This window comes from Carassius carassius, chromosome 10 (assembly GCF_963082965.1).
Source record: "Carassius carassius chromosome 10, fCarCar2.1, whole genome shotgun sequence".
NCBI lineage: Eukaryota > Metazoa > Chordata > Actinopteri > Cypriniformes > Cyprinidae > Carassius > Carassius carassius.
In genome coordinates, this window is record NC_081764.1 from 32,636,447 (window position 1) to 32,766,278 (window position 129,832).

A 129,832-nucleotide genomic window follows, 5' to 3' on the forward strand; every position below is an offset into this window, starting at 1 on the left:
AGAAGATTTACATCTGTCAGACAGGTTGCTGACGTCATCAAGCTTAGTTTGAGTCTGCGCGTCAGAAACGGAAGTGCTAAAAAACGCTAAAAATGGGCTTCACTTGTCTCAATTGAGTACCAATGGGGTCGCTGTGTCCATTTCTTTTACTGTCTATGGTACTTATGCATATAGTGTATGAATATAAGAATATAATGGAGTCTGATAACCCCTCCCTCTTCACTACACAATTAACGCTGCGACACCGACAGTTGAGTTCATTAAGTTTCCAAGATTCCTTTCTTCTAGCGATTTGAGGTCATCATCTGGGTATTTAAAGTGCAGTTTCTTTTAAGAATTTTCGGTATGAACACGCTACTCACACTATTTATACTACAAAGTGTCATAAAATAGTTAATAAGTACACGATTTGGGATGCACCTAAGGTGTTAAAGCATGCTAACAGTGTGCTAAAATATGCGAGAAATAAACGAAATCATGTTAACAAGTTAAAATATACTAGCAATGTGTTAAATCATGCTAACAATATGTTAGCAACATGTCAATCATGTTAGAAACATGCTAGTAACATGCTAATCATGTTGGAAACTTGCTAGCAACATGCTAGCTACATGTAAATCATGTTAACATGTTAATTGTCTTTGAAAAATTCTTTCAACATGTTAACCACATAAGCAACATGCTAACAAAATGGTAATCATGTTAACAACATGCTAGTTATAGACAAATTAAAAACATGCTAGTAACATGTTAATCATAATATAAACATGCTAGCAACATGCTAATCATGTTAAAAACATGCTAGTAACATGTTAATCATGATAGAAACTTGCTAGCAACATGCTAGCTACATGTAAATCGTGTTAACAACATGTGAATCATCTTAGAAAAATCCTTTCAACATGTTACCCACGTTAGAAACATGTTAACAAAATGCTTATCATGTTAACAACATGCAACAGACTAATAATTTAAACATGCTAGAAACATGATTAGCAACATGCTCATCGTGTAAGAAACATGCTATCATCATGCTAATCATGTTAGAAACAAGTTAGCAACATGTTAACAACACTAATCATGCTAGAAACATGTTAATAACATGATAACTACGTGATAATCATGCTAGCAACATGGTATTAATCCTAAAAACTTGTTAGCAACATAATTACGTTAATCATGCTAACATGCTTATCATGTTAACGGCATGTTAGACATGCTAGCAACATACTAACAAAATGCTAATTATTCTAGCAACATGTTAACTATGATATTCATACAAACACGTTAATCATGCTAGAAACATGATAAACAACATTCTAACTACATGCTAATCATGCTAGCAACATGTTAACAACGTAAGAAACATGCTAGCAACATGTGAATAAAATGGTAATCATGCTAGCAACACAAAAGTTGCACGATAAGCATGCTAAAACATGCTGGCAACATGCTAATCATTAACATGCTTTTCAGCATCTAATTTAGCTACATTTTCAAACTTTAAGCTTTTACAACTGCTTTGAACTTCAAGCTAGGCTTTCTTACGCCAACCTAAAGCTTTAATCTAGTTGAATTCTAAAATACAAGACATTCCAGAAGGTTCTCAACATAAACAAGGATACATTAGTAACTACACAAAAATAAATCAGATAAGATTTTATTAATTCATTTATTTATTCAATGAAATTTTATAGAATTAAAATTAATATTTAAATAAGCATTTATTTTCGTATAGTATTTATTTATATATGTCTGTGCTATAATCTTGACTAGACCTTGTGAGGTTTGACATCTCTAGTTCCCGGCCGGTTCTTCTCATCGGCCACGCGCCTGCGCGACCCCGCTACCACACGTGACGTCAGACTGCAGCATGGCGGCCAAGGTGACTCCGGCTACACCGCGTTTGACACAATTTTTTTGTTTTCAATATTTTAGCTGTCGACTTTTAATTACAGTTGCTGATTATTAACGGGAGAATGGCTAATAGATCCGTAAACGGGATGAGTAGAGACCGCGGTGAACGTTTTTAACGGTCCGGCGCGAGCATCACTGGGCTTATCGCCGTGCTCGCGCTGAGACTTTGTCTGAATTTAGTGTCTGTGAGGATCATAAAACCATAAAAAATATCAGAGTTGTTGTGTTAAACCGCATTTATCAGCTCTTTAGCAGCCTTTTGTGTTGTTAGAGATGAAGAATTGTTTGTAAAGTCTATTCAGGCGTGTGAGGATCAAGCTGTGTGGGCGAAACTGGGCTAATTTTATCACTTCATGTGTTTGTGACTGGTTATTTTGTGTACTTTAAAAAATTAAGGTCGTTTAGTTTTGCACACATTCTGTGTCAGACAGTCCCAATAATGCTGAATGTGCTCTCAAATATAATTTGATATATAAATGAGCATTTGGGAATAAATGCAATTTTGAACATTGGAAAAGGTATTTGTTCATTAAAACCTAGTCATTTTGGGATTCACTGAGAAACATTTAATAGATGGAGATGGTTCTGTAAAACATGCAATATATTTCTCTAAATGTGGTGGTGATTTTGTCTACAATTCTAGATCATAGCTCTTTATTTCATCTTTACAGTGTAATTTAACCTTGCTGTTATTCTGCAGGTGCAGTTAACCAAAAGGGCCGACCCTAATGAGCTGAAGGTCATCTTTCAAAAGGTAAGTTAAAGTTTTTATTTGAACGCTGGTGTAATGTCAGGTTAGGATGTTTTTTTTTCGTCCTTTACACTGCAGTCAATTCCTATTAGAAACTGCAACCTTAGAAGCAGCCACCGATTGTCTGTCATTAAATCTTTATTTCCTTAGTGACGCTGCGTTTTTAAATGTCCCTCTGTTGTCTCTTCTTCTCCACAGCGGTTTAAAGAGACTGGCATGCATGTTTGTGGGAAAACAGTTTATTGTGTGTATGCTTCATTTTGTAGCACGAATAGGAAAACACCAATCTGTGTCCCTCATTAACTGTCAGTCAGGGCTTTTTAATTGTTGTGTTGATATGTGATCACTTATACCTTTTGAGATTTGAGAAGTTGTTTCTTGAGCCGCTTTGGTTTCAGGTAACACAGAGATTTGTATGTTATGTGGCTCTAATAATAGGACTCAAGCGTGTGAGATGGATGTTTGGAGGAAGACATGAATGTCAGGGCAATAGATGGATGAGTGAACAATTTCTTGATAAGTTCAGGGGGCGTCTCGCTTTAGTTTAATATTGATTGTCACCTTTGCACATTTGTCCAGCTATGCAGATGTTGGTACTTGTTAAATACAATTTCAGCTAGTATATTGCCAACACAGTTGTTTGGAAGAAGCCAGTGTTATTTTACAAAACTAACTGCAGTTTTGTTTCTCATCTGTTGCCATGCATAACAATATGACATTTATTTTCAGGTTCTTCTCTATTTTTACACAAGTCAGATTACACATTAGAAAAAACACACATGCACGTTTAATCTTGCTTTACATGGTGCTCAGATGCTGTGATTATGTTTGTGTTGTTTCCCCTCAGTATTCCAGTGTGGTGGATAAGGATGGAGAGCGGTACATGACACCCAATGATTTCGTACAGAAGTATTTGGGCCTCCACACGCAACTCCACTACAATCCTAAAACTGTGCAGCTGCTCGCCGGTGTGGCAGATACTACAAAAGATGGGTGAGACGAACATCGGTGTAATCGTTCTGTATTATAATTCTTGATGGTTTGATATGAAGCCTAAACTTCAGCTCAGATCAAGAAATTCTCACACTTGCATTAAATTTTACATCATTTTTTTCAGTAGCAGGAAGATGAATATGGCAAAATGTAGGAAAATTATGTATTGCACATACACTGCTTCTCAAATGTTTGGGATCGGTAAAATTTTTTAAAAGTGTTTTATAGAAGACTGTATTTATTTGATCAGAATAAATGCTAACTAAATGAATAAAAAAAAAAAAATGAAATAGTATTTAAAATATTATAACAATAAAATCTTTCTAGTTGAATATATTTTAAAATGTAATTTATTGTGGCGATGCAAAGCTAGATTTTCAGCATCATTGCTCTTCAGTCTTTAGTGTCACATGATCTTTCAGAAATCATTCTAATATACTGATTTGCTGCTGAAGAGCAATAATAATTAATGTAAAAAAAAAAAAAAAAAAAACTATTTTTGTGGAATGTTTTTTTTTTTTTTTGTCTTGTCTTTACTCTCATTTCTGCCTTGATCTTATGCAACCTTGCTGAATAGAAGTGTTAATTTATTTAAAAAAAATAGTATCTTTCACCATACTTTTAAAAGGTGGTGTATTTAATTGCAAGTGTGTGTGTGTGTGAGAGATCGCAGAATAACCACACGTTGTGTATTTTTAATGTTTCTTCTGTTTTGTTTCTATCCAGGCTGATCTCGTTTCAGGAGTTTCTGGCCTTCGAGTCAGTGCTGTGTGTACCTGATGCCCTCTTCATCGTGGCCTTCCAGCTGTTTGACAAGACAGGCACTGGATCTGTGTCCTTTGGTGAGAACAGTATTGACTGTATAGAAATGTTCAGTCTTACCGGTATTTAAAGTGGACTTCTGTATTGGTACATGCTTACATCAAACTCCATTGAAATCAATTCAGAGTTAAGAATGTGTGTGGAGATTTGTATGTATGCTGTTCCAGTTCCTTCGTCTTTCATTTAATGCTGCCTACAGCTTGCAATGTTTTTGAACTGACCAGTAGCGTTTCATTTCCTTTAACAGTGTCAGCTGATCATAATGTAGTTATGCTAAACAGACAAGCAGCTTAACCTTGAACACACAGACACATTCATTCTCGCACATGGTCACGTGTTCAGAGAACCTTTAAAACACTGTCAGTAATGTTGCAACGCCCGTTATGTTCTTCAGGAGTGTAAATCTGAGCCTATCCGTGTGTTAACAGAGAACGTGCGCGATATCTTCAGCCAGACCACCGTGCACCACCACATCCCCTTCAACTGGGACTGTGAGTTCATCCGCTTGCATTTCGGCAATGACAGGAAAAAAAGTCTCAGCTACCTGGAGTTCACCCAATTCCTGCAGGTACAACACCCAAACAATTATACACACTCATTAATTCACATTCATTCACCTTTATTTATAGATTTTATTTATTTATACACACTCATCATGGAAATATCATATTACGTTTGTTATTATAACATCTTTTATACTTTATATAAGTTTGAAATAATGCTTATCTTACTATTACTAATAATATTATAATTATATTGTGATAAAAATATAATTGTGTAGTATTATTATTATCTTAATAATAATGCATTTAATATAATGAAGTTTTAATATATAATAAACTTAATGAAATGTTAATGTAATTTATTAAATTGTAGAGTTTATATTATTTAATATTACTAAATATTCAGTATTATTATTATTCTTTTTTTTAAATGATAGTTGTATTAAATTATTATTAATTTTAATAATAATAATTTATATTTTTATAATAAAATTAAATGAAACCTCTTAGGCACAAAATTAATAATTTTAATATAAAATGTTAATATAGTATTGATGAAATTTTACTATAATAATGTAATATTAATTTTATAATACAGTAAAATTATATTTTATATTTCAATAACAAAAGTACATTTAATAATGTTTATTTTTAAGATAATAATTTACAATTAGTTGTTAATTTAATGTTTTATTTATATAAAGGCCCCTGGAATGATGAATGATGTTAAATTTTGCACCATCAGGTTTTAACTGGCCCATGCCAACCAGCCAAATCTTGACCTTTTGGTCTTTGGCAAAACTTCTGTATAAGTTCATCCTTTAACAAAATCTAATTCTGTGCTTGTTGTCACAGGAGCTGCAGCTTGAGCATGCGAGACAGGCGTTCGCACAGAAAGACAAGGTCAAGAGCGGTGCTGTTTCTGCCCTGGACTTCAGTGACATCATGTCCACCATCAGACACCACATGCTCACACCTTTTGTTGAGGAAAACCTTGTGTCTGTAAGTGTGTGGCTCTCTTTCCATCTAGTAAGCTGTTTGTTGTGATGATGTTGTAAAAAGTTTAAATGTTTGTGTCTTCTCAGGCAGCAGGCGGTGGCACCTCTCACATGGTGAGCTTCTCCTACTTCAATGCCTTCAACTCTCTCCTGAACAACATGGAACTGATCCGTAAAATCTACAGCACTCTCGCAGGGTCTCGCAAGGATACGCTCGTCACTAAAGGTGCGTGCCCTCTGTCATATCCAGTTCTGTTCATCTGCACATCAGAATAAAGTTTTTAACTATTATCTAACATTTTCTTCATCTGTAGAGGAGTTTGTTCATTCTGCAAATAAATTTGGTCAGATTACTCCTATGGAAATCGACATCCTGTTCCAGCTAGCAGGCCTGCACTCCCAAACAGGGTACTTTCCTTTTAAAAAATCAAGTTCATCCACACATACCATAAGTAGCATTATCAGCTGATCGTGTGTTTGTGTATGTTATGATGTGTAGACGATTAAACCTGGCTGATATCGAGAGGATAGCACCACTGGAGGAAGGAGCCCTGCCATATAATCTAGCAGAGGCGCAGAGACAGGTGAGCTTATCTGTATGAACAGTCAGATAAGAGACTATTAGGAATTGTTTTAATGTGTATATTACTACGAAAATTATGTTATCAGTGAGCTTTCCTTATCTAGCAGAACTCATTATGGCATGAAACACACTTTCACTACTAGGGATTAGATACCACTCTCACTTTCTTCAGAAAGTGTAAAATCAGGTTTTAAATGAATATTCAGGCTTCTGTCATTCATCTCAAATACAGATCGGCCCAAACTATTGAACATGTAGTTTTTGTGCCTCGCATGCTTATTTCTTGCTGTCTTTCTGTCACTGCAGCATTCACAAGCGGATGTTTCTCGGCCTGTGTGGCTGCAGGCAGCAGAGTCGGCGTACAGATTTACTCTGGGCTCCATCGCTGGAGGTTTGAGTTTTCTCATTTTTAAAGACACCACAAAATTAGTACAGTTTTCCATTCTGTGTTATGCATTTCCATATGACAAAGGAAGTTGATAAGTCATAAACTATGATTTGTTCAGGTGGTATTAGGAGGAGGGTCAGTACCTTTCTAAAAAGCCTTTTAGTGGCAAAAATTGGGATATGTCAGTGTACAAGATGAGTTGTTGATCCCTTTTTTTTTTTTTTTTCCATTTTCCAAGAAGTCTTAAACACTAAATTTGAAATTTGCATTACAAGTTGATTATGACTGACTTCAATGCTAATAGAAACTGACTAAAAACCACTGAAATTCAAGGGTCTTTAAATGAGCCACAGTATTTAATAGAATGCTGTCTTTACATATTAAATTGCTCAAGTGACCGTAAAGACGTTTACAAAATTACAACAGATTTCAGTTTCACATAAACAATTTTAAACTTCATAATAAAAAAAGTACAGTTGCACGAAGATATTAAGCAGCAACTGTTTTCTCCGTTGATGTTAAGAAATGTCTCGAGCAGCAAATCAGCATATTAGAATGATTTCTGAAGGACACAGGAAAAATTACGTTTTAAATATATTATTGTTTTTTTAAATTGCAATAATGTTTCACAATAGTGCTTATTTTACTGTATTTTCAAATCAACAAGAATTTAAGAAAAAAAGAAAAGCAAAAGACCAATCTTGTTTTCCATGGCCTCTTTAAATGCACAAGATTTTGTGGTTTACATGGATGAGTATATATATGTTATTACACTTGATTGAAATGTACTTTATTATGTGTGTGTGTGTGTGTCTATAGCCACTGGTGCCACAGCTGTGTACCCCATAGACCTGGTCAAGACCCGTATGCAGAACCAGCGCTCCACCGGCTCCTTCGTAGGAGAGCTCATGTACAAGAACAGCTTTGACTGCGCCAAGAAGGTCCTGCGATACGAGGGCTTCTTCGGCTTTTATAGAGGTTGGATTTGTCTTATGCCATCATCGCTGCTTCAGAAGAACGAAATGAAATAAAGTATGTGTCTTCAGCTTTCTTAACCTTGATCCCACTTTCTTTTTTCCTTCTCTTTCTCTCTCTCTCTCTCTCTCTCTCTCTGTGTGCGTGTGTGTTTTCCCCATCAGGTCTTGTACCCCAGCTCATCGGAGTGGCTCCAGAAAAAGCCATCAAGCTTACTGTGAGTGTCATCAAACATCCTGTAAAAAGCTTTTTCTAATCAGATGACAGTTAAGCCAATTATACAAGTCTCTCTGTATCTGTCTTCCAGGTGAATGACTTTGTGAGGGACAAATTTACCACAAAAGAAGATACAGTACCTCTGGCTGCTGAGATTCTGGCCGGTGGATGTGTGAGTATAATAAACCGCACAGACCTGTTGAACTGGGTTATGTTGTACTTAAATGGCTAAACTTTCTGTGTCTGTCTTTCCAGGCCGGTGGGTCACAGGTTATCTTCACCAATCCTCTGGAGATTGTTAAGATTCGTCTGCAGGTGGCCGGTGAGATCACTACAGGTCCCAGAGTGAGCGCGCTCAATGTGGTTCGAGACCTTGGCTTTTTTGGCCTCTACAAGGTGGGAAATGTTTACAATTAAATTTGACAATTTGACAACAACTTGAATCGATGACTTGGTGTGAACTGTAACACATAAATGTTACTGGTTTTCCTCCTCAGGGTGCGAAGGCTTGTTTCCTGCGTGATATCCCCTTCTCTGCGATCTATTTCCCCGTGTATGCCCATACGAAGGCAAGTATGGCGGATGAGGATGGAAGGGTGGGGCCTCTGCAGCTGCTGACCGCTGGAGCCATCGCAGGTCAGAACATGACTCTCGCTTGAACTTTGTGATGCTGACCCAGTTAAGTTAAAGATTGTACACACACATGTGAGTGAGTGAGTGAGTGATTGTGTGTCTATTTTGCACTTGTGTTAGAGTTTACAAACATGCATGTGACTTAAATCATATTTCTGAACAATTTGATATTCATTGGAAAATAATGTACAACAAGAACGGTTCATGATTTCAGAATTTGAAATAACAAATAAAAAAAATCATATTTTCCCTTAAAATGACAAATAAGAATGTGTCATGCATGATAAGACTAGATTTCCTATTGAAGATCACACATTTTGTTTCATGTATTAATAGGTGTGTGGGTGTTTTTATTTTACAGGTGTCCCGGCTGCTTCGCTTGTCACCCCTGCTGATGTCATCAAAACGCGACTGCAGGTGGCTGCCCGCGCCGGTCAGACGACTTATTCTGGAGTGATCGACTGCTTCAGGAAGATCTTACAGGAGGAAGGCTTCCGAGCTCTGTGGAAGGGAGCTGGAGGTACACACACACACACGCGATGACACTGATGTCATTACACATCCATTACTCACTCACAGTCCTCTCTTTGTGTTCTCCGTAGCTCGTGTGTTTCGTTCCTCCCCTCAGTTCGGTGTGACCCTGGTGACCTACGAGCTCCTGCAGCGATGGTTCTACGTTGACTTCGGAGGACAGTAAGTGCTGATCATGTGAAGCACACCTTTTACTGCATGACAGCAGACCTCTCAGGAGAAGATTCACACATCATGCTTGCAAATCGGAAAGATTAGGTGATATAATATCATGATGGATGAGATTCATTCAAGGTTGCTATAAAATAGCTGATATACACAAGTGTTTTTGCGCATCATTTGAAATTTTAATAATGTACGTATCAACATTGCTGCTACAAATCATTAAAATGTCTAAAAACTCATATTTATTTGAGGTCAGTAAGATTTTTCAATTTGAGAGAAACTAACACTTTTATTATGCAAGGTTTCATTACATTAAATTAATTAAAAATGTCATGCAAATACATTTATGTTGCAAAAAGATTTACGTTTCAAAAAGATGCTGTTCTTTTGGACTTTCCATTCATAAAATAATCCTTAAAAAATGCATCACAGATATATAAACTGTTTTCAACATTGATGATAATCAGAAATGTTTCTCGAGCAATAAATAAATATATCAGAATGATTTCTGAACTCTTCAGTGAATCTGAAAACTAAAGTAATGATGCTGAAAATTCAGCTGCGCATCACAGAAATAAATTACATTTTTCAGTGTATTCAAATATACCAGTTATTTTAAACTAATAATATTTCAGAATATTGTTTTTATTGTATTTTTGAGCAAATAAACACAGCCTTGTCTTATGTTATGTTCAAAATAATCTTGAAAAATTGTATTGATATTTGATAGAATGCATTTGTTGGATGTGGTCAAAAAAAGGTTTCCTGATAATGGTAGTTTTTTTCTTGGAGAAAGGGTGTTGTTGCACTTATCAAACCACTGAGAAATATGGCATGTCGAGTCACTTTGGATAAGCATCTGCTGTAAGAAAAAAAACTCTTTTCCTCTCCTCTTTCCAGCCGCCCTACTGGTTCTGAACCAACGCCCAAATCCCGGATCTCTGAGCTTCCTCCTGTCAGTCCTGAGCACGTCGGTGGATACCGTCTGGCAGCCGCCACATTCGCCGGCGTGGAGAACAAGTTCGGACTTCACCTTCCCAAGTTCAAATCGTCCGGGGTCACAGCAATTCACTCCGAAACCAGGGAACAAGATGGTGCTTCGTAAAGTCATGCCCCGCCCACCACACCCTTGTCCTCCAGTGGCTGCATGCCTCCCTCCTGCAGTACATTTGCCCACATTTTTCACACTTTTTTTCTCCCTCATTTCGTTTGAGTTTTTAGGTGGGGGACATGGGAAATTATTCTCGTTTTCAGAGTCTGGTTGCTTTAACCCATATCAGTGCCTCAGTTTTAATGAAGAACACTGGTTAAAGCTCATAGTTAGTGTGTTTTCTGAAGCACAGTGTAGACATCAGCCACACCAATCGAGACCTAACGTGACACATGCAGTGAAATACCTAACAAGGGCTCTAAAGAAGTTCATCAGCCACTGAAACGAAAGAGCTTTTCATGAAACACTCCTGAAAGGAAAACCATGACATGTACTGTTGGTTTTGTGTTCCTCTGATCCCCAAGACTCACATTCGCTGCTTTTGAGTTTTAATCTCATGATTATGATGTATTGATGTGACCGAAGCATGCTGTAGCGCTCTTCATTTGCTCAATAGGCTTTGCGTAGCTTGCACTTGTACATCTCATGCACAGAGACGTGTGTCTCTCTCTCTGTCTGCATCACACTGAGTGATGTGCAGAGGTCTCCAAACTTGACTGATTGATCGGAGAAATCATTGTTGATTTCAAATGTAGAAAATAATTTAAATGTATTTCATCCTTGTATTTTATGGAAATAAATCAATACAGTTCAATTTTATTTCTAGTTTGTGATGGTTTTATTGAGTTTATTACTGCAAGCTACAAAAAATGTCGGATAAAGTGAGTTAGTGAAGTCGTTGGAGAACCAAACGCACACATGCAAGATCAAACACGCTTGTCCTGGTCATGTAAATCAGGGAACCCACACATTTTGTCCAATGGATTTTTATGATTTAAAAATAATGCATGCCCAAACCACAACTTTTAGCTGAGTAAATATTTTGCATATGGTTAGGCTTGTCAAGAATGTGATGTAATTGATTTTTTTGACTGTGCTCAGTGTGTTTTTGAAAGTCCAATCATATCCAAATAAGGGAATTTTAAGAAAATATTAATAAATATGCATTTGAAATTCCTAAAATATTTTAAAATGCTTTTAATATATTTTTTATATTGTCATTGTCATGTGTAGTTATGAGTGTTTCATATTCATTATGAATAAATTAACTGCATATTATTAACAATTGTTCATAATTATTTAACAATTAATCATTATCTTAGGGTTAGGGTTAGCTCATCACCATTACAGATTTGAGAAATTTTAAAAGGAATAGACTAAGGAATAAGGTAAGGAATAAACTGAAATATTAAAAATGAATGCAAGAGCATTTGCATTATTGGCTGGGAGGTCACTAAATTTAAATTACGAATAAATGTCAAATTACATATTAAAATGGTAAAAATACATAAATATAACAGGATGCAGACATTGTCAAGCTGGCTATTAACTACTTTGTTAACCCTTCAAGGAAAAATGTATTCATAAAATAAATGGAAAAATGTATTCATAAAATAAATGGAAAAATAATAACACTCTGTTAGTTTAAATATGTGCCAAAGGGAAGTTTTAGGTTAATGCTAATCAAAAGACCACACTTTTTCTCCAAGCCCTTTTGAAATGACAAATCATGGGACATTTTTAAAACCATGATCTAGAGATTGCATTTTGCAAAAAAAATATATATATATTTCAATCATAAGCGCTGGAATAAACAAGCACCAAAAGGGCAATGCTGTGTGATGGAAGATCCTGGATACTTGTGTGTGTGTGTGTGTGTGTGTGTGTGTGTGTGTGTGTGTGTGTTATAAAATGAGCTTTAAGGCATTCAGAAGAACTGAGTTACACGTTGAAAGGTTTGCCGATCTGGTTTTTACAAATGTGCATTCAGTCTTTATAAGCTAAAAACAAAATGCATTTCTTAAAAGCTATAAATAATCCAAATGTGAAAGTTTATTCAATAGAAGGAACTGTTTAAAAATATCCCAGCCCTTTAAAAACACATCTCCCCTGTTACTCAGTGTCAAAAGATGCTGGACAATAGTTTGCACATCGGTAGTGTTATTCTCCCTTTCCTCCAAATCAGCCTCTAATCCTAGAAATAGCTTAAAATATTATAAATCTCCGCCTGATATACAATCTACTTTCACATCCCATCCCATTATGATTATTTCTCCTAAATGTTTAGCAACACTAAGTACTTTAGTTGTTAATAGCAAAGTCTTGCTTTCTGAAATAATCCATTTGTCTCTAGAATTAAAAAAGAGCCTGGTCACTAAAATAACTTCAGAAAGGGTGGAGATATGCAAATGCAGGGGGAATGTCATTGGTCAGCGGGGGATACTATGTTGATCATGCAGCCAATCGTTGAGCAGCCAGTTCCTCCACGTCCTCGCGGTTCTCGTTGATCTCGGTGAGCGTGAGCAAAAACCGCGTCCACTCGTCCTGCTGCGCCACTGAGATCTGCTGCAGGAAAAACAAACCAGAAATGTGTTTCAAAACTTCATTTCATTGTATTTTTGATAACTGGAAGCGTCCTCACCTCTCCGACGTCATAAATGTGCACTCGGCCCTCAGAGTCGCCGACAGCCACCTCTCGTCCCGAATGAGTCCAGCGCACACGGTTCAGCGCGGGGCTTCCCTCCACCGTCGCGCTCGCTGTGGGAACCTGACGCAGCAGATTATCATTCATTCAAGAATTGTGGATTTGTTCATAGTATTTCTATGATATTTTTGTACCTCTGTTTCATTGTTGAGGTTCCACAGGTCCAAATGTCCGACCCCGTCCACGCAGGCAAACAGAGCGGGGTGTGTGGGAGACCACATGACGTCATACACGTAGTCTGAATTGTCCTCGAAGGAGTACAGAGGCTTATTGTTCTGTCAGGAGAGACACAGACCAGCGTTAATACTGTTGGCTAAAGCTATTACATATTACTTATGTTCATTGGAATAAAGCTGATATTACACACACACACATACATATATATATATATATAAACCTTTACGTTTAAGTCGAGGTTCTAAATTTAAAGTTTAAGTTTACAAAATTACTCAAACTGAAACAAAATAAATAAATAAAATATAAATATTCAGCAAAAACTTAGAAACTGGAAAAAATCTAGTTAAAGTACTAAAATCAGAAAAAAATACAAATTAAAGCTTATTGATCTGTCAGGAGAAACACGAACAGACCAGTATTATTATTGTTAACTAATACGATTAAAAACGTTTTGCTAAATGAAATAAAGATCAAATTAAGTAAAATATAAATATAAAAAACTGGAAAAAAATAAGTTACTAAAACTATTAAAAAACGTTTTCATTAATTGAAATAAATCTGAAATAAAATATAAATATTCTACAAAAAAAAGTTAAATGGAAAATTGAAAGTGAAATGTTGAAGTGCTAAAATTAAAAAAATTGAAATAAAAATAAATGAAAGCTTATTGTTCTGTCAGGAGAGACACAAACAGAGCAGCGCTCTGAACTGAAACTATTAAAAATGATTTGTGTTCATTAAAATAAAGCAGAAATAACAAAATATAAACATAAGGTGAAAACTGTACTAAGTTTAAGTACTAAAAATACTAAAACTGAAATAGAAAATAAAGTTAAACCAAATAATATAAATGACAAAACATACTTTAAAAAAATAATAAATAAACTGTAATAAATAGTATGATAGCGTATAAACAATGTTTGTAGTGTTTATATCAGTAGTGTGTGTGGCACCTTGGTGCTCCAGAGTTTGACGGTCCAGTCAAAAGAGGAAGTGACAAACAGGTGCGAGAAGTCGACCGGTCCTGCCGCTGTGTGGCAGTCGAGGCCTGTGATTGGTCCATTATGACCCTCAAACATCTCACTGATCCCCGCTTTACTACAACACACACAGAGCACCAATATAACTCAGCAGACACAAACAGCTGGACACTCACACACTCACCTGCCGTGTCTGCAGGCGCTGTAGACCGACCCGTCCTCGCTGCCCACCACAAAGTTATTGATGTCACCCAGAGGAAATGACATGGAGGTGACGGCCACTGACTTGGACTGCTTGAACACCAGCTCCAGACTGTCCTACACACACACACACACACACACACACAAACACACTCACAGAGCCGTTTGAGTTTGACTGCTGTTGTTTGATTGAATCAATGAGAGCCAATGAATGGCTCCATTTCAAACTGTTGACATTTTTAGAAAAAATTTTGACTTGTATTGCATTCAAGGTATATGTTTGATCAGTTGATGCATTGCCTTCGAAAAGTATCGGTAAGATTTGAGAGAAAAAAGCATTTATTTGAATCTTTACTGTCACTTTTGATGCGCCACTGTTAAATAAAAAATAATTTCTTTAAAAAAATAACTTACTGATCCCAAACTTTTGAAAAGTAGTTAATCTAGAGGCCTTGTGTGTGTTACCTAATTAAATTCATTAAAAATAAAGAAGAAGTATCTAACAATCTATAAATGATAAATAAATGAATTTAAAATAAGTAAAATTTATTAAAAATAAATCACTAAATAAATTATTTACTAATAGATAATTTAAATAAATAAATAACTGACACAATAAATAGTTGCATTAAAAAAACACATGAAATTAAAACAACAAATAATTAAATAAATAACACAGGAAACTTAAATGTTCTTAAAAATCCATCTGTTGATGAGTTTCTGAATGCTTTCTGTACAGTGAACTCTCTGATGCAAAAACCTTTTTTTTTTAAATTCTGCAGAAGTTGCCTTTAAAATCATTGGACAGCATTTAGCTAGCTGTGCTAATGGACGTCCCCTTCACATGAGCTGTGTTACCTGCGGCGAGGTCAGCATGTCCAGACTCCAGGAGCACATCTTGCCGTCGGTGGAGATGCTGATGAGATTGTGAGCATTCTGCGTCCCCACCACATTCACACAGTACACCGGGTGCTGCACACACACACACACACACACACACAGATGATGAAGAGGAAGAAATATGATGCAGACGAGGAGGTGTGTGTCTGTGTGTACCGTGTGAGCCGAGGCGGAGAGAGGCGTCCTCTGCACAGGGGTGCCTTTGTTACTGCGGTTGTCCCACAGGACGATCTGCCCCGAGTACGTGCCTCCAACCAGCAGATTGGGATGAAACTGTGCAAACGCTGCTGACATCACTGCAGACTGAACACACAAGTTAATCAATTATTATTATTATTTTTTTTTTTAATTCATTCTTTCATCCATCCCCAAACCACTTGTGCTATTTATTTTATATATATATATTATTATTATTATTCTCTATTTATTTATTTTATTTATTATTGAATTGTTTATTATTTTTAATTTATTTATTTATTTATTTATTTGAATTAATTCATCCATCCATCCAAACCGCTTGTCCTCTTTTTTAACTCATTGATTAATTAAAAAAATATTTATTCTTTTTTATGTACTTATTGAATGAATGAATGAATGAATGAATGAATGATGCATTTATATATGCATTCATGTGTTTTAGTATCATCATAATCATTATTACTTTTCTCAGTGATTCTCAACTTCTCAATTTCATGCGTATGTTTCACACAGAAATGCGTTAAGCTCATCACCTGGCAGTGGAAGACATATTCTGGTGTGGTTTTCTTATATTTCATGTTCCAGACGAGAGCCACACCATCGGGCTCGTGTGGAGCGTCTTCATTACTGCTGTATGATGCTGCCAGCAGCTCCGGGTACTGATGGGAAGGACAGAAAACAGGAACAGAGAGGAAACCTCAGTGAATTAGTCTTAAAAGCAGAGTTAGACACTTCCAGAGTGATCATGTACCTGCGGTGACCAGTCGAGACAGGTGACCACTCTGTGTTTGGACCAGCGCTCGTCCGCAAACTGTCTGTTCAGGGAGAGTGTGGCTCCAGCCTGAGACTCTCTGAAACAAACACAATAAAACAATCACCAACGACACATCACACACCACCACATCTGCTGACAGATAAACACACTCACCCCTCTTTATCCTGAAGAGCCCGTCCGCTGTAGTCGAAAAACACGTCCACCTGCTCGGAGAGAGCGCGCTCCACGATCCGACAGCTGTGGTCAAAGAAAGTCACGAACTCCTCTGAGTGAAGAATCTGCTGTTTCTCTTCCTCCGTCAGATCATGAGGGAGCGCTACACACAGAAACAGCTCCCTTCAGCAGTTGGAAAGCTGCAATATTTCATGTCTAACTATGTCTGAGAGCACTACCTTCCTCTTCCTCTTTCTGAGAGTCTTTCTCCTCTTGATGCTCCAGAACAGGCTGCGTCAAAGCCAAATCATCCTCCTCTTCCTCATCTACACACAGCAATGAAGGAGTTCAGTTTCATTTGCACACTGATGCACTAAAGAAAAGCAGCGTTTGTGTGATTTACCGTCTTTGTGATGAGTCTGTGTGGGCGTCTGGGTCTCTTTTGTGTAAGACACCAGCTCTTTGGGCGGGAAATCCACCTGTGTGACCTTTGACATGCCCAACTTCAGCGGGCCGCGTCTGCAGAAAATACAGATGCATATGTTTAGATCGAAAAAATACTGGGATATTGTGATAATAAATACTTTTTAATTAATTAAAAATATTGAATAACTAAATGAAAAGCAATTAATAATTAAATTAAAATAATGAATAAATAAACAATAATAAAAAAAATAATAAATATCTAAATAAATTAATTTAAATAAATGATAAGAACAGATAAACGAATTACAAAAATGAAACAGTAAAAACAATAACTAAATAAATTACAAAAAATTAATAAAACACTAATTAAAACGAATAAATAAATAGTACATTAATTAATTAAAATTTATTATTTAATTAAAATTGATTTGTTAAAAAATAATTACTAAATAAAAAACATAAATTACATTTAATATAATTAATAGCTAAAAAAATAAATAAATAGCACGCCGAAAACTCAGAAATTAATAAAATTTTATCAGCTGATGCGTGATGACGTTCACAAAGTCACTATGTGACTAACACGTTTATGGGAGGCTTGAATCTATGCAAGACTGTCGAAACAAAAAGGTTGAGGGAGCCTTATGAAGTAAATGTTTAATTCGGTATGCTACAAAAATAACATTTCATGTTGGTCAGAAAAGGTCAATATAGCAACAGTATGATGTCTGAACGCTTTCCAACAGGAAATAAGATTGTACAGTATTTTGACAAATCATGGGTCACTCTTCCTGGACTCTCTGTTTAATGACAAGCAGGAGGAGTCTGATGGAAACAATACAATTCTGAAGAACTAATCTTTAAGATAGTTAGACAGCATTTATGTTGCTATGCTTAGGTTAACAGAAGGAGAGAATGCAGGAGAAGTGCAGTAGGAGTGATGGTTAATAAGAGAGAGAGAAAGAGAGAGAGACAGCAGTACCCGAGCTGAGAGTCTGAATGGAGCAGTAGAGTAGAGGGGTCAGAGTCCCAATGAAGAGTCCTGTTAGACACACACACACACACACACACACACACACAGGCAGACACGCATGCATAAGAGGTGCTGTTATACACAAATATACATGTGCATGCACACACGCTTCACATTCTACACAATACAATATAGAGAAACTCACATTTGTAATATAATAAAGTTTATCTGCATGTCTGTGTTTATAAGGGCTTGGCCTTTTAAACATGATGGTTGAACTGTTTTTGGTGTAACAGGTCCACCGTGGGAGAAAGTATCAAAATCACTTCTATTTCATGTGTTTTAACATTATGATAGGACTTATGCTTAAAAAAAAGCTTTAAAGCTTTTTATTTTCAGTTTTTCAAGATGAGAAAAAACTGTACTGTATGTAATCATTGACATTTTGATACACTAAAAAATTAAAATTAAAATGAAATGTTTTCAAAGAAAACAGTGTCAGCCTGCAGTGACAAGCTTATTGCACTTTTTCCAACACTTTGAAATAAATTACTAAAAATAAAATGATTTTGAGTTTCTGAAAATGCAGACCATTTATTACAATTTGATATAAACATTTTGTGACAGATTATACAAATGGGGGAAAAAAGATGAAAGGAAGTTAATACATAATGATCAAAAACATTTTTAGAGTGAAATATCAAAGGAATGTGAAATACAGAGCGTGAAGCAAAGTTGAGTTGTTTCAGTTTGCCAGGCAACATATTAATTAAAATAATGATCTATATGTTTTACATGGCGAAGCTGTCATGACTAATGAAGAAAAACAGGATGCAGAATCTTTCATTTGTAAATGATTTAATTCACTTAATTGTCCAAAAACAGGCATTATCACGTGGTATTTTAAAGTATAAACTATATTTTAATAGAATTAAAGTAAGCAAAATGAACAAAACCACCGTTCATATGTTTGGGGTCATTAAGATTTTCTAATGTTTTTGAAAGAAGCCTCTTCTTGCTCACCAGATTTAATCAAAAACACAGTAGAAATCACAATATTGTGAAAAATTATTACAATTTGAAAGCCAGCTTTCTCTCTGAATATATAGTAAAATGTAATTTATTCCTGTGTTGCACAGCTGTATTTTCATCATCATTCCTCCAGTCTTCAGTGTCACATGATCTTCAGAAATCATGAAAATATCGTCGTGCTGCTTCATATTTTAGTAGATTTTTTTTTTTAGGATTCTTTAATAAATAGAATGTTTTAAAAAATAGCATTTATTTGAGATAGAAATATAAATGTCTTTGAAGTCTTTTAAGCCCCAAACGTTTCAGTGGTAGTGTATATACAGTTATGTTGATATAAATGTACTCATACGGTGATATGATATTTCTGATGTGAGTGTACACATGTGCAGCTCACCTCGGCCCCGTGCCGCCGTCTCCTGAGTCCTGGCTGCCCGTTTCACTGGGGGTGTCCACTGATTTGGCGGAGGGGGACATGGGAGGGGGGACTAAATAGTGAAACAGACAGGTATCTTCTGTTACCAAATGCAGAGGTTGCACTACATACACACACATCCACACGCACAAGCAAAGCCAAGAGGGGGTTTAAAAACAAAAAAAAGTGCAAGAAAAACAATAAAATAAAAGTAGGTGAGCAACAACAAGCGAGAGCAGGGTGGTGTAATAATCACGATGAAGCAGCAAAACCAAAGATTGAGCAAAAAAAAAAAAAAAGAGAGAAGACAAAAGGACAGTGGTTAATATTCATGCAGGATCCATGTGTGTTAAAAAGAGATCAGTGCTCATTCCAAACCAAACCAAATTAATTCATGAAGAAAGACGAAATAATGAACATTGAAACCAGGGGAAATGGATAACAAATGAGTTTATTTGAAGGTTTTGGGTTTCTGTCAGGTGGTCAGGACAGGTGAGCCGCTAACCAACCAGCCAAACCGGTTTAGGCAAGCTCAAATAGGTCATATCATATAGTTTTGAAGGAATAATAACAGCTATCAAGTTTCCTCCTTATTATCTCACAGCGGCTGAGCAGACCAAGTTTTTTAGCCGTGATTAAATGGATAGTTCTCCCAGTTATGAAAATATGCTCATCATTTGCTCAACCTCATATGTTCCAAACCTGTTTAAAAGATATTTTGAAGAATGTTAGTAACCAAAGAGTTGACGGTAGCCATTGACTTCCATATTATGGAAAAAGATACAAAGGAAGTCAATGGCTACCGTCAACTGTTTATTAACCAATGTTCTTCAAAACATCTTCTTTTGTGTTCAGCTGAAGAAAGAAGCTCATACAGGTATGAAACAAGTGAGTAAATGATGCCAGAATTGTAATTTTTGGATGAAGTATCTCTTTAACATGTAAACGTGTTAAGTGTGTGTTAATATGTAAATCTGTCTGAGGAACAGAAAAATGCTGAAGATAAATAAACAACCCTTTTTCGACCCATTTCCAGTATGCCAATAGCTTTTTTATGATTTTCCAAAAGAGGAAAACATATCAACACTCAACATTCACGCAGCAGCTTTAACTAGTTTCTGTTATGTAATGCCAGTGCAATTTACAGGTGCATCTCAATAAATTAATTCCCGAGTCTTCAAAATGGTCTCTCAGTTTGGTTCACTAGACTACACAATCATGGGGAAGACTTCTGATCTGACAGTTGTCCAGAAGACAATCATTGACACCCTTCACAAGGAGGGTAAGCCACAAACATTCATTCCCAAAGAAGCTGGCTGTTCACAGAGTGCTGTATCCAAGCATGTTAACAGAAAGTTGAGTGGAAAGAAAAAGTGTGGAAGAAAAAGATGCACAACCAACCGAGAGAACAGCAGCCTTATGAGGATTGTCTTTTACTTTCCAAAAATGTAAAAACAAAAATGTTGCTACTAGATTTATGATGTTAATAACAGTCTTTTTTCACTGGAAAGGAGGTTTTGAGTTCTGAAAGTGACAGAATATACATGTGTGTATAAATACTTTATATATATATATATTCTTTCGATATGACCCCTTTTTGTCATTAGGTTGTAGTTGACTAGTAAGAAAAGCATTTCCCATGCCGCTTTGCTGTGTTTCATACCCATGGAGGGGTCCACTATCCCCATGCTCTGCAGCAGAGTCTCTGCCTCCCTCCTCTTCCTCTCCAGATCAGAGTCATCCTGCGGAGGAGACGCTCCCTCCTTCCGTCCATCCAGCTACAGCGAGAGAGAGAGAGAGAGAGATTGTTTCAGTATAACAAAGACAAGGAGATCAAATCACTGCAGTTTCACCACAGCTGACCTCTTTCTTCTTACGTTCTTCTTCTTTCCTCTTCTTCTCCTCTCTGATCTGAGCCAGTCGTTGTTTCTTTCTCTCTAACTCTGCTTTCAGCTCACTTTTGTCAGACATTCTGCAAAAAGATCTGAATCAAATCAAGTCTTCTGGGTGTATTTGCAAGCAGAGCAATTTGTCAGAGTCAACGATATTCACAACACAATTTGCTTTTATGGTTATCAGTTAACTATAATAACCCTGGTTGTAATGCATTATCCTGATGTTTCATATTACATGAGCAGTCTCTGGTGGCCATTCAGAGAATATCACACACACATCTGATGGTGCTGAGGTCATTCTGGTCCACACTAGCCCCATGACTTTAGTATTTCAGAGTCGGACAAAGTTGGGCATAATTTATTTATTTATTTTTTTGTATATAGAAGAGTTTGTTCAATGACACACACGCGCGCGCGCACACACACACACACACACACACACACGCACACACACACACACAGAGGACACTCCTGTAAGAGTCCCGGATGGTCAGTCGATAACGCTAAAACCCGGAGAAAGCTCGCAAGATCATCAGTTTGGAATCATAATTACTCATGAAGTCATCACACATAATTATATATAGCTTTCAGGACATCTACTTATATCATTTGTCTGAAGTGCATTAAATAAATCATCTGTCTGGTTGCATCAGCTGTGAATTTATGTTTCTTTTTCCTCTAAACCGTTTAAATTGATGTTTTAAACATGTGAAGTCATGCTGTGCTTTGTTTTTCAGTAAGAATGTAACGTTATTTGTTATTATAATGTAAATAACACACGTCAGGCAACGAAACATCGTCATTTAAAACACAATAACCAAGTCTAACATCAAGAAACCTGTTTATTAATAAAGAACAAACAGTATCCTTACGTGAAATGAAATGTTATCTGCTCGGAGTCGTTATGGAGAGGATTATTCTTCTGTCAGTTGACTAATAACTTCTTATCCTCTTTCTGCTGTTGTGACAGCAGCGCTGAATGATGCGGCTACGGGGGCCGCGAAGGGCTTGTCTCAAACACAACACAGAGGATGAGGCGTTTCATAAAGTGACCGCTAGAGAGCGCACCTTCACTTGATAGATTAGTGATGAACTTTTCTGCCTTTTGCACCCTTCACTTTTTAACATCATTTACTGACAAAATAATCAAAATAACATTTAGGTACAAAATAAATGGAAACCCTACAAAAATATACAAAATTAATTAAGTTTTGAAGAGGTTTTTGCTTTATCAACACAATCATCAATCACTAAGATTAAAGGCTAGAGATAGTAGTAGGGAAAATTTTTAATTAAAAGTGGAATAAATAAATAACTACTAAAAATCAAGGACAAACATTAAGAAGGTTAAATAAACTAAAATGAAAAAATAATATTCAGAAGAATGAAGTATTTAATAAACTGGATTTATACTGTAATAAAAAATTATACACTAAGCCTATAAAATGTGCATTCTGTTTTCTAACCATTTAAACCCACATTGGAAAAAATATATACACAAAAATTAGCAAAACATATGTTTGTAAATATGTGTTTGTGTGTGTGTGCGCGCGCTGGAGCTTGTGTGTATGATTCAGGGACGTTTCATCGTGAGGTCATCTCTCTCTCTCTCTCTCTCTCTCTCTCTCTCTCTCTCTCTCTCTCATGATTCAGGGACGTTTCATCGTGAGGTCATCTCTCTCTCTCTCTCTCTCTCTCTCTCTCTCTCTCTCTCTCTCTCTCTCTCTGTGTGTGTGTGTGTGTGTGTGTGTGTGCAAGAGATGAGCAAAGCCCTGTAACCTACATCTCCTTTTTCTTTTGCCATATGACAATGGCTGTAAAGGGCAGTTGTAGTTTCCATGGCAATATGTCTGTGACTAAAAGTCAGGTTATGGGTTAGCAGATGTGTGAACATGTATGTTTCTATATATCTGCAGATGTTTCGCCATATTTTATCACCCTACATCAGTCACACTCCCTCAGCATCTGAGGAAATATATCTGCCACAGGCATAAAACTACATCCCCTGTCCTCTCACAACAAAATCCACCCACATATTTTATTTTAGAACTGTTTATATTGTTTTCACTTCAAGATCTGCGCACATTTCTCTTCTAACTCAAATGACCTTTTCACCAGAGAAAACTATATTATTGTATATTAGCCAAAAGCAATGGTAGGAAGTTTAAATATCTTAATTATAAATTTGTTTTTCATAAACATGCATCTTTTCACTTCACAAGAAGTTTTTAATCAGCTGTTTGAACTCACATTCTTATGGCACCCATTCAAGTCAAGACAGGCTTTATTTCTATAAGGCTTTATCCAATACAGGTTATGTCAAAGAAAGTGAAAGTGAATTTGTGCTCTGCGTCTCACCCATCCATGTGCAATAGTTTCATTATGTAACTCAAGTTAGTTCAGATCAATAACAGGTTCATCAATTCTGAAACAAGAAGTTCAGCTAAAATGCATTCACTGCAGAGGATCCATTGGTGAGCAATTTTCCAAATCTACTCTGATGAAGAAACTTGTCTACTAAACCTTGCATGGCCTGAGGGTTAGGAGTGTTGGGAGTAACGCATTACAAGTAAAGCAAGTCAGATTACTTACTTTTTCAAATAAGTAACGCAAGTTACTTTTTTCCAATTTATTGATTGACATCTCTACTGTCCGCATTTTGAGAGAGATCTGTTACTGTAGTTTTATAATAAATATGAATATGCATTAGTTCATCTCACTCACAAAAAAAAAACACAAATATATTTTATGTATTTAATCCCATTATTTAAAGCAATGTCTTTGCTTCTGATCTTGGATGATCCCGTTTAACAATACTAAATAAGCAAAAATGACTAGACAAACATTTGTGTGTGTTTTTTATTGCTGAAGTGTGTTGAAATTTCTTCTTCTGCATTCTGCTGTATGGACGTCAATTTACTTTCCCTTCAGCCTGATGCGTATTCATTTCACTATTGATGTGAAAAGGCTTTTATATTTGCCTAAAAAATATCTTTTTTTGTTTTAAAAACAAACAAGCAAGCCCTGTGCAGATTTAAAAAGTAACGCAAAGGTAACATAGAGCATTACTTTCCATAATACGTAACTATGTAACGTAATTAGTTACTTTTTTATGGAGTAAAGCAATATTGTAATGCATTACTTTTAAAAGTAGACTTCCCCAACACTGCCTGAGGATGAGTACATTTGAGCAACTTTTCATTTTGGGTAAACTGTTCCTTTAAGCCACTTTTTAATGTGTTGTTCCTTCACTTTATAGACAGTCTAGTTCTGACATGTGAACTGAGGCTATAAAAAAATCCTCTAATCCTCTGTTTGCACTGGACTGTAAGATAAGACATGATGCTTCTTCCTTTCCTAGAGAATCATAAACAGGAAAATCTCTTATCTCTTCTGAACTGATGGGAATGTTCATGTTACCTGCACATGATCACGTGACAGTTCTAATCAGAGGACAAACATTTTATTAGGATCTTACAGAATCAGGCCTCAGAAAGTTGAAGTGCTTTAAAAAAGATTTAAAGATGGCACCAAAAAACAAATTTGATAAAGAAACATGTGAGCCCTTATAAAGATTTTACAGAATGTTTTCCATTTTTCTTTGCAATTTATAACAGACTGTGTAGTGGAAGAGGTTTATGGGCATCTGAAGAAGAAACTTTTTGGGTTTGGAGTGTCAAGCTCATAACTCATAAATGTAAAGTTTGTACAAAGAGCAAGTCATGATGACCTATTTACCCTTGAGCAAGACAGTTAATTCAGATTACTGCAGGGAGGATGCAAGTGTCAGTGAGATTCTTTCTACCATTGCAAATATTCCTAGCATATCTCTATATGTGAGTAGTTTATAAAGTATTTTCCTTTTATAACTTTATGACTGTAGAGGTGAAATTATGTCTCTGGAAATTGCAGACTGAGTAGCTGAGAATGTTCCACAAACACCTTCAGATTGTGAAGGAGGAACCTGACACATTTCCGGTCAGGTGGCAAAAAGCAGTTCCTCAGAGGCTGGCGTGATTCAGCGGCACCTATTCATAAACTGATCAACCCTGTGAACCCATACAGCTGTCATCTGTTGGCATGAAAAGGCAGAAGATATATTTGCATTTTAAAACTGTCTTCATTTCAGCAGAATATATAATGAGTGCTCTTTTTCTAGTGAAATCGTGAGTTGAATTCCTCTGTGGTGAGCTCAGAGGAAGATAACTCTAGTGTGACGTTGTGAAATATGTGTCTGGAGCTGTTCAGAGGGTAAAGCTCAGCTCTGGGCAGATCTCTGAGTCAGCAAATCACATATGAAGATGTATGTGCATGGTGCATATAATTCTGCATGTACAACCATTCACACACACACACACACACACACACACACACACAGAGAGAGAGAGAGAGAGAGAGAGAGAGAGAGAGAGAGAGAGAAGGACAAACAAGGAAGTTTCATCCGATAAACCAAAACAAAAAACATCTCACTTCACATTACAGAGCTGTTACTATTTAGTTTAATGTTCTAATGAATATGCATTAACTTAAAATGTTTGTAAATGCACTTTTAATATATTATTGTACACACACTATTATTATAGCCTAATATATTTATTATATTATTTTAATGCCTAGGACATTAATTATTGATATATAAATTATTATTATTTTATTTCTAATGAATATACATGCCCTTATCACTTATTTTATCCAGAAGCTTGTAAATACACTTATTATTATATATTATGATAATTTTTTATTAATGATTATTATATTATATTAAATTACAGTGAGTTGGTTCCCTGTGAAATCAATTATTGTTATATTAATTTATATGTAATATATGTAATTGCTATTTTAACATATTATTTAACTTATAGCCCATATATTACATATAATATTAATATCATACATATTTCTAAATAATGACTGGGCAGTAACTGACTGTCTCTAAATATCTCTCTGAGGTCTCAGAAAAGAATTTAATTCCAACTCAAGTAATTTACATTTTTATGATTATGTACAGCTATTTAATTGTGAGCCATGTAATAGCCCACCAAAGTAATGCAGTCATTTTTACAAAATAAACACTTTTGACTTCTAAATATACTTTTAGGCTATTATGGTCTTATATAAGTTAAAAGCTCCTCATGACCACTTCATGTCAAACCTGTTTATTTTGCAATAATGATCAGCTGATTGATCGTATATATAATACATATTAAGGCAAAGAGTAATTTTATACATAATAGAATTTGCTTGTAGGGTTGAAGCATCAGACATAGTGTGATCTGAAGTTTGCACTGATGTGTGTGAGCGTGTACATGTGTGTAAGCTTTGCAACTTGGCGTCACGCATCGTCCACACACACACACACACACACACACACACACACACACACACACACACACACAGAGAGAGAGAGAGAGTGAGCGAGGATCTCAGTGCGCAGTGCGGAGCTGAAAACATGACTTTGCTAAGCTTTGCATGGGTCATCCGGGTTTGTGCATGATGCATTAGACACTCACACAGGTGTGATTTGACGGAGATCATGCGCTCGTGCGTCCCTTCGCGAGGAAAGTGTCTTCATGAGTGTCCAAAGTAACAGCAACAGCAGTGGAAGTTTGGACGGAGCGCCATCTTGCTCTCAGTTCTCGACTGGATCTCCGACCCCGGGCTCAGTTTCTCCTCTCGATATCTGCGCTCCGCGGAGGCGTAAGGAAGGTAAACCCGGCGTGAATGTCGATTTGAAGCTTGTTCGTGTGAAATCGGTCGGGATTGTGTTAGATTGACGTGTGATTTTGAGTAAATCTGGCCTCGAAGCGAAGCGGTCGTGTCGGAGGCCGCTGATCTCACGTCTACTGTCTGTGTCTCTCCGTGTTTTTTATTACAAGCATCGAGTCCTAGACACGAGCTGCTGTGTTTTACATTGTTTGCGATGGAATCCTATCGCTTTTTGTGTTGATTGCACGTTTAATTTGACGTGAGGATGCCCATGGTCACCTATTAGGGACTTGGTCACTGGCCGCGTCTCAAATCCTAGCTAGATGGTTACTTTTGGGCATCGTAGGTATATCTTTTTCGTGCTTTTTTATGTTGCCCCTAAATGCTCTCTTTGTGCCTAGGTGGGAATCTAGCTAGGCTGTGTTTTGATAGACAGCCAGTCTGATACATAAGAGTTGATGCTTTGAGGTTTAAAGTATGTAACATTAGTTATCACTGTGCAATGCAATGGATCAGAAATGAGACACAGTCTGTACTTGATAAACATGAGTTGCTGTCTGTATGCTTGAGAATGTTTATCACCCATGCATGCAATGCAACAGCCCAAATGCTAGGTTGGTAGAAACAAACTGGGTTTTAGGACATTATTGTTGTTTTTTAAGGTTGACAGTATGCATTTGTCACTTATGCTTGCTTGCATGCAATGCAATGGCTCGTAATGCTGCCTGCTTACTAGCTTTTGAGAAACAGCCAGAGCATGATATATATAAGCTGATGTTTTTATGTTTGCGTGTATTATTTCTAGTACTTATGCATGTCTGATCAATGTATCACATAAGTTTGTTAATTTTTGAGTCAGTAATGCATGTAGGATGTTGTAAATGTAAGCATCTTACTGGATTTAAATAAAATGCCAGTACCTAACAAACATGATTGTATGTTTTTATAGTTGAAAGTATTGAATTATTTATCTAGTATTCAATGCATGTTATGCAATATCTCAAAATGCTGTGTAGGTAGGCAAAAGGTTTGTGAGGCACACAACTAGTTTGGTGTTCTGCATGTGTGAAAAACAGTGTTTATTTGTCTGCATGAAGTGTTTTCTAGGTAGCCATGTTGAATTTGGACACGCCAGTAAACATGAGTTGGTGTTGTTTATTTTTCTTCTGTGCTGGAGAGGTGTTTTATCACGTCCACCAGAGACTCAGGCTGGTCTGTAAACATGCGTACTGTATGTGAACTGATGAGTGTAATATCATATGTGTTAATGCATTACTCAGATTCTCATGTCCAAGAATAAGTTCTCAGCCATGTAATGGCATACCTTGCCTTTCATTTTTTTACCTTCTTGTCCTTTCTTTGCATTTACAAGCATGAATTGCACCTTGTTTACAAGCAGAGGAATGCACATGCATTGTGTTTTCATTTTTGTGTGTAATTCCTTGAAGCAGCACAACTGTTTTCAACATTGTTAATAATAATAATAATAACAATGTTTCTCGAGCAGCAAATAAACATATTGGAATGATTTCTGCAGATCATGGGACACTGAAAACTGGAATAATGACGCTGAAAATACAGCTTTGATCAAAGAAGTAGAACTACATTTAAAATACATTCAAGTTGAAAACATGTATTTTAAGTTGTTGTAATATTTCACAATATTTACCAATTGTTTTTATAATTTTTTTTGCATTAATATTTACCCCAGGAATTGATTTTCATTCATTTTTAGCATGTAAAACACACAGTTAGTGTGTCATCAATTTTAATAATTTTAACATATAAAAGTAACTGTAACACATGCACAAGATCCTACCATGGTACAGCCATGGTACTCAATAAAACATAATAATAAAAAAGTGGATGTATTTGTCATCTACTGTATTATTTAATAATTATTATTATTTACTATTTTGGGATCTCTTGATGGCTCACCTGTGCATCAGTGCACAAACTAGGATGTGGCATGTGTGTTTCCTGGCCATCGGCTTTCACTCATCAGCAAAGTTTGGGAGGTGTCTCATTTAGCCAGGCACTGCTTTCTTTGGTGCTCGGGTTGTTTGCCAAAGCAGACGTGGCCTTAGGTTTGTGTATGCTCATTCCCAGTGGTTTGATTTATCATCTGTGTCCCTTATCTGGGCAGCTGTGCTCTTCCTGCCCCATTGACCTTCATAATTTTCCACCCATCCACCATCTTGGGATCTCTTTGGCTTGGAGCTCTTTCTGGCACGATGGTAGTTGTGTCGGACGCATCCACTGCACCCGTGTTTATGAAGCTGAGCTGTTTTGTCTATTCACTGTAATGGGGTTTGAAGACCAGATGATTCCTTTAGACAGGTTTTATGATGATTCATGCTGTTATTAGCAGGTTGTTCTTATCGGCTGCTGATACTGTATTAGTCTCATGTGCTGAAGAAACGGGGGCCATTTGGCTGCTGCTTCGATGATGATGATGAATTCTGTCTTCAGGCATCTGCTGCCATAACATGTCAAACATGGAAGGAATAGTTCAACCAAAATGTCTTTCTTATATTATTTACTCCGCTTTCTTAGCAGGCTGTTGAACCGTTCTAAAGTTCGGTGTTTGTTCTGCTCAACAAGGCTGCATTTATTGGATAAAAAATACAGTAAAATCAGTAATATCGTGAAATATTATTACAGTTTAGAATAAGTGTTTTCTATTTGAATGTATTTTAAAATGTAATTTATCCCTGTGATGTAAAGCAGAATTTTCAGCATCGTGACTCCAGTCTTCAGTGTCCCATGATTCTTCAGAAATCACTCTAATAATATACTGACTTGCTGCTCGAGAAACATTTCTGATTTTGATCTGTGTTGAAAACAAAGCCTCATACTTTTGTGGAAACCATGAGACATTGGTTTTCATGATTCTTTGATGAATAAAAAGTTCAAAAGAACAGCCTTTATTTGAAGTAGAAATATAGAACCACGCTGACACTGGCATCAGCTGATAATGAGCAGGAAATGTCTCGAAGTACTTCCTGTTTGTAGTCCTGACTCCATCAGCAGGAAACTGTTGAAGTTTGCTGTAAAAAAAATATTAAATGAAAATGGCTAGAAGAGCAGATGAAAAGTATTGTGGATGGTCAGATGTGAAGCATGGTGCACATCTTATTGTAACATATCGTTGTCACAGTCTGGCCATTTCGAAGAAGATGAATATAAATAAACTTTTGAGTCTGATTTGAGTGTAGTTCTGTAGCTGTAAACCTTTTCTAAGTCCTTTGCCTTTAAACCAGTAATATGAGTAGGTGATCTTCTGGCTCTTTTAGGGTGGCATAGGATCGGAAAACAATGACTGGATGGTCTTGTCAGATTCCTGGATGATGCGTCAGTGTGATCACGCCCCTCCCGAACCTCAACCCAGTGTACATGTGTGTGAACGTGTTGGGATTGACGTGTGATCGTGTGTGTGTTTGTAGGTATGGATGAACTGCATTCTCTGGATAGACGGCGGCAGGAGCTTTTGGAGGCACGTTTCATCGGAGCAGTTAGTGGAAATACAGGAGGAAGCACGGGGAGTGCTAGCGGAGGACCTAAAGTAATGCAAACACACATGTGCATCTTCATATGCTCAAGGCGATGCTTTTGAGGATATTTAATTTATATATAGAATTAATATATTGTTAATTATTTCATTTTATTTAAATATGTATTTACTTTGAAATTGCAAAATTAGACTTTTTTCTTAAAACTGAAAGAGCATCTTTTAGGTAATTAAAGATATAAGCAAAATATAGTATTGTATAGAATAATTGTAAATGTCTCCACATTGAATGTTTTTTAAAAAAATTCACAGAAGTCGCTTGTTTTATATGCATCAATTTAACAAAAGATGGTAATAAAAACTGAGATTTACTTACAAAAATATGAACATTTTTTAATAAAAAAATGAACCTTTTTTGCAGTGTAAATAATAATTGAATAAGATTAGAATGAGACAAATAATTGAATGAATTTACTAATGATTCACCGAAATGAATTGAACTTGCCAACTCTAATGCAGTTTTGTTGCTGAAGTTGAAATCGGAGACTATTAAAATCATATTTCCCAACACACTCGTAACAGGAAGAACTCAAGTCGAAAGGACACTAGTGTAATGACACTATCCTCTTAATGTTGCTTAATTTTGTTTTGCCACTTAAATCAGAGTGAATTTGTTAAATATGTAGCTTTAATGCGAACTCTCTTTTACTTCCTGGTATTAAGAAGCGTTTTGGTCGATCCGATAACAAGTAGGCTAGACGAGGGAGACACGTTCCCGTTCACACTTGGTGTTTTAATCTGTCTTTTCCTTCCTGATTTTTTTTCTGATCTTTAGATCAAATATTGTAAAATAAGCTAGTGCAATTTACATATTAGCTGAATGCTGAGAGATATTATCATGATTTTTTTTATTTTCTGCAAAGCAATTTAAAAAATGTTTGCTGCATGGATAAAGAATTATGTTACACATATCAGTCAAAATTGTGCTGAGAAAACAAAACAAAACAAAACAATTACCTACAAGTTGGCTGCAAATCCTTTAAAGTTTGCTGGTATTTAGAACAGAATAAGAGAAAAATCTGAAAATATAAGTAGCTATGAAGTTATAGTACAAATTATATATCGTGCTTTCAGCCATCTCTGTTTCCTTAAACTTGTGGGGCGGCAATAAAAAAAAAAAAAATTTTAATTTTCTTTTGTTAATTATTTAACTGAGACATTTTGTTTAGGACTATTTATTTTATTTCTATCATATGTTATTTTAGGCTACATTTACATGAAACTGAAAAGTTTTCCCCTTGCGTTTTTAAAAAGTTTCACGTATACACGATTTGCACGCACGCACTCACAATGCAAACGTTTTGCATTTAAACATCCACAAAAACGTCCAAAAATGCTGTATTACATATGCCAGGCCAGTAGCTGGCGCTGTCACCTTGTGAGTAAACAGTACCTGTAGGGAAGTGATGATTATATGTTGTATATGATGTGTCTCTGCTGTTGGTTGTAATATCAGTGAAGTAAATCCACTTTTTGCTGAAGAAGCATTAACAAACTCTTGAGCAGCAACAACAACAGTACCATGTACTCCGCCATTGTTGTGTATGTTTGTTTGCACTTGCCTTTAAAATCAACACGTACTGCGCATGTCTATACATACTTAACATGTACTACGTGGCGTTTGCAAAACCTTGCACTTTGAAACCCGTTTTCAAAAATAAGCTTTTTCAGTCCCCAAAACACTGTTATGTAAAGAACAGTCAAAAAGCATTAAAAGTTTACAGTTTTTGGCTGAAAACGTTGTCGTGTAAATGGCCCCTTATTCAGTTTTTCTCAGTTTTTTTTTTGTTGTTTATGCACATACAAAACTACACCACTGAAAAAAAAGACAAAAAAAAAAAAATTTTAATGGGTCAAATAAACTTATAAAATTGAATTGAAAGCTAATGTGACATTGTAATTTTGACGGGTTAACGGATAGGTAATGAACATCGTACTGTTTTCGAATTAGCTCAGTCAGCGGCGAGTATTTGGACTTTCGTGGCTCTTCGAACACTTTCGGCCACATCTGTGAGCGCAATCCGGTCCAATGGGTTTTCAACTACTTCTGGAAGTGTTCAAAAGCAGACGAGCTCAAAATGTTGTATTTAGCGTTGTCCATCTGTGATCTGCTAGACGAAATCGCATCCTAATACCAGGTGTACACAGGCCGTCTGTCATCATCATGACCTGCACCAAACCTGCTGTGGTCTTTCTTTTTTTAGGGGTTGAACAATAACGAATGTTCCAGTCACAGTTTTGGCAGCCTGGGGTCATCTAGTGACAAGGAGTCTGAGGTGAACTTTATACTCATGCATACTCATTTCAGCTTTATTATTTATTGAACAGATCCGTTTCAACAGTTCATCCATATGTACTTTTTTTATTCCCTTAAAGAACTCTGACATAAAGAAAGGAGGATCACCTGCATATTCAGTGAGTTGGACATTTTTATCTCTTTTATTGTCTTATTTGAATAGGAATAACATGATAACGTTCCAAATCCATTTTTTCTTCCATGGGACACAAAAGGTGCATTTTCGAATAATATCTTGCTTTCTGTATGATGAAAGTAGGGATGCACCGATCATGATTTTTCATGGCCGATTCCGATACTGATTTTTTACAAACAAACTGGTCGATAACGATTTTTTTTTTTTTTTAATCTTTAATAAGCAACAAACAAGAAAGAAGGAAAGAGTGCATAAACAAGATGTTTATTTGGTATTTAATAGGCCAAACTGGCTTTTGGCTATTGAAAACAATAACTGCAACCATCTGAAATTAACAGCAGTAACTGCATAGTTCTACAGTCCAAACAACACAATCAACACACATTCAATAAGATGTTTCTTAATCAGCATTCAGTATTTTAGTTTTTAAATTTAGTTTTAAATAAATAAAGGTCTTTACCAGTGTCTTTATTTACAGACTAAATAAAAGTATGCTATATAAATAGATTATTCCAAAATGTTAAAATCAAATATTGTTGGTGCGAATAAAACAAAGATGCAAAGTGTTTTCATTCATCCAATAATAAAAATAAAACAATTGGGGTAATGATTCACATCTACATTTTTTTAACTTGAGCCAATGAAAAATAAATAACTATTGTCTCAAGTTAAAAAATATAGATGTGAATCATTACCCTAAATCTTTTTTTATTGGATGAATGAAACACCTTTTCTCAGTGTGCTACAGCAGGTGATTTTTAAATCAAATGAAGTCGATGTAATTTCAAGGTAAAATAAAAATAATCATCCTATACAGAACTGTCATTTCTGGCTTTTCAAACGTGTATGCAAGTTCTTATTTACAAAAAAATCGCTTCCTGCTCTCTGTGCCTCAGACATGAAGCTCTGCATTTCCAGTGCTGAACTGCTGCCCATGTCCTACGCACAGATTTCGAAATACTTCCACACAAATGACATAGCGAACGATTACAATGAAGTTGCACGCGCATTTTAAGCAAAAACCGTCCGGTTTGGATTTATGGCCGGTCAACCGGTGCATCCCTAGATGAAAGTGAATGGAAATGACAAATAAGAACCATTAAACTGGTCCATAGGAGTTATGTAGGAATACAGTTATGTGATAATGTTGTTGATGTCAAATGTGACATGCCATAATTCTGAAGCTGCAGTAAATAACTTATATTTCAGCCTCTTCCTTCTGCAGCGCTCTATTCCATGTCTTCTAAGGGGAAAACTGCAATCAGTCGCTTTTTTTCATTTTAGAGTTTGACAGCACCTTTCCGTATTCACTTTTATTAAATTTAAAAGAGCACCCAAGATATTAATAAAATGTCAAATGGGTTTGGGAAATGATGTGTGCAGTTTGTACAAATGCAGAAAGGCTGTCTGAAAGCCTTATTGGTGAAGCTCCTAAAGCATTGAAATTGATTGTATTGATTTAGTGAACAGAAGTATTGATTGAACGGAATAGTAACGCCTTTTCCTGTTTTCCCAAGACTCCAGAGAAGAAGCACTCTGAGTCATCCAGAGGAAGAAAGAGGAAGGTTGACAACCAGTCAGAGATCAGCCAAGGTAATGCTAACTTCCTCCGTGTATGAATGAAGTATTTCTTCATATGCATGACTTGTTTGAAGAAATTTGTGAACAAACCTGGCATTATGGAAACTTTCGAGTTGAGAATGTTGTGCTTGATGTTTATTGGGAAATACAGCGCTTAATGTTTAGCATCCTATGTTTTTTATATATTTTTTTTTTTAACCTCTCAGGAAAGTCTTCCGGCAGAGGGCCCAAGATCAGCGATTATTTTGATGTAAGTAAAGCTTTGTTTGGATGACTCTGTGTGTACTCAGCCCTGTATTAAATGTCAGTCAGGTGTCAGAGTAAAACTGCTTTTTCATCTTCTAAAGGCTGCCCGCTCGCTCGCTTTAGTAGAGTTGTGAAATCGCTCGAGCGTTGGTAGTAACATTGAGATGACATCACATCCTGTTAGTATGTAATGTGGTGCTGTTAAAAAAAAAAAAAAACTCTGTATATCTCCTTCCTGAAGTTCCAGGGAGGCAACGGATCCAGTCCAGTCAGGGGGCTTCCTCCGGTCCTGCGCTCGCCACAGAACTCTCACTCTGCACCCGGCTCTATCGTAAGTGCTCATCTTCCAGATTTGACATGTAAGGAGCCAGTGATGTTGACTTTTTTCATTCTTCAGGTCAGACAGAACAGCTCCTCACCCACAAGCTTGTGTTTCATGGATCCCATGATGAACCCGAAACTGCTGAGCAGCAGAAGTGTCCAGGTGAGACTTGCATCAAGTCGCTCTCAAACACATGCACTGCATGCTCTGGAACTATTAGCTGTACAATATTTGCACTGCACACGGACACTGTTTCCTTCTCTGCTTTCAGACGGATTTGACATTGTTGAAACTGGCTGTACTTGAGAGCAATAAGAATCTTGATCTTGAGAAGAAGGAGGGCAGAATAGATGATCTACTCAGGGTGAGTGTCACCTGTCCTTGAGGTTTTTTTTACTTTGTGGCATTTTTCGTTCAGACGTTGAGAGGTTTTAATGTTTTCTCCCCAGGCGAACTGTGACCTCCGCAGACAGATAGATGAGCAGCAGAAGCTGCTGGAACGTTTCAAGGAGCGTCTGAACAAATGCACTACGATGAGTAAAAAACTACTCATTGAGAAGGTGAGCTGTGTTTGATGTGCTGGCAGCTGCTTGTTCCTCATGTGTCAGGGGAGGTCGAGTGACTCTCGAGTGTGTTATCGTCTCACTAGAGCACTCAAGAGAAGCAGTCCTGCCGTGAGAAGAGCATGCAGGACCGGCTGCGTCTGGGGCATTTCACCACGGTCCGGCACGGGGCGTCCTACAGCGAACAGTGGACAGACGGATATGCCTTCCAGAACCTGGTCAAGTAAGAGTCTCACACAGACACACACTAAAGCTGCTCCTGTCCAGTGCTGGAAAAAGTGTGAAGATTAACCGTCGTGCAAGATTCAATACTTGCCCAGGATGCCAGTATTCTGCTCAGGGTCATTTTAGCATCACTGAGATACTCATATATTTTTTTTATTATTTTGCATTAGTTTTTTTGCATTAATGTATGTTTTCCATTTTCATTTGAATAGTTTATATTTTAATAATTAAATATTTATTTCAGTTTTATTTTCGTATATATGTTAAACGACATATTGCCTTGGAAACTAGCTCAAATAAAATAATAATAGGGTTTTTTAGTTTAAAGTATTTTTTATGGTTTTAGTATAGTTAACCCTGGTGCTGCTGATGCAATTTGACATGAAGCATAAAAGCTAATGCGCTGACCTCACCCCTATTCCTAATTTACAGAATTTGACATTACAATTAGTTTATAAATAAATCCATAAATAAAATCCAGATGGGATGCTGGTGGAATCTAATTAATTAAATATATAATTTTTTGTATTAACCTCGTCACGAACACCATCAGATGCAGTGTTATTTTAATATCATTATAATTTTGATTAATATATTTATAATAATATATATATATTTTTTTAAGGTTCCATTTAAATTTTTAGGCACAGGTTTTAATAATTTTGTAATGTTTTTTTGGTTTCTTTAATTTTATTTCAGTTTTAAGATGTTTAAGAAAATGTTTAAATCATTCTGCTAAAATAAAATAAGTTTCTTTTTTTTAAATATAGGCATTGCAGAAAAATCTTTGTAACATATGTAAGAAAAGTGTGGGGAACCTTGAATACAATGTTAATCACTTCCATTGTAAATAATAATAGGGTCCTTTTTATTCTGCATTTGCATGTTTTTTTAGTTAAATTTTTTTAATATTATTTGTATTTTTTTCTGTGCTGATAGGCAGCAGGAGTGGATAAACCAGCAGAGGGAAGAGATCGAAAGGCAGAGGAAACTTCTAGCGAAGCGCAAACCTCCCAGCACACCCTCCTCCCAGAGCCCGACCCCCAATGAGTCCAAACAGAGAAAGACCAAAGTCGTCAATGGAGCCGACAACGACCCCTTCCTCAAACCCAGCCTGCCTACACTGTGAGACATTAACACAGACACACACACCACATGGAGACTTCCCTTTGACTTCTAGTGGTATTAAAATAAGACTGTTAGGATTAATGTAGACCAGGGCTGCACAATTCATCATTTTAACATCATTATATAAGCACTTGTGATCTATAGAACACCAGAAGGCTGTGATTTAAATACGTTTAAAGTGTTTTCTGCAATATTGTCTTCAAAAATGGCCCAGAAATGCTTCTGTGTTGAATCTGCAGGCTGACTGTGGCAGAATATCACGAGCAGGAAGAAATCTTCAAACTGAGACTGGGGCATCTCAAAAAGGTTAGTCTCTTTATAAAAACACACAATGCACACACTCTCATGTGCAACAGGGTTAGATGGGTAAAAGGCATTGAGGTGGAGCATTAGTGCTTCATGCATAAGCAGTCGTGCAGAAATGGTCTTTTTTTGTCCTTCGAGTGAAATCTGCTGTTCATACACGAGTATGTTAGTATGTGCTCACGTGTGTGTGTGTGTGTGTGTTCAGGAGGAGGCAGAGATCCAGGCGGAGCTGGAGCGCTTGGAGCGCGTGAGGAATCTGCACATTCGAGAACTTAAAAGAATCAACAATGAGGACAGCTCTCAGTAAGCCACGCCCACTTCTTGTTTTATTTAAATATTTAAATCTTCAATATGGTTTGTGGAGGTCTTGTGAAATTCTTAAACGGCATTCAGCGATAAACTGTCATTGGAAAATATTTCTTGGTATAGTATATTTTATTGCTATATTCTCACTCTATTTGTAGGTTTAAAGACCATCCAACCCTTAATGAAAGGTATCTTCTCTTACACTTGCTAGGAAGAGGAGGTTTCAGTGAAGTTTTTAAGGTAAATGGGTTTTTTTTTTGTCATTAGATGCACTCACAGACTTGAGGACAGTTCATGTTCTTGCCTGTTCAACGTATTCACTACTGTTCAAAAGTTTGGTGTCTAAAGACTGTTTTATTCAGAAAAAATGCATTAATGAAGACACGTCAGACGCGGCAGTCACGATTATGGTGTGTAAAGACACAGAAAACGCGAAGCAGCCGTCACGCAACTGACACGCAGCAGAAACGCCACGCTCACGCCACGCAGCCAGTGTGTCACCGGCCTTAGAATCAGCTGCAGGGCAGGATTTGCGCTTAACACGGAGACTTCCGCCACTTAATATGTTCGTTTGGAAACACGAAAATGTATATGTTCGGCAAACAAAATATTGCATTCGGTCATTCGGTACACATGTGCAACGCACCGAAAGCCCTGTACCGAAACGGTCCGGTACGAATACACGTACCGTTACACCCCTAATATATATATATTTGATAAATTACTGAAAATAAATAAATTACTTTTTAAATCGTTTAACTGTTTGTATAAATCGGTCAAAATTCTTAATGGTCGGTTAACCGGTTAAAATTAATATCCCTACATAATATGTCACAATAATACACAGTATTTTATATATAAAATACACAATTGCACAATATAATTATATATTATTTACTGTTTTTACAGTCTTGGTGAGTGTAGGAGACTTTTCAAAAACAATAAATATCATTTTGAGAACTGGGAGTCATAGAAAGACCCCACACTTTTGAATGTTAATGTATATTAAAATCAACATGAAACATTTTCAAAACCCCTCTTTACTCTTCTGTAAATATCCAGTGAAAGTGGATTTTAACGCTGTAAAGCTGTATTGTATAAAGCGCCATATAAATAAAGTGACTTGACGTGTAGAACAGAACTTGATTTTATAAAAACTTTATTGCATACAGTTGTTTGAGAGGTGGAGCAAGTTATAATATGTTGGTAAAACTTTTTTTTCTTTATTATAAAATTCATATTGCTTTGAATTATTCCCAGTAAGGCCAAGAATGTGTGTTCAGGGGAAAACAGATTACATCTTTAATCATGGTAAAATAACACTTACATGGCTCAATGCTGCTCTTATCAAACATCGAATGCCATATCATTAAAGACACATTTTTAAAATATAATATAAAATCTGTTTTATATTGATATAAAAATTGACATCTTACAAAATGTTTACAGACAGCCATAGATATAAACTATTAACCTTAGATAATGTTTCAGGGAGCTTATTTAGTGGCTTGTTTAACCTGTTTTATGTTGTCGTGTGAAGGCATTTGACCTGTTTGAGCAGCGATATGCTGCTGTGAAGATCCACCAGCTCAACAAGAACTGGAGAGAGGAGAAGAAGGAGAACTACCACAAGTATGTTGGCCATCTCTTTTGCCCTTTCTCTCTCTCTCTTTCTTTACTCATTTGTTGTTTTGTCTGCTCCAGACATGCCTGTAGAGAATATAGAATCCACAAGCAACTGGACCATCCCAGAATAGTCAAACTCTACGACTACTTTTCCCTGGACACTGACACGTAAGTCTCTGTCACTTGTTCTGCTGAACCAGTTCTAGTTTTTCCAGCTATTCAGATATTGACTTTGTGTGTTTCTGTTCTAGATTCTGCACTGTTCTCGAGTTCTGTGAGGGGAATGATCTCGATTTCTATCTGAAGCAGCACAAGCTGATGTCTGAGAAAGAGGCTCGCTCCATCGTCATGCAGATAGTCAACGCCCTCCGATACCTCAATGAGATCAAACCGCCCATCATCCACTATGACCTGAAACCAGGTGAATGCAACACACACCATAAAGGAATAGGTCCCCCAAAAATAGGTCAGATGTAGACAAGTTTGTTTCGTCACTGGAACAGGTTTGGAGAAATGTAGCATTGCATCACTTGCTCATCAATGGATGTTCTGCAGTGGATGGGTGCTGTCAAAATGAGTCCAAACAGCTGAAAAAAACATCACAATAATCCACACAAAGCTTAATATTTGTAAGAAACAAATCCATTATTGATGTTTTTAACTTCAAATCGTCTATAATAACGCTTCCTCCAGTGAAGAAAAAAAAAAAGGAAAGAAATCTGCACAGATCAACTGCAAACAGCTCTAAACGAAAGTGTGGGTGGAGAGACAAGTTTCTTACAAATACGTAGCTTTTCGCTTCAAAAAACATCAGCTGTTGGGTTGGATTGGCGTGGATTATTGTGGTGTTTTTATCAGATGTGTGGACTTTCATTCTGACGGCACCCATTCACTCCATTGGTGAGTAAGTAATGTAATGCTAAATTTTTCCACATCTGTTCCCATGAACAAACAAACGTGTCTACGTCTTGCATGTCCTGAGGGTGACTACATTTTTAGCACATTCTCATTCTTTATCACAGAATTTTCAATCACGTGAACGCCTCACTGAGATTAATGCAATTCATGTAGCTCGTTGAATTGGTTGCAAAAATTTTTTTTTAATTTTTTTTTTTAAGGATGGTTGGTGGTTATTTGTCATGCAGACTGTATAGGAAGTGTGTTTTTGGTTGCTCAGGAAATATCCTGTTGGTGGATGGAACGGCATGTGGGGAGATAAAGATCACAGACTTTGGCCTGTCTAAGATCATGGATGATGACAGCTACGGAGTGGACGGGATGGACCTGACATCACAGGGAGCAGGAACCTACTGGTCAGTTCAGTGCACTACATTACTTTTACATTTAATCATTTAGCAGAAGCTTTTATCTAAAGCGAATTACAAAAATCTTAAAGGACAAAATAACAGCATAAATGTAGTCCATATGACTATTCAAAAACGTCTATGTTGGGCTTTACAGGGATAAATGTTCTAATGAAGACCAAATGCTCTGACGTTTTAGGTATTTGCCACCAGAGTGTTTTGTCGTTGGTAAAGAACCTCCAAAGATCTCTAATAAAGTAGACGTGTGGTCTGTGGGTGTTATTTTCTTCCAGTGTCTATATGGACGAAAGGTAAGGCGCATCGTTTCGAAACCGTTCTCGGAGTCTCTTAAACCTACTTTTAGGATGACGCTGCATTGCATCTTTTGTTGTTCTGTAGCCATTTGGCCATAATCAATCCCAGCAAGACATCCTTCAGGAGAACACCATCCTGAAAGCCACTGAGGTGCAGTTTCCTGCCAAACCTGTGGCGAGCAATGAGGCCAAGGTCAGTTTGAGGCACGCGAGGTGAGCTTGTATGTGTGGAAACGACAGTCTTGAGTCTCTTTCTTGTCCTCCGCAGGCGTTTATCCGCCGCTGTCTGGCTTACAGGAAGGAGGATCGCTTTGATGTCCACCAGTTAGGCAGCGACTCGTACCTTCTTCCTCACATGAGACGATCCAATTCATCGGGGAACTTGCAGGCCACATTCGCAAGCTCCGCCTCTTCAGGAATCATCTCCTACTGATTGGCTGATCAATCATGATTGATGGTTCTGATGGCGAGTTCCCTCCCTTCGGCACCTCGGGGTGGACCGGAAAGGGGGAGGGGCTATAAATGTCAGCTTACAGGCTGTAGGACACGCCCACATTGGCCATAGTGACTGCCATTGATATTGGGGCAGGAATGGCTGATGTCATCCAGATGTCCATGATCCAGATGTCAGTCAGAGCTAGAACCATTTGAAAATGGATATTTGTTTTTTACCCAAGGCATTTTGTGGAGTAGATTTGGGAGGGTTACGCTAACATTTAGCTTCTTGTTGATATCCTCCCTGAGCTACGCCTCTGTAACGGGGTGTTTTGTTTTGTGTAAGTGTGAAATTTAGAGACAATTAATTGTAGGATGATTGGAAATAGAAGAGCGAGTGTTTTAATGTGACAGCGGTGTCTGTGAGAGAATGTGTGTGTGTGCCTGTGAATGGATGTTTTATGCCACAGCGTTACATGTTGGCTGTTCATAACATACATGTGTTGGGCACAGATTGCAAGATGTGTGTGTTACCAAAATGCTGTCTATTTTACTTCAAAGTAACATTTATGAAAAGTGTCAGTTTGTTTAAATGGGTTTAATATTTGCAAAACATAGATAGGTGAATCTCATCAAAAATGTCCAGGTCACATTTCACCCCCAAACCAAAGGGGAAAAGTTACTTGATAGTTTTTTTTTTTTTTAAGATTTTGTCAGTTTTCATGATAGTTAAAGGCTATCTCTCTTTCTATATATGTATATAGTCTCGGGAGGAGCCAACGACACAGTGGGCGTGGCGTCAGGCCTCGGAGAGAGTTTTATTAACAGAAAATAAAATAAAACTTGGGACAAATGTGGCCAAATGGGGAGAGTGTCCAAAATAAACAGAGGATCTGGTGTCCTCGTTGTGCTGCGGGGTTCGTGGAGGAAGGGTCCAGGTAAGGGGCGGAGTCCGGCGGCCGCACGCGCTCTCCTCTTCGGTCCGGGGCGCGAGGGGTGGAGGCTTCTTCTAGCGGTCGCATCACTCTCGTTGGCCGCGGCGCGTGCAGGGGATTGGACGGCCCGGCATCCTGGCCCGTCGGCCGTGTAAACGGGTATATATTTATACACACACACAGACAGTGATTTATATATTTATAAATATATTTGTATAGAACTTCATTCCTTATAAGAGTGTGTCTGTTTCTATATGTATGTATAGATATACACATACATGCATATATAAGCTCGAGTGAGGGAACTGGAAAGTGTGTAGTTCTTTTTATTTACATCAGCATGAGTTAAAGGCTTTGTAACAAATACTCTGTGTATATACATGTATGTGTATATACAGTGTATTATAGTGAGTTGTCATAAATTTTGTCACACAGATAAATTATGATTTTTTTTCTTTCGATTTTGGAGTGGAAAATGACCTGGACATGTTGTTGACCAGTTTGATGAGATTCACCTGTTTGTCCTGCATGTAGGAGTAGAAACAGTAAAATCATCTCAATAGAATTTTCCTCCTATAGCTCCTCTCAAACACACAGACGAGTGAATGACTGTGTTTTCTCGGTTTGTTGGTAACACTTGTCGTCTGATGCAGCATCATCACCTCGCTGTACCCTGACATTGATTATAGTTTCATGATTTACTCAGATTAAGAATCAGACCAAATATAAATTTGATTTACCAGTAACAAAAAACAAACTGCATGAATAAACCTCCATTGTGGTTGTGAATGAGGTGTGTGTGTGATGGGAGTAATGATTTACAGAATAGGCGGAAGGTGGGCCGGACCCCGCCCTTGATTATTAACCCCTTTATGCCCAGACCCAGTGCTGTCATGTTGCTTAGCAACCCTCTGTGGTCCCGGTCAGCATCTCTGAATGACATGGACCGGATCGGACCGAGATCAAACGCTCAAAGCTTCCAGAGTCTGGGGACGACCTCAGCTTTTGTTGTTTCCTCTCTCTAAATACTCTTTCAACCCCAGAAGCAGTTTTCTGCTCAATATATGGTGATCTGTCTCCAAGTGCTGCTGCGATTGTAGAGAATGTAGCCAAAAGAGAAATAAACATTTTTGAAAATATTTGGCTACATGCTTTCTTCCCCTAATTTTTTTGACCGTTTCTTGTGATATCAGAGCTGTTCTTATTGTCTGCTCTCATGGACAAAACAATTATGTTTAAAGGGTATAGTATGGAGCAAAAAAATAATTAATGAAATATTTTAAAGCTGAGCACAAATAGACAAATGTTCACTATAGAAATGCCCATGGCTTAAATTAATTGTGTATATATCTTTTTAAATGTATGATATAATTCCATATATGTTAAACAGCAATTCCTAACAGCCTTTAAATGCTCGTTTTATTTTTGGGGATTTTAAAAAGTGTGATTTCCAGACCTGAAAAGGTCACGAAAATTTTTATAATGAATATAAAGTTATACCTAATATTCTAGCTTTACATAACGGAAAAACAAATTGCCATTTGTGAATAAAAACCTACGGTATTTTAAAAACCCATAATCCTGAACGACTGGAGATAATGTTCTTCAGAGAATTTACATGTTTTTGAAAGATCCAGAATTATAAAATCTTAATGATTTTATTATTAAATATTAAACCTTCTAGTTTCTGTAAATTAAGTTTTATAAAGGATAACCTTATATAGAAATATCTTAGCCTTTGAGTCTGAGAAACACAGAACTGTGATTCTATTTGCTATTCCATTTTACTTTTCCGTTTTACTACTTTCTAGAACACTTGATTCTGATATGACCTTAAATGTCTGCTTTACATCGGCCTCCTGATCATCCTGATGGGTTTATTGTGTGATAATCTTCTAACTGTAAGCCAACCTGCTGTCTAAATATGAACCATTACTATAGAAAACCCCTTATGACTTGGCATTTAAAAGCAAGGAATTGCAACATGATATATAAAAAATATACTCCTGAATTGCTACATTAGATTAAAAAGACACAGTCCTAGTGTAAAATGGGTAGTTTATTGCTTGTGTATGTTTGAATACGAGATTCCTTGACCATCTTCAAACTGCACAAGCTAACATTCAGCCGTGCAGCACATTTATAACTGTGTTTCCGTTCATCATGACAGCAGAGCCATCATACAGAGAGTGTGTGTGCACACGCGAGAGAGAAACAGAGGCCCAGAGCCCAGTCTGACCATGAGTAGAAGAGTTTGAGGAAATCAAAGCATTTGAAATGGTGCAAAGAATGAGAGGAGGAAAAAAAAAAAAAGTCAGACATTAAATTGTAAAATCACATAGCAATTGGTCATATATGGAATGCTATACTAAGATTTTAAAGTTGATTACAGGATATACAGAAAGAAAAAGCACGAGTCGGAACAGATTCTGAAGAGCACGCAAACAGCACATACAGTCATTCTTTTTTTAAATGTATTTTTTTAATATTAAGACGTCCATCCACACGCTCATTACTCTGATGCTGGCGTCTCTCAGAACCACGTTTATCTTTGTGTGTGTGTGTGTGTTTGCACACTGGAATAAATACAATAGAGACGTACAGAGGGACGCCCTCCGGCCCCGCTCGGACCATTAGGAGGACTCTGGGGCTGTCTGCGCATTCGTCGTCTGCTGTAGGAGGGTCTCGGTGGCAACAGGCATCTCTGAGGTCATGTCTTTGACCGCAGGGTTTGACGTGGCATCCAGTTTGAGCGCTGGAGTATGCACGGATGCTAAGGAGACAGGCAGGATGTGGTCAGACGGTGCCAGGGAAGATGGCAGCGTGACCCCGGGCATGCTGGGAAGTGTGGAAGGGAGAATGGTGTGCATGGGCAGAGGAGAGATGCCAGGCAGGTTCAGAGGAGGAAGAGGAGGCAAACCTGCAGAGACAGACCAAATCAATATTCAGCAGAAATTCAGTCACAGAAACAGGTTGTTCGCTGTGGCTGGTGCCTTTACACAGGGTTTATGTCGGATTTTTAAAACCAAATTTAACACTTAAGGTCTTTTTAGGACTTGCACAAATACAACTGATACAGTAAGTCTATTCAGAACAGATCTCAAAATAATCATGCATCTCCGATTCTTTTACTTGATTAAACAATAAACAAAAGGACTCAATACTGCTTTTTAGCAAAATGGGAACTGCAAGTTTAAAACAATTAAGATATGTTTTATTTAATATGTAATGTCATTGGTTTATTTGCCAACTTAATATTGAATCAATATTATTATAAATTTTATATGTTGTTTTTTTTTGTGTTAATTTTAGTAATTTTTTTTATAGTGTGCTTTGTCATTTCTTACTTTTTTTGTTTTTTTCCTAATTATGTCGGCATAGTTTTTAAATTTTAGTAATTTTTGCACTTCAAATTTAAAATGATGAGAAATGTTGCCTGGGCAACTATCTGAAAAAAAAAGGAAGTTATATTTGTTATATTTCAGTTTATTTTATTTTAAGAAATTTAAATGTTTACAATTTAAGATTTTGTTATTAAGTTTTTGAATTCAATGCCAGATACAGTTTGTGTAACCTAAAAAAAAAAAAAAAAAGCTTACGCAGGACTTTTATATTATAAAGAAAACATACAATTATAAACAAACCCGAAATACAACAGGACTCTTTATTTTTTTAAATGTTTATGCTTTAGTAATTCCAGTTGTTTCAAAAAGATGAGGGAGATAAAGGGCCCTATTTTAACGATCTAAACGCAAAGTGTAAAGCGCACGGCGCAGGTGCACACAGGGCATGTCCAAATCCACGTTTGCTATTTTAATGACGGAAAAACGGTAGGTGCGCCCGGGCGCATGGTCTAAACGGCTTGTCCCCATTCTCTTAATGAGTAATGTGTGTTTTTTTGGGGCGTAACGTGCAATAAACCAATCAGAGTCTCATCTTCCATTCCCTTTAAGAGCCAGTTGTGCTCGTGCCATGACGGATTTGCTATTTACATTTAGAATAAGCTATACTAGTTTCGGTGTGTGTACCTGCTGTTGTGGGAGGCAACCCACTGATTCCAGCTAAAGATACAGCACTCAGGTGTGGTAATGGTAGATTAAGGTTAGGGAGGTTAGGCAGGTTTGGCAGGGGAGGGAGGCCAGACGGTAAGGACATCAAACCTGAAGGCACAAAAATCAAGATCATTTAGCCACATGAAATTGCTGTGGCAAGATACATCTCTTCTAGTTTAACAAAAAACAGAGAAGGGCACATGTTCTTTACCTGGTACGGTGGTGGAGGGGTTGACAATGGGAAGGGTACCCAGCCCCGGGGTCACCTGAGTGGGCAGCAGGGGGACTGTAGGAACACCTGCCAGAAATAACAATTATGAATTTTGCACTAATTATATTACCATTTATTATATCATGAATTATGCACAATGTAGGAAAAATCTGAAGTACTAAATAAAAGCAGAAACAGTTCACCTGTGTGGAGCTCACTGGGTATTGAAGGCGGGGCAGAGCTGAGTGACAGGCCGGACAGACTGTCCTCAAGCCCAGTGGGAAAAGGCTGTGACACAGGGGGCGGAGTTACTGCAGACAGCTGAACCTAGACAAGACAACATGGAAGTCAAACATCTGACCAAATACATCATTATACACCATGTGACATACACACTAACCTCTGTGAAGCCGTCCTTCAGTGGGCTGGCCGGTTCACTGGGGGTGTGTCCAGGGAAGCTGATTCTCTTCCCTTCTTCAAAAGGTCGAGTAGGGATTCTGTGCAGGTAACCGTAGCCGATACCACAGCCAAGACTGAACGAAGAAGAATAATCATGTTGGACATACGTACAGAGACAGGAAGCAGAGAAAGCGAGAGAGTTTCACACACACACACACACACACACGCGCACACACACACGCGCGCACACACACACACACACCTGCCCTCTCCACCCCAGGCACCGTTGGGCGTGATGACCACTTCTCTGCAGTTGTCCGTGTCAGTGTTGTAGACGTAGAGTTTCAGGCCTTTGCCCTCGTGGGTTTCTATCAATGAGAATAAGTCCTCTGACTGGAGAAAGAGCATAATGGAAAATCAGAGAGTTTTGGGCCAGTTGATGAAGCGGTCATTTGCCTTTTCAGGTTAGTGCTGCTGTGCCATTTAAATATTTACATAATGATTTAAACATTCTTTTTTTTTATGCCTTGCAACTTAAAAGGGTCATGAATTTAGAAAAACATTTTTACTTGAGCTTTTGATATTTAAGGTCATCATACTAAAAGAATATCCTGTAAGTTTCAAAACCGAAAACTTCCTTGTTATTGAAATAAAAGCTTTTATAGACACCAGGCCCAGCAAATGGCAGATCCTGGATTGTGTTTATAGATTAAACACAGCCTCCACAGAAGAATATCAATGCCTAATACTGTAGCTCCGCCCACTGATTCGTGCACGACATAGAAGGGAAATAACATGAGTGGCACTAAACCAGATCAAGCAACCAAGCATGCCGTTGAATATTGCAAAATATTGTGCAGTGCCTAGTTGTGTTTGAGTTGATGCATAACCTTCCTTCAGATTAAAATATTAGGAATGTATGGTTGAACTTTATTTTTAATTAAGTTTCAGCTCATGCGAGTAAAACATTAAGCATTTGTTTGCTTCATTTCACCGCAGATTCCTTCGTAAACAAAACACAGGTCGACCCTGGATTTGCAGAGAGACTGAGATTAAAATGCAATGCTGTGCATCTATATTGAATCTGACAGGAATGGCACAGCACACTTATGTTAGTAAAAAATATTTGTTCTGTATCACTATAGCTTTGTTTGAGATAACCAAAGTCACAGAAGGCTCCAACTATGAAGGACGTAGCTCGCCAAACAGAAAGTTTGTTACTATGCAAAACTGTTATCCAATCATAGCAGTGGGAGTTTACTCATTGCAACACACCCGTAAAAAAACCGAGGTGGTCTCAAGCCAGCCTTAAAACCAGGGTTAAAAATAGCCTATTACTTACTGAATTTGATGTTTTTGAATGATAAAACTATGCAAACGTTATAAGTTGACCTCAGACAAGATACAATAATTAAAAAGCCAGTTCATGACCCCTTTAAAGTTTTCTATGATGTTCAAATTCTGCTGATTTGTCATTAAAATAATGTAATCTAGCTCAAGCCCTAGCCCGGCCCGTGTCTGACACTGGCCTGAGCCCGACCCGAGCCAGTCTTTTTTTCCCCTTTTCCCTAAACAGCTTATACTACTGTTTCAGCTATTCAAATAGTTCTGCATGTAATAGCAAAGTGATTATATTTCATTCCAGTCAATCTAATTAAAAAAAAATATTAAGATGGTTTTTCATATATATATATATATATATATTAGGGGTGTAACGGTACGCAAAAATTACGGTTCGGTACGTACCTCGGTTTTAAAGTCATTGTTCGGTTCATTTTCGGTACAGTAAGGGAAAGAAATGCAAACATTAAACTGCAGGTTGTTTATTACTATAAACTTTTTTTTAACAATTTGTTTACACTTATTTTTAAATACTTTTTAATAAAATATATATATAAAAAAGAATAGGAAATAAAATACTGCTGCAAAGTTCTCCACTAAATAAAATATTCTCAGCCTCAAATATCATATAATAAAATATAATGAAAAATATAAATAAATAACTATGATTACAGTGCAGCATTACCAATCCCAGCTTGTAGGCCTGCTCATATTTTAAATATATATATAACTTTTCCAAAGTGTAAATTGCAGCATCAACAGTTTCAGTTTTTAGACCTGCTCAGATTTCGTAATAGTGTTGGACCGATCGCAAATTAAGAGCAAAGGTCTGTTTAAATGCTGAAGGGAGCTGCGTTTGAATTACAATCGTTTTTTTTCCTAGTTGTAGTGATGTTCACACTCTCATGTAGTGTTGTCACGGTACCAAAATTTCAGTATTCGGTACCGATACCAGTGAAAATCCATGGTTCTCAGTACCAATTGCGGTACCAAAGCAAAACACAAAAATATGCTAATTAAAAAAAATAACGTTTTAGCACTAAAAATAAAACCAATGCCATTCTTTATACTTATTTACAATTGTGTTTAAAGTTTTTCTACAAGTTATATAATTATGAAAAACAGTAAACAAGTTTCACCCAAATTTAATTTGTCTTTTAATTTATGAAATTTAAACATTTTATTTTTGGTAAATAAAGGGGATTTGCTATTAAAATTAAAACATGGAAGAAATATTGTTATTTATTTTTTTTAAAAAATTAAAGTTTTATAAATTTGTTCACAGTAGTAGCAGTATCACATACATTTTACTAAATAATAGTAATATTTCTAGCACAATGCCTTTATGTAAAAATTAACTTTTAGGCCTAATGAATGCATATTTGTCATTTTTACTGAACTTAAGACTGGTAGTGATGCTTAAGATATTTTTGGTCATTGAAGGTTTCTGTAAAAAAAAATAGTAATAGATCATATTAATTATTATAAAAAGATAATACTACTACTAATTCTACTATCATACTAATGCAAATACAATGCACTATGAATTGATGAGCTGCTGGGTTAATGAATATTAATCACGTTGTCTGCGTTCGGTCAAACTGATTTGCTGAAATCAAAACAGGGACGGTACTAGATCAGCGCCAGCCAATGAAATTGCCATTTGCGCATTAGCTCCGCCCACTACCGGAGAAACCGGTATGTCTCCTACTTGTTCGAAAATGAATATGAATAATTCTAAATGAACTCCATTATTTTGAAAGGAGAAGACAACAAAGAATAGTTTACATATAGCGTGTCGATTCAGCGTGGTAAGACTCTCGCTCTCTCTCTTTGCATGTGTGAGAAACAGCGCTATCAGTAAAGCGACGGTGAGTCGTGCGCCTTCACCAAAAGTTTACAGAGCATCAAATACAGGTGCGCTGTGCGTCCATTGAGATGAACTGAAAAGTTCAGATCGCTTGATGGAGAGAGAACTCTGAAGCTCAGATGCTGAAATTAATGCAAGCGTCATGCGCTTCAGTCTATGTAGTAAACAAACCCGCACGTCTCTGCCATTCATTAATTCACACAGAGACGCGCAGAACACGGATTCATATTTCAAACAACTTTTGCGGCTTAACATTTACAGATACTGGTCCATATGGAGATTTGATTTGATAAATTTATGCTAACTTTGACAAATTCCATGACTGTCCATATTAAAATATAAGTTTCATTTTCATGACTGGATTTTGAGATTCCGTCCTCGTTTTCTGCGTCGCGGAAATCATAGCGCTGAACCGGGTTTGAACTGTAACCTCGGTACTACCGGTACTTAAAGAAACCTGGTACCGTCACATTTAAATTTTTTTTGTACCGACTTGGTACCGAAGTACCGGGTCTTTTGACAACACTACTCTCGTGATGCCTTTTGAAAACATTAGGCCGGTGACACACTGGCATATTGCACCTGTCAAACATAGTCTATTTTGCCGTCAATACTGTTGACGGTGTCCTTTATCAGTAGGCTTTATATTTATGCTCAACATGAAGTATAGATATTGTTGTCGTGAAGACAAGATCCTGGTCTGTCGGCGGTCTCCCTCTATGTCACCTACAGCAGCAGCAGCGCGCCAGCGCCGCATCAGGCACGGTTCTGGTGTGTAAAGACACAGAAAACGCGAAGCAGCCATCACGCAACTGACACGCAGCAGAAACGCCACGCTCACGCCACGCAGCCAGTGTGTCGCCGGCCTTAGAATCAGCTGCAGGGCAGGATTTGCGCTGAATGTGGAGACTTCCGCCACTTAATATGTTCGTTTGGAAACACGAAAATGTACCTACGTTCCGCATACAAAATATTGCATTGGTCATTTGGTACACACGTGCACCGTACTGAAAGTCCTGTACCGAAACGGTCTGGTACGAATACACGTACCGTTACACCGCTAATATATATATATATATATATATATATATATATATATATATTTTTTTTTTTTTTTTTTTTTAAGTAACGACCAAGCGGCCAGCGACAGTGAGCCTACTGTATGTTTAATTTAACCTTCTCAAATTCTCACGACTTGCCTAAAATAAAATCTATAGATATAAAACAGTTCAAGCATATAACAATGTTTAAACGTTAAACCTAGATAAATGTGTGCTTTTTCCAATAGTTTGTATGGATATGCTTTGCAGGACATGGTTCCAGCACGATCACTTGCATTTTTTTCAGTAGATATGCCGTCATTTTTGCTCATAAAGGTAAGAGTAATCATCTGTAACGGCAAAGGGTCTACTTTTATTTGTGTGCACTCACAATATCAACAAAACATTGTGCTTTTATAAAATAAAGAAAACATTATTTCTGCATTCAAAAATGAACCGAAACTCAGTGAATACGTGCTTCACAAATGATAAATATATCTATAGAAAGCTTTAAATTACTAAATAAAATAAAACAAATCAAAAACAAAAACTCTTTCATTATAATTATAATACATAAAGATGCACTTCTCTCTAAAGGCGTGTCTAATGAGAAGATGACGAGTCAGGATCGGCAACTTCATCCTTGCGACACAGACTCAAAAAACACTAGTTTATTAGTAAATTAGCGTCTGAACTATGACGTGAAAATTGGCCCAAAGCCCGGCCCAAGGGGTGAAATGCAGGGCTCTAGTGCTTTTGTCTTTTATATTAGTTTAATAAATATTTCAATTTTACTTTATTTTTAGTTAAGTTTTAGTAATCTTAGTCTTTTTAAATTAAAACTAAGTTTTATTTAACAATAACAATACTGGTAAAACTACAAAGCAATCAGTTTGCACTGTATGCGGTCATGCTATAGCTGTATAATTCAGAGCTTATTTTTACTTTTGTGTCGTCCCATCAAGCTCTCACTGGATCTGCTCCTCATCGATCAACAAGAGGAACATCTGTACTTCCTCAACAGACCACGAAAAAGCCATTATTTTGTTGTATACAAAAAGGTGCACTCGTTCGAAACTGTCATGTTCATTCAAATAAATTTGCGTTCAATCTTTGCTGGCTTGCTGATCTGAGTCGGGCTGAGTACCAAAACAAACTTGTAGCCAATCAGCAATAAGGGGCGTGTCTACTCATGATGGGGATGAGAGAGCGCTGGTCACATTAGTTTTGCTTTCTTTCACAGAACTAGTATGTGCTGGCTTTTGCTTGAATATGCTCATGTGTCATGATCGCTTGTTTGATCATCTGCAATTGTATTGTCATTCACTTCAGCTATGTATGTATGGGCGAAGCTATCAAATTAGGGGCAAGACCCTTTTGGGATAGGGGCGTGTTTGTTTTGTTGATTTGAAATATCAACATTGGTAAGAACAAATCACTTACCCCACCTTTAATCTAGCGAGTCTAGTGTCTCGTGATGCAAGTTCAATGATGCAGGTAGTGATGATTCTCCCGGCCAACCAGTGATCAGCAGGGTTTACACGTCACATTTTGGTAATAGTACCAGGTACAGTACACAGTAGAAATGCCCCCAAAAGTGAGCCGTACTTTGCCGTTCCATGCAGTGGTAAAGCGCCATTAGTTACTTTCTTTCTTTTCTTATTTTTTTTTTTTTTTATAATTTGTAAGGTATTATAATAATGTAATGCACTGCTAAAATTACAATTAGTCTCCTCATCTTATTAATGGATAAATTTTTGGTAATTTTACCTTTTTTCTAGGTAGTCTGAAGAACTAGCATTTATTTGCAAATCAAATAATTTTAATCTATACTTAAGCTGCATTCTTTCATTTTAATGATTTATTCAAAACCAAAAAAGTGCTAAATGTACTAGAATTCTAGAGTGCAGTTGTTACACTTCCATACATCAGTACACAATGATCTAGAAGTCTGAGAGTAGGAGATGTGTGTGAGAGAAATGTACCTCGTTCATGACTGTGTCTGCTCCGATGATGTAATCCGTGTGTGGTCTTAAACCTGCTAATGCGGCCGGAGAATTTGGCTCCACATCCTACAAAACAGGCAAATTATGCGTGAAAAAAAAGTGAGGCTTGCATTCAATCTTACAGCTCAACCGACCGGTCTGTTTTACAAGAGCACGTTCTTGCTGAACACCTTGCTGAATTATGACTTATTAACCAAAAGTTGTTAATCAAAATGAGGTCAAAGCAAACATGATATTTTTCATAAAATGCCACCCCACCCTTACAAAATATGCAGTGTAAACAACTCATGCCTGCAGCTTTCTCTGACTGCATTCATCACTTTAATTTACTCACCAAAACATGCCAGACGTTTTCATTGGCTCCCTCAAAGCTGCAAAAGCGGATGCTGACCCCCAGAAGACCCTGACCGCCCCACATGTTGCTGGGAGTAACGGTGGCTTCCCGCAGCTCCAGGGTTTTGCTGCTGTACACCAGCATCTTCACCGGTTTTTCAACACTAGCCTTCAGTACGTCTTTCAACGTGTCATTATCCTTATTCTTGGGGGAAAAAGAATTAAAGCAAAAACAACATTTATGGTTGATACATTTCTACTGTCACACATGGTCTACAGCATATATATAGAATTTTTTTTTCAGACTATGTGTGGTCCAGGAGTACATTTATCAGTTTTTACAATTGCTTTAAAAGGGGTTCATCCAATCATATTTTAGACTCAGAACTGTCAGTTTTACTGTTAAGAGGCTCTAAAGCATCCGTGTGCATGTTCACAGTGTGCGTGTGTTCACTGCGGTTTTAAATGCAGAGCACATATTTCAAGTATTTGGCAACAAACCTACCAGTCTACTGTTATTGATGGACACAATGAAGTCAAAGAATGGTTCAAGACCTGCTCTATGACCGGGAGAATTCTCCTGCACCTGGAGAACACAGAAAACACATTTAACATTCAAATAGAATCAACCTTTTAACAAAAAAAGTTTAATAAATGACCTATTAAGAGCAAAAGCAAACAATAAAATTGTCAAGGAAAAAAATTTAACCATGCATAACAAACCTGGCATATAAAAATATAAACTGGGATAGATCATCAAATAGTAAACTTTGTAACAAGTAATTGTCACTTTCTATCAGATACTTGACAGAGTTGCCAACCTTTAAAATAAGCATTCATGCATCTACGTTCCCAGATATTAAAATGACATGCAGTTTATACACATTGTATTTCCTTGTATAAATTGTAAACTGCATTAGTCTGGGTCAATCGGAGTTGTGTGAGATTAAACAATAAACATTTGAATAGTAAAGCGTCTTGACATGTAACGTTACTAAGCTTCTTCAATAACAATTTTAGGGGAAAAAAACAAAACAAAAACCTTGAACAGTAGAATAAATTAAGATGTGTGTTTTAAAATGTATCAGTCTTTGCTTGCCAAATGCTGGAAGACTCCCATACGTGATCTTTACATTTAACAGCAGAGATTTTCATTTAGCCACATTAGCATTAAGGCCGCACTGACATCCTCGGCCTCTATTTGAACTGTGCGCCGCCAGCGACTCGCGATGTACCGCATGAGTGAAAGGGAGAGACCAAGAGAGCGGAAGCATCTCTAAAAACACACTCACTCTGAGAACGTGATAGCCCTCCGAACCACCTCCGGGAATTTCCACGCTCTGTGATCCCCCCATGGTACCCGCTCCGTGTCAGCGGTGAGAATATTATCCGTTTTTTCTCCCACAAACCGGTTTCGTGGACAGAAGCGTCGAGTCTCCCAGGGATGCGCGCGACGGCGGCGAATGACGTGGCAGCGCGAGAAGGAGGGCTCGTGCTTATGTGGCGCACAGGTGAGACTGCAGCGAGGCCCTGGTCATGTTATGAATAAAACAAGCATAGTTTATTTCTAATTCATACGTGTAATCCATGTGAACGATAGGATGCGACACGTTAGAAGACACGGTAGCGAATGTAAATTCGTGAATCATTCATGCGAGTCGGAACTTTTTGATGAGTCGTTTGAACCGTGCACAAACTTATCTGAAGGATTCATTCACGAGCTGAACCTTTTTTTGGGACACCCAATGCCCTTCTCTTTCTGTGTTTGATTGTTTTTATATATACTTTGCCACTAAAAATTATACATACTATATATATATATATATATATATATATATATATATATATATATATTTAAATCTCAAAACATTAGATATAGAGGATAAAGGCTGGGAGTACTTGCTGACTTGATTACGTAGTATTAAAATGGCACAAAATGTCAACTTCTGCATAGATTTAGGATTTCATGTTTTCCACTAGGGGGCGTATATTGCCATGTAATTTAGTTAGGCTTCAACAAACAGCAGCGCGCCTCCTGGAGGAAGTCAAATGTGTGCAACATTATTCTGGTGATGTGCAAGTAAATGATAATACAGAAAGCAAGAAACTATAGACCACTAAATGTTAAATAGATGTTAAATACATGTTAAATAGACTATAATATATATATATATATAAACAACATTTTTAAAAAACATTTTAAAAAAAAATGGCCAAAACTAAATTGGTAGAACATTTATATTTTGAAATATATTTTAGCAAATATACATTTTGGCCTTTTTTTGTATATTATGAAATATATTTGAATAAATGCAGTCTTATGACATACATTCTATAGTGCCAAAGAGCAGCTGGTTAAAAATAAGAACGAAATAAAAGAAAACACAAACAAACTGGGTGTGAAGTGCAAGTTTATTATATGCTTTAAAATAAAGCTGCAAGATTTTACATTTTAAAAAGATGACTAACCGAACATTCTTATACTTTAATAGCTTTAATTGTGCCATGTACACATATTTATAACAGTTTACATATAATGTGATTGCATTTCAAAGTGCCAGCCTTTTCCAGGGAGACCAGATCGCCCTCCTCACATTCAACATATACAGCTAACAATTACAGCAAAAGAGGAAAAAGATAACTGTGCATTTGTCAAAAACACTTCGAACAAATAGAGAACATGAAATAAACATGTTCCAAAGACAAAAGCTGAATCTAAATACAGCATATCAATAAACTTGTAATAAATCTTAATATGAACACAGTCTTCCAACGTCCTGAGGACATTTCCAGCCTTCCAAGTTTGTGCTTGACAACACTAAACTACAGATCAACCACTGGTGTACACACAGACCCCAATACTACACAGAAAGGGGTTTGAGCCTTATTAAAAGGGTGGCACGTCTTTGCTTGTCTTTATATTGTATTTACAAACCCAAGCACCGACTTTTACACATGACCACAATGGATTTAAACTGTTATAAGGTGACTGTGTAGCTATACAGGCTTCATAATCTGTAAGTTAAAGATCTAAAGACATTGAAAAAAGGAGAGAACATATTGGACCACAATACAATGTCGAAACATAGCCATTGAACGTGTAGACCGTACGACTGTCCTGTGGAGATGCCTGAGCCTGGTTAGTGTACAGACACAGAGCTCTTACAGGTCGTGACCCAGCCTCTCGATCTCATCGATGAGGAAATCGATGTCAGACTTGGTGACGGCGTGATTGGAGACGACCATTCGGAAGAAGTTGACCTTGTCTCCTTGTGGCTGGTATCCTACCATGGTTGTACCACACTCCATCATCATTGCTTTGATCTTCGGCGCCACCTGCAGGGGAGACGGTGTAATTTATGACACAGGTTGCAATGATGTGAGAAACGGAGATCAGCTGAACTAATTTCTTCGTAAAATGATTCGTTGTTTCAAAGCGCTGAAACACTGGAAGCACATGCTGACGCAAAACAGTGTAAATGGAATGAAAAGATGTGTATTTTTTTTTACAAACTAATTGCAAATGTTTTCATGAAAGTGTTATCTATTCTATAAATAATTTTAAAAATAAAGGTTTTGGCATCGATGGTTTCATGAAGAACCTTTAACATTCAAAATTGTCTTCACACTAAGAAAAAAAACGAGTTAATTTAAAGTGACAGTTGACCCAAAAATGAAAATTAGCTAAAATGATCTGAATGGTTTCCTTACCCTTCAGGCTATTCAAGATGTGGATGAGTTTGTTTCTTCATCTGCATCCCCTGCAGTGAATGGGTGCCGTCACAATGAGAGTCCAAACAGCTAATAAAACATCCACAAGCAATCCACACAACCCCAGTCCATTAATTAATGTCTTGTTTTAACTTTAAACAGCTACATATTTCTCTCCTGATTCAGAAAATAAAGTACTTTTTCACTGGAGGAAGCGTTATTATGGATTATGGGCTAGTATTTTAGACAGAAGCAATGTCTCAATGCTGGTTCCGTTTCTTTCAAACATGCAGATTTTACCTTCACAAGATGTTAACTGATGGACTGGGATGGTGCGGATTACTTGTGGATTATTGTGATGTTTTTATCAGCTGTTTGGACTCTCATTTTGTCGGCAACCGTTCACTGCAGAGGATCCATTGATGAGCAAGTGATGCAATGATACATTTCTTCAAATCTGTTCCAACGAAGAAACAAATTCTACATCTTGAATATGGCTGAGTAAATTTTAGATTTTTGTTAGAATTATTCCTTTAAGAAATGAATTTGTTTTGAGTTTAAAGATTCTTTGGGGAACCCAAAATGGTTCTTCTATGGAAAACCCTCTTTTGGAAACTTTATCTTTAAGAGTACAGCACCAAATCCTTGGAATTTTCTTTTTTAAAGTATGACGTAATGAAGCCTCATCTGCTGAAATTACATGATTTTTCGATAAAAGAAGAAAACAAAAGATTAGTTTTTTTCACTACTAGTTTGTGTGCTTGTTAGTCTCATATTTTGATAATTGAAATGAGATGAAGCACCCTGTGTAGTTTCTCCCTTCGTTCGTCTCCATCTGGCATGCCACGCAAACTTGGTGGAATATACCAGAAGCAAACATTTGTGTGCTGGGGCTGCAGAGAACAAAAGAAAGTCATTACATTCAGTGTTAGGTAAGCAGTTCTTTCAATCTATATGTAAATATGTGTGTGCCAGATACAAACCTGGCCCTCAAAGACCATTTCATATCCCACACGGTTCTTGATTTTATTGTAGAGATATTCAGAAATCTCTAGACATCTGTCAATGTGCTGCTCAAACCCAATTGTGCCCTGCATAGATAAAATTCCCCAGTCAAAATAAAAATGTGTATTTCTCTGCAAAGTACTCATTGCTATTGCCACATAATCATCTTTATTTTAAAATTGGGATATATATATAGTACATATGTACCACTTTACCTGCATACCTACTGAACAGTATACTCAGGATATATATATATGTAAACCAATACAAATGTAAACCATTTTACAAATATTATATAAAACTTTTTTTGCATATATACAGCACACTCACATAAAGCAACATATAGTATAGAGCAAATCACCAACCTGATTTCTTTTTATTTTGTTGCAAAATGTGATTATATTATCACCCAGATCTTTATATAAAATTTTATTTTATTATCTGCATACATACAGTATACGCATATATATATATATATATACACACAGTACAGACCAAAAGTTTGGACACAGCTTCTCATTCAAAGAGTTTTCTTTATTTTCATGACTATGAAAATTGTAGAGTCACACTGAAGGCATCAAGGGCTATTTGACCAAGAAGGAGAGTGATGGGGTGCTGCGCCAGATGACCTGGCCTCCACAGTCACCGGACCTAAACCCAATCGAGATGGTTTAGGGGTGAGCTGGACCGCAGACTGAAGGCAAAAGGGCCAACAAGTGCTAAGCATCTCTCGGGGAACTCCTTCAAGACTGTTGGAAGACCATTTCAGGTGACTACCTCTTGAAGCTCATCAAGAGAACGCCAAGAGTGTGCAAAGCAGTAATCAAAGCAAAAGGTGGCTACTTTGAAGAACCTAGAATATGACATATTTTCAGTTGTTTCACACTTTCTTGTTATGTATATAATTCCATATATAATTCCACATGTTAATTCATAGTTTTGATGCCTTCAGTGTGAATCTACAATTTTCATAGTCATGAAAATAAAGAAAACTCTAATGAGAAGGTGTGTCCAAACTTTTGGTCTGTACTGTGTATATATATATATATATATATATATGTATATGCAAAATCATGCTTGATTGTTTGTCACAATATATGAATTGTATTATTGCCCAACTCTAATTTGCTAAATGCAACTATAAGGTATGAAGATATTAAGATACATCATTATGATTTTCTGTGCTGCTGCTTTTGAAGCAGTATCTAATATTAAAAGAAAAAACATTTTATAAATTAATTTGACATGACATTACATAACTGCAGCTGTTGTGACCCACCTTGGCCTTCCACATGAGCCAGAATTTGAAGATGTCTACATGTCTGCCACACTGGATGGCCTTGTCGCCGGTGTCGTAGGTCACATCGTACTGTTTGTCTGGTTGGAAGAGGTATCCAGCGCACAAGGAGTTGCAGCCCTGCAGAATGCCCTGCAACAGAGACACATCTCCTGTGATCAGTAGCTATATACCTAAAATCTAATTGTATTTGAATTCCCTTGATCTACATGTATTCATTCAGCAAATTTATCCAAATTAAGTTAGGTGTGTAACTGCATATCCAAGATTTTTGTTTAGGCTTAAACACTGTACACTTGTAGACTTGATCATGTACATTCACGTACACCTTCAACATTTCACACATTATCACAGTTTATTTGCTATAGTTTAGAAAATGGTAATAAAAAGAGTTAAACTGTGCCAGAACAAATTCATCTTGATCATGTTAAAGATAACACTTAAGCAGAACATGGTCATGTCAAAGTTTTTGAATAATTATTGGTCCCAAATTTTTATCAGTTGTAGTCCACTGTATGGAGAATCTTTGGGTATAGTATGTCACCGTTTTCTTTATTTTGCTATCTTCACTTACATAAATGAACTATAGTGTCCTGCACCCACTAAAATATCTAAAATTATATCTGGTGTCTACACTACTGTTCAGAGGTTTTGGGTCTTTTTTTTATGTTTTTGAAAGAAGTCTCTTCTGCTCACCAAGGCTGCATTTTGTCTATACAATAAAAACAGTAATATTGTGAAATATTATTACAATTTGAAAAAATAAAATTGTTTTCTATTTGAATATATTGTAAAATATAATTTATTCCTTTGATGCAATGCTCAATTTTCAGCATCATTACTCCAGTCTGCAGTGTCACGAATTTTCAGAAATCATTCCAATATGATGATTTCCTGCTCAAGAAACATTTCTGATTATTATCGATGTTGAAAACAGTTATCCTACTTAATATTTTATGGAAACTGATTTCCACTTTTCTTTGATGAATAGAAAGTTCAAAAGAACAGCACTGATTTAAAATAGAAATTTTCTGTAAAATTATAAACGTTTATACTGTCACTTTTGATCAATTTAATGTGTCCTTGCTGAATAAAAATATTAATTTCTTAAAAAAAAAAATTTGTGAATGGTTGTGTATATAGATAGGCTTTTCCAAGGCAAATTTTGATACCAGATGTAAATGGGACCCTAGTGTGCGATAAATCCTGACTGTTTCCTGTCTCACCTTCTCTCTGACCAGGATGGCTGAACACTGCAGTGGTACACCCATCATCTTATGAGGGTTCCATGTGACTGAGTTTGCTCTGCAACAAACAGACATGTGAGTTTTCAGGGCACACTGCACAATTACTGTGATATACAGTCATCTTAGTGCCTCATCTGGTGTGATTTTTACATACCTCTCAATGCCGCTTAGCTTGTGTCTGTGTTTCCTGGACATCAGCAGTCCTCCGCCCCATGCACCCTGGAGATATACAAACACCACTGAGCGAATGATTTAAGATTTTAATTTATTTATTCAATGGCCAATTGATTAAATTGATCTAGTTACAATTTCAGCTAATTCTAAAAGCACTCATTGGAAATGCATGTATATGTTTGAGTCAAGCTTACATCCACATGTAACCACAGGTTGTACTTTTCACAGATGTCTGCAATGTCATTGATGGGATCGAATGCTCCATATACTGTGGAACCAGCCGTTGCGTTCACAAACAGTGGCACATAACCCTAAAATAAACATTTAAAATCACATCCACTGTTGATAGTACATGGCCTAAAGATAGTGCCCTAACAGCACAGTGCCACTTAATTAACAGAGAGGCTTAGTACTTAAAGGTCAAATCACCCATCAGCTTGAGAATTCCTGCTCCATATCGATCCACTGAACTCTTCAGGCACTGAGGTTAAATACTCTCACTCGCTTGTCTTAGCAACAGTGAGTCTGAGCATCTGCTTACCTTCTGTTTGACATCAATGATCTTGGCCTCTAAGTCAGCAGGTATGACACGCCCCCTGAAACAAGACAGCCAATGAGGTGCAAGTGGGAGGCACTCTAGCAAATAAAACATGAGCTTTGAAAGAACATAATGGTTAATAGCTCAAAAAAAAGATACCTCTCATCTGTCTTCAGAAGAATTACGTTTTCTTTGCCAAATCCAAGTACTGCTCCTGCCTTTTTGATTGAATAATGACTCTGTAAAAAAAAAAAAACAGAAAACAGAAAAAGAAAATGCAAACATGAGCTAGATGTTTTCTGATAAATCTGTGAGTGTTGTACTACAGTGACAGAAAATGACAGATTTTATGAGAAAAAAAACGTATTTAGCTTATTTTGTAAAGTTATTTGATATTACAGTCCTTTGCAGATTGTAAGTTAAATTATACATTTTAACCATTAAAACCAAAACATTTACTGCTTTTGTTATTTTAATAAGTGCATCAAAGCTGGAAAATACATATCAATTATAATATATAACATCAAATATATTTTTGAGCTCAGTTTCAAATTAGGTAGTATTAGACGGTCTTTGCAAATCAGCAGACATGCAGGGCTGTGTAACATATGACCCCTAGAGAGAGACAAATCCTCTGCTTAACTGCCGTGAAAGTGAGTACTTACATATTCAGAAGTGAAAAGCACGAGTCGAGGTGCTGCAGACATGCCTTTGGTTTTGACTTCAGGGAAATACTTGTACCTCGCAACCATCACACTGTACATGTTTGATATGGCACCACCTGTGAACAGATTCATCACATTACAGCACCAAAATGAAATGTGTTAAAGAAAGGCTTTATGGGCTATAGTTCATTCAACAACATAATATGTAATTTCATAATGCCCTAATTACACTAAAAAAAGGAAGATGAAGAACCATTGAGAACCTTTCCATTGCACAAAAGGTTCTTTGTTGCACAGAAAGTTTCTTTACAGCAAAGAAGGGTTCTTTAGTTTAGTTCTTTGAGTTATTGGATGCATTTGTGGATTGTGGTTTTATGGATCAGTTTACCTGGTGAGAAGAGTCCATCGCCATCACCATTAGGCCAGCCAATGATCTCCCTCATCTTCCTGAGGGTCAGCTGCTCCATCAGAACAAACACAGGAGCGATTTCATATGTGAACCTGAGCAACACACAGGAAAACCATGTTCAGGCACATGCACACTAAAAAAAGGTGAAGAAACAATTTTTCACTTAGAAAATGCTTGTAAATATGTGACCCTGGAGCACAAAACCAGTATTAAGTCACTGGGGTATACTTGTAGCAATAGTCAAAAAACAAAAAACCCTGTATGGGTCAAAATGATTGATTTCTCTTTTATGCCAAATTTCATTAGGATATTAAGTAAAGATCATGTTACATGAAGATATTTCGTAAATTTCCTACCATAAGTCAAAAATATATTTTTGATTAGTAATATGCATTGCTAAGAACTTAATTTGGACAACTTTAAAGGTGATTTTCTCAGTATTTAGATTTTTCTTTTTTTTTTTGCTTCCTCAGATTCCAGATTTTCATCTCGGACAGATATTGTCCTACCTAACTAACCATACATCAATGGAAAGATTATTTATTTGGTTTATGATTGGTTTTGTGGTCCAGAATCACATAGCCTACAATTAATTAAAAGGAATGGCAAGTAACGCGAAATTTTGAAATACAAAGTCTGAAATGACATTTTCGTGTAAAACTTACTTCCAGAAATTTGTTTTATTGACAGCATCGAAAATGTATCTTTTAAGTACAAAGAAAAAAATATGTTGGAAAAAAAAACTAGGATCTAACAATCCAATAATAGTGTTTAACAGAAATTGCACTTTTAGCAAAAATAATGAAGGCTATTTTTTTTTTATGATTATAAATCCTTTTTTTTCAAGTGGTGATTCCTATAAATAGCAGCATTAAAGCAAATCAAGAAATACTACCATATAATAAATATTTTATTTTTTATATTATTTATTTATTTACTTTTTTTGAAAATTGATTTGGCATGGTTATGACGTTCGTAATATTTATGTACAACTTTTGCAAATTGTCAAAATCTGGCAACAGCTGCTTCAGAGAATTCCACTGTTCCATCAGAGATAGCCTATTCTGACCCTCTCGGATAGCGTTAATTAAAAGACGGCTGTGATAGACGAGATAAGGGTTCATTTCAGGCTGTTCTAATGAAAGGAGGCAGTACTCTGATGGCTATCTGTTCGTCTAACTGAGGAGTTCAGCCTGACGGTGGACAGACAGCGCGCAAATGAGGGGACGGCTGCGCGCGCGAGATAAGACCGCGCTTCAGCACAAATCCGTCTCATTCACAGAAAGGACGGACGAAAGAGGATAAGTGTGTGATGGAACACAACTGGGACACGGAACAGCCCCGGGGCAGACTCATTGTTCAGCTCCGTCTCAAAAAGCAACAAAAATTTAAGACAGTAAAATAACGGGGAATCATCAATAACTCGCAGCGAAAACATGATTCCAGCTGTCAGAATGTCGTATAAATATAACAATGTTTCTCGCGCAGGACTAGGCTATAACACGTGTTGGATTTGACAAATTGCATTTTCATGTACAAAGGAGAAGAAACCAACAAGAGATTGAATACTATCTATCCATCTATCCATCTATCCATCTATCTATCTATCTATCTATCTATCTATCTATCTATCTATCTATCTATCTATCTATCTATCTATCTCTTTTTCTTCGGTGTAATACATAATGTATGTGTCAGCTTAAAAGTGTATGAGTAAATATTGTGCAAAGTATTTTTAAATCTAATTTACTATATTATTCATTAATTTTTTCAGCATTATATTGCCATATCAACATCTGCATCAAATATTGAAAATCATTTGTCATTTGGCTCTACTAGCAACCGCCCCAAAATCTTAATAACCACTTATCAACACCTTAAAAACACACTCAACTCTTCTTGCCTTTTATGTGAAGCTATTTTGAGGGTGTAGGGGTTGTTCTGTGTGTGTGTGTGTGTGTGTGTGTGTGTGTCAGTCCATTAGCTGCCGGTCAGTGTGTGTCACTGCTGATGAGAACAATGGGTCTAAATTAGTCGGTGAATAATAACTGAATAATCAGCATTTGCATTCCATGCATTCGCTGAATCACAGACACGAGGACACTCCCCTTTCTCTTCCCACAAAGCCCTTTCTAAAGCATTTCTGTGTGTGTGAAGGTAGCAGCAAAACAGCAGAAGTTACACTCACTATCAGCAGTGAAGAAATGAAATGTTTTCAAACATTGCAGGTGAAATCCTCAAAATGGGGCAGAGAGCAGTGGGAAGCCGACAGAACAGCTTTATCCCTGGAGCAAGGAGAGGGCATAATGTGGGAGCGATGGAGAAACATTTATACTGAGATTCTGAAAATGCTTCAGTGCCAGAGTGAAGCACTAACCAACATCCTCCTCCCAGAGTAACTCCCACACTCTCATCTACTAAACTAACACACCTCTGCCATTAGTACCTTGTGTACAAGAGCCATCCTGGCTCCATCTGCATTCAGATAAAAATATAGTGCTTTTTAACCTCATATTCGTGCTTTACAGGAATGAGATCTAAAGAAAGGACAAAATTTAAGGTTTAATACAGAAAAACCAGCCAACACCATCAATCACCTCTTGACTTCTCAAATGTCAGAAGCACTTGTGGATGTTTTTTATTTCTACTGTTGTAATAAATCATATAAAGCAAATGTCATAAAGTAAAAAAAGTAAATGTTAAAAGCTGTTCCGGAAACCTTGGTGTCTACTGTTTGTGTCACATGAAAAGTGTGAGGACTGTGTGCATCAAACAAATGCAAAAAAAAAAAAATCATGAAACATGGAAGAAGTACTGATCTATAAGATAAATACCATGACTTCAATACCACGACTTAGGTGCCCTTGAGCAAGGCATTGAACCCCACAACTGCTCCCCGGGCGCCGCAGCATAAATGGCTGCCCACTGCTCTGGGTGTGTGCTCACAGTGTGTGTGTGTGTGTGTGTGTGTGTGTGTGTGTGTGTGTGTTCACTGCTCTGTGTGTGTGCATTTCGGATGGGTTAAATGCAGAGCACAAATTCTGAGTATGGGTCACCATACTTGGCTGAATGTCACGTCACTTTCACTTTTCACTAAATACTATAATATTATACATCTATAATCTATATAGAGAGGTCAGTGAGCAGAAAGCATATGGTGTGCAGTTAAAGTGCAATTTATATAAATAGTATTTCTGCTTGACAAGTAACATTTTGTGTCTAAAGAAAATAGAACAACTAAATTTATAATAAAAAATAATTTATTTTGAACAAATTAAATTTTTTAACCAAACCATAAACATAATTTGAGAAAAACTGAGAAATTTGGTTGTAACAACAGAGAAACTGCTTTAGATTTTGTCCAAAACTGGGATATCCTAGACCTAGAGAAACAACTCATCTGTTGGAATAGATTTTATGTCGGGAATGCACACCTTAAAATACTCCATATGTAAACAGTTCACTATGGAACTGACCCTATGAATATTTCGTGTAAAACTCTGATTTTAAGGACTTTAATAAAAAAAGAAACCTTTTCTCTTCATTTGGTGATATGAGTTAGATTAAGAGGATATTTATCAAAGAAATTTCCTATTTTCAAAACCCACTGTTCATAGTTTTGGCTATTTAAGAAGGCTTTCATCCTAACTGACTTCTATTATAGGAAGGTCTCTATTTATATTAAGAAAGACAGCCTCAATGAATTGCTTAGTCCTCTGAAATCAAAATGGCCTGCGGGAGTAAAATGCGATGGCCAGACTGCTCGGCTCGCAGGGACACGCTCCCCGACTGGCTGGTCCCAGCTGGCACACCCACAGTCACATGCAATCAATGGGCTGTTAAATAGATTTGGAACAAGTCCATTCTGTGCTTTAGTGCTGTAATAAAGGGGCCAGTTTTCACCTGGGGAAGAGTTATAACTAGTAAAAAATTTTGAGGCAAACATCCAGTTGCACAAATGCTTGTTCTATCTGGTAATAATTTGGGTGAATTATAAAGGAACACAGTAAAAAAACAACAACAATGTATTGTAAAAAAATGTCACCCTGCAGCCCAAGACTGGTTGCCCACTGAAGCTAAGCAGGGTTGAGCCTGGTCAGTACCTGGATGGGAGACCTTCTGAGAAAACTAGGTTGCTGTTGGAAGAGGTGTTAGTGAGGCCAGGAGGGGGTGCTCACCCTGTTGTCTCTGTGGGTCCTAACACCCCAGTGTAGTGATGGAGACACTATACTGTCAAGAAAGCACCGTCTTCTGGATGAGATGCTAAACCGAGGTCCTGACTCTCTGTGGTCATTAAAAATTCCAGGATGTCCTTTGAAAAGAGTAGGGGTGTAACCCCGGCATCCTGGCCAAATTCACCCATTGGCCTCTGACTATCATGGCCTCTTAAAGCTGCAGTCAGTAACTTTTGACGCTCTAGCGGTTAATAAACAGAACTGCTTGCGTGTTGCGGAAGAACATTGTAGCCGGAGCTACTTCTCTCTGTTTATGTCTATGAAGAATCACAAAGGTACCGGGTTACTCCGCCGCGGTACCCCCGAAGCAATCTAAAATAGTCAGAATATAAACACTTATTATAGATGTACCCTAGTGATTCAGGACAGGCTAAAAACACGGTTTGGAAAATGGATTCAGGGTGTACTCGCTTATTATATACATTTTGTAAATCTTGAACACAAAAAAAGTTACGGACCGCAGCTCTGATTGGTTGTTTCTTACCGGGAGCGGTGAATTTCTGCAAATGGCAATAGGACCACTGGGAGGAGCCAGAGGAGCTTGATTTTTTCACAGATTATCTGTATCATATTCTACTGTCAGGACATAATGACAGGTTTCACAAATACATTTTTACAAAAGTTACCTACTTCAGCTTTAACCATCCCCATACACTGATTGGTTTCATCACTCTGTCTCCTCTCTACCAATAAGCTAGTGTGTGGTGGGTGCTCTGGCGCAATATGGCTGCCATCGCATCATCCATGTGGATGCTGCACACTGGTGGTGGTTGAGGAGACTACCCCCCTTCTATGTAAAGTGCTTTGAGTGCCCAGGAAAGCGCTATATAAAATGTAAGGAAGTATTAAAAAAATGGCCAGAACCATAGCGGCAATTTTGAGTTTTATGGATTTGACTTAAATTTACATTAAAAAAAAAAGGTAAAATACTAATTTTTTACTGTAAATTTAATAAACGTCCTTTTAGATTTATTAAAGTGTTTCCACTGTAAATAGAAACTTAAATAACAGACTTTTACCATAGCTGTTTTACAGTATTTTACCATTAACATTATGAACAGTTTTTAAAGGTAGATTTGAAGGATTGCTACTACACAGAAAATAACGTTCAAAAATATAAATATTCCCTGAATATTCAATTTGTCATTGCAATCTATAGGCCTACTATCGTTTCTTTGCAAATCGCATGAGCAACTAATCAGACAGAAATGTCCAATAGAAAAGCTCTGTTCAATTTACTCTTTATAACAGCAGTGAAATGTGTAACTCTCTGGGCTGATCAATATGCAATCTCACAGGCCTGGAGGGCAGTGGGGTGGTTATAGCATTCAGACACATCACTCGATACAGCCTGCCAAAGACAGCACCTCCAGCCATAGCGTTCAAACACAGCCTTTACATAACCTCAGAGCAATGGAAATACTTATATATGTAACACAGATTGTTATTGCCAAATGACCCCAGTGAGAGGAGAGGAGAGAAAAGGAGAGGAAGAGGAAGAGGAAGAGGGAGAGGGAGAGGGAGAGGAAGAGGGAGAGGGAGAGGGAGAGGGAGAGGGAGAGGGAGAGGAAGAGGAGAGGACAGGACAGGACAGAAGAGGAGAGGAGAGGAAGAGGAAGAGGAAGAGGAAGAGGAAGAGGAAGAGGAGAGGAGAGAGGATAGAGGATAGAGGACAGAGGAGAGTACAAGACAGGACAGGACAGGACAGGACAGGACAGGACAGGACAGGACAGGACAGGACAGGACAGGACAGGACAGGACAGGACAGGACAGGACAGGACAGGACAGGACAGGACAGGACAGGAGAGGAGAGGAGAGGAGAGGAGAGGAGAGGAGAGGAGAGGAAGAGGAAGAGGAAGAGGAAGAGGAAAAGGAAAAGGAAAAGGAAAAGGAAGAGGAGAGGAGAGGAGAGAGGATAGAGGACAGAGGAGAGTACAGGAGAGGAGAGGAGAGGAGAGGAGAGGAGAGGAGAGGAGAGGAAGAGGAAGAGGAAGAGGAAGAGGAAAAGGAAGAGGAGAGGAGAGGAGAGGAGAAAGGATAGAGGACAGAGGAGAGTACAGGACAGGACAGGACAGGAGAGGAGAGGAGAGGAGAGGAGAGGAGAGGAGAGGAGAGGAGAGGAGAGGAAGAGGAAGAGGAAGAGGAGAGGGGAGGGGAGGAGAGGAGAGGAGAAGAGAGGAAGAGGAAGAGGAGAGGAGAGGAGAGGAGAGGAGAGGAGTGGAGTGGAGAGGATAGGGGAGAGGAGAGGAGAGAAGAGAAGAGAAGAGAAGAGAAGAGAAGAGAAGAGAAGAGAAGAGAAGAGGAGAGGAGAGGAGAGGAAGAGGAAGAGGAAGAGGAGAGGAAGAGGGAGAGGAGATGAGAGGACAGGAGAGGAAAGGACAGGAGAAGAGAGGAGAGGAGAGGATATGAGAGGAAGAGGAAGAGGAGAGGGCAGGAGAGGACAGGAGAGGAAGAGGGGAGGAGAGGACAGGACAGGAGAGGAAGAGGAGAGGAAGAGGAGAGGAGAGGAGAGGAGTGGAGAGGACAGGAAAGGAGAGGAGTGGAGAGGAAAGAGGAGAGGAGAGGACAGGAGAGGAAGAGGAAGAGGAAGAGGAGGGGGAGAGGGGAGGAGAGGAGAGGAAGAGAAAGAGGAAGAGGAGGAGGAGAGGAAGAGGGAGAAGAGAGGAGAGAGGAAAAGGAAGAGGAGGGGAAGAGGAAGAGGAAGAGGAGAGGACAGGACAGGAGAGGAGAGGACAGGAGAAGAGAGGAGAGGAGAGGATAAGAGAGGAAGGGGAAGAGGAGAGGGCAGGAGAGGACAGGAGAGGAGAGGACAGGAGAGAAAGAGGAAGAGGACAGGAGGGGAGAGGAGAGGAGAGGAGAGGAGAGGAGAGGAGAGGAGAGGAGAGGAAGAGGGAGAGGAGATGAGAGGACAGGAGAGGAGAGGACAGGAGAAGAGAGGAGAGGAGAGGATATGAGAGGAAGAGGAAGAGGAGAGGGCAGGAGAGGACAGGAGAGAAAGAGGAAGAGGGGAGGAGAGGACAGGACAGGAGAGGAAGAGGAGAGGAGAGGAGAGGAGAGGAGAGGAGAGGAGAGGAGAGGAGAGGAGAGGAGAGGAGTGGAGAGGACAGGAAAGGAGAGGAGAGGAGTGGAGAGGAAAGAGGAGAGGAGAGGACAGGAGAGGAAGAGGAAGAGGAGGGGGAGAGGGGAGGAGAGGAAGAGGAAGAGGAAAAGGAAGAGGAAGAGGAGGAGGAGAGGAAGAGGGAGAGGAGAGGACAGGAGAGGAGAGGAGAGAGGAAAAGGAAGAGGAGGGGAAGAGGAAGAGGAAGAGGAAGAGGAAGAGGAAGAGGAAGAGGAGAGGACAGGACAGGAGAGGACAGGAGAAGAGAGGAGAGGAGAGGAGAGGAGAGGAGAGGAGAGGATAAGAGAGGAAGGGGAAGAGGAGAGGACAGGAGAGGAGAGGACAGGAGAGGAAGAGGACAGGAGAGGAGAGGAGAGGAGAGGAGAGGACAGGACAGGACAGGACAGGACAGGAGAGGAGAGGAAGAGGAAGAGGACAGGAGGGGAGAGTAGAGGAGAGGAGAGGAGAGGAGAGGAGAGGAAGAGGAAGAGGAAGAGGAACAGGAACAGGAGAGGAGAGGAGAGGAGAGGAGAGGAGAGGAGAGGAGAGGAGAGGAGAGGAGAGGAGAGGAGAGGAGAGGAGAGGAAGAGGAAGAGGGGAGGACAGGAGTGGACAGGAGAGGAGATGACAGGAGAGGAGAAGAGAGGAGAAGAGAGGAGAGAGGAAAAGGAAGAGTAGAGGAAAGGAGAAGAAGAGGAAGAGAAAGAGGAAGAGGAGAGAGGAAAAGGAAGAGGAGAGAGGAGAGGAGAGGAGGAGAGAGGACAGGAGATGAGATGAGAGGAGAGGAGAGGAGAGGAGAGGAGAGGAGAGGAGAGGAGAGGAGAGGAGAGGAGGAGATGAGAGAAAAGGAGATGAGAGGTGAGAAGAGGAGGAGAGAGGACAGAAGATGAGATGTGGAGAGGAGATAAAAGGAGATGAGAGGAGAGCAGATCGGTGGGTTTGAGTAACTCACATGTTAGTGTTGGCAGTAGAGGTAAGCCATTCTCCAGCCAGACCAATGATATCCAGACCAGATGAAAGCTGATTGAAGAATCTAGGATGACCTGAGAAAATATTTTACAGGAACTGTAAGTACAAATTGCAAATACATACTCTTCATCATAAAATTAATCAACCAGAACAAAATACTTTTTAACTGTTGTTTATCTGTTTTTTATTTAAATAGATTAAAAATGTAATTTATTCCTGTGACAAAAGCTATATTTTCAGAATCATTACTCCAACCTACAGTTTCACATGATCCTTCAGAAATGATTGTAATATGCTGGTTTGCTGCTAAAGAAATATTTCTGATTATTATCAATGATGTAAACAATTGTGCTGATTAATATTTTGTGGACACCATGAAACCATGAAACATTCCCTCCCAGGATTCTTTCTTGTAGTAAGTTCAAAAGAACAGCAATTTTTTCAAATACAAATATCTTGTAATAAATATCTCTACTGTCTCTTTTGATCAATTTAATGCATCCAGTATTAATTTCTTGAAAACTATTAAAACTCTTAAAACTCATATCAAAATATTTGACATTTCTTTGATTCTTTGGTAATTGCATTATTTATTTTCTTTGTTTGCTTTCTTATATTTCTTATAAATTATAAGTCAAACTCATTTAAAGACACATCCAATTTCAATTGCTCAATGGTCAACATGACAGAACTGCAGAAAAGACAATACCTAAAACTGCTCATTTCAAATGATCAAGACATGTAAATAAATAGGGAGAACCTTTCATAAATTAATCATCATTTAAAATCATCATCAGTTCAACTCTCTGTTGTCAGCTATAAATTATATTAATTAAAGTTTAAGATTGATTTATATTGGTGTAATATTGATTGTGATGATTGGACGGTGTGATAAATTGTTCAACGGGTTGTACCTGTTCTGACTCCATACTTGAGCGTGTCTCTGCAGTCCACCAGGATCTGCTCCAGCGACTCTGGTTGGTCAGACAGCTCCAGGTTGAAGCCCTCCATCCCCTCTAGAAGCTGGTGAGGGTGATGAAAGTCCAACACTTTGGTGGATCTGTCAAAGGTCTTGCGCACATAATTGGTGAGGATCTCCACCACCTCAAGAAGAAACTGAATTGTGGGTTCCTCCCCATTTTTAGCAGGCAGCAGATCTGGAATTTAAGGAGTCATTTTGTCAGCATATGGGGGTCAAAAGTGGGTTAGCGGAGGTGAAAATTCTAAGATCCACACTGAAAATTAGGGATTTGTTTTTATCTAATACTTAAAAATACCTGCTTCTGGTTTCAAAATAATTAAGAAAAAAATATAATTAAAAATAAAGAGATTTTTTAAAGATCATGCCTTATTTATGGGTCAGTAATCAAAATACAAAATACTTTTCATCTAAAATCTTGATTTGATAATAATAATAATTTAAAGGGATAGTTCACCCAAAAAATAATATTTGATGTTCATCTGCTTACCACCAGGGCATCCAAGATGTAGGTGACTTTGTTTCTTCAGTAGAACACAAACTGAGATTTTTTAACACAAACCACTGCAGTCTGTTAGTCTTATAATGGATGTGGATGGGAATCATGGCCAGGGCCGTCGCTAGTGGGGTGAAAGGTGATAACGATTATAGGGTCCCATAATCATAAAAGTTTTTGAACAGTAAGCTTGTTAATATTTTTTAATTCTCTTCTGTTCTCCAAGCCTGCATTTATTTGATCCAAGTACTGCAATCAGTGAAATTTCGAAATATATTTACTAGCCTATTTAAAATAGCTGTTTTCTATTTGAATATATTTCAAAATGTAATTTATTGGGATTTCAAAGCTGAATTTTTTTTTGCATCATTACTCCAGTCACATGATCCTTCAGAAATAAATCTGATATACTGATTTGCTGCTAAAAAAAAGAAAAAAAACTCTTATTATGATAATGTTGAAAACCAGGTTTCTTTGATGAATAGACAGTTCAGAAGAGCAGCATTTATCTGAAATAGAAATCTCTTGTAAAAGGATGTCTTTACCATCAGTTGATGATCAGTTGCTAAATAAAAGTATTAATTTTTATAATTTATTTAAGAAAAATATTATATATATATATATATATATATATATACTGACAAAGCTTTTGAATGATATGGTGTATAATGTTGCAAAAGCTTTTTATTTCACATGAATGCTGATCTGTGGATCCTTCTGTTCATCAAAGAATGCTGAAGAAAGTGTACTCATCTGTTTTAAATATTGATAATCAGCATATTAGAAGGATTTCTGATTAATGTGACACTGAAGACTGGAGGAATGATGCTGAAAATTCACCTTTGATCACAGGAATACATTACTTTAACATTACATTACTTCATTTAAAATATACTAAGATAGAAAACAGTTATTTTAAATAGTATAAATATTTCACAATATTACTGCTTTTGCTGTACTTTGGATCAAATAAAGGCAGACTTGGTGAGCAGAAGAGACTTCTTTCAAAACATTAAAAATCTTACTGTTAAAAACTGTAGACTATTAGGTTATATAGATTATAGAAATGTTATATTGTAATGAAATTACACACACACACACACACATATATATATATATATGTGTGTGTGTGTGTGTGTGTGTGTGTGTGTGTGTGTGTGTGATTTCTGTCCCCCTCACTTCTAAAAGGATGGCTACGCCCATGGCTGTTTCACTTCTATCCAGGCTGTGTGCAGACTGTGTCGAGCTTGCTCAGTACAGTTCTGTAGTCAGTACAGTAGATAACGATAAACAGTTCAGTTTCTTGCACAGATCGATCATTTTGTGCCTTTACACATCAATGTATCGTCACGAACCACAGGGTTTAATTTGGTTTTGTTTGTGTATGTTTTTTATAGTTTTATTGTATGTTTAAGCCATGATTCTCATCCACATCCATTATAAGACTGACAAACAACGGTTTGAGCTGAAAATCTTGGTTTGTGTTTTACTGAAGAAACAAAGTCACCTACACCTTGGATGCCCTGGGGGTAAGCAGATAAACATTAGATTTTCATTTTTGGGTGAACTATCCCTTTAAATAGTTATATTTTAATTCATATATATATATTCCTTATATCTTCACTTGTTCATTGGTCAATCTGCGAAAATATCATCAATCTATTTTCTGTTTGATTTATTTGAAGCACGAAAGCGTTAGATTCAGGAGTTTAACTCTTTCTGGCATAGGTCATTTGCGCATATATACAGCAGCGTATGAAAACAGCATTAAGAATGAAGTTTGTGGTTACCTCGAGCGAACAGGTTGGAGAAGTCTGTCTCTGTGCGCGTGAAGCGCTCGCTGTTGTCATACATCTGGTTCTTCGCGCTCTCCTTGAAGGCGCCCACCATCCGACTCTTCTCATCTAGACTGTTGTTCTTTTGCAGGAATCCTGCATCATTACAACACGGGGAAGACTTGCAAAACATTTTTTCAGGCTTGATTCTGGATGCAAGAGGGAAAAGGGTTTCAACTTGTTTATCTGTAACAAGTTGCTTAACAAAAGCAACTAACAGCAGGCTTGCTCTCTGATATTTATACCTAAGGGTGATTCCAGTTGTTGGAGTTTTAGTAGGACAGCGCTATTTATTGATTAATGGAGGTTCAGAGGTGTTACTGTAGCCATGACATCAGAGGACATGTAGGGTGTGTGTTATTTGGATCACGAAACACTGTTGAAACACGATGAGTTTGGATCTAGTCAGTCAAGATTCCGCTTGACTGACTAGATGATCCATTAAATGCCGACAGGCACATTCAACTGAAGCTCCAATCCATCGAGAATGTTTTATTAGAGCATCTTTCATGATCATTGACAAATAGGACAAGCAGAAAGAACCACTTACATTATTAAATATAACGGTTCTTTTAGGCATCGATGGTTCTGGTTCCTTGTAAACCTTCTAAAAGTCAAGGTTCTAAAGATTTCTAAAATGCATTCAAAAAATGGATCTTTTAAGAACTAATCATTGAAAGGTTCTCTTGGAGAACTCAAAATTGTTAATCAATGGTTCCTTTATTTTTAAGAGTGTAAGATACCATCGGCTGGAGTTTTCATAATTCATACATTTTGTATTGACTGGTTTTATACGGAGAACTGTTTAGAGTTACTAAATACTGTAAAAAATGAGTTACAGATGGTTGGTAAGATTATACAGTATATTTCTCAATATTTAACAGCGTATTTCCTTAGAGCAGCGGTCCCCAACCCCCGGGCCGCGGACCGGTACCGGTCCGTGCGTCATTTGGTACCGGGCCGCACAAGAAAGAATAAATAACTTACATTAAAGCTATTAAATATTGTCTTACATTAAACTGGTCCTTGGTGCTAAAAAGGTTGTGGACCGCTGCCTTAGAGCATCCGTCTTTCAGTCACAGAGGTCCGGTTGTCTTTGCGTGCCGGTTATCTCTCTCATTTTGAGCAGGACTATCACACAATACTATCAGAGAAAACAGATCCCCGTTCATACTCCCCTCTGTCCACCATGCAGCCCATCTCTCTTATTCAGGCTCGGTTCTGATAAGAGCTAATGACTATTCGACGTCGTAAATATTTGGTGATGCATTAACATCAATAGGCTATACACGATTTTATCGCGGCTACCAAAATGGATTTTTCTGTTTTCTCTCACGCTTAAAACCAAAGGCTTTTTGGCCTACTAAATAGCTGTATTATTTAATACATAGGATTTGCTAAATATTATAAAAGATGGTTTACACACTGGATTAGACATTAATTTAGTTCCTTGTCGTTTTTTTTAATCAAACCGAAATCAAATTGTGCATGAGCTCTCTTCAAAGAAATAAACAAAAATAAAGACATAAAGGAATACATAAATGCATAAAGAAAAGACCTATACATTTGCAAGAAACAAATGAATTTATTTTAACATTTAAATAATTATTCAAGTTTCCGTTTTATGTGTTTTTTTTCTTATAGGTTGCAGCATATACATTTGATTTCAACAAGCTTCGTGTTGCTTTTGCAATAACCAGGGTACAATTATCATTACATGTTCATTTTAAAACAATAATAATAATAATTAAACAGGCGAAATTAGAGAATAGATACGAGATACGAGAATGAGACGATTTAAAGTTCACCGGGAGCGATGGCCACATCCCAGACGTCATCATCTTAAAAACACCCAATCCTCTTCACATCTTTTAGCAGTCTATAAAAAGCAGTGTGGCGTAAAAATACAAGTGGAGAGAGAGAGAGAGAGAGAGAGAGAGAGAGAGAGAGAGAGAACCACCCACTAGGACTAATAGAGAGCAACACCGGCAGCCCTTTTTCTCCTGATATATAGAGATTCACTGTAGAACAAATCCAGTTAGGAAAGCCTTGTCTAACTGACCGCGAGAGAATGTTTCCATCCAGTCCCTGACGATTCACTGCACTCCCTACATGCATTTTTTCTTTTCTCTTGCTGGTGTAAGCCTCTCCTTTTGGGCCGATTTCTATTCATTTGTCCAGAAAATAATAATGCGAGTGAACAAGGGGTGATATGGGGGAACAAAAGACTAAGACCCTGTTCGCACATAGCCTTCAGGGTAAATAACAGCTCGCTGACCTTTAGTGTGCTGGCAACACGCAATGACAGTTACTCGCTCCCTAACTAGGGCACAGATGTATTCACACCTAGGTCAGCAAAGCAACAACAGGATGGATAAAGGTGTCCTTGGTTTTGGCACCTTTACAGTGACCCTACTGACTGAAATTATATTGACTGTAACTTACCACAGATCTTCATGCCCAGTTTCCTCGTGCATCCGTGTGCAACCCCGTACCACGCGTCGCCGGCTAAAACGAGACGTTTGGAAAGCTGTTCAACAATCCATATTTTATTTTTTATTTTATGCTGTGGGTGAGGATGTGTGCGTATAATAAAGCAGGGTCAACATGCTTTGACGCAGAAGGCAATGAATGTGCAGATTTGGGTCTTTGCCGGCTGTATTTTTTCTTCTTCTTCTATGAGTCTATTCCAGGTTTTTAAAAGGAATCAGTAGAGGCTTTTAGAGAGGCAGACAGCTAATAGATGGTGGCACACATCCGGCAAAGAGGGGGTTTAAATAAGCGGGCATGAAATGAGGTCTCGGAATTAATTGAGTGTAACGCTTGTGTTTGACTTGCCAGCCTCCATTCAGTGAGACTAGAGAAAATGTAGCATACAAAAATACATGAATGACCTCCAGCATTAGTGACCAGACAGACGCCAATGAAATGAACACACACAACATTAAGCATACTGAAATGCACGAAAAGCAATATTGCATTTTTTTAAATAAATAATATAGTACAAGTATGTGTTTGTAAACGAAGCAGATTTGTTGTTATTATCAATAGTTTGAAATGAATTGATCTCATCCTCCGGGGTGGGTTGTGTCTGGAGGCCGATCTAGCTCTGTCTGCCCCGGGCGCGCGCTGTCATGAGGCAGAGACGGCGCGCGCCCCTCGGGTCAGTGAGCGTGAGATAGAGCTTGGCAGGGAGATAATGGCAAAACACGCAGAACACGCACGCACGCACACACACACACAAACACAATAAAACTACACAACATACAATTCGTTTGACAACATAGATTTTTAACAAAATTGATATAACATGAAATATATATAACATGTATACTAAGTAGTTATTTTATTGCATTGTTTATTTTTGTGCATTACTTTTTTAATTTTAATTAACATTATTATTATTTTTTACATATCTACACAAAGGCTTATCAAATCAGATCAAATCCGTTTCTTTTATGCATTTTTTTTTAAAATCCTGACTCGGGCATTTTAAGTAGATTTATAAAATTCTGTGAATTGGACCGTGATGGCGGGTCATTTTTGTAATTACGCTTTTAAGATGGGACTGTTGAGAGCAGATTATGGCTGATTGCTGCTATTTAAGCTGCCATAAAAACGTGGCAAAATGCAGGACTATTGTTATAAGATCGACTGCAACACGTAATTTAGGCAGAAGTGGGATGCTCTTATTTGAGAGTAAAATGAAGAATGTAATTGTATTTGTAATCTCCAGATATGAATTCAGACTAAAATTACCCAGAAAAAAGAGAAGAGATAAAATAATCGTACATAAGATTATTATTTAGTAGTGTTACATACATCTATCTATCAGATAATTTATAATTTGTCTTTCTAGCTGTCTCTGTCAGCTAATAGACATTTCACACGGTGATGTGTGTTTTTAGGGCAGTGATGAACATCGCCACCCCACGGAGTAAACAAGCCAAGTGAAAAACGCGTTATCCAGAGAGACCTACTTGTGGCAGGTTGTCGTAAATTAGCCGTGTTTGGGTCCATAGGAGCCGAGGAAGAAGGTGCAGAAGACGCCATCAGTCCAGGAGAAACACCTTGCAGCTTCCAGACTGAAAAAAAAGAAGCACTCCACGGGAAAATATGGAGAGTTTAGATAAAATAAAATGATGTCACAAATAATGCTGAATAATATTACCCTATATCTCATATACTGCTTACAAAATTAAAATTAAGCGTTTTTGTTTTCAAGGAATCTCTAGCATAATTTCACGCATCTGTGATATTCCTTCTGAGATGGCAGTAATTCACTCCCTGTCAAAAGGATAATTTGTCTTGCGCCGCGCGCGCTCAGGGTCTGTCACGTTCAGAAATGCACAGCACACAGCACATCAAAGCGCGAGAAATAAGCAACAAACTTAAGAAATAACGAAAAGAATGGTAGGTAAGTTCCGAAAATAACCGGACATATGTAACTTGGTATTTTGGATGGCAATCCGGTTCTTGTTCTCCAGACGCACCTCCAGCTCCAGCGCACGGCAGACCGTGAAGTCTGACTTAATTGGCTTTGTAACGAGGTTTTTAAAACGAATCATTTAAAACGCAGAAACGAGGAATCTGCTCACTTCAACCACAGCATAACTAAGGCAACGAAGTAGGGACAGAAATTATCTTTGTGAAGGCATTATTAGTGTTATGATGATGACGATGATAAATTATGTTTCTTTGTGTTTAACCGATGCGCCCAAAAAAGGAGAGCAAATGAACAGAAAAAGAGTGACTTATTGATTTCTCAATTAAGATCTTCAAATAACGCGCATCAATCACTGTCGGGTTTTGTGAAATATTGGCAAAAAATCATTGCGCTGCTCATGTGTTAAATTACACCATGTTTTTAGATCTGTGCCTGTAAGATCACAATATTGGCATAAATTGCAGGTTTATATCTGCACATGCATTTCTTATCATCGAATATAAAAAGTACAGTTTAGTTTCTGCTCCTCTTTCAAGCATTCTTATCCTCAACACCCGAGAAGAGAAAACATTTGGACCAAAACGCAGAAGGTGAGCGCTTACCTTACGAAGTCACAGGTGTCACAATAAAATCCAGAAGAACGGAGGCACACGGAGGATGTTTCACACCGCGTGACGAGGCACAAGACCACAAGAGTGAAGAAGAAATTAAAAATCCATCCAGCGCCAAATCTTGATTCAGTGTTTATCCTTCAAAAGGCGACAGGAGAATCTCTTTAAATTTCACTGTATTTTTCCACCGAGATATATGAGATTAATATATGGACTCGAGCCATCAGACACATGAAGTTTAATTCTCCGAGTAATATATAGGCTATATATATATAAATATGAACACGTCAAAATACCGTGAGAGTGAGACACCGGTGAGTGAGAGAGAGTGAGAGGGAGGGAGGAGAGAGTCAGAGAGACATCATGAGGACGAGCTCAGGGTTTTCTTGTTGTTGTTTTGAAACAATAAACATTTATAGTCTATTGTAATGTAACAAAATTTTAAGATTAGCTTTTTCATTTATTGCATGACTTGTGGATTAGACCCAGGTAGCCTATAACCTAGATGAGACGTCTGAAACTATGACAACACCGACATCCGCAAGGTGGCAACAGTGAACAACTTGAATTTGAATGAATGATTTTTGGGCAGCGCCGTGGTATATTCTCTGTTTATGCCAACTGAGCAAATAAAAAGTTATTTCTGATTTTTTTTTTCTTATGTGAACGTTAAGGGAACATTCCGTTTTATCATCCTGGAAAAGTTTTGAATGTTCTCTGAAAATTCTAAAACAAGTAGTAACTTTTGATTGACGTGCAACTAAAATGGTTCAGAAATAATAATAATAGGCTAATAATAATAATAAAAATAATAATAAAACCGTTCTATGAAGGTATAAATGTATTCGTGCTAACATTTTGAGAAAAATATTAAAGACCAGATAACTTTGAACGAACATTCTATTCATGTCATTTGGAAGAACGTTTGTTCACAACGTTAAGATAACCTTTTCAGAACGTTAGCCAACAAAGAACGTTTCTTGTTATATGGAGATGTTTTTGACATATTTGAAGTGTGACAACTAACCCAGGTTCAAACTGTGAAACAATATTGTTGTTTTTCCACCGTTAGATGGCACAATAATGTCTTGCACATTTCTGAACAACTAGACCGAAAAAGTGAAGAAATAGCTACTTTATTGTCTTAGGACATACTGTATATAGATTACAATTCATGCAGAATATGATTTAAAGTCCAGTCAGTACTAGACATAATAAATGACACACAATGTTTATGAGCAATAGACATATTAAAACTAAAACAATACTGTATGTCATTAGGACCACTAGATTTAGTAGATTCTTAGTTTTTTTGTTGATTATTTATGACGAAGATGATAATGTATCATCTGTGCTGTCAGTGGACTCTTCATCTGTGTCAGAGGATTCATCATCTGAGGACTCATCGTCATCTTTAACATTATCATCATCAGATGTGTCATATTCATCAGATTCATCATCATCATCCTCATCTGATTCATCATCCGCTTCTAGAATTTATAATCATGTCCAGATAAAGAATGTGAATTCAACACACTTTATTTTCAATTATTTGCTCAAACATAATTAATGTTACCCCTTTTGGAACATTGCTACTGATGAATTAATGGTATTTAATTTTCATTCTATGCAGTGCTTATGGAAACTGTTTTGATTAAAGCAATTTAGAAGTTCATATCACTATGTTAATTTAAATAGGAAATAGGAAAAACAAAGTAAAACTTATGTTTTTGTCATGGGGAAGTTGTGCCCTAATGGTTAGAGAGTCGGACTCGCAATCGAAAGGTTGTGAGTCTGAGTCTTGGGCCGGTAGGAATTGTGGGTGGGGGGAGTGCATGTACAGTGCTCTCTCCACCCTCAATACCACGACTGAGATGCCCTTGAGCAAGGCTCTGAACCCCCAACTGCTCCCCGGGCGCTGCAGCATAAATGGCTGCCCACTGCTCCGGGTGTGTGTGTGTTCACTGCTCTGTGTGTGTGCACTTTTGATGGGTTAAAAGCAGAGCACGAATTCTGAGTATGTCACTTCACTTTAAAAAAGAAGGTTTAAAGCATAGTAGAACTATCATGCTAAAAAAAATGGATGGATGGATGGATAGATAGAAAATTAGATTATAATCTCACCTATCAGTAATTTTTCTTCAATGAGAGGTACGAAGCTCTTGGCCTCTGAGTTCTGTGGCTCATAAATTAAAACTAAATTTAAAGAATGATGAAAACATCAGTATCATGATGTAAGAAATGATAAATGTAAACAACACTAATTCACATGACTACTTACTCATCTGACAAAGTTTTTTGGCAAGTTGGTAATTCTTTGTCATTATGGCTTGCAGAAACTGGATTCACAGAAACAAAAACAGAATGTTTGTTTAGCTTTTTCAAACACATCAGATACATGATTTGCCCTAAATGCCTCACCTCTGCATACAATTCTAGCAGCACGTGTCCTTCAACACTCTCATTTCCATCCTCTGCACCTCATGATGATCCTAGTCATTTGCAGACAGCACTACTTGAGGGGCCTGGACACTTTCTGACTGGACATTACATTCTCCTTGTTTCTGTAATGCTTAAATTAAAAAAGAATTTTGAAACTTGGGTTTCAGAAAAGGTTTCTGGAACTGTGAGACAAATAGATTGAACAATAAATGTGTTGAAATGACTAAAGGAAAAACAGATTCAGCACCTGTCATGACAGGAGGGACCTGTTTAGGTAGTTTATGTCCATGTGTGGTTACATTTCTGAAGGACGGCGCTTTAAAGGCATTATACCCTCTGGTGCTGAAAAACATGGGGGATAAAAGGTAAACTATTAGAGATCACTGGAGCACGTGAATGCCATCAGCTTCCCTGATTTATGCATACACGGCCCATAAACCACATCCCATGCATGACCCAAATACAAAAAGCAACTGATGCACTCAAATTAAAAATTAAGCTTGTTTCTTTATTCTTTCTAGTATTGGTCATCTATCCCCATTCTCTAGTAAAGAAAACTTATTGCTTTTAATTATTATTTTCTGATGCTAAATACTATAAATACTTTTGTTTTTACCTCTTGGAACTATTAACGTCTTTGAGTGTGGATGTTTTATAGTTCAGGGAAGGATTCTCCTCCATCTTTTCACCAGGTTTTGCTTTCTGTTGCCTATACAAAACTAAAGCATCTAGATGGTTGAAGTGGACCAATACAATAAAAATATTATCATACAAAATATTCTTATTTTAAGTTAATAATTGTAAAGGAATAGTTCACCCAAAAAAAAAAAAATGCTGAAAATTTCCTTACACTCAGCCCATCCAGATTTTGAGAAATGAAGCATTCCATCACTTGCTCACCAATGGATTCACAGCAGTGAATGGGTGTCGTCAGAGTCCAAACATGTAAGAAACAAACTAATCATTAAGATGATTTTAAATCATTACTTCTGGCCAAATCATGGTTCCATAATTCATAATAATAATTTCTCTAGTGAAAATGCCCATTGCTGGTTGTCCATCAAAATCCACATATTTGCTTAGAATGGTTTGTTTATAAATGATGCTTGATCTGTGCATATTTCCCTTATTCAGACAAAACTACTTTCACTGGAAAAAGCATTATTATGGATTATGGACATGTATTTTAGCTGGAAGCAACAGTTTGAAGTTAAAAACATCTTAAAGATGGATTTGCTACTTACAAAAATGCAACTTTTAACATCACTAGATTACCTGATTACATGTGGATTATTGTGATGTTTTTATCAGCTGTTTGGACTCTCATTCTGAAGGCACCCATCCACTGCAGAGCATCCACTGTGGTGAGCAAGTGATGCAATGCTACATTTCTACAAATCTGTTCCAATGAAGAATCAAAATCATCTGAATCCTGGATGGGCTGAGCGTGAGTACATTTTCAGCTATTTTAAGTTTTTGAGAACTATTCCTTTAAATTACCCAAATTCTTTCAAATTGACCTGTTGACTGAGAGCTGCATGGGAAATTTATGTTTGTTAATCACTGATATAAAATGTCTCTACTGATTTTACCTCATGAATCTTGCAGTTTTGAGTGTCATATTTGTTGTCTCAGAGTTTATAGATGGTCCCTGTCCTTCTGTCTTTCAAATGGGATTTGGTTTCTGTTGCCTACACAAAATTACACAAAGCACCTAATACACTTGACACTGACATATTGTATATACATACTGTATAAGCATATTGTATCTAAAACACCTCTAATTGATCTGAAAATCCAGTCTTCATTGTTCACTTTAGAGGTCAGGATTTTTTAAAACCTAGTTTGGTTTCCATTCAGCTGATTCTTTTGCCACTGGATCTACAGAACAAAAACAAAGCAGGTAAAGTCATTCACCCTTTCAGAAGAAAAATAAGCCTTAAGCAAACCAAGGCAGACATCGTCATGTGCATGCAACTGCTAAATGTTACAAAACGTTCTGTAGTTAAATGTATGTATATGTTTAGATGGATATTAAATCAGACTAACACCTAGATTGTTTTTCCTGCTGAGCTGCCAATCACTGGTTTTAAGGGTGCAACTTCCTTCAGCAGAAATAGAAAAAAAGACTAAATGTGAACAAGACTTAAGTCAAAACAATGCTTTAAAATTATATAAACAACTAAAATAGCACAATGATCAATTCAGATAGAATTTTGTCTGATGATATGAAAGAAAACACAATATCAATACCTAAATGGACCATAAAAACTAATGTAGATTGTCCTGCCACTGACCTTTTCACTGACTTTGGGTGCAACCTCTGATGGCCTTCCAACACACTGTAAACTTACAATAAATTATATTAAAAAATGTGTATTTATTTATTTATTTTTTATTTTTTATGCAGACATGGTAAAGCCATTATATTAAGTCCAATAAATAGTAGTCTATTCCTACTTATAAAAATGTTTGAAACAGAATTATGTTCATGTTGAGTTAATGTTAAATATATCATGGACCAGCTTTAAACAGGTGATATTATGATGATATTATTTAAACACAGTATAGCTAACAGTACTCTTGAGGAAAGTTAGATCAGTCTTGATGTGCCTGTAATTCAAGAGTCTGATGAATATTTTAAGCCTTGATCACAATCAGAGTCACATTTCATCGCAACAATTACAGTGGACAAAGCGAACCAATTTCTGAGGAAATCAGAAAAAGAGCTGTGAAAAATACATAGACATAGACTTACTGCACCAAACATCCAAATTTTTGATGGATGACTTTGACCTTTTTTACTCCGCCCCTCCGCCACCCCGACCACCCACGTGGCTTTGACCTTTTTACCTTTACCCCTCCCCCACCCACGTGGCTTTGACCTTTTGACCTTTTAACGGATGCAGCTGTTGTTACGAAATGTGATATGACATCTGTTTTGTAATATATCATGTCATTAGGGATAAATCTTATGACAAGTGTTATAACAACTGTTTGTAATATAGACACCAGACCTCCAGTACACGACAGCTTCTTTATAATATATCATGCTTAGCTGTTGTACTGCGGATGTGTTATGACATCCGTTTTCTATATATCATGATATAAGCTAGTGGGTATGTGGTCTGTTTGTTATGGTCACCTGTTTGTAATACAGACCCTGGACCTCCGGAATGTGATCTTTTTCAAAAGCTGTATAATTATTTATTTTTTACTGTACACCTACCACCACACAATTTTTTTTTGCATGTGCTTACATTTTTCATAACATTTTCTGAATTATGACTACTCAAGAATTTTCATCATAAACCGCATTTACCTTGTTATATCAGTGTAATATCCATGCCACTGTACAGATTTGTATTCTGATAAATTATATAAACAGGCACACATATACATAAAAATTTCGGACCCTATTTTGACGATCTAAACGCAAAGTGTAAAGCGCATGGCACAGGTGCACTCAGGGCGTGTCCAAATCCACTTTTGCTATTTTAACTACGGAAAAACGGTCCGTGCAATGGGGCGCATTCTGGAATAGGTTGTCGCTATTCTCTTAATGAGTAATGGGCATAACGTTCAATAAAACCAATCAGAGTGTCATCTCCCATTCCCTTTAAGAGCGAAATGCGCTCGCGCCATGGCGGATCGCTATTTTCATGGTGGAATTTGTTGGCAGAAAAGCTGAACGCTTCTCAAGCGAAGAATCTAATCTGGTCGTGTGCAGTTAAAGCGCGCGAGCAGATCATCTACGAGACTAGCGGGAATCCACCAAAGCTCTGTGCGAGGAGTCAGTTAATATATATGTGTGTGTATTGCCACGATTGTTCAATTAATTCACCAATTTCATTCATCATTATAAGTAGTAATAGGCTGAATTGCAAATATGTTGCCTAATTCTAATACATGCAATGACTATACATCATTACATTTTTATATTTATGTAGCCTACACAATAATATTCTTTTACACTATAATCCTTTTGTTTTTAATATTTGGCATGTTTGTGTGATGCGCATCCCTGTGTGTAATAAGCAAAGTCAGCGCGCACTGTGGACCCGCCCAGAGGCGCATTTTCTACCAACGCACTCTTTAAATAACAAAAAGGGGTAGTCGTGGCCTAATGGTTAGAGAGTCGGACTCAGAATCGAATGGTTGTGAGTTCGAGTCTTGGGCCGGCAGGAATTGTGGGTGGGGGGAGTGCATGTACAGTGCTCTCTCCAACCTCAATACCATGACTTAGGTGCCCTTGAGCAAGGCATTGAACCCCCAACTGCTCCCTGGGCACTGCAGCATAAATGGCTGCCCACTGCTCTGGGTGTGTGTTCACAGTGTGTGTGTGTGTGTGTGTTCACTGCTCTGTGTGTGTGCACTTTGGATGGGTTAAAGCAGAGCATGAATTCTGAGTATGGGTCACCATACTTGGCTGAATGTCATGTCAATTTATTTTATTTTTTTTAATATTGCGCCATTGACTTTTATACTTTAGACCAGGTTTGAGTTGGTCTATGGCGCCGTCTATTTTCAGCTCCTTAAACGTCACGTTTTTATTTCTATTTTAAAGAATATGTAAATAAATAAAATATATAATTATATATGACAGTATGTTACTATCAAGAAAAACATTCATTTCAACCAAAGTATTCATCATTTAAGTTTAATGAACTTATAAAACACATCATAGTAACAAACAAACAAAGTAATTTTTCTTCAAACGGATACAAAGGAGCTTGTTTATTTGTCAGCACAGACACGGCTGTGAATTTTAGATGAAGTTCATGCGTCTTTTAGAAAAATATTTTCAGAGAAAGACCCTTCATTGTATTCAATCATTAAAGATGTTTCCGGCAGATGCCTAAGCGGAGATGTAATTCGAGAACTGGGCCCTTCACTGCCATTAAGCTATGCTATTCATCATTTAAAAGGTGTGTGTAAACACAAATGGTGTTTTCACATATGAAGCAAATTTAGCCATGAAATAGTAATTATTTGACTTTTGCTATGGTCATAAACCTTACACCTATCTATGCTATTTTCAGTCACAGAGCGGAAAAGACATTTTGCAGGGCCTCTGTTTAGCTGTTCCAAAATACCTCTATTAAAAAGCAAAAAAGTTTAAAATGACCACCTATAACAATGGCTGTAATTCTATTTTATATATTTTGTTAAAAGTATCTTTACTATCAATATCATCTATCGTTTAAATATTAAAAAAAACATATTATATTCTTTATTTAAAACAATATATTTAACTGACAGTATATCACAAAATGTGTTTACCGTATATTCAGTTGTTTGGTCTTTGGACTATTCTCTTCTAGTGCTTTTTACATAGTGCTGTTCAATTACTGCAAGATTGCTTTACACTAGTGTAATGAAAGTAAACTTTTCTTAAAGTTTATTGCTGTATTTTACTGTATCTCTATCCTTTTATTTATGTTGTATACTGTAAGTGTCATTGACTAGCAAAAGTTTCCCTTTTCCCAAAAGGAGGTTTTAGTAACAGTGTTTTGAATTGATTGCACTAGTGTTCTCTAGACAGTGAATTAGTTTGTGTATTTGACAGGTTTGTGTGTCTGACAAAAGAGAACATGTTTTTGACTAAACTGTTTGATTTTGACCTGGAAGTTTGAAGTTTGCACAAGCTGGTGTAGGTTTGATATTGTGTTTATAGTTGTGAGAAAATGGTGAATTGCTTCATGCATTGGGGAAGTTGTGGCCTAGTGGTTAGATAGTTTGACTCCTAACACTAAGGTTGTGGGTTTGAGTCTCAGGCTTAGGTGCCCTTGAGCAAGGCACCAAACCCCCAACTTCTCCCTGGGTGCTGTGGCATAAATGATGCCCACTGGTCTGTGTGTGCACTTTGGACTGGTTAAATGCAGAGAATGAGTTCTGAGAATGGGTCACCATACTTGGCTGTATGTCGCTTCACTTTACTTAGAATTGTTTGTTAGCAATCGATACAAACTGTAATGCATTTTTAATTCCACAGAGCACTGTAAAACTCACACATGCAATGAGTAAGCGTAAGCGGTGAAAACTCGAAAGTAAAAGTGTCAGAGATGGGATAGTGTTACCTTTTCTTATCACAACTGTGGTAAGAATATTTCATCAAGCACGGTGAGTAATTGCTTCTCCTTCTATTGTTATTTGCACCTCTTGCCACATGTACAGTTTATCTATCTCTGTCGCTGATGAGGGATTCACATGTTATAATTGCAGGGAAATAGTTAGGCTGACAGAGAAGATTTCAGAATTAGAGACATGCATCCAAGACAGTAAGAATTTTAGGCCTCTAGATATGGCTTTGGATGCGTCGAGCTACGGGATTCCCATACAATGTTCTGTTCCGGCAACAGAGCCCCTGCCACAGGGCAACTGGATGACAGTGAGGCAGCATAGTCGTGGGTCAAAACACCGCTCTTCTCTTACGATCGAAACATTAAACAGGTTCTCTCCACTCAGTGATGCACCCACTGAGAAACCTGATGAAAGTGCTCTAGTTATTGGCGATTCTATTTTACGGAAAGTGAATATAGAGACATCTGCCACCATAGTCAAATGTTTACCGGAAGCCAGAGCACCTGACATCTTGGCAAATTTAGACAACACGTTTCAGGACCTACTCATTACTGTGTATAGACCACCAGGGCCGTATACAGAATTCCTAAAAGAATTTGCAGATTTCCTCTCAGACCTTCTAGTTACAGTTGATAAGGCGCTAATCATGGGAGATTTTAATATTCACGTTGATAATGCAAATGATACATTAGGACTTGCGTTTACTGACCTAATAAACTCCTTTGGAGTCAAGCAAAATGTCACCAGGCCCACTCATCGTTTTAATCATACACTAGATCTAATTATATCGCATGGAATCGATCTTACTGCTATAGATATTGTACCCCAAAGTGATGATATTACAGACCATTTCCTTGTGTCGTGCATGCTGCGTATAACTGATATTAACTTTATGTCTCAGCGTTACCGTCTGGGCAGAACTATTGTTCCAGCCACCAAAGACAGATTCGCAAATAACCTGCCTGATCTATTTCAACTGCTATTTGTACCCAAAAATACACATGAATTAGACGAAATTACTGACAACATGGGCACTATTTTCTCTAATACATTAGAAGCTGTTGCCCCCATCAAATTGAAAAAGGTTAGAGAAAAACGTACTGTGCCATGGTATAACAGTAATACTCACTCTCTCAAGAAAGTAACTCGTAGTCTTGAACGCAAATGGAGAAAAACTAACTTGGAAGTTTTTAAAATTGCATGGAAAAACAGTATGTCCAGCTATAGACAGGCTCTAAAAACTGCTAGGGCAGAGCATATCCACAAACTCATTGAAAATAACCAAAACAATCCAAGGTTTTTATTTAGCACAGTGGCTAAATTAACAAATTACCATACGCCACCTGATTCAAATATTCCACCAACATTAAATAGTAATGACTTTATGAATTTCTTCACTGATAAAATAGATAACATTAGAAATACAATAGCGAATGTAGATTCTACAGCGTCTAACACTTCAGTTTCATCCATCGCACCCAAAGATAAACTGCAGTGCTTTACAAATATAGGACAGGAAGAGCTAAATAAACTTATCACTGTATCTAAACCAACAACATGTTTATTAGATCCTGTACCCACTAAATTACTAAAAGAGCTGTTACCTGTAGCCGAAGAACCGCTTCTCAATATCATTAACTCGTCGTTATCTTTAGGTCACGTCCCAAAACCATTCAAGCTGGCGGTTATCAAGCCTCTTATTAAGAAACCAAAACTAGATCCTAGTGTACTGGCAAATTATAGGCCTATTTCAAATCTTCCATTTATGTCTAAAATATTAGAAAAAGTTGTGTCTGCTCAATTGAGCATCTTCCTGCATAAAAATGATCTGTATGAAGAATTTCAGTCAGGTTTCAGGCCCCACCATAGCACAGAAACTGCACTTGTTAAAATTACAAATGACCTGCTTCTTGCGTCAGATCAAGGCTGCATCTCATTTCTAGTCTTACTTGATCTTAGTGCTGCGTTCGACACCATAGATCATGACATACTCCTAGATCGATTACAAAACTATACAGGTATTCAAGGGCAGGCTCTAAGATGGTTTAGATCCTACCTGTCCGATCGCTACCATTTTGTTTACTTAAATGGGGTGTCATCTCATTTATCATCAGTAAAATATGGAGTGCCACAAGGATCCGTCCTAGGTCCCCTTCTATTTTCAATATACATGTTGCCCCTTGGTAATATTATTAGAAAATACGGAAATAGCTTCCACTGTTATGCTGATGATACTCAGCTATATATCTCAACGAGACCAGATGAAACTTCCCAATTATCTAAGCTAACAGAGTGTGTTAAAAATGTAAAAGATTGGATGACAAATAATTTTCTCCAATTAAATTCGGATAAGACAGAGATATTAATTATTGGACCAAAAAACACCACACAGAATCTTGTAGATTACAATCTGCAACTAGACGGATGTACTGTTACTTCCTCTACAGTCAGAAATCTGGGTGTTATATTGGACAGCAATTTGTCTTTTGAAAATCATATTTCCAATGTTACAAAAACTGCATTCTTCCATCTTAGAAACATTGCCAAGCTACGAAACATGTTATCTGTTTCTGATGCAGAAAAGCTAGTTCATGCATTCATGACCTCTAGACTGGACTATTGTAATGCACTTCTAGGTGGTTGTCCTGCTTCGTCAATAAACAAGCTACAGGTAGTCCAAAATGCAGCAGCTAGAGTCCTTACCAGGTCAAGAAAATATGATCATATTACCCCAATTTTACAGTCTCTGCACTGGCTACCTATTAAGTTCCGTATCAGTTACAAATTATCATTACTTACCTATAAGGCCCTAAATGGTTTAGCTCCTGCGTACCTAACTAGCCTTCTACCACGCTACAACCCATCACGCACCCTAAGGTCACAAAACGCTGGACTTTTGGTAGTTCCTAGGATAGCAAAGTCCACTAAAGGAGGTAGAGCTTTCTCACATTTGGCTCCCAAACTCTGGAATAGCCTTCCTGATAATGTTCGGGGTTCAGACACACTCTCTCTGTTTAAATCTAGATTAAAAACACATCTCTTTCGCCAAGCATTCGAATAATGTATCTCTTAAATTGTGAGTGTAGTTGCATCTGCATTTTTATTCTTTAGCTTGGGTTAAACTAATTTTACTTCAGTTTCAGCAGCTATGCTAATGATGTCTCTATTTTGTTTCTATGTTTTGCCACGGGATTAGGATTTACACAAGCTCCAGTCTGGATCCAGAACACCTGAGAAGAGATGATGCTGACCCTCAGAGGACCCCAGATGACGCTAACCTTGAATCAACAAACAGAACTAACAAATATTGCTACATGTGTGACTGCATCATATAATTACTATTAATTAATAATATTGATAGTTCATCATCTAGCTGACTACGTCTTGTATTATTATTTTTATTTTTCTAAAATCCTGTCAAACGTGCACAAACTACTAGCTACTACTAAATATTGTAGAAACATAATTTTCTGTAAAGTTGCTTTGTAACGATTTGTATTGTAAAAAGCGCTATACAAATAAACTTGAATTGAATTGAATTGAACTCATTGTCTAAATCATACTCTAGATTTAATACTGTTCATATGCTTAAGGAAGGTTAAGGAAAACAGTCTGACACAATGGTATAATGAGTATACTCGCATCTTAAAGAGAGCAGCCCGAAAAATGGAGCACAGCTGGGGGAAAACCAAACTAGAGGTATTTCGTATTGCTTGGCGTGAAAGTAACCTATCCTACAGAAAAGCATTAAAAACTGCTAGATCCAATTACTTTTCTACTGTTTTAGAAGAAAACAAACATAACCCCAGGTATTTATTCAATACAGTGGCTACATTAACAAAAAATAATGCCTCAACAAGTGTTGACATTTCCCAATATCATAGCAGGAATGACTTTACTTCTAAAATCGATACTATTAGAGAAAAATTGTAACCATTCAGCCGTCAGCTACAGTATCGCATCAGACAGTGCTCTATAGACCCCCTCAGGAACAGTTCCACTCATTCTCTACTATAGGAGAGGAAGAATTGTTTAAACTTGTTAAATCATCTAAACCAATAACATGTATCATGTATGCTAGACCCTATTCCATCTAAGCTACTAAAAGAGGTGCTTCCAAAAGACATAGATCCTCTTCTGGCTATTATTAATTCCTCATTGTCATTAGGATATGTCCCCAAAACCTTCAAACTGGCTGTTATTAAGCCTCTCATCAAAAAACTACAACTTGACCCCAAAGAACTAGTTAATTATAGACCGATCTCGAATATCCCTTTTCTGTCCAAGATACTAGAAAAGGTAGTATCCTCACAATTATATTCCTTCTTAAAGAAAAATGGTATCTGTGAGGATTTCCAGTCAGGATTTAGACCGTATCATAGTGCTGAGACTGTTCTCCTTAAAGTTACAAATGACCTGCTCTTATCATCTGATCGTGGTTGTATCTCTCTATTAGTGCTGTTGGATCTTAGTGCTGCATTTGACACTATTGACCACAACATTCTTTTGCATAGACTTGAACACTTTGTTGGCATTAATGGAAGTGCATTAGCATGGTTTAAATTGTACTTATATGACCGCCATCAATTTGTAGCAGTGAATGAAGAGTTATCATATCGATCACAAGTGCAGTATGGAATACCTCAAGGCTCAGTACTAGGGCTGCTACTCTTCACGCTTTACATGTAACTCTTGGGAGATATCATCATGAAACATGGTGTTAGCTTTCACTTTTATGCTGATGATACTCAGCTCTATATTTCTCTGCGCCCCAGTGAAACACACCAATTTGAAAAACGAATGGAATGCATAGTCGATATAAAAAACTGGATGATCAGTAATTTCTTACTGCTAAATTCTGAAAAAAAACAGAGGTGTTAATTATAGGACCTAAAAACTGTGATGACATGTAATAACCTAGAACACTGTCTAAGACTTGATGGCTGCTCTGTCAATTCTTCGTCATCAGTTAGGAACCTAGGTGTGTTATTTGATAGCAATCTTTCCTTAGAAAGCCACGTTTCTAGCATTTGTAAAACTGCATTTTTCCATCTCAAAAATATATCTAAATTACGGCTTCTGCTCTCAATGTCAAATGCAGAAATGTTAATCTATGCATTTATGACCTCAAGGTTGGATTATTGTAATGCTTTATTGGGTGGTTGTTCTGCACGCTTAGTAAACAAACTACAGCTAGTCCAAAATGCAGCAGCAAGAGTTCTTACTAGAACCAGGAAGTATGACCATATTAGCCCGGTCCTGTCAACAATGCACTGGCTCCCTATCAAACATCGTATAGATTTTAAAATATTGCTTATTACTTATAAAGCCCTGAATGGTTTAGCACCTCAGTATTTGAATGAGCTCCTGTTACATTATAATCCCCCACGTCCGCTGCATTCTCAAAACTCAGGCAATTTGATAATACCTAGAATATCAAAATCAACTGCGGGCAGCAGATACTTTTCATATTTGACGCCTAAACTCAGGAATAACCTACCTAACATTGTTCGAGAGGCAGACACACTCTTGCAGTTTAAATCTAGATTAAAGACCCATCTCTTTAACCTGGCATACACATAACATACTAATATGCTTCCAAAATCCAAATCCGTTAAAGGATTTTAGGCTGCACTAATTAGGTAAACTGGAACGGGGAACACTTCCCATAACACCCAATGTACTTGCTACATCATAGGAAGAATGGCATCTATGCTAATATTAGTCTTTTTCTCTCTTATTCCGAGGTCACCATAGACACCAGATCCAGTCTGTATCCAGATCAGAGGGTCACTGCAGTCACCCGGATCCAGTACGTATCCAGACCAGATGGTGGATCAGCAGCTAGAAAGGACCTCTACAGCCCTGAAAGACGGCGGAGACCAGGACAACTAGAGCCCCAGATACAGATCCCCTGTAAAGACCTTGTCTCAGAGGAGCACCAGGATCCTAATCCCACAGAAAACAGATGATTCTTCTGCACAATCTGACTTTGCTGCAGCCTGGAATTGAACTGCGGGTTTCATCTGGTCAGAGGAGAACTGCCCCCCCCCCTTTGGTTTTTTTCTCAATTCTGTCAATTTTCCATACAGTTTCCATGACTTTGCTAATTATTTCTGTTTAAATTTGTTTACCTCAGTTTAACCATTCTTATTTTATTTTCCCAACTAATTGTAATTCCTAGGCCTCCCGGTTTGTTTTGCTAGTTTTTGCTGTCATGTTAACGAGCTTTTTGTTCATTCTTTGTCAATATTTTTTTGTGAATTTGCTTGATTTAATAAAATATTGAGTCATTTATGTTATATTATTATTAGGGTTGGAAATTGGTTCTCTTTTTTAAAAGAACCGGAACCGCAAGCATCAAAGGGGCAGGCATGTTTTGTAAAGGGAGATGTTCAAAACAGGATCAATGAGGGACTGTGGTTGTTTTTGTTGTTTATACACAATGTAAAGCAGTTGATTCAGAAGTTTTGGGATCAGTAAGATGTATTACTGACTGATCTTACTGATTACTTACTTACTGTTAATTTATTATATTACCAGTTATACTATATATATATATACAGTATATATATATATATATATATATATATATATTTTTTTTTTTTTTTTGAGGATTCTTGAGGATTTCATTTATTTGAAATTTTGAGATTTTCTTTAATCAACTTAATTAATCCTTGTTTTACTCAAAAAAAAAAAAAAAAAAAAAAAGCTTAGAGCACAAAAGTCTCTGGGGCATATTTGTAGCAATAGCCAAAAAAATGCTGTATGGGTCAAAATGATTGATTTTTCTTTTATGCCAAAAATCATTAGGATATTAACTAAAGATCATGTTCCATGAAGATGTTTTGTAAATTTCCTACCGTAAATATATCAAAACTTAATTTTTGATTAGTAATATGCATTGCTAAGTACTTTACTTGGATAACTTTAAAGGCAATTTTCTCAATATTTAGATTTTTTTGCACCCTCAGATTCAAGATTTTCAAACAGTTGTATCTCAGCCAAATATTGTTCTATCCTGATACATCAATGTAAAGCTTATTTATTTATTCAGCTTCCAGATAATGTATAAATCTAAATTTTAAAAAATTGACTCTTAAGGTTCCCCATCGAGGGAGAGACGATGCGTCAATAACGCTTTGGGAACGCATTCTGCGTGAGTGCGTCTGAAGCATCCATGTCAACTAGTCAAATGGCGAGAGTGAGCGTCAGGAGTGACGTCACGACCAGGAATTGATAAAAACCCCAACCGGAGCAACCGGTGTCAGCTTTCTGTGCCTCAGCAAGGGATCTGTGTCAAACCTGTCTGTCATATTTACTGTTGTCTTGTTCAAAGTTTATATATCATGGCGAAGCAACTATTCAAACCGTGTGCTTCTCCCTGCCCGCGTTATTTAACGGGTGGGGATACACACGAGCTTTGTGTAGTTTGTTTGGGAGTGGAGCATGCATTATCAGCCTTCGAAGAGACTGATTGCCCGCATTGTGTGATATAAGAGGGCTGAAAGAAAATGGTTATGAAGCGATGCCCCGGGCGGAACAGACGCTCGCGAGCTATCTTTCCCCTGGTTCAGCGTCATCTATTAAGAACCCGACTTTGCCCACGAAGCCTTTAAAGATCACATCTAATTTAGTGGGTAAAGCTTACACAGCAGCAGGTCAGGCTGGAGCTTGCCTTCACTCGATGGCTTTGCTTCAGGCTTATCAGGCTGAGCTGCTGGGGGAGTTAGATAACAGTGAGGGAGTCAGCCGTGACGAAATTCGTGAACTTCGTCGGGCTACGGATTTATCTCTCAGGGCGACTAAAGAAACAGCACGTGCTATTGGTAGATCTATGGCTGGTTTCTACAGAAAGACACCTTTGGCTTAATCTTTCAGATATTAAAGATAAAGATAGATCTTTTCTTTTAGACGCTCCCATTTCTCATGAAGGTCTGTTTGGTGATGCTGTGAATGAAGTGTTTGAAAGATTTAAAAAAAAATAAAAAGCAATCTGAAGCTTTTAAAAGTTTTCTCCCTCGCCGATCTAATCCTGATGCTGCTGGGCGTGCAAGGCAGCCCCAGCCTTCATGCTCCTCATATTGTGTTTTTCAAAAAGAGAGTGTTGCGTCTCGCGCTCCTCCTCAAAAATCACGGGGACCGAGCCAGCACTCACAGCCAAAGCAATCTAAGAAGAAGCCGGATCTGAGGACCGTTCTTCTCGCTAAGAAAGCTTCGGCTCAGAAGAAAAGGTCCTGACGCCAAATGGGTCAGACCTGTGAGGGCAGCCCCAATCGAGACGGTGCGGTGTACACCTCAGTATACGGTGCCCGTCCGGTCTCGGTGCTCTCACGGGGCCGTCCTGCCAACCCCGCAACCCTTGGTGCCTCGGGGCGCAGCGGTCTCCAGCGGGTCTCTGGCGCTGTGTCTCTCAGACGCTGCGTCGGGCTCGCTCCCTCTGAGGGGGGTTCAAGAGCAGTTAGCTCGGGTGGTTCCTGCGTTTCGGCTTCAGGTCCCCGCACTAGCTGTTCAAATTACACCAGAGGCCAGCCTCGAGAGGCTGGTTCCCTTAGTAGAGTGTCTGACAGAATGGAGAAGTCTGCCGAATATATCTCAATGGGTCCTGCAGATAGTAGAGAAGGGTTACAGAATCCAGTTCGGTTCTCGTCCCCCTCGCTACAACGGGGTGTTGCTCACAGTAGTGCATCCCGAGCAGGCTCTGGTCATGGAGCAAGAAGTGAAATCTCTTTTAGCGAAAAATGCTATAGAGCAGGTGTATCCTCCCGACAGGGCATCAGGTTTTTACAGCCGTTATTTCATTGTTCCAAAAAAGGATGGAGGGCTGCGTCCCATTTTAGATCTTCGTCTGTTGAATCGTACAGTTCAAAAAAATTAAAATTCAAGATGCTGACACTCAAACAGATCGTGACTCAAATCAGATCCGAGGACTGGTTCGTCACGATAGACCTAAAAGATGCGTACTTCCATATCTCCATCCTCCCTCAGCACAGGAAGTTCCTAAGGTTTTCTTTCAGGGGCAAAGAATACCAGTATCGGGTACTTCCCTTCGGTCTAGCTCTCTCACCCCGCACATTCACGAAATGCGTAGATGCAGCTCTGGCCCCGCTCAGGCTGCAGGGCATACGTATTCTGAATTACTTGGACGACTGGTTGATTTTAGCGGAATCAAAACAGTTGGCGGTTCAGCATCGAGATGTCGTCCTCGCTCATATGCAGAAGTTGGGTTTGAGGCTCAATACCAAGAAGAGTGTGCTATCTCCATTACAGAGGACCACTTTTCTTGGGGTGGTATGGGATTCGGTCAAGATGTGAGCCGCTCTTTCGCCCGCTCGTGTAGCCAACATCCTCACAGCCACATCAGAGCTAAAGCTAGGCCAGTCACGCACTGTAAAACAGTTCGAGAGATTGTTGGGTCTCATGGCAGCAGCGTCCAATGTGATCCCCTTTGGCCTGCTGGGCATGAGACCTTTACAGTGGTGGCTCAGGACCAGAGGGTTCTCCCCGAGGGGAAACCCACTTCGTACGATCAAGATCACGCGGCGGTGTCTCCGCGCCTTGGTCATATGGAGAGAACACTGGTTCCTGTCCCAGGGTCCGGTATTGGGAGCTCTTTGTCATCGGGTTACCATCTCGACAGATGCTTCCCTTACCGGCTGGGGAGCGGTAATGGAAGGCCGCTCAGCTCAGGGTCTGTGGGAGAGCCATCATCACTCTTGGCACATCAACTGCCTGGAGATGATGGCGGTCTTCAAAGCGTTGAGGCACTTCCTGCCTGACCTGAGGGATCATCATGTGCTGGTCCGCACAGACAATACATCGGTGGTCTCTTACATCAACCGTCAGGGGGGTCTGCGCTCGCGCCCACTCTGCAAATTAGCACACCAAATCCTCCTGTGGTCCCTGGGGAAATTACGCTCTCTGAGGGCAATGTATATACCAGGGACTCAGAATATTGGAGCAGACACCCTGTCGAGGCAGGTGCTGAGGTCAGGGGAATGGAGGCTTCACCCCGAGGTGGTGGAGCTCATATGGGAATCTTATGGCCAAGCAGAAGTGGATCTGTTTGCGTCTCAGTACACGACGCACTGTCCACTATGGTTCTCCCTTACTCATCCAGCCCCCCTGGGGTTGGACGCTATGGTACAGACGTGGCCGAGGCTACGTCTGTACGCCTTTCCCCCTGTTGCTCTGCTCCCAGGAGTTCTGGAGAGAGTCCGCCAGGACGGAGTAAGTCTACTTCTCGTAGCTCCACACTGGCCGAGTCGAATCTGGTTTGCGGACCTGATTCATCTCCTCGACGGTCCTCCCTTGGAGATCCCGATCAGGAAAGACCTTCTATCTCAGGCCGGGGGCACTATATTTCACCCCTGGCCAGAGATTTGGAAGCTTTGGGTGTGGCCTCTGAGGGGGCGCAACTCATAGAGAGTGGTCTCTCAACTGAGGTTGTGGAGACCATTCTTAGCTCCAGAGCTCCAGCTACGAGGAAACTTTATAGACTCAAATGGAATGTTTTTTCTTCTTGGTGTTACCAACATCAGTGTGACCCCGCCCACTGCTCTGTTGGCTCAGTTCTTGAGTTTTTGCAAGACCGCTTCACTTCTGGTCTATGTCCATCCACCTTAAAAGTTTACGTGGCGGCCATTTCGGCTTTCCACGCCCCAGTGGGTGGTGCATCTCTGGGTCGTGACCCTCTTATCTCTCGTTTCCTTCGTGGCACCTTGAGGGTGAGACCTGCAACTCGTACTAGAGTGCCGGCCTGGGACCTGGCTATAGTTTTAGAAGGCCTATCTAGGGCTCCTTTTGAACCCCTAGATTCTGTCTCTGAGAAGTTTCTTTCGTTTAAGACTACTTTTCTCCTTGCTATTTCGTCCCTAAAAAGAGTCTGAGACCTTCAGGCTCTCTCGGTTTCTCCCACCTGCCTTGAATTTGCACCTGGGATGGTCAAAGCATTTCTCTACCCTAAGCAGGGATACGTCCCTAAGGTACCGACCGTTGTTCCGAGACCTATTGTTCTGCAGGCTTTCTGTCCTCCCCCGTTTGCATCATCGGATCAGGAAAAGTCTAACCTCTTGTGCCCGGTGCGAGCATTGGACACTTATGTTCATCGGACTTCTTCTTTTCGGAAATCCGATCAGGTGTTTGTTTGTTTCGGGTCACCTAAGATAGGTCTTCCTGCCACTAAACAGACACTTAGTAAGTGGATAGTTGGGGCTATCCTTCTTGCCTATGAGTCTTCTGACCTACCGTGCTCTTTGGGGGTCAGAGCTCATTCTACTAGGAGTATGGCGGCCTCTAGAGCCTTATTATCTGGGGCCTCTCTTCAGGATGTTTGCGATTCGGCAGGCTGGTCCTCACCACTCACATTCGTCAGGTTTTATAGCCTAGACCTGGACGCTACTCCCGGGTCTCAGGTTTTTAATTCTTGAGCCGTTGGTTTTTCTGGCTGACACTCAGGCACTTGTAATATGGCGGTTTGGGTATTCTCGTTCCCAAAGCGTTATCGACGCATCGTCTCTCCCTCGATGGGGAACGTCTCGGTTACGTCTGTAACCTCGGTTCCCCGAGAAGGGAATGAGACGATGCATCTCCCTGCCTCGTTCCTGTGATCGACTTGCTTCGGCACTGTCGAAGCTAACACCAGTTGCTCCGGTTGGGGTTTTTATCAATTTCTGGTCGTGACGTCACTCCTGACGCTCACTCTCGCCATTGGACTAGTTGACATGGATGCTTCAGACGCACTCACGCAGAATGCGTTCCCAAAGTGTTATCGACGCATCGTCTCGTTCCCTTCTCTGGGAACCAAGGTTACAGACGTAACCGAGACGTTTTGTTATCCCGGGTCACATTTGTTTTCTAGAGCAAAAGCATATTAAACCCTGCAAATAGGGATTTGTTCTTAGAAATAATTTTCAGTTTCATTATTAAACTTGTATATTGTGTGCATAATGTGCACTGAGGTCCAAGACATAATATAGTTTTTTTTTTTCATTCATTTAATCTTGAAAACTATGCAAGGCCATTTCTGCCACATAAGAGTAAAAAAATAATGATTTGGTAACTCGTGATTGTGACATAATGAATAATTATGACATAAAATGTCAAAATTATGGGATACTAAGTAATAATCATAGAATAAAAAAATCATAATTAGGACATAAAACTATTAATTAAGACAAACAAAATTACTTATGCCAGTTTTAACTTTTTACCTCATAATTACGACATATGACGACATTAAAAAAAAACACAATTATGAGATACTAATTCATAATCATTAGATAAAAAGTCATAATTATGACAAAAACTGACTTAATCTCATAACATCTCACAATTAAAGATTTTATCTCATAATTATATTTCAGAATTTTCAATTATTTTCAACATTTTCAATTATGATTTATGATTTCAACTTTTTATTTATGACTTATTATATTTAATTTACAATTTTGAAATTTTATCTCACAACTATAACCTAGTACATTGTTTTCGTCTTAATTTCTCAGGTTACATTTTCCAGGTGTTTCATATGAGCTCAGTAGTTTGATTCAATGTGTAAAAATGAGTTAAATAAGAATTTCAACTATAACATGCACCAAACTAGCTCAAAAATGAGTTTTGTTTTCTGGGGAAATTGCACATTAAACCCAATTAAAGGGTGATTTGTTCTCTGAAAATATTTTTCATTTCCATTCTTATAGTATATATAACACTGTACTGCCAAATTAAGTCTGATACAATATACAGGAGCTCAATTATTCAGCATTCTCTCTTTCTCATGTGCACACACTCTCTCTCTAATTCAGCATGAGATTACCCTTCATCATCTATTAACCCTGACTGTCCCGACTGAGAGGTGAAGGTTCCCGTGGGTCTCTTGGAGCAGCTGGCCCTTGGGGAATCAGATTCTTTTTTCATCTCCCGTCCCTCGGGAGAGATGCTCGTTTTCTGCCCTCCAGCTAATCACAGCACTGCTGCTGAATTGGCAGCCAATTTATTGTCTATTTTAGTTTTGTTTTGTTTTTTCAAAAAAAAAAAAAAAAGGCTGAACATCTAGTGTTAATGAAGAAGCAATTGGATCAATAATTCCTTTCCTAATCCACATTTTTATCTTGTTCTCTACGATTCATTAACTTCTGTAATGGAGAAATGTCAGTAAACTTTTTTCTTCAGGGACTTTGAATATTTTTTTCACTGTTGAAAAGAAAAGGAAAAACTCAAGGTAACTTCGTGTTTGCCTCCGGGAACAGCAGAAACACACTGACACTGAATACCAGCACAATTAGTCATAAACACATTTAGCTTTTGTTTGACAATGTACAAAAATGTAACTAAATTAAATATCAAACAGATATAAAAACGCTTTATGATTTACTGGAGAGAGATGCTGGTGAAACACAAGTATATTCAATTAACTCTGAATCCTTTCCCTTGAATTTGGTTTATGTATATTGTGTGCATAATGTACACTGGGGTCTAAAATTTAAAGACATCATAAAAACATGCTTTAGTAATTCATAATTAAGACATAAAAAGTCAAAATTATGAGATACTAACTCATAATCATGAGATAAAAACTATATTAAGTATTATTTATGATAAAACTCAGTTTAGTGAGATTAAGTCATAAATGACATTAAAAGTCAAAATTGTGACAAAATTTTAATTATGACTAAAATATTGTCTGACATAATTTCGACAAGACATAATGACTTAGCATCTCATGATTTTGACTGTTTATGCCATTACTGACTTTGACTTTGAATTTTTTTCCTAATAATCATAACTTAGTCATTTTGAATTTATATATCATAAATGAATAATCAAAGCATGAATTTTATTTTTCTCATGAAAAGTCAATGGTCTTTTATAAGAAAAACAAAGAGAAAGAGTTAGAATCTGTCACCTCAGATGTGCATCCCATGTATATGAGACTGGAGCATGTTAGCTTTGACCAAACAGTAGTGTTATTAGTAAAATCTGTTTGTGCAAGAGTCTGCAAACTACTGTAAATGATAAAGTAATCCAATTACAGTGTATCCATATGAGGATCAATCTGAAAATTATAAAGGGTTGTTCACTTTCAAGGGAACTTCGAAACTGCGTCCTCTGCATCCTTTATAACCTGAGATGTTTTTGAGATACAAAATTCCAAAAAATAACAAGTTTTCATTGATTTTGTTTTCTGTGGGTGTTATATGTGATTTAAATCTTGATCAGAGTGACTTTATTACAGTGTTTAATTTCCCTGAGATGTCATTTACCACAGTGAGTGATGGACAGTGGGTTATAGGCAATCTGAGGATGTTGATGATTACTGGAAAGAAACACATCCGTGGAGAGTTGTGTAGCATACTGATAATAACACACAGGACAGGACAGGAGGCAGCACGGGTGTTTAATTCATCACAGGCCACAGATGAATGAGCTACAAATGTGAATAAATGAGTCAATTACAGGAGACATGCTGTGTGCTTGGGCTTCATCTGACTGATGTTTTCATTATAAATATGCCCTGTGTCTATCAGTATGTTATCATCTCAATAACAATCACAGCCTGGAAATACAGAGAGAAAACAAAATGTTATACATACAGTATCACAACATGCTGCCAGTCTTTACGATTAACTGCATTGTTTTGTGTTGTGTTTTACTCATTAGGTTGGAAAATTTGTAGGAGCACAACTCTACTTCCAATAGGAGAACCTCTGGGTAGCTTTTTATATGAAAATAAGTGACCAATGGGCTCATAAGCTCTAAAAAGGACCATAAAACACTATAAAGCAGTCCATGTAGTATTCTGTATTGTCAAATGGTAAAGACAGAATTTTAGTAATCATTTAAAAAAAAATAATGGCATTAATTATTTATTTTTTTAATAAATGTCAAATTATTTAATTTTTAAATTCTTAAAAACAAATTTTCATAACACAAAAACAGAAAATACTCCTTAGGGATGAAATAATTAGGGATCGGAAGATAATTTTACTGATTATCTCATTCAGTCTCTCTCAGCAAAATTAACTAACCTTATTTCAAGTCATTTCAGGCATTTGAACAGAGTTATAATGTTATTGTAATGATAAAAGACTTCCTAGTCATCGGGAAGAAGGAGGCGGGAACCGGCTGACAATCAAAGGACATTTTAATAACAAAATAAACACAAAACAGCGCACCAGCCCCTCACGGACGACTGATGCGCACAAAATAAAAATCAACACACAACTAAAACCCAGGCCTGGTCCTCTCTCGTCCTTCACTGTTGTCGCTCCAGTTTTATATCCTTCCATCTCCTACGTGGGACTCGAGACCGGCGGTGGGCCGCAGGTGCCACTGATTTGCCCAATCACTGCCGGCCTCACTCGTGTTCCCATGTCCCTCGGCCCCGCCCTACTCGCCACAGTTATACTTTAAATATTAATATTTATTTTCAGTACTAAATGGAGTCTGTATGTTAAATTCAAAATAATTGCATAAAATTGTGGAGGACAAGAAGAAAAAAACATATGTCTGAGGAATATGAGTTGCAAGTGCAGTAAGGAGTGAATCTGACTGCTGAGAAACGTAAAGTAACTGTCAGGCCCTGTTAGGTTACACATAAACACACATCATTTCTATCCCTCCTCTTCATACATTGCTGGCAGGGGAGTGACAGCTTAGACAATTATTAGTTTGACTGGTTGTCCATGTGCGATGTATGGCGGACAGGGTTCTCCAAACACACAAGTAAAAACAACTGAATGTTCTAGCCATTCATTAGTAACTTATAAATGCACGCATTATAATTTATTTATTTTATTTTTGGATTTTTAGCAGTCCTTTGTCACATGATCCTTCAGAAATCATTTGAATATGTTGATTTGCTGCTTCTGGAACATTTATGATTGCTACCAAAATAATTGTTAGCCCCAAATTCCTTTGAAAAATAATATGCACATGATTGTGAATGAGATTTGAGAGCAGATGATTTTTTTTTTAACATGATCCTGCAAGCAATAAACCTTCTCAAACACACACACACACTGATAAAGATAGAAGAGGGAGAAAAGGGAAAGAGTAAATGATATGGACTCTGGTGGTGGTGACAGATAGAAGCTGTTAAAAGGGGTCAGACTCTGTCTGCCGCAGTCATAAACCTGACCCCTCATCAGAGAAAGGGACAGGAGAAGCCAACAAGCTCTGTAACACCTGGAGAGAGCTGTGAGCTCTGGGATACCTCACATTAAAACTGCTGATGCCAACCAGACAGACCAATGAGAACCAATCCTGGAAGGAAACTTACAAAAATATACCTAATATGTTAGTATAATATACCTATATACCAGTTTCTGATGTTTATTTATTAGATTTAGGGAGTTGTATGAATCATTAATCCTAAGAATGAGTAACAGTAGCAATTCTTTGACATTTTCTAAATCTGTGTTCAACGCTATATCCATTATACCTCGTTAAAAAAAGCAGTTTGAGGTGACATTGCTTCCAAATCCCTGTCAATGCTAGTGGCACCTTTTTCTTTTTGCTTTCCAAAAAATGCAAGGATACACAAACAACTTGCGAAACAAACAACAGCCTCTCAGACACAGCATGCAGAGCCCCGAGTGTATGCTGGAAGTGTGTGTGTGATAGAAATGACACTAACAGAATCATTTCATGCTTGGTTGCACTCGCTCCCAGACACACAGATGTGTGTGTGCACACAGTCAGACCGGCTCTATTCAAAACCCTAGTGAGCTGACTAGCAGAGTGATTATAGTTAACTAAATCCACAAAACCATAATTTACACATAAAATGAACAATAAAACAAAGACAAAACACTCTTACTAAAATAAACATGAAACCAGAAGTAGAGTTTAGCATTAACATGGTGCAAAGCTTTTGATGTGGTACTTCAAGTCTAATAATTTGTATTTGATTTGTTTATGAAAACTCTTTTCATCAATATGATGTAAAACTGAATACATTTTAATACAATGAAGAGCTTGTTACAATACATACTGTGATTGTTATATCATAAAAACTGTTTGAAAAAAAGATTAATCTTACCGGTTCCTGAAGCTTAACTAGTGGACTTTGTGACATCAAGGTTTGAATACAATACAACTTTAATATAACTTAGTTTGCACTGGATAAAAGCCATCTTTTGAGGGAGCATACATATAACCCCTTAACATAATGCCTATGTAGTGAGCTCACTGGGGTTTGGGACAGAGTCTGTTTTGACTGCTCCCCCAACACATATACATATACACTAAGACTTCCACTTACCCCTTGCCTTTCTACATTCCCAAGTATTTCATTTTCCAAAACATATGAAAACATACAGAGATAGAGTACAAGAATTCAGTACAGTTAAGAGATAATCAAAAACCTGAATATAAAAAAATAACAACAGCATGTCAAAAAGTGTAACCAAACGTACATCATTTGTCTTATGACCTCTTGTTTCTCAGTTATAGCCAACAGCACATAACACATGCACACAAACAGCCTCATAATGCAGTGTTTGAGCGTGCCATCTTCATGAATGCCAATTCCAATGAGTTAATTGCACGTGAAAATTACCATCAGGCACCATCTGTTATGTAAATGGACTGTGATTGTTTCCTTAAGCACTTGCCAAACATTTATACCACTAAAGTCATGCTGAACGCATCAGAACCCTGCATCACAAAGGGTCAATTTCATCTGTGCCATCAGCTTCAGGCGCCTGCCATAAACTTGGGTTTATATATATAATTTTTTTTTTTTTTGTGGTGGTGGGGAAAAAGCTGAATTGAAACATGTAATCTCCTAGAAAAAAAATCAAAATTGTGAGAAAAAACTTGAAAATGCCTTTATTTTATTATATATATATATATATATATATATATATATATTTTTTTTTTTTTTTTTTTTTTTTTACTTTGTGGCAGAAATAATTCCCTATATCCCTTCCTAATATTCTTTTGTAAATAAATAAATAATTATAATAATAATAAATAAAGAAGAAGAAGAAGAAGAAGAAGAAGACGAAGAAGAAAACCTGTTTCATGAAATCACCAAAATCATGATGACATTAACATTTTAAAACATATTTTTTTTCAATCCCTGGGCAATGACTGTCTTTGTCTCTTTATTTCAATCCTGTTCATTCTCTTGCTATTGTATAAATAATAATTTAAGTACATAAGATTTAAGCACATTTCCCAATTAGAAGACAGTTTTGGGTGCCAGACAAAACACTGGTTAGGTGTTAACAGGTTTTGAGTATTAGACAACTTGCTGACCAGATAAAAATGATATTTTCTGACAGAATCTGGCATCCGTGCTTGGATCTGATATTTCTGGTATGGAGGCATGATCTAACACCTTTTATAAAAATACAACAAAGTCATATTCATCTTTTAAATGTTACAGAATTTAAAAGATGTTTTTGGAAATGATGCAGATATACTCAGACAGGACCAGGAAAAAGCTCTGGTCACTCAGTGATGAGTATTTGAGCAACACATGTACTGAAATGAATGAGCATCCACACTGAATGAGAGCTGTCAATCAGAGCTGAGTCTCCAAATAACTCTTCCATAACTCACCAGACATGCTCAGAGAAAATCGCATGCATTTTGCCATATAAAACTGTGCTTGACATGCTTTTTTAAGAGCAACTAGACAATATAATTAGAGTGCAGAAACCTTAATGAGTGTGTGTTTGTGTAGGCATGTCTTATCTCTGGCCAGAGCTGTTAAACAGAACCTTTCCTTATTTTCCATTATTCACCACGAGACAAAGCCTAAAACAACCGGGCTGCTGTCACTTTAATTGTCTTTTCTCAGGCTGCCTATTATCATATAAATGGAGATCAGTTAGTGCAGAAGACATTTCCTTTCTCTGAGTCACATGTCCAAGTGCTTTCTAACACACATGTATGTGAATCAGTGATCGGGCCGAAGGAATAAAATGTGTGTGTGTGATTGAGTGAGCGTGTGATAAAAGTGTCCAAACATAGAGCCTGTGTGATTGTATGTATGAAGAGAGAGAGAGAGACAGAGACAGAAGGAGAGGCATGAAGCACTGTGTGTGTGTGTGTGTGTGTGTGTGTGTGTGTGTGTGTGTGCAGGCAAATCGAGTGAGATTCCCACTTATTAACCTTGGCTCGACCTCTGCTTTTGATTATGAGCAGAGAGGAATACCAAATGATGAGGAGCAGACTGCTTATGTCTTTACAGAGATTTATATTAATATCTAAATGAGGACATATACTGAAAAAAAGTGGTTTTAACAGTAAAAAACTGTAATAATGCTAGAGTAAAAACCTGTTAATTGGTTAACAATAAGTTTCTGTACTATAAATGGTGCAAAACTGTGATTATATTTAATGTAATTTTACAGTAAAATATTGTTAAAATGACAGTTTTTGGAAGTTTTACAGCTATCTATCTATCTATCTATCTATCTATCTATCTGTCTGTCTGTCTGTCTGTCTGTCCATCCATTTGTCATCTGTCCTTCCATCAACTTAATAAAAGGTTATAAGTACAGCCTATAACTTTCTGTATAATATTCAAATTCAAAAAGTTAAGCCATTTAAAAATGTAAAGGTTGTCTTGATTAGTTATATTAGTAAAATTTTAGGTCAAGACTATTATATTAGTCCAGGAGTAGCACTGGTGTGAATATAAAGATGAACCGTTTGCATCCTCTGCATATTATTGATTATTTAAATGTAGGATCACAGAAAGGCCTGTAAAGCATCTGATGATGAAGTCTAGAGTAATATTATTGTATGTCCTTTCAGGATAAAACATCATGACACGATTTTTGCTCTAAAATTAAAGTTCGCCTTGAGCTGCTCAGAGCTATTTAGGCAATCAGTAATCTACTTTATTATTAATTATGCAAACAGGAATACTGTTCAGATTTAGTCAAAGGAGGAGCATTAGTACCGGAAACAATACTGGTGTATGGTGAGGGAAAAAACAAACTTTAAACACAACAGTCTCTGGAGAAGCATATTACGACTTCAGCAGTTTTCTCTATATATGGAATCCCTAGATTATATTTGTCAATATGTGTTGTATACAATCAAAGCACAATACAGTGTATTTGACTTACATTTGCTCTGCGAGGGTAAGTAAAATCAGCTAATGAATTAATTCTGAGTAGATCAATGGAGTTTTGAAGCCTTCTCAAGATCGTACAGTCCAAAAAAAATAAATATGTTTACATTTTCAGTAACAAAATATATCTAACTGTTGTATGTGAACATCTCTTATGATTCATTATTTGATTTTACTACAAAATGTTACGACATGTTTTAAATTATATTGGATTAATAAAAATGCAAAAAAAAAATTTTTTATTGTTGCATTGTCTATAAATATTTGTGCAGTTACAATATATCAGTGTTATTGTAGTACTATTTAAATACTATTCTAATATTTATTAATATTTTGAATTCAATTATTTATCTTTAGGTTTAATGTATTTGTATTTCAGTTTTAGTCATTTTAGTCTTTCAAATTAAACTTAATTTATTTCAGGTAGTTGCCAACATTTTAGACAATATTTTAATCTGATATTTTATATTTGATTTGATTTCAATTAATGACAATTATTTTTTATAGTTTTAGTTAACAATATAACAGCACTTAGGAAAAAACATGTGGTATCCTTTTAAAAGGAACATCTTTGTACCTTCTTTACCCCCAAATGATGCATATTAGAATCTTTTTCAACAAAATACCCCTCGTTCTGACGCCTGTGTAACTGCTCCATTTTGTTGTCATGGAAACAAAAATATTTTACCCCCATCAGCCCATGGTTTCTGAATCTAAAGTGTGCATCTCGTGTCCTCTGAAACAGAACATTTCAGGGCTCTTAACAGGCAAAGTAATGATGCTATCCAGGTTCTTTTTCATTTTATACTTGTGTGTCTATCCCACAAGGCATATTAAAGGAATAAATATAGAAATTTCCTCCTCCAAGATATAGATGAGTTTGTTTCTTCATGGGAATGGATTTTTGAGAAATTTAGCATCACATCACTGACCAACGGATCCTCTGCAGTGAATGGGTGCCGTCAGAGTCCAAACAGCTGATAAAAACATAACAATAATCCACGAGTAATCCACTGCTTTGTGCTAAAAAAATGATTCCTCTATCTATAATATTTTTCCAGTGAAAAAGTCATCTCGTCTGAATCAGGAGAGAAATCTGCACAGATCAAGCACTGCTTACAAGTGAAAACAATCCATAATAGTTGTAAACAAATACTGTATGTCGATGGATTTTGATGTGAGAGGAAAACAGGAGATGGACTTGTTTTGGACTATTTGTATTGTTTATGATCTTATATCTCATTCACTCTTCTACTTCTCCCCAATCTTTTTTTCTTTGGGATCTTTCTGCATACATTGTCCTCACTTGTGCCATCTGAATGTCATGCTGTCCCTTGAAGCCTCAGTGCTGACTCAGCAAAGCTAAAAAGTTTAAAAGTTCATCTCATTTGTGCTTCAAGAGGTAATTAAAGGTTGTGAATTGCCTTTCCACCACTCAATACTCAACAAACACCAGATAATGTGGATCATGCTCTCAATCAACTTCTGGGCCAAATCCTGACTGATAGCAACCCATTCTTTCATAATCACTTCTTGGGAGTTTGTCAGAATTAGTGGGTTTTTGTTTGTCCACCCTCCTCTTGAGGATTGACCACAAGTTCTCAATGGGATTAAGATCTGGGGAGTTTCCAGGCCATGGACCCAAAATTTCAACATTCTGGTCCCCGAGCCACTTAGTTATCACTTTTGCCTTATGGCACGGTGCTCCATCGTGCTGGAAAATGCATTGTTCTTCACCAAACTGTTGTTGGATTGTTGGAAGAAGTTGCTGTTGGAGGGTGTTTTGGTACCATTCTTTATTTATGGCTGTGTTTTTGGGCAGAATTGTGAGTGAGCCCACTCCCTTGGATGAGAAGCAACCCCACACATGAATGGTGTCAGGATGCTTTACTGTTGGCATGACACAGGACTGATGGTAGCGCTCACCTTTTCTTCTCCGGACAAGCCTTTTTCCAGATGCCCTAAACAATCGGAAAGGGGCTTCATCGGAGAATATGACTTTGCCCCAGTCCTTAGCAGTCCATTCACTATACTTTCTGCAGAAGATCAATCTGTCCCTGATGTTTTTTTGGAGAGAAGTGGCTTCTTTGCTGCCCTTCTTGACACCAGGCCATCTTCCAAAAGTCTTGGCCTCACTGTGCGTGCAGATGCGCTCACACCTGCCTGCTGCCATTCCTGAGCAAGCTCTGCACTGGTGGCCTCTTCAGGAGACGATCCTGGCACTTGCTGGACTTTCTTGGACGCCCTGAAGCCTTCTTTACAAGAATTTAACCTCTTTCCTTGAAGTTCTTGATGATCCTATAAATTGTTGATTTAGGTGCAATCTTAGTAGCCACAATATTCTTGCCTGTGAAGCCATTTTTATGCAACGCAATGATGGCTGCACGCTTTTCTTTGCAGGTGACCATGGTTAACAATGGAAGAACAATGATTTCAAGCATCACCCTTCTTTTTAACATGTCAAGTCTGCCATTCTAACCCAATCAGCCTGACATAATGATCTCCAGCCTTGTGCTTGTCAACATTCTCACCTGAGTTAACAAGACGATTACTGAAATGATCTCAGCAGGTCCTTTAATGACTGCAATGAAATGCAGTGGAAAGGTTTTTTTGGGATTAAGTTAATTTTCATGGCAAAGAAGGACTATGCAATTCATCTGATCACTCTTCATAACATTCTGGAGTATATGCAAATTGCTATTATAAAAACCTAAGCAGCAACTTTTCCAATTTCCAATATTTATGTAATTCTCAAAACTTTTGGCCACGACTGTATATTGTGCATATTGCCGATACAGTGTTTTCTATATGTTATGAAGTGTGCATTTTTTAGGTAATGTAAAAAACAGCAACAAAAAAAAAACATTTAAATTGGCTGACACTTGAAGTCAAAAATATTATTTGAATATTAAAAAGTAATTTGTATAAAAGTAATTTTTATGAGTTAGAACAAGTAGAAATTGATCCTTGAGGTAAAGACTGCAGAAAACCAGCTACACGAATAGAATGCATATTTCTTTGCAAGTCTACAACATTACACAGCAGTGAAAACAGCTTGAGGCTCAAACACACAAGGAGCATTTTCGTGACCCATATGGAGCTTTTCATGACCATCATGCTCAACAATTCTTTTTATCATTTCTTTTAAACATGCCAAAAGAAAAGACTTCTGCTACAAGTGCTGATAGCAAAATGTGATGTAACCAACTGAAAACAGGTCAAAGTGTGGAAAATTAATGCCACCTTTTTACCTTGACGTAACCTTGTTTCCCTGAGATAAGGGAATGAGCATTGCATCTCTGACACTTATGGGGCAACTCCTATTACCTAGAATACTGAAGCCTGATTTGTTAACATTTGTGTAGCTGCAAGAACCAATGGCACTTCAACTCACCAAAAGGGTAGGAGCTGACCGATATTGTATAATTTGGCTCTGAGCACCATTTCATCAGAATCCATGAATGCATCCAATAGTGCAGTGCTATATGCAAGTGCAAAAAAAAGCCGTTCTGCAAGTCCAGCCCCGGCAGGGACGTCCAAGTTATAAAATCTTCTGAAGATGACGACGATTACCAGCCAGCAGCCGCACAAATACCACCAATAGAAACCCCAATGAACCAAACCTAGAAGGAGGCCATTCCTCTGGTGGAGTGGGCCCTCACTTAAATAGTTCACTACAAGCCTGCTAAGGCATAAGCCAGAGCTATAGTGAAGTCAAGTCAAGTCATCTTTATTTGTATAGCGCTTTAAACAAAATACATTGCGTCAAAGCAACTGAACAACATTCATTAGGAAAACAGTGTGTCAATAATGCAAAATGACAGTTAAAGGCAGTATAGCATTGACTATCCAGTGAGTCTCTGCTTTGTAATCATCAGCCCTTTAGAGCGGCCTTTGAAGTAAACAAAAAGCTACTCTGACAGCGGTTTAAAAGCCAGAACCAGGCAGACTGGATTAGCACCCTGTTCACCTTCTGAATTGAGGAGCGCTAGGAAGGTGATGACTTGTGCTCTGAACGGAGTGGACAGCAATCTTAGAAGATAGCATTGTCTCGGTTTGAAGATGACTCTACAGTCATTAGGCCCAAACTCAAGACAGGAAACACTGACTGACAGTAATTGCAAGTCACTCACTCGCATGACCTATGCTGAAGCCAGAAGGAGGGTGACAGGGGCGAAGGGAGGGATAGATAAGTCCCAAGTTGCACAGTATGAGGGCAATGGAGATTCAATCTCTGAGCTCCCCTCAGAAACTCAATGACTAGGTCGTTTCTGCTGACTAACTGACCAGCCACGATTTAATGATTTGCTGTGATTGCTGCCACATATACTCTGAGCGTGGAAGAGGTGCGCCCCTTTTCCAGCAGCTCTTGTAAAAATATTATCATACAGGACACGTTGCATGATGAATCCTGGTTCCATGCTGCACACCAGACAGAGAAGACAGACCATTTAGGGGTGTAAAGATGTCTTGTAGATGGAGCTCTAGCCTCTAAAATGGTATTAGTTACACCATGGGGAGCTGCAAAAGACTCTTTTGGGCTAAAGATTAATAGAGCTGTAAAAGTAGCAATTTGATCAAGTTAATCTGTACAGATGCCATGGTTTCGTGCAGTTACACAAATGTGAACAAATCAGGCTTCAGTATCAGAGTTAAAAAGGAGTTCCCCATAAGTGTCAGCGACGCAACAGGAAAGACTGTTCAAATAGGAAATATAATAATACATACAATATAGAGGAGACTGAGACTGTCACACTTTTTAACACAAGAAAAAAAAAAGATACTGACCATTTCCACCCTTAATGCAAAGAACAAAAGGTACGGTTCAAACACACAATATGTGGAGTAATTTGTCACAATGCTGCCAACTGCTTATTATAATCTTTTAGTAAAATTTAAACACTATAATAATTATTATCTTGTAAAATGGAATGTAGAAATATCAAACCATTATTTTGCCAGAAAATATTACAATAAATCAACTGTATGAATTATACATGTGACAATTCAAAACAAAATGTTTTGTGTAAAATGTACAGTAACAACGAGCTCCATTCACCTCTATTTGTGAGAGCAAATGCCAATATTCATCTTATTATTATTTCCTGAATCATAAGCTGAAATAAACTTCTAACAATACACACCTACACAGATCCATCAACATTTGGGTTCAAATCACCTCTGAACCATACTTCCTGTCATATTCGCTCACATGTCTTAAAATTATTTCAAATGATTTTCCTTCGCCACAGTTGAGCAATTTAACTGTAAATAATTATTTCATAAAGCAATCATATTTGGTCAAGGCACATAAAGTTACAAGATCATCTCCAACAAGGGTTAGATGGATGCTAAAAGTGTTTTAGTGGTTTAGAAGTGTTTAACAGATAATACATTTGTGATAGAAACCACAGGCTGTATTATGCAGAGAACACATTTTTATTATAATATTATTTAAAAAAATAATAACAATAAAGAGGAAAACAAAAATATTAAATAAATAATAAAAAACAAAAATTATTCTTAAATTAAATTACTAAATAAAAGGAATAAAACTATATAGTATATAATGTAATATAAACTATACACACTCACACACATGTGAATTCAGAAAAAAATACAGCTCTGTGAATATAAGGATGAATGAATTAGAGCATCTCATCTCTCTCAGTCATTCACCCATAAATTTGTCTTTTTCTCTCGTTCTTCCCCAGAATACAAATCTGAAAAGCTTTATCCACATTCAATCAATCTCTTCTCTGAGCCCCAGGTGGGATCTGACTATCCCATAATTTCTCAGACTCAATATCTGTCATCTCTCTCTCACATCATTCCCTTTTCTGTTCCTCTTCATGTGGAGAACACATCCTTTATCTGGACACATGTGATTTCATGCCACACAGATGCACTCTCACACATGCTCAGCATGCTTTAGTACGTCATTTTATTTTATTCAGTATAGATATCAAGTAAGAGATGAAAGTTGTCATTCTATTCGTAGCACTGTAACAGATATCACATATAAATATATATTATAGATCTTTCTGACAGAGAGAGGATAGACTCGCAGCTCATCTCAATCCTCATTTCACACAACCTTTTCCCTCAGAAGTTTTTCATCTGTTTATTGAACAAGTTTAAGAAAAAAAGATTTTAATTATTTGTGTAATAAAAAAATATTTGCAAGTAAATAGTAGAAAGACAATTTTTTTTTTAAGCATTTGATTATTTATTAATTTTTTGGCAAAATTGTTTTTACAAAAAAAAAAAAAAATTTTTTTTTTTTAATTTCCCATTTCCTTGTCTTTAGTGTAATACAACTATATCTGTGGTTGGTAAGATTTTTAATGATTTAGAAAGAAATCACTCATAGGCTGCATTTATTTGAACAATTATACACTTAAAACAGGAACATCGTAAACTATTCTTGCAATTCAAAATAACTATTCTAATTAAAATAAATATATTTAAAACAGAAATTAATTCATGTGACACAAAGCTGAATTTTCAGCATCATTACTCCAGTCTTCAGTGGTACATGATCCTGAATGAGAAATCATTCTAATATGATGATTTGTTGCACAAGAAACATATCAATGATTATTATCAATGCTGAAAACAGCTAAATATTTTTGTGGAAACCATGATATATTTTTATCAGGATACTTCATTTAATAGAACATTCGAAAGAAAAGCATTTATTTGAAAAACAAAAAACAAAAAAACTTTTGTTACATTATAAATGTCTTTACGGTCACTTTTGATAAATTAAAATAAAATCTAAAATAAAATAATAAAGATTTTGATTAATAAATAAAATCTAAATCTTACTGACACCAAACCTTTGAACAATAGTGTATGCTTTACATGGTGTTGCAATATTCTTGGGTTGTGTACTGCAATATGGAGTCCAAAATAAATTTCCCTTTAAAAACAATAAAGTACATTTTGTACTGTGTATTCAGCAAACACTTTGGTGATGCAGTGCAGTTGTTAACATGTGCGGGAGGCATTCAGGAAAGCAACCCTCGCTCATGTTCCAGAGACTCGTGGAAATGTGTTGAGTCATTGAGTGGCTGCTGGTTCATTTGTTTTCACCAGACTCTGTTTTAACTCTTAGGGCGTAATGCTCTTTAAATAGAGTTCTGATAAACTAATGCACTGCTCTCTTTTCATCCCTCATAGTAAATGCCATGGCAACCTAATGATGATTGTTACCAGTGCAGACCACAGCACTAAACATCCTCGTTAAACCCCTCGCATAAATTCAGCCGGGACCAGTTCTAATGATTGGAGACACGCTTCTGTTGAAGATAAAGAGGTTAGTTACAGCAACTTTGTTTTGTAGTCCAAATTAACTGAAAGCTATGATGCTACCAGCAAACCCTGAAGACACTGACATTGTGTGGAATTGTGAAGCCGATTCAACTGCTCAGAAAACTGGAAACTAGTTTCCTTCGCTGACCTTGACAGCTTTTACATAACATAAACAGTATGAATACGAGAGCCCCTCATTAACCACTGGATAGAGGAAGCAGTGGGGTGCAAAAGAGACTAGATATAAGGCAGAAAGATTCAGAGAGAAGTGTTTCTCGACTGTCACGACTCTCCATAAATTCAGATAATCAGTGGCCTGTGCACTGTCCCAAATCTTTCACTTCCTTTGAGTAATTCATTTCTTGTTGACGGGGTCCTATTCATTTAAAGCTGTGTGCATTCGATGGCTATCTTGTTTAAAGGAAGTATTTTTCTCTCGCCTGCCTCGCTGAAGAGAAGCCCTCAATCTTGTTGCTATCTTGAGGACAAAAATCTCTGTGATTAGAAACGTAAAAACCCCTGCTCTGCTCCAGCATTCTCATCTAAGCCAGACACTGATTCGTCTCAGCCTCATTTAATCTTCCGAGCTTTTAAAAGACATTTCACTAGAGTGAATGAGCGATGGATGACAAGAAACAACAGTAACAGAAACCAACTTGATAAACAAACATACACATACTGTTCAAAGTTTGGGATCAGTAAGATTTTTTAAAATGTTTTTAAAAAAAAACATATACAGCAGGGATTGTATATTTGCGCATAAATATAACACCCTCGCTGTTCTTTTCTGTTTGTAGTCTAAAATATATTCACAAAACATACATAATCTGTGAAAAAAGTGTACATAATCTACATTAAATTTTATTCTATTCCTAGATTAAATGCACTTAAAACAGAAATGTACATACACAGACAGCCACATTCTATTCTATTCTATTCTATTCTATTCTATTCCTAGCCAAAAATGTGCTTAGAAACACAAAATGCACATACATAAACCACCACATTCTATTCTATTCTTAGATTAAATGTACTTAAAAACAAATGTGCATGCACAGACCTTCCTATTCTATTCTATTCTATTCTATTCTATTCTATTCTATTCTATTCTATTCTATTCTATTCTATTCTATTCTTAGCCTGAAATGTACTTTGAAACACAAATGCACAAACACAAACCACCAAATTATATTCTATTCTTAGATTAAATATACTTTAAAACAAATGTATGTTTACAGACCTTCACATCACAATCTATTCTATTATAAGCCTGAATTGTGATTTGAAACACAAATCCTCTAAAATAAACTACCATATTCTATTATATTTTAAGCATAATGGACTCAAAAACAAATATATCTTCACAAACCACCTCTTTCTATTTTATTCTACACAATTGTATAGACAAAATCTACCCCACTGAATTCTATTAGCTTAAAATGTACTTAAAATGTACTTGTATATGTATGTATACAAACCACAACATTCTATTCTATTCAATTATTTTCCTAAAACATAATGAAAACACAAATGTATATACAAACCATCCAGTTCTATTCTATTCTATTCTATTCTATTCTATTCTATTATTCGCCTAAAATGTACTCAAAAACAAAAGTACGCACACAAACCACTCCATTTTATGTTATTCTATTCTAGCCTCAAATTTTCTCAAAAACACAAATGTATATTCACACACAACCACATTCTATTCTATTGTTAGTCACAAACAATGGCATGGATATAAAGATGCACACACACAAGCAAATGCATGAGCACACTCTTACACAACACACTTGAAACCAGTTGACCTTTTCTGTACATTATCATTACAACACATTCAGCTCTGCTGACATCATTCAGGAGATATTCCTGCATCTAAACAGATAGTCACATGTCAGGCCTGTAGGATGGGAAAAGCTGAGAAAACACTGAATTAACTGCTTGACAATGCCCTGCAATTTGCCAGGTGCAGCAATTACTTGTTTCTATGGCAACCAGGCAGGATATTTTTCTATCTTTTTGCAGAAGGATGAGAGGACGGGGTAACCTAAGACCGCCTGCATCTCCTCTGTTTTTGAAATTGTGCATTCTGCGTAGTCAAAGAGAACCCCAAAAACTCATAATAAACCCCAGGCACTGTAGCTGAGTGTAATTTGATTTTCAAGGAACATGATTGGATTTCATGCCCTAAACTGAATAAGAAAGAACAGTCAAATGCATCCATAAACCAATTTACACACAGATGCAAATCTGAAAAGGCTGTTCTCGAGTTTTAAACTTAAATGTCACAGTAAGTTTGTGACCCACTTATTAAAACTTTCAGAACTGCTTGCACTTAAATGAACCACAAACTATTCATCAAAAAATTAAAGGTCGACAAACTGTTACGGAACGTCCAGAAATATTCTTAGAAATGTCATACAATGATGGTATGATTTATTGGAAAGCTTTGAGAAGAAAGGTCAGAGAGGAGAAGCACTGGAGACAATAAAATGAAAGTGAAACAGACTGTTTAAAATGCATTATGTACTGTATGTATACAACGCTTCATTTACATAGGTCACTTTATGGAAAACTGTGAATATATTTTAACACTTTTTGTGGTATCAGACTGTTTGTATGTCTATATGGGAAATCAAATTGTAGTTGTAGATAGCGTAATATGACTTAAATAACCTAAAGTGAACATAGACTAAAAACAACAAACTTCTAAATACAAGAGCAATAATTTACAAACACAGCTGACTATCACTAACACAAGCCATCATATAGAGTAAACCTTGAAAAACTGATTACCGATACCAGACTAAACTGATTTAAAAAAATAAAATGATAAAAATACAATTATAACTATATAATCAACATAATCAGCAGCACTCAGGCTGCTTTTATAATTTGAGTTAAATTATCACTGGCGCCTATTTACTTATTTGATTAATTACCTAGAAATAGTGCAGAAAAATATTTTTTTGTAAGTCATAAAGTTCTTTTATTTTACATTTTTCAGAATCTTAGAACATTTTTTCCAGGTTTAAATTAGATTTTGAACTCCAGTTATATATTTTTGGACTGTACATGCCTGATGTAAAGCCTACTGAATCATATTTGATCAATTCAATCAATTTCTAAAATAAATGTGCAAAATCTAATACATGCCTTCTGTCTGATTTATAGTTCATACGTTTTTATCAGTAAAAGGCCTTTAATATAATTTGTAAAAATGTCGTCTTTTTGCTGTGAAATCTTAATTGATTTTTGTTATTGTTATAATAACCTTTATAATGTTAACAATATTTCAAGAGGAACACTTACAGGACTGAAGCAACTTTATTTTTATTAATTTAATTATTCAAACATAATTTTGTGGAAAAATAATGTTAAAAGGCATCAAATATAATTATCATGATTTTCAGTAACATTTATTTGTTACTGAATTACTGATATTTACATGCATTTTATGTAAACAGTCTTTTATACTATTATAAAGATCTCATTGATTTACATTACAAGCTATCAGAATTTAATCTTTTTTGCAATAACAATATCAGCATCTGCAGCAATTTGCATATTTTTGCTCAATTTGGGCCTCTGAATGTTTTTTCCTCCTCGATTATAAGCTCCATATTCTCACTATATCATATGAGCCATAAAGGCCTGATGCTTTAAATAAAATACTCAACACATATGCAGTATTTGTACTACTGGTGTCACATCATCACCTCATCATCTAGAGGAGCTAAAAGACCAGAGGGCCAAACTCTCCTGTATGTTCTGTTCTATTGGGCGTAAAGATGAGGTCTGCTGCCACCTACAGAAGGCTTGCCATTGTACACATTGTGCATCTGTAGGATTCTGTGAGGGTGAGGGGGATTTTATACCAGGCTTTCCTTATCAAGTAATGCTATGACGTTTTTCAACATCATATTAGAATTGTAAACAGTCGCCCCCGCAGTGCCCCATTATGTTCCATTGTATAGGCTATGTGTCTATCATGAAGGATTTTCCTCATCATACAACTTGTTCTTTTTATGTTACAACTCACAACTTTTTTTTATGTGTCAATTGTAGACATTATCCATCAAGCAGGTAACGTTATTATTGCTAACATTGGCATCATCTGTATTAAAGGGAAATGAATCACTTCATCCGATATTTAAGTGAATTAAATAGACTTGACAGTAGAGTTATACAAGTATTGACTTTGTTCTCTGTTCCCTTCCATCAGATCAGAAGTCTGGAATGTAGATGGTCCACAAAATGAATTCTTGTCATAAACTGCCTCAAGGTATCCCCGGAGAATAGCCAAAAGCAAGGTTTCAGTTGTGATTTCTGACATGTTTATGATTCAGTGATGCAAATACAACTTTTAACATACAGGTGCTTCTCAATAAATTAGAATGTCGAGGAAAAGTTCATGGCAGGTTCTCAAATTGTGAAAGCCATGTATTAAAACTTTTTTTTTAATGTGCAGAGAGTTTTTGTCAAATATGAGCCAAAATAATAATAATGAAAAGAACCAAAGACTTGTGAGGAGAGAAGTGTGCATTGAATTTAATACATGAGTTTCACAATTTGAGTTGAATTACAGAAATAAATTAACTTTTCTTCGACATTCTAATTCATTGAGAAGCACCTGTATATCTCCTTTAATATATATATTTTTATCACATACTGTTTTCATTTCATTTTAGCCCTGACAGTGACTTCTACTTCAACTTCACTTTATTGTCATTCTTCTATGTACACAGTATACAGAAGAATGAAATGTCGTTTCTGACGAACCAAGGTGCAAAGATACTGACAAAAAAGACAGTATACACACATGTGTTCATAACAACAGGGATCAGACAACAGAGCACATTAAACATGACGAGCACAATAAATATAACAAGGCAGTGTTAAACACCTGTTCAATTCAATTCAATTCAAGTTCATTTGTATAGCGCTTTTTACAATACAAATCGTTACAAAGCAACTTTACAGAAAATTATGTTTCTACAATATTTAGTAGTAGCTAGTAGTTTGTGCACGTTTGACAGGATTTTAGAAAAAGAAAAATAATAATAATAATACAAGACGTAGTCAGCTAGATGATGAACTATCAATATTATTAATTAATAGTAATTATATGATGCAGTCACACATGTAGCAATAATTGTTAGTTCTGTTTGTTGATTCAAGGTTAGGATCATCTGGGGTCCTCTGAGGGTCAGCATCATCTCTTCTCAGGTGTTCTGGATCCAGACTGGAGCTTGTGTAAATCCTAGTTACGCAAAACATAGAAACAAAATAGAGACATCATTAGCATAGCTGCTGATCCAACAAAGTAAAATTAGTTTAACCCAAGCTAAAGAATAAAAATGCAGATGCAACTACACTCACAACTTAAGAGATACATTATTCGAATGCTTGGCGAAAGAGATGCGTTTTTAATCTAGATTTAAACAGAGAGAGTGTGTCTGAACCCCGAACATTATCAGGAAGGCTATTCCAGAGTTTGGGAGCCAAATGTGAAAAAGCTCTACCTCCTTTAGTGGACTTTGCTATCCTAGGAACTACCAAAAGTCCAGCGTTTTGTGACCTTAGGGTGCGTGATGGGTTGTAGCGTGGTAGAAGGCTAGTTAGGTACGCAGGAGTTAAACCATTTAGGGCCTTATAGGTAAGTAATGATAATTTGTAATTGATACGGAACTTAATAGGTAGCCAGTGCAGAGACTGTAAAATTGGGGTAATATGATCATATTTTCTTGACCTGGTAAGGACTCTAGCTGCTGCATTTTGGACTACCTGTAGCTTGTTTATTGACGAAGCAGGACAACCACCTAGAAGTGCATTACAATAGTCCAGTCTAGAGGTCATGAATGCATGAACTAGCTTTTCTGCATCAGAAACAGATAACATGTTTCGTAGCTTGGCAATGTTTCTAAGATGGAAGAATGCAGTTTTTGTAACATTGGAAATATGATTTTCAAAAGACAAATTGCTGTCCAATATAACACCCAGATTTCTGACTGTAGAGGAAGTAACAGTACATCCGTCTAGTTGCAGATTGTAATCTACAAGATTCTGTGTGGTGTTTTTTGGTCCAATAATTAATATCTCTGTCTTATCCGAATTTAATTGGAGAAAATTATTTGTCATCCAATCTTTTACATTTTTAACACACTCTGTTAGCTTAGATAATTGGGAAGTTTCATCTGGTCTCGTTGAGATATATAGCTGAGTATCATCAGCATAACAGTGGAAGCTAATTCCGTATTTTCTAATAATATTACCAAGGGGCAACATGTATATTGAAAATAGAAGGGGACCTAGGACGGATCCTTGTGGCACTCCATATTTTACTGATGATAAATGAGATGACACCCCATTTAAGTAAACAAAATGGTAGCGATCGGACAGGTAGGATCTAAACTATCTTAGAGCCTGCCCTTGAATACCTGTATAGTTTTGTAATCGATCTATGAGTATGTCATGATCTATGGTGTCGAACGCAGCACTAAGATCAAGTAAGACTAGAAATGAGATGCACCCTTGATCTGACGCAAGAAACAGGTCATTTGTAATTTTAACAAGTGCAGTTTCTGTGCTATGGTGGGGCCTAAAACCTGACTGAAATTCTTCATACAGATCATTTTTATGCAGGAAGGTGCTCAATTGAGCAGACACAACTTTTTCTTAAATTTTAGACATAAATGGAAGATTTGAAATAGGCCTATAATTTGCCAGTACACTAGGATCTAGTTTTGGTTTCTTAATAAGAGGCTTGATAACCGCCAGCTTGAATGGTTTTGGGACGTGACCTAAAGATAACGACGAGTTAATGATATTGAGAAGCGGTTCTTCGGCTACAGGTAACAGCTCTTTTAGTAATTTAGTGGGTACAGGATCTAATAAACATGTTGTTGGTTTAGATACAGTGATAAGTTTATTTAGCTCTTCCTGTCCTATATTTGTAAAGCACTGCAGTTTATCTTTGGGTGCGATGGATGAAACTGAAGTGTTAGACGCTGTAGAATCTACATTCGCTATTGTATTTCTAATGTTATCTATTTTATCAGTGAAGAAATTCATAAAGTCATTACTATTTAACGTTGGTGGAATATTTGAATCAGGTGGCGTCTGGTAATTTGTTAATTTAGCCACTGTGCTAAATAAAAACCTTGGATTGTTTTGGTTATTTTCAATGAGTTTGTGGATATGCTCTGCCCTAGCAGTTTTTAGAGCCTGTCTATAGCTGGACATACTGTTTTTCCATGCAATTCTAAAAACTTCCAAGTTAGTTTTTCTCCGTTTGCGTTCAAGACTACGAGTTACTTTCTTGAGAGAGTGAGTATTACTGTTATACCATGGCACAGTACGTTTTTCTCTAACCTTTTTCAATTTGATCGGGGCAACAGCTTCTAATGTATTAGAGAAAATAGTGCCCATGTTGTCAGTAATTTTGTCTAATTCATGTGTATTTTTGGGTACAAATAGCAGTTGAGATAGATCAAGAAGGTTATTTGCGAATCTGTCTTTGGTGGCTGGAACAATAGTTCTGCCCAGACGGTACCGCTGAGACATATAGTTAATATCAGTTATACGCAGCATGCACGATACAAGGAAATGGTCTGTAATATCATCACTTTGGGGTACAATATCTATAGCAGTAAGATCGATTCCATGCGATATAATTAGATCTAGTGTATGATTAAAACGATGAGTGGGCCCGGTGACATTTTGCTTGACTCCAAAGGAGTTTATTAGGTCAGTAAACGCAAGTCCTAATGTATCATTTGCATTATCAACGTGAATATTAAAATCTTCCATGATTAGCGCCTTATCAACTGTAACTAGAAGGTCTGAGAGGAAATCTGCAAATTTTTTGTTCCCAAATCAGCTCATTTACCTAAAAAAAAATAACTAAGATTTTACTACAAATAAAATAATAGTTTTTAGGATCCATGTCTGTTAATTGTTACTGCAGACGTGAACTGTAATGTTTATGGTCTTTTCGGGCTGGATAAGCGATATTAATTGTGAAGCTCAGTGTTGACTATATGGCCTTCCAGGGACATGCACATACAGTACAGACCACAAGTTTGGACACACCTTCTCATTCAAAGAGTTTTCTTTATTTTCATGACTATGAAAATTGTAGATTCACACTGAAGGCATCAAAACTATGAATTAACATGTGGAATTATATACATAACAAAAAAGTATGAAACAACTGAAAATATGTCATATTCTAGGTTCTTCAAAGTAGCCACCTTTTGCTTTGATTACTGCTTTGCACACTCTTGGCATTCTCTTGATGAGCTTCAAGAGGTAGTCACCTGAAATGGTCTTCCAACAGTCTTGAAGGAGTTCCCCGAGAGATGCTTAGCACTTGTTGACCCTTTTGCCTTCTGTCTGCGGTCTTGGCAAGATTCTGTCGCTTACCAATTTGTCATACAACTCTTCTTTAATGACTTGTTTGGTAGCTTCTTTGATAATGACGGTTAAAAAATTCTGCTATCTGAATAAGATCTTTCTTTCTACAGCAATTAAAGACTTCAATAATCGGCACAAGAGTAAACGAGACCAGATCAAATTCCATTTTATAATCCCCTAACACGCTTTCCTCTTTCACCCAAAGAATCCCCAATCCCCAATCCTCAATCCTAAATGGCTAAATGATTAAATGCCCAATCCTAAATACCAAATTCCCAATCCTAAATCCCCAAATGCCCAACCCTAAATCCTAAATGGCTAATTGACCAAATGCCCAACCCTAAATAGAAAATGCCCAATCCTAAATACAAAATGCCCTATCCTAAATACCAAATGCCCAATCCTAAATACCAAATTAATTTTCAATTTGGACTTTAAGTTTCAAATTTAGATTTTTAGTTTTGTTTTAAGACTTTTAGTTTTAGACTTTTAGTTTATAATCTGACCCAATAATTCCTCCATACAGACGGGACCAATGCGCTTTTGTCATTGGCGGAGCAGTCGGTCAATCCCACCTTTCCAGTAAATACGACTTGTGATTGGACTGTACGTCAGCAGACAGCAAAGCATTGGCCAAGAGCAGAAGGCCCTCCCTCCAGGCTTTTTTTTTTAGTTGCGAGGTTGTGAAGCTTCATTTTCGCTCAGTCTGAGTTTCAGAGTTTCAGAGCAGAGCTGCGTGACAACACTGCCACAAATCACGTGAGTCGCAAGCTCGCAACTGAGTGGTCGTATCTCCGCAAAGTGGGTGTTGTAAACTCAGCTCTGAAAAAATTGTCTGCAATAGGAGTGCAAATGTAATGTAATGTAATAAGTTTCGCCCTTTCGAAACCTCAGTTTTCAGAGTTTCAAAACTTTTTTTCACCTATTCGCTCACCAGTTTTCAGATCACTATTTACAAGGTTTCAAATCTTGAAAACAAACTATACACTGGGAGAACAGTGACAAATTCGAAACTCTGAAAAAATGATTGCACAACACCATAAAAAAAAATGTTGCACTTCTGAAGAAGGAAAACTCAAAAACAAAATTATGTTTGAAGAGATAAAAATTTTTTTACCACTTTGCAAGCGTGCAAAGCTCTGTTTTCAGAGTTTCAAAACTTTTTTTTCACACATTCGCACACCAGTTTACAGATCACCAATTACAAGGTTTCAAACCTGGAAAACAATCTAATACAGTGGGAGAACACTGACAAATTTGAAACTGAAAAATTATTTGCGCAACATTGTAAAAAAAACGTTGCAGTTCTGAAGAAGGAAATCTCAAAAACAACATAATGTTTGCAGAGATATTTTTATTTTTTTACATTTTGCAAGCTTGCAAATCTTATTTTTCGATCTTCCAAAACTTTTTTTGTAAGATTTTGAGTTTTCGAACACTTAGTTTCAACCTTTCAGACCTTTATTTTCTGTTTTGAATCATGGCAAGATTTAAATCCCATAAAAATGGGTCGCTGGTTACTCCAGCAGCTAATTCTGCTGAAGGAAGGAGAAGAAGATAATCCCTCGCTATCCTGTAGAAGGAAAAAAATTTTTTTACAGTGAAATGTGAACGGCATGAGAGAGCATCTGCGGAGAGCTGATAAAGGTAGCTGAGCAGAGCTGAACAAAGGCAGGGAAAAAAAGCGAGGATGAGAGAGGGTAAAGTTAAGAGGTCACTGGTAATAGTGTATTAACACCAGACATTGGTGATGTGAGAGAGATGAAAGCCCAGAGAAAATCTGCTCAGATGTTGCTCTTTCATTGCTCAGGAGGCATGATGGTGTTATCAGTTATGTTTCATTTAGGTATCAGCTTTGCCTCAGATTTTTCTCCTAAAATGAAAAGTAAAATACACTCAAAAGAGACAGCTATAGACATACAGTTCACACACCGAAAAAAGGTATGAAAGCAGTCACTGGATCCTAACTTCAAAAGGTACACCCTTGTACCTTATTTTCCCCTTAAACACTCTTAAAAATAAAGCTTTTTGTCTAAATGGTTCCATGAAGAACCTTTCTGTTTCACAAAAGGTTCTTTGTGGCGAAAGAAGGTTCTTCAGGTTATAAAAAGGTAAGAAACAAATAGTTCTTTAAAGAACCTTTGACTGAGTGGTTCTTTGTGAAATCAGAAATGGTCCTTCTATTGCATCACTGTGAAGAACCTTTTGAAGCACCTTTAATTTAAAGAGTGAAGGTGTATACAAGTGCCTTAAATTTACATATTAGTACCTATATGGTATATCTGTATCTTGTGAATGTCCCGCACCAGTAACAGCTTTTGTACCTTTTTATCTGAGAGTTTATCAGTATCAGTAAGTTTATGTGAGTTTATGTTAACATTTTTTTTTACGTTTTTGAAGTTGTAAATAAAGCAAAGATTAATAGAGCATGTTAAGAAATTTCTTTTTTTTTTTGTGCACAGGGCATTGAATACTTTTAATTACTCAGTTTATAGAATAAAATAATTAAAATGAATAAATAAAGCATGAATGAATAAATGAATCAGAAATAAATAAATCCATACGTTTACATCAGAAACATCAGAAGTTTAACAAATTAGAAATAGAACTACAACAAAAATTTTATATAAAAAAAGATAGGATATAATGTAAGTATAATTAAGAAAGTATATAATAATTTAATCTTATTGCTGTCTATTAAAGTCATCATTTTTAAAAGAAATAAAAAAAGAAAGATTTCACTCTTTTACTACTATATTTTTAACTCTATATGTTGGCTTTTGAAATGAATATGTTATAAAACACTGCAATTAAATATATGACATAGATAAGGACCTCCAGCTGCACTAGAATGGGCTTTTGGAAATGAAGCATTTGAGTTGTGTGAAGCAGGAAAAGCTCAGCTCCGAAGAATCTCATGAGGAGCATATTCATATAATCCTGTGAGTCACGACTCTGAGCATGAAAACAACTTCTTACGTCAGGACTTCTGACAACTTTCCAACAGTGGCTACTGTGCAGTATATCCTCATGCAAAGACTTTTCTGGTCAGAATAAGTCACGCTCCTGGATGTCGGAATAAAAATACACTCATGATTTTTTATATGAAATTTGGTAGACAAAATGTAAAACGGAGCAGCCACTCTGACGCCTGTCACTTATAGTGGATCCTATCTGAAACCCCTTCATCATACTGACATCTGAAAGAGGCTAATAAGTTATAGTATACGAGATCTCTATAGGAAACGGAGAGGCAAAGAAATGCAATGGGTGACAAGAATGGAGATGATATCCACAAGGACACAGAGTGATTGGACAGCAAGAAGTGGCATATTTTAATTGTGTGTGTCACACATTCAGAGCAGTCCTGTGTAAAATGGGTGTGTCTTTGACATCACAAGCATCTAGGGTTCCTGTCTTCTGATTGGCTACAGCACACGCCACCATTACGCCACTCTTCTAGCCCGGTCCTGTCAACACTGCACTGGCTCCCTATCAAACGTCGTATAGATTTTAAAATATTGCTTATTACTTATAAAGCCCTGAATGGTTTAGCACCTCAGTATTTGAATGAGCTCCTTTTACATTATAATCCTCTACGTCCGCTACGTTCTCAAAACTCAGGCAATTTGATAATACCTAGAATATCAAAATCAACTGCTGGCGGCAGATCCTTTTCCTATTTGGCGCCCAAACTCTGGAATAACCTACCTAACATTGTTCGGGAGGCAGACACACTCTTGCAGTTTAAATCTAGATTAAAGACCCATCTCTTTAACCTGGCATACACATAACATACTAATATGCTTTTATTATCCAAATCCGTTAAAGGATTTTTAGGCTGCATTAATTAGGTAAACCGGAACCGGAAACACTTCCCATAACACCCTATGTACTTGCTACATCATTAGAAGAATGGCATCTACGCTAATATTTGTCTGTTTCTCTCTTGTTCCGAGGTCACCGTGGCCACCAGATCCAGTCTGTGTCCAGATCAGAGGGTCACTGCAGTCACCCGGATCCAGTACGTATCCAGACCAGATGGTGGATCAGCACCTAGAAAGGACCTCTACATCCCCGAAAGACAGCGGAGACCAGGACAACTAGAGCCCCAGATACAGATCCCCTGTAAAGACCTTGTCTCAGAGGAGCACCAGGACAAGACCACAGGAAACAGATGATTCTTCTGCACAATCTGACTTTGCTGCAGCCTGCAATTGAACTACTGGTTTCGTCCGGTCAGAGGAGAACTGGCCCCCCAACTGAGCCTGGTTTCTCCCAAGGTTTTTTTTCTCCATTCTGTCACCGATGGAGTTTCGGTTCCTTGCTGCTGTCGCCTCTGGCTTGCTTAGTTGGGGACACTTCATCTACAGCGATATCGTTGACTTGATTGCAAATAAATGCACAGACACTATTTAACTGAACAGAGATGACATCACTGAATCCAATGATGAACTGCCTTTAACTATCATTTTTGCATTATTGACACTGTTTTCCTAATGAATGTTGTTCAGTTGCTTTGACGCAATGTATTTTGTTTAAAGCGCTATATAAATAAAGGTGACTTTGACTTTGAATTCTAATGGATTCACCGCCATATGCTAATGTACATGTTGATGCTAATTACTCATGCAGTCTTCCTACCAACAGCTTGTACTAACATTTAATTACCATGGAATACTTTTGGTTGGAAGTAGCATTCAAACAATTGGATTATTTGACAGGCCACAAAAGCAAGTAATAATATGACAATATTCAAATCATAGGAAGGACAGACATTATAATGATGGGATGTACATACACAAGGAATATATACAAACCTAAAGCAAACATATTCAAAATATCTAATATTCTAATGTTTTTGTCTGTAACCATGAATAGCAATGATTAATCATGAGATTAATTTTGTGCACAAACTGCTTAGAAAGGCAATATTTCCATTTTAGGTCAAGGACCTTTGCTTTCAAAGTAATATCAAATTTCTTTGGCTTTGAAAGTTACTTGACATTCTTAAACAGAATTTTAGAATTCAAAGACATGCTCCCTGATGCAAAGGCTTTAGACTCAAAGATAAACCTCATTCTGACCAAAATCTATAGCAGAAATGCATGCCCAGGAAGAATGCAAACCCAGAATGCACTGAAAAAAAACAAACAAAAAAAAACAAACAGAAAAAGTAAAATAAATTCTGATTATAAATACATAATTCAAATCTAGAAAGTATAGTAGGCTGCAAATGGCAAGGCAGCTCACTGATGTGGAACAGAGTCGGAAACACACTCCATGATTCGTGCTCTCGCACACACACAAAGACACTGAAATTATCTCTTTTTCTGCCCAGCAGGGAAACCCACTTATTCATCCCCATGGCAACCACAAGAATGGAACAGGATGCCCATGATGTCAATAAGAGAAATGGCCTGTCAAAGTCAGTCTCTCTTTTTCACACTTTCTCTTGGTGCATTTATCTTTCTCCATCACAGTCTCCACCTCTCTTTTTCTGGGTGGTGATGGGGAAGAACAGTATTGACAGCCCGTCCACGGCCCATTGGTCAAGAGTGAATGCTCCACGCCCCTCATCTCCCATCTCCACAGGCCAGAGGGGGGCTGTCATAGAAACAGTCCATCTGAGGTTAAAGATCTGAAGAGAGTTGGGCCACTGAAATATTGGGTCACCGCTGAACCTTTATTCTGCCATTAACATTTGTCCACATTTGCTAGGGTGCTCTGTGTGGATGCTAGATGATTGCTTAATGGCACAAGTAAAATAAAAAATAAAAAATCTTTCCATAACTATTTGGAGTTTTGTCATCTACTATAGGTGAAAACTGTAAACCGGATTGCTTAAAGCAATAATACAATGCAGCTCAACAATTTATATGATTTGTGAGGAATCTTAATATTTTAACAGTTCGAATAACAATGAAACTTAACTAGATGATAAAAGTAACAAACATGATTCTTTCATGTAAATCCACATGACCACCAACAAAAAAGGGTGAAAAGCTAAATGATCCTGAAGTAAATGTGTTTTAACATAACCCACCATGTCCTTTTTTACAAAAAAAATGTATGTTAAAAGTGCATCACACACAAATAGCCTGTACTCCACACACACTCCCCACACGACTGTAGTCTGGCCGCCCAGACGCGCCTCTTTCAGATGATAAATGCCTTTGTGCTCCGCCGTTAAACATCTCTCTATTGTCTT

The 129,832-nt window shown here is 37.4% G+C and overlaps 5 protein-coding genes and 1 pseudogene across 15 annotated transcripts; 2 read left to right on the forward strand and 4 right to left on the reverse strand.

Moving 5' to 3' along the window:
- The first annotated feature begins 1,793 nt into the window (after nucleotides 1-1,793).
- On the forward strand, nucleotides 1,794-11,285 carry LOC132152182 (electrogenic aspartate/glutamate antiporter SLC25A12, mitochondrial-like). Its single transcript, XM_059560956.1, has 18 exons — nucleotides 1,794-1,885; nucleotides 2,618-2,671; nucleotides 3,516-3,661; nucleotides 4,388-4,503; nucleotides 4,912-5,051; nucleotides 5,842-5,988; nucleotides 6,072-6,210; nucleotides 6,299-6,392; nucleotides 6,484-6,568; nucleotides 6,874-6,958; nucleotides 7,775-7,933; nucleotides 8,095-8,147; nucleotides 8,238-8,318; nucleotides 8,402-8,542; nucleotides 8,644-8,782; nucleotides 9,141-9,299; nucleotides 9,382-9,472; nucleotides 10,376-11,285. Exons 1-18 carry the CDS (start codon nucleotides 1,874-1,876, stop codon nucleotides 10,578-10,580), a joined length of 2,046 nt encoding a protein of 681 aa, XP_059416939.1. The 5' UTR covers nucleotides 1,794-1,873; the 3' UTR covers nucleotides 10,581-11,285.
- Nucleotides 11,286-12,368: 1,083 nt separating this feature from the next.
- Nucleotides 12,369-22,295, reverse strand: LOC132152183 (dynein, cytoplasmic 1, intermediate chain 2a-like). Of its 8 annotated transcripts, none has more exons than XM_059560960.1 (17): nucleotides 22,165-22,295; nucleotides 21,261-21,369; nucleotides 21,061-21,175; nucleotides 19,380-19,470; nucleotides 17,963-18,022; nucleotides 16,958-17,073; nucleotides 16,794-16,880; nucleotides 16,555-16,717; nucleotides 16,378-16,477; nucleotides 16,160-16,285; nucleotides 15,585-15,731; nucleotides 15,387-15,500; nucleotides 14,512-14,645; nucleotides 14,301-14,445; nucleotides 13,305-13,445; nucleotides 13,108-13,233; nucleotides 12,369-13,028 (listed from the first exon to the last, which is right to left on the reverse strand). In XM_059560960.1, the coding sequence occupies exons 2-17, from the start codon at nucleotides 21,366-21,368 to the stop codon at nucleotides 12,918-12,920; spliced, it is 1,884 nt and encodes a 627-aa protein (XP_059416943.1). In that variant the 5' UTR covers nucleotide 21,369; nucleotides 22,165-22,295; the 3' UTR covers nucleotides 12,369-12,917. The 8 variants fall into 8 exon arrangements, with proteins under 8 accessions (XP_059416943.1, XP_059416942.1, XP_059416941.1 ...); XM_059560959.1 differs by having other exon boundaries at nucleotides 12,369-13,031; XM_059560958.1 differs by having other exon boundaries at nucleotides 19,380-19,521.
- Nucleotides 22,296-26,679: 4,384 nt separating this feature from the next.
- LOC132152185 (serine/threonine-protein kinase tousled-like 1-B) lies at nucleotides 26,680-42,114 on the forward strand. 2 transcript variants are annotated; one of them, XM_059560965.1, is made up of 22 exons: nucleotides 26,680-26,998; nucleotides 30,445-30,563; nucleotides 32,774-32,845; nucleotides 32,946-32,984; nucleotides 34,519-34,594; nucleotides 34,789-34,832; nucleotides 35,070-35,159; nucleotides 35,226-35,312; nucleotides 35,422-35,514; nucleotides 35,600-35,710; nucleotides 35,800-35,936; nucleotides 36,878-37,063; nucleotides 37,306-37,372; nucleotides 37,578-37,675; nucleotides 37,837-37,918; nucleotides 39,219-39,310; nucleotides 39,383-39,472; nucleotides 39,556-39,725; nucleotides 40,482-40,617; nucleotides 40,808-40,919; nucleotides 41,008-41,115; nucleotides 41,191-42,114. In XM_059560965.1, the coding sequence occupies exons 1-22, from the start codon at nucleotides 26,863-26,865 to the stop codon at nucleotides 41,353-41,355; spliced, it is 2,310 nt and encodes a 769-aa protein (XP_059416948.1). In that variant the 5' UTR covers nucleotides 26,680-26,862; the 3' UTR covers nucleotides 41,356-42,114. The 2 variants fall into 2 exon arrangements, with proteins under 2 accessions (XP_059416948.1, XP_059416950.1); XM_059560967.1 differs by having other exon boundaries at nucleotides 35,076-35,159.
- Nucleotides 42,115-44,333: 2,219 nt separating this feature from the next.
- Nucleotides 44,334-55,116, reverse strand: LOC132152186 (Golgi reassembly-stacking protein 2-like). The gene is made up of 10 exons (XM_059560968.1): nucleotides 54,837-55,116; nucleotides 54,050-54,130; nucleotides 53,546-53,749; nucleotides 53,191-53,277; nucleotides 47,217-47,347; nucleotides 46,956-47,088; nucleotides 46,759-46,882; nucleotides 46,556-46,642; nucleotides 46,321-46,452; nucleotides 44,334-45,212 (listed from the first exon to the last, which is right to left on the reverse strand). The coding sequence occupies exons 1-10, from the start codon at nucleotides 54,897-54,899 to the stop codon at nucleotides 44,926-44,928; spliced, it is 1,329 nt and encodes a 442-aa protein (XP_059416951.1). The 5' UTR covers nucleotides 54,900-55,116; the 3' UTR covers nucleotides 44,334-44,925.
- A 1,234-nt stretch (nucleotides 55,117-56,350) lies between these two features.
- On the reverse strand, nucleotides 56,351-79,568 carry LOC132152187 (glutamate decarboxylase 1-like). 3 transcript variants are annotated; one of them, XM_059560970.1, is made up of 17 exons: nucleotides 79,251-79,568; nucleotides 78,182-78,286; nucleotides 76,647-76,709; nucleotides 74,157-74,297; nucleotides 71,806-72,048; nucleotides 70,875-70,965; nucleotides 62,570-62,682; nucleotides 62,182-62,297; nucleotides 61,676-61,755; nucleotides 61,520-61,574; nucleotides 61,173-61,289; nucleotides 60,959-61,023; nucleotides 60,784-60,862; nucleotides 59,540-59,689; nucleotides 58,239-58,346; nucleotides 58,059-58,148; nucleotides 56,351-56,880 (listed from the first exon to the last, which is right to left on the reverse strand). In XM_059560970.1, the coding sequence occupies exons 2-17, from the start codon at nucleotides 78,252-78,254 to the stop codon at nucleotides 56,707-56,709; spliced, it is 1,758 nt and encodes a 585-aa protein (XP_059416953.1). In that variant the 5' UTR covers nucleotides 78,255-78,286; nucleotides 79,251-79,568; the 3' UTR covers nucleotides 56,351-56,706. The 3 variants fall into 3 exon arrangements, with proteins under 3 accessions (XP_059416953.1, XP_059416952.1, XP_059416954.1); XM_059560969.1 differs by having other exon boundaries at nucleotides 78,182-78,303; XM_059560971.1 differs by lacking the exon at nucleotides 76,647-76,709 and having other exon boundaries at nucleotides 78,182-78,303.
- Nucleotides 79,569-80,582: 1,014 nt separating this feature from the next.
- LOC132151442 (glutamate-rich protein 2-like) lies at nucleotides 80,583-82,382 on the reverse strand (annotated as a pseudogene).
- Between the last annotated feature and the right edge of the window lie 47,450 nt (nucleotides 82,383-129,832).

Excerpts from the sequence above, each read along its gene's own strand:
- LOC132152182 (XM_059560956.1), top strand. Across the intron at positions 6,393-6,483 it reads GGCCTGCACTCCCAAACAGG|ACGATTAAACCTGGCTGATA; the intron begins GTACTTTCCTTT and ends TATGATGTGTAG. Across the intron at positions 8,783-9,140 it reads GACCGCTGGAGCCATCGCAG|GTGTCCCGGCTGCTTCGCTT; the intron begins GTCAGAACATGA and ends TTTATTTTACAG.
- LOC132152183 (XM_059560957.1), bottom strand. The coding sequence starts at position 21,368 with ATGTCTGACAAAAGTGAGCTGAAAGCAGAGTTAGAGAGAAAGAAACAA. Across the intron at positions 16,881-16,957 it reads ACAGACTCATCACAAAGACG|ATGAGGAAGAGGAGGATGAT; the intron begins GTAAATCACACA and ends TGCTGTGTGTAG. Across the intron at positions 15,732-16,159 it reads AATATGTCTTCCACTGCCAG|TCTGCAGTGATGTCAGCAGC; the intron begins GTGATGAGCTTA and ends TTGTGTGTTCAG.
- LOC132152185 (XM_059560965.1), top strand. The coding sequence starts at position 26,863 with ATGAGTGTCCAAAGTAACAGCAACAGCAGTGGAAGTTTGGACGGAGCG. Across the intron at positions 39,311-39,382 it reads AAGAAGGAGAACTACCACAA|ACATGCCTGTAGAGAATATA; the intron begins GTATGTTGGCCA and ends TGTCTGCTCCAG. Across the intron at positions 40,920-41,007 it reads AGTGTCTATATGGACGAAAG|CCATTTGGCCATAATCAATC; the intron begins GTAAGGCGCATC and ends GTTGTTCTGTAG.
- LOC132152186 (XM_059560968.1), bottom strand. The coding sequence starts at position 54,899 with ATGGGGGGATCACAGAGCGTGGAAATTCCCGGAGGTGGTTCGGAGGGC. Across the intron at positions 54,131-54,836 it reads AGGGCTATCACGTTCTCAGA|GTGCAGGAGAATTCTCCCGG; the intron begins GTGAGTGTGTTT and ends TGTGTTCTCCAG. Across the intron at positions 46,643-46,758 it reads ACCCAGTGAGCTCCACACAG|GTGTTCCTACAGTCCCCCTG; the intron begins GTGAACTGTTTC and ends TATTTCTGGCAG.
- LOC132152187 (XM_059560970.1), bottom strand. The coding sequence starts at position 78,254 with ATGGCGTCTTCTGCACCTTCTTCCTCGGCTCCTATGGACCCAAACACG. Across the intron at positions 74,298-76,646 it reads ACTGGGCATGAAGATCTGTG|GATTCCTGCAAAAGAACAAC; the intron begins GTAAGTTACAGT and ends GTAATGATGCAG. Across the intron at positions 61,024-61,172 it reads ACCTGTGGTTACATGTGGAT|GGTGCATGGGGCGGAGGACT; the intron begins GTAAGCTTGACT and ends GTATATCTCCAG.